Source organism: Pan paniscus, chromosome 23 (assembly GCF_029289425.2).
Source record: "Pan paniscus chromosome 23, NHGRI_mPanPan1-v2.0_pri, whole genome shotgun sequence".
NCBI classification, from domain to species: Eukaryota; Metazoa; Chordata; class Mammalia; order Primates; family Hominidae; genus Pan; species Pan paniscus.
The window spans coordinates 37597301-37728071 of NC_085927.1; the positions used below are offsets into that span (position 1 = coordinate 37597301).

Consider the following 130771-nt stretch of genomic DNA (forward strand, 5'->3'; position numbering starts at 1 on the left):
CATAGTCTCTCCTATTCCCAACAAACAGCCCTCCATGGGCCCTGCTCCTCTCTTGCTCAAGAATTTATCATGGCTGCCCAGTGGCTGCCAGCTATAATCCAGCTCCTCGCTCTGACATTCAAGGCTCTTCACAGTGGGCCTCTTCTGCTTTTCCATGTCCTTTCCTCAAGCCTCCACCTTCTCACAACCCACAGGCTGCCTACTTTAGCCACACCAGACAATCCAGTCTTCCCCAAATGCCTTCCAGTCTTTCCACGTTGAGGCCATCTGCACATGCTGTTCTCTCTGCCTGGAATCCCATTCACTTTCTCTTTCTCTCTGGAAAACTCCTATTAATCCTTCAGGATGCACTTCAAATGGTCCTTCTTAGTAAAACTGACCTGGAGTCAGTCCTCCCTGCTCTGTGTATGTCAGCACCTAATTCATACAACTGTGGACACATGCACACACACACACACACACACACACACACGCACGCACCTATGTCATTACCTAAATATCATGGCAAAGCAAGCCCCTTGGGAATCATCTAGTCCTAGTCCTACTTTTTAGTGACAGAATCCTGTGTTCAAGCAAAATTTTGAAATGGAATTCCAAAGTATAAAATGGATAAATGTAGATTGGATCCATTTGAAGTGCGATGAAAGAAATGCAAGAGATGATATTCTTTGCGTCAAAAGTTACAGAAATTCAACTGGAAGTTGCTGAAGCCCAAAAAAAAAAAAAAAGAATTTATGGGCCCATATAACAGGAAAGCTCAAGACATCAGGTAGACCTGGATTCAGGAGTTGAAACAATGACACTGGGAATCTGCCTTGTATCTTGGCTCTCCTCACCTTTGCATTGGCTTCATTCTCAGACATTCTCTTCCCAAATCATGACCCAGATGGCCTCCAAAGCTGTAGCCTCCCATCCTCCTTGCTCAGCCACCCCCAAAGGAAAGAGTCTCATTCTAGACAGTTCCAGCAACGGTGCTAGGGAAAAGGTTCATCAGCTCTGATTGCCCAGGCTTGAGTCATGTGATTGTTCCAAGCCAATCACAGTTACCAGGGCAATGCACTGATCTCATGGGCCACTCCTGAGTCCTATGGCACCCTCTGGAGTCAGAGGTGAAATAATCCCTCCAGAACCACATGGACTAGTGACAAGGAAAGAGCGATTCCCTAAGGTAAAATCAGGGTGAAAGCACCCAAAAAGGGAATCTTGGTGGGTCCCCAAAACTGATGCCCCCTCCACTGAAACCTCACCCCACCTGCCTCTCTTTTAGCCCTCATGACATTTTCTGAAGCCCTAGGGCTCTGCAGAACATGGCTTGAAAACTACTCATCTGGTCCTGTTTTATAGAAGAAAAGTGAAGGCCCAGAGAGGGAAAGTGTCTCCCCAAAAGTCACACAGCACACTCTATCATCAAGCTCCCAATTCCTTAAAAGTGCCTATGCCTCCTTGATGAGTCTCCTTCCCACTGGGTCCGTAGCATCTCCATTACGAGGTTTGGCTGAAAGGATTTGTCAGTTGTCAGCTTGCTTGTCTAACTAAATTAATGTTTTACATTTCTCTTCCAGTTTGCAAACTTTTTAAAAATTAATCCCATCATTTCAACAAGTGTAACAACTAAATTATCATCTTTACATGATTAAGGAGCCTGCCGCATCTTCTCTTGGCAAACACTGCATGCACATAATTTTACTAAATGTAATAAACCAACCATAGAACTATTAATTTTGCCATGGTATTCATAACAATTAGAAACGCATGAACCTTAAAATGATAAAAACTGAATGGAATACTGAAATTGCAGGAAATCCCCAATCCTCTCACTGCAAGCTGAAGACGATGTCATGAGATGCAGATTAAGGTTGAGAAACAGAAATTGGATGTCATTTGCCTCTTAGCTCCATTGTAATACACCCAGAATGAGATAGACCAAGATGGGGGCACTTGGCTAACTCAATGAAGCTTTCCCCCAAATCTAGACATCTGTGAGGAACAAAGCATCAGGAAAAACTCTCTGCCTTTTCAGAGCTTGAGGAGCCTCTAAGAGTGTCTAGTCCTGGAATAACAAATACATGGCAAAAGTACCACCATCCCACTTCCCACACCTGTGGCAGACATTATTAATTTATCACAGCACTCTTTCCTGCTGAGTTCAGACAGCTTGACAATCTCAACACAGACCTCCAAGATAGGCACTACCACTCAATCATGAGGTGATCTTATTTGCCATTCCAGATTTAGCCCAATCTTGCAAGTTTGCAGGAAGAGAAACTTGGCTGCAGAGAGGGAAATGACTTGCTCAAAGTCAAATAGAGATTCAGGGCAGAGTCGAAGGTAGAAGTTGGGATGCTGTGGCTTTATTACAACAGACCAGGAAGCCGCACAGTCACCAACAGACTGTATTTCTCTCAACCTCTTAAAGAGGAAGCCCACTCCACAGATCCCTAGGAGGTCAAATACCCTCATGATACCCTCTCCTTTTCCTCCTCCCAGCATTTTTTTTTAATCAAATTTACCTAGGTCTTTTCTTTCCTGCATTAATGGTGGAACAACACACTGCTGGAACTTTCCTAGAGAAGAATTTGGCAGCTTGTATCAAATGCCTTAAACATCAATTCTCTTGCTTGAAATATATATATATATAATTTATCTCAAAAACATAAGGGACAAATGCCCAAAAAGAATGTACATCATGGTATTGGAAAGAATAAAATAAAAAACAGCCAGTAATTTATTTTAAACATTATAAAATGAGATTTGTATTAACACAAAAGATCATCATCTTTTGTATTTTTTAGTATTTTTTAGTAAGAAATACAATTTTTCGGCCGGGCGCGGTGGCTCACGCCTATAATTCCAGCACTTTGGGAGGCCAAGGCGGACGGATCACGAGGTCAGGAGATCGAGACCATCCTGGCTAACAAGGTGAAACCCCGTCTCTACTAAAAATATAAAAAATTAGCCAGGCGTGGTGGCGGGCACCTGTAGTCCCAGCTACTCGGGAGGCTGAGGCAGGAGAATGGTGTGAACCTGGGAGGCGGAGCTTGCAGTGAGCTGAGATTGTGCCACTGCACTCCAGCCTGGGCGACAGAGCAAGACTCTATCTCAAAAAAAAAAAAAAAGAAAGAAAAGAAATACAATTTTTCAAACAGTATGTGTAGTTTGGTGTCATTTTTGTAAAGAATAAATATTGACAGACATATACATATCCAGGGTTGCCATACACAGTTGCCCAGGCTGTGAAATGGATTACTATGGACACTGAGAATTTGACATGTATGGTGGCTTCCAGAGTCAGGGAATGCAACAACCCTGCATATAGCTTAGAAGAATTGAAAGGTTATTTGCCAAAATAGTAATAGTGGCTATGGGGGAGTACGGAGGGTGAGTGTGTAATTATTGCCCTAATTTTCTAGTATTTCTATAATGAACATGGCTCACTTGGGTAAACATAAAGTAGTAGCCCTTTCAAAGCACTTTCCTGATTATAGTCTATTTATTACATATCCTGGCTTACTCAATTACATATCCTGGCTTACTTTGGGGTGTGTATGTGTGTGTGTGTCTGTCTGTGCGTGTGTTATGATATTAACCAAGAGTTGATGGAGGACTTATGAGTGCCAGGCACTGTGCTAGGGATGCAGTCCCAGCCTTCATGAGTTTCAAATCTAATGAGACCCCAGGAAGGCATCCTTTGGGATGTTCTATAAGGTATATTATGGGAAGCCTGGCCTTCCCGATAGACCAAGCATCTGGGGGAAGATACTGTGCCTTGTCAGTATCCTTAGATCACAGAACTGAGATGCCCATACACACTGCAATGGAAGTTGGGGCCAGCTAGTTTCTAGCATGCAGCGGCAGTGAGAACATTGAGCCTCAGTCTCCAGAAGATCCATGACACTCAGAATTTAATCCCTGAGATCTTTGAAGCCAGAGCACCTGGATTTGAAACGAGACAACCGAACCTCCACTTCCTCATCTGTGAAATGGAGAGAATCACAGATCCTTAACTCCTGAAGTTTAAAAGAAGTAAGACTCACAATGCACAATGCCTGGCTTAGAGGCAATGTTTAGTTGATGGTAGAGATTATTATGTATTGTTATGATGATCATATCTGAGCCTCAGCTGATGAAGGGTCTAGACAGAAGCCCCATCCAGCCCTTCAGGACAGGGCTGGAACAGGATCAGAAAGAAAGCAATTTTCCAAGCTGGAGATCTCCAGTTGCCCTGGCCATGGACAGCAGGGCTGGCCCAGAGGACGGGGGCAGCTGCTGGCAAGAAAAGTGACATACAGCTTTGTCAGGTTCACTTCTCTTTGTTCCCCCCCTCTCTGCTTCAGGTCCCTAAGCATTCAGCCCCAGGTCTTTTTCTCTGTAGACGACAGCTCGTTTCCTCTGGGGAAACTGCAATCTGTGTGTCTAAAACACCCACCACCCTTTAAGTAAAATGGAGGTGATCTGAACAGGTCTGAGAATTGGTGACTCCCTTCCTTGGCCTCCACATGCTTTCTTCTAGGCCAAGAATCTCCCAGTTTCCCCTGAGAATGAATCACAAGCCTATTCCTGAATAAACAGAGCTGGACTCAGAGTTGGAAGTCCTGGCTTTCAAGCCCAGCTCTGCTATGTGACTAAGCAAGTTCCCCCATCGTGGGTCTCAGTTTTCCACCTGTACATGGAGGATTAGATAAAAAGTCTCTTTTTATTTTTTTGGAACAGAGTCTCACTCCATCACTCAGGCTTGGGTGCAGTGGCGCAATCTCACAATCTCGGCTCACTGTAACCTCCGCCTCCCAAGTTCAAGCCGTTCTGGTGCCTCAGCCTCCTGAGTAGCTGGAATTACAGGTGCGCACCACCACGCCCAGCTAATTTTTGTATTTTGAGTAGAAACGAGGTCTCACCATGTTGGCCAGGCTGGTCTCGAACTCCTGACCTCAAGTGATCCACCTGCCTCAGCGTCCCAAAGTGTTGGGATTACAGGCATGAGCCACTGCGCTCGGCCTGCTAGATAGGATGTTTCTACAGGTTCTTTCAGCTTTGACAGTCTTACTGACATTGCACCAGTTGTGACTTCAGACAAGCCTTGGTGTTTGATGTCTCCCTCCTTGCATCCTGGAGCCGTTTCCTTTTCAAGCCTCAGTGCCTTTGCACAAACCACTGCACCTTTCAAAGTATGCCTTTCCCAGGTAGGGCTCCCTTCCCTGTCCCCTAAATAAGACTCAAACCACCTTAGCCTGACAGTCTTCCCTGAACAACCATGTGCTCACAGCTCCCAGATGGCAAGCCCATTTTACCCCCAGCCCTGAAGACCACCTCCCCACAGCTGGACCCCATGATACCCCTGTGCTGAATGTCCAGGCCCCTGGAACCCACCAAGTGCCTTGTCAAGCCCCAGTGCTTGAGACCACCTCTTCTTAGGACTTGATTGACCAGGAAGATGGAGTCATTCACTCACTCAATGAGCATGCACCCAGCCTCCAGGATGTGTTAAGGTCTCTGATGGATGCTAGAAATGCAAAAGTGAGTGAAGCCCAGACTCTGTCTCCAAGGAATCACAGCCTGGGGCAGGACAGCAACAGGAAAGCAGATCATTTCAATGTATTGTGGCTTTCCAGGCAGAAAGGGCAAGGGGTTGCAGGTTTGAGGTATGAGAGAGAAGGGAACATTCAAGGAGACGGAAGGTGGTTTGGTCTTGAGAGAAGTGAGATATCCAGAGGTGGGCGGGGCTGGGGTGGGCGGGGCCTGGAGGGTAGGGAGGGGCTATTTGTGGGCGGGGCCTGGGAGGTGGGGCTGGCAGTGGATGGGATCTGGTCCTGTAGATCCTCATGGGCTTTAGTGAGAAGCTGGGGCCCAGGAACCAAGTCCTTCCAAGAAGAAGGACTTTAAGCAGGGTGTAATCCGCATTTTGAAGAGGTACCTCTGGCTACTGGGTGGAAGATAAGTTGCAGGAGCAAGAATGACCTTAGGGAGGCCATAGTAGTCATTGAGGAGAGAGAAGATGGTGGTCTTAATGGTGTGGTGGCAGTAGGGTGGGGAGGGGCAGGACAGATTCAAAAGAGATTTAGTTGGAAGAATCTTAAGGCTTTGAGGTGGTCGTGACTGTGGGTAAGGGGGAGAAGAGTCGAGGGGGACTCCAGGAAAGACTGAGGTGGCCCTGTTATGTGTGAGACAACCCCAGAGGAGAGCCAGGTGGGTGACGGTGAGCTCGGTTTGGGACGTGGTGAGTTCTAGATATCAAGTGCCCACAGCTAAACACATAACCAATGTTCCAATAGAAAAATGGAAAAATTGAAAATCACATTGGTCAGATGACCCAGTAAATGAAGGACCAGAGAATTGACATTTGCAGCAGAAAAGAGGTCAGGAGGTGTGAAATGCAGGTCCCCAAAGCAGCTGTTGAAGCCCAGAAAACTAGCCAGGATGCCCTCATTTACCCAGAGACTGCTGCCATTCAGAAGACACAGTGGCCCAAGAACCAGAAGACCTGGGCAGCGTTGGGCCAGCCACTGGCTGATTGTGTCAGCTCGGGCAAGTCCCTTAGCCCTCTGAGCCGGGTGGGGTTGCTAGAAGGGTCAGAAATAAGACTGTGTAGGTGAGAGAGAGCAAGACAGACAGACAGACAAACTTTCTCAATGGAAAAAATGAAAAATGCCGGGCAAATTGTGCCAGGTATGGGTATCAATTTTATAGCTTATCCCACAGTGCCCAGACAGTGCCCCTGCCCAGCCAGTGCCCTAGACCAACAGCCCCCAGGCACCCAACTTGCTTGGCACTTCTCTTTGAAGAGCCTTCTTGGCCTCCCTGATTCGATCCCTGAAGATGTCTTGAGTCTGCATTTGCTGAGGAATTGGAGGAAAATCAACGGGAACAATGTAGTCAAAACAGTGTCGGCAGGCGTCGCGCCGGGCCGGGAGTGAACATTGCCGGGGACTCGATTGTGCCCCTTGTCTAGCAGTTTCTTCTCAAAAGTGAGCTCTAGCCTCACTGCGAACCCAATAAGTCTTTCAGCTTGACTGGAAACTTCACATTTTTCCTCTTTAGAAAAATGTCACCGACATTCCTCTGTTTCATTACTCTTGGTTGCGGCTGCTCTGGCCATAGGGAAATTGCTCAGAGAGGAAGCTGCCTATACCAGCCACCACCGCCAGACCAGGCCCCAGCTGGCTGTGGTCCCAGGCTCCTGCTGGACGTGGCCTTCGCTTGCCTTGCCTGTGACCCCCCTGCCTGGGCTGGCACTGCCTCAGCTCACAGGCTGCAGTCCCCAGAAGCTGCCCAACTCCTGCCTCCCCATAGCAGGCCCGGCAGGTGTCCCCCCCCTTGCCTCCCCTCCCCCTAGGCCTTCTTGCCATTGGACCAGGTACCCTCAGCCAGGCCCTGACCGTATCTCACCAAGTCTGTCTCTCTCTGTTTCCCCCTTTTATGTCGCTGTCTCTTTCCCCTTCTTTCTGCACTTTTCTGTCTTTTTTATATCTCTGTCTGTTTTTTCATTCATCTCTCCATTTAGGTTATCAGCAAACATTTATTGAGCACCTATTTGACAGGCTGTGTTCCAGAATCCAGGGATATAGCAATGAGTAAGACAAGGTCCCAGAACTAATGAGGCAGACAGTAAACAAAGAAGCAAATAGACGCATGCAGATTGTATTTTATAAAGCTGGCCACAACAATATCTTCTGCCTCTTATGTTCAAGAGGTGGACCCCTTATCCCCATTCTTTTGAAACTGGGCAAGCCTTTATGACTGCCTGACAAACTGAGTATTTTACTTCCAAGGCTGGATCATAACAATGTCGTGTACTTCCACCTTATGCTCTCAGCCTCCATGCTCTGAGGAACCCCAAGCAGCTCATGGAGAGGCCCACATGGAGGGGAAGAGGAGCTCCCAGCCAGCATTCAACTTGTCAGTAACGGAAGTGAACCATCTTGAAAGGGGATCTTCCAGTCTCCAATCAAGCCCCCAGCCCACACTGCTTGGAACAGAGAAGCCAGCCATGCTGAGCCCTGTTCAAATTATAGATTAATGAGCCAAATAAATGATTGTTGCTGTTTTAAGCCACTAAGTTATGGGGTAGTTTGCTACACAGCAACGGATAACTGGAACAGCATATGAAATAGGCATAGTAATGAGTGCTAAAAAGTGCTAGAGTGCTAGAAAAATCAAGGCCAGGCGCGGTGGCTCATGCCTGTAATCCCAGCACTTTGGGAGGCTGAGGCAGCCGGATCACGAGGTCAGGGGTTCGAGACCATCCTGGCTAACACGGTGAAACCCTGTCTCTACTAAAAACACAAAAAATTAGCCGGGCATGGTGGTGGGTGCCTGTAATCCCAGCTACTCAGGAGGCTGAGGCAGGAGAATTGCTTGAACCTGGGAAGTGGAGGTTGCAGTGAGCCAAGATAGCACTATTACTTTCCAGCCTGGGCAACAGTGTGAGACTCCATCACAAAAAAAAAAAAAAAGAAAAAAAAAGAAAAATCAAGCCAGGTGAGGAGGTAAGGGCAGTAAAGCAGGGAGGTAGCCACCTACTCCTGCCTTAGGCTTGAGATTATTGGATTAATCACCAACCCCCTGGACATGCTGGGAAGAAGAGGTCTTAGAGACAGTCCCTCTCCCAGGGTAGGAATTCCAACCACAAGGCCCCCCAGCTGCTGTCTGCACACTTCCAGTGATGGAGAGATCATTCCCTGCCCAGGCAGCCCTACTGAACAGCTCTGGCTATGAGAACAGGCTCCCTGCACGCCCTCTGGGGCCATGTGGACACATGACCGGAACACGTGCCTCCTAACCACCTCTAGCCTCTCCTGCATCCATGGTGGTCCTTACAGAAGGGGCCAGTTGGACTGCTGGGACACTATGAACATATTCAGGAGAAGGATGGAGTCACAGCCAGGGAAAACATCTGTCATCATCTAAGGATGGGGATTCATGAGGACACGGTGGCAGAGTGTCTGCAGAATAGGACACTTAGAATTGGTGAGCCTAAACCACCAAACCTCTGAAATTGTATTCCCATAAGCTTTGCTGAGGAAATAGTCCACCACGAAGGCCCTGACCTTCACCCCAACCCACTCCAAAATGTTAACGACCCCTGGAATAAAGTATAGGTTTTGAAGTCACAAAGACCTGAGTTTCAGTCTTGCTGTGTGATCCTAGGCAAGACGCTGCCCCTGTCTGAGCCCCAAAGTCAAAGCAACACAGAAGTGTTGGTCACCTCTAACAGCTTGTCCAAACTTCCCTGGTTCAGATGCCCTCAACATGATTTCTGTCCTAGTCACACTTCCTCTCTGTGATCATCTACTTAGTATTTTTCCCTAAATTGACCTCCTTCTTTTACTTAAAAAACTTATCTATTGAGTAAATAAATAAGGACATTTATTTTAAAAACTTTTTATCATTACCTTCAATGGGAAACTAGCTCTGCATGTCATAGATATAAAAGAACCATTAAAATGAAGACAAAACAACATCGCGAGCTTAGAGGTATCCTCTGCTGCCCTCCCCACTCCACCACCAGGTTTTACAAAGGCAGATTAGCAAGCTTTGGAGAGAAGTGTTAAGATACATTAGCACCCAACGGAGACTTTCTCCCATGTTATAAGAAGGTTGATGGAGGCCAAGGCGGGCGGATCACAAGGTCAGGAGATCGAGACCATCCTGGCTAATACGGTGAAACCCCGTTTCCACTAAAAATACAAAAAAATTAGCCAGGCGTGGCAGTGTTCACCTGTAGTCCCAGCTGCTGGGGAGGCTGAGGCAGGAGAATGGTGTGAACCCAGGAGGCAGAGCTTGCAGTGAGCTGAGATCGCACCACTGCACTCCAGCCTGGGCGACAGAGCAAGACTCTGTCTCAAAAAAAAGAAAAAAAAAAGAAGGTTGATGGAGAACCACTTTCTCGCTGCCTGATTTGGGCTGTTTAATGTCCTCTGTGTGAACAGCAGGTGATCCAGCCCTTGGAAAGACCTGAGGTCCTGACCTACAGTGGCCGAGGCAGGGAGGGGGTGATCTAAGGGGTCCCTGTGCTCACACACCCAACAATGGCTTTTGACCCAAACCCCCCACTGGATAGTCAGCAAGAGGCCACAAAAACACAGATACCAAGAATGAGAGGCCCTTGAGCTGGCTTCTGGGAGGACAGGTTGGGAATGTCTCGCCTTGTGGGCCACCGTGGCCTCACAGACAGGAGACGTCAACCAGCATGGCAGCAGCTAGGCCCCAGAAGAACACTGAGGGAGAGGGGGCTTGGGGACAGGTGCAAACCCTGGGGCACAGCAGGGGTACCCCCATTTTCCTGGGGGGAACTTGGAAGCAATATGCACACACTGCGGGCCTGGACTCTTTTCAGCTTCTTTGCTAACAGGTTGTGTGTCCCTGAGTGAGTGGCCTTACCACACTGAATCTCAGGTTCCTCACTGTGCCTCAGTTTCCCCTCTATAGAGAGCCTACTTCTCCATCATGCACGGTAAGCACCGTCCCTAGGGCCCAACGATACTTTTAGGAGCTTTAAAAATGTTTTAATTTATTTAAGAATCAGAAGAAAAAAGACTTTTTGATGAAAATGTTTTCATATACAAAATTAATGTTTTCATTTTTATACGCACAGTCATGAAATATAATTTTTAATATTTTTAATGTAGAAAGGGGCCCAGGAAAGCCATCATGTGGCCTCTATAAAGTGGTGAAGATAAAAAATATTTGCATGGAGTCTGGGAACAATGGCTCACAGCTATAATCCCAGCACTTTGGGAGGCCGAGGTGAGCAGATCGCTTGAGGTCAGGAGTTTGAGACCAGCCTGGCCAACATGGTGAAACCCCGTCTCTACTAAAAATACAAAAATTAGCTGGGCATGGTGGCGGGTGCCTATGGTCCCACCTACTCGGGAGGGTGAGGCTGGAGAATCACTTGAATCCAGGAGGCAGAGGTTGCAGTGAGCCGAAATCATGCCACTGCACTCCAGCCTGGGCAACAGAGCAACAGATCAAGACTCCATTTCAAAATATATGTGTGTGTGTGTGTGTGTGTATGTGTGTGTGTGTGTGTGTGTGTGTGTGGAAAGCTCAGCCTGCACCCAGCATCAGGTGTGTGTGTGTGTGTGCGTGGAAAGCTCAGCCTGCACCCAGCATCGGGGTGTGTGTGTGTGTGTGCGCACGCACGCAGGGAAAGCTCAGCCTGCACCCAGCATGAGGTGTGTGTGTCTGTGTGTGTGTGTGTGTGTGTGTGTGTGTGGAAAGCTCAGCCTGCACCTAGCATCAGGGGTGTGTGTGCGTGCACATGGAAAGCTCGGCCTGCACCCAGCATGAGTTCAACAAATGCTCTTAGCATTTTGTTGGTGTTGACCTCAGAGGAAGGAGCACTAGTTTAGGAGTCAGGAAACAGATAGTGTTCTGGGCTCTGTCCCGTTCTGTGTAACTTCTGGAAGCTGTCTCCTTGCCGCCCTCAGTTTCACCAGTGGTACAGTGACAGCCTTGGAGTTGGGGGTCTCCTTCTGGCTCGGATCTCTGCCTTTCCACCTGGGGAAGCAATGAAACCTTGCACCCCACCCCGGGGCAAGTGAGCTGGCAATGCACTGGCCCACTCGAAAAATCATCTCATCTAAGTATTACAGGTTCAGACAATAACTGTGGCTTCTCTACTGCTTTTTTGTTGTTGTTTTGTTTATTTTTATAATTCCCGGATGTTTGATTAGGCCGAGCCCCACCTCATAATGTTTTCCCTGGACTGTCTCTGATCCCCCTGCTCCCAGCACCAGGTTTCCCTATAGGAACTGGTAAAGCATCTTCGAGGGGGTTCCTGGACACAGCCTGGGGTAGGGGAGGCACCTAATGGAGCCAGAGTTTGCAGGGTGTAATTACAACTAACACTTCCCGAGCGCCCACTCTGTGCCAGATGCTGTTCCATCTGGAACACTTGAGAGGTAGGTCTGGAACCTTCTTCAGCTCACCATGTGGCAGGTAAGGCAGATATAGAGTGATTGCATGGGGTTGTAGGGAGGGGAGTAAGAAAACGCCCCAAGGAGGCAAGTTCAGATGGGTCAGCAAAAGTTTCTCCTAAAAATAAAGTGATGTCAAAGCTGAGCCCACACAGATGAGAGACGGCTAGGAGGAGAGAGGAGGGAAGGGCCTATTAGGTAGATGGGATAGAGTATGCAAAGATTGAGGTGCCTTCCAACCCAATGAAGGAGGTCAGCCCCATTTTACAGGTGAGGAAACTGAGGCTCAGGGAGGTCTCAGAGCTGATGAGCAGCGACGGTATAACTTACACCCAAGCCTGCCTGGTTCCAAAGTGTGTTCGTAATTATTAGGCGATACTATTCCTCCCTAGCCCCCAGCTCCTGCACCCTGCATTCCCCATCCTTCCTGGCTTCCCTGCAGGAAGATCTCAGAATCCAGCGGGGAGCTCTGGGAGTGGTTTTAGGGTCTCCATAGAGGCTGGCACCTCCATGGAAAAGTAACTGCCAGTACCTCAAATTCCACCATCTGAGCTATGATGGCCCGTCACCTGCACATGCGCCTCCCCCAGCAGGAATAGAGGCCTGGGTGCCTGGGGTGGGCAGTGCGCCTGTCACATGGAACCCAGGTGTGGAAACTGAGGCTCAGATAGCTGAAGCGCTTTGCCCCAGGCCAGTGGCCAGGGAAAGGGGCGTGGAGTTCCCAAAGGCTAAGTTCCTAAGCCCCAGCCCTGTCTGTGGGCGCGACACCCCCTCCTCGGCCCCTCAACCCGGGCCCCAGCCCCCTCCCGTCCCTTCCCCGAGGACAATGGGGCCTTTCACAACCAGACAAAGGGAAAAGTTTAAAAGGCGAGAATTATATTTCCACCGGCGAAGGGGGAGGGGCAGGGAGTGGGGGTGGGGCGGGGGCGGGGCTACTGCGGCTGCAGAAACCAGAAACCGGCTGGTGTGTATTTATTCATGTCTGACACAACACAATTTGATTTTCCACATAAAAGATCAAATAATATTTCAGTTACAGTTAATTACACACCCCAAAAGCACATCAAAGGATGGTCCGCGTCCACCCAGCCCATGCTTTGCAGTTCTACATGCGCCTAGATTTCATGCCCGGCTTCTCCGTGTCTGCTGCCCAGCGGCTCCTGAATTCACTCCCACAGGGGCCTTTGAGGCTGGGACCCAGGGCCCAGGGTGCCTCCTGGGCCCTCAGACCCCTCCTGGGTCTTCCAGGACACTCCCCGTCCCCACTTGATGCCTTGTCTCCCCACCAAAACAGTAGTCCTGGAGTCTCATTCCAGCCCATGTCTTCTCCTGAAGGGAACCTTTCTCCAGCAGGCAGAAAAGGAAGGATGGTGGGCACCATTGTCGCATTTGTTATATGGGGAAACTAAGGCCTGGAGTGATGCAGTGACTTGCCCAAGCTCATACAGCCTGAAAGCCATCGAGGAGCCCTCCCTTCCTTGTTCAAAAAAGGTTCTGGTGTATATGTGCCACATTTTCTTAATCCAGTCTATCATTGTTGGACATTTGGAATACTATGCAGCCATAAAAAATGATGAGTTCATGTCCTTTGTAGGGACATGGATGAAGTTGGAAATCATCATTCTCAGTAAACTATCGCAAGAACAAAAAACCAAACACCGCATATTCTCACTCATAGGTGGGAATTGAACAATGAGAACACATGGACACAGGAAGGGGAACATCACACTCTGGGGCCTGTTGTGGGGTGGGGGGAGGGGGGAGGGATAACACTGGGAGATATACCTAATGCTAGATGACGAGTTAGTGGGTGCAGCGCACCAGCATGGCACGTGTATACATATGTAACTAACCTGCACATTGTGCACATGTACCCTAAAAGTTAAAGTATAATAATAATAATAATAATAATAATAATGATAATAATAAAAAGGTTCTGGGACATTTTTATGTCGTTTAAAGGGAAGCCCACAAATCACATAAGAGAGATGATTTCTGCGTTGTGTTTGTTGAATGAATAAATGATTGGATAAAAGAATGAAGGACTGAGAAAATAAATGTGAAGCAGAAAGGGAGGGGAGGAAAGAAGGGAGGGAGGGAGGGAGGGAGGGAGGGAGGAAGGAAGGAAGGAAGGAAGGAAGGAAGGAAGGAAGGAAGGAAGGAAGGAAAGAATTTGGTTCTGCCTCAAGCATGTCAGCAGAGGAATACTTTTCTCATGGGAGCTCTGCTGCCTGGCAAGCCGCAGTGTAAACAACTTTGGGGGTACAGGGGCAAGTCCTAAGCAGGGGTGACACCTCTGAAGCATGACCTTGGAGGGAATCACTGGACTTCTCAGAGCCTTAACCCATCCTGCACTGCGTCTCACCCGAGATTAACCCGTCCCGCACTGCGTCTCACGCGAGATTAACCCGTCCCGCACTGCGTCTCACCTGAGATTAACCCGTCCCGCACTGCGTCTCACCTGAGATTAACCCGTCCCGCACTGCGTGTCGCGCGAGATTAACCCGTCCAGCACTGCGTCTCACGCGAGAGTAACCCGTCCCGCGCTGCGTCTCACCTGAGATTAACCCGTCCCGCGCTGTGTCTCACCTGAGAACACTCAGGTGTGCACATGGTTAAGAAAATTCCAAAAAGACTTTTGAATTCTGGAGTTGGAGATTCACAGCATCTTAAAATCAAAATATTTGTGAAATAAACTTGCAGAACCTGAAGGTAATGGGATCTTAAAAATCATCAAATCAGAAAATTCAAGAGCAAGAATCCCCATGGTGTCTTCTCCATTAAGTGAGTGGTGAGGCCCAGAGAGGGTGTGTGTGACCCTGAGATCACCCTGCAGGCAGGGCTGGGTTTCCCAGGGGCAGGCTGGGTTGGAGTCCAGTGTGTCCCCCAATCCCAGGCCCTGGCAGAGCTGCTGGTGTCCCGCTCTTCTTCGAACTGGCAGTTTGCATGGTGCAAGAGGGGGAAACCATTGGGATGGGTTAGACTCCAAGTTTGTCAGAGGCCGAGAGGGCTCAGCTGATCTTTGGGGTGCAAAGAGGATCATGAATGCACACCCTGTTGTGTCACCATGCCAGAAATCCCACATCAGAGCTGCCTGCCTTCAGAAAGAGCCTTTGAAGTGCCCTGGGAAGAGTCTGTCACCTGCTGCTCCCCAGTGGCAAGAGTTCTCTGAGAGCCCTGGAGAAATGGGGTGCAGTGACAAGGGCTGGGAGCCCCAAGAAAAGGGGACTTGGATCTGCCTCCTCAGATGCTAGCTTCGCCAGAGGGTAGACCCCCAAATGCAGCTTCTCTTTCTCCGCACCCCAGATCCTGAGAGAACCCTGAGTGTGGAGCTGGAAGTGGGTTTAAGTCAGGGGTCACCATGCACCAGCTGAAACAGGCAGGGCCAGCTGCCGTTCCCCTCTGAGCCTCCATTTCCTTTCTGTGGGCTCACGACTGTGGGAGGCTCAAAGGAAGTGGCCTCACTGGTGAAGGTTCCCTGCTGTGGGCACTGGAGGGAGTTGGGGACTGCAGAAAGGCTGGCAGGGGCCAGGCTAGGAGCAGGGGGCATGGGGAGGACAGTAGCTATTCTAGGTCCCTCTCCCTCCCCCAACCCCCCGGCACCCGTGTACCCCAAGGCCTAGGCAGCAAACGACCATCCTGTTTGCCAGGCAAAGATGTTTCCTGTGCAGGCCGCAGCCAGGCTGAACCTGCCCAGTGCCCACCGCAAGCCCTCCCCAGAAGCCCCCACTCCTCAGCCGCCTTGGGACAAAGCTCAGCACACCCCCACCTGGCTCCCACTGCACGCCACAACCACCCCATCCCCCAGCCTCAGTTCCCTATTTCACAGCCAGAGTCAAAATACTCTGACCTCGAAAGACTGAGTTGATCAGTAAATTAGATCAACTGTGTAAGGCCTGCCACATGGTAGGCTCTCGATAGACTTTTGTGGGAGGAGCGGAGGATACTTCTCACCGTTTCTGCCACACGGAGGGGAGATTCGTAGCCATGAAAGATGATGGCTGCTGCCATTGTCATGTTTAGGCTGTCATTATCAGCACCCAGCACGTTGAGACACCCAGTGGGTGCTTTGGGAGTGTTTGCGACCTTGTCCCTGGGGATCTTTTTCTTTCCTTGAGGACAGGGCTGTGCATTCTCTACCTCTGTGCCTTGTATGTAGTCTATGCTTCAAAATGGTTATTGAAGGCATAGGTGAGTGGGTGGATGGATAAACGGATGGAGGGACAGGGGAGTGGATGGACGGATAGTTGGAAAGAACAATGGGTTGATGAGTAGACAGAATTTGAAAGGAGAGAAACCAACAGTGAAAAAGTACTCTTTTGCCATAAGACTTGGGGGTCCTAGATTCAAGTTTACCACCTCAACTTAATCCGCTGTGCACCAGAGAGGTTCACCCTCTCTAACCGTTTCCTCATTTGTCAAGTGAGCATGGTAACAGCTCTGCCAGCTCCCTGGGAGATCTGAAAGATTCCTCCCAGCCTGGTGGGAATTACTTCCTAGGCTGTAAAGCTCTGCCCTGGGCAGGTGGTAGCCAGTCCCGAGTCTCTTGGGGAGGCAAGCAGGGCAGATGAGCCCTGGGGCAGAGGGGGTGCAGCCTGGCAGGTGACGGAGGCGCTGACGGCTGCCACCCTAGCGGGTTCTAATATTGTATGGCCTCCCCAGTGGGCAGCAGCTCTCGCTCTAGTAAAATTTTACAGTCTCTGAGAACAGGCAGAGAACTGCCAGCCACAACTTGCTGAAGATTTATGGCCGGCCTCCCCACCCTGGTCCGGGCTTCTCTGCCCAACTCACGCCAAAGCTGAGTGAGGTCACTGGGCTTGGCCAGAGAGACCTGAGCCCCTCTCGGGGGCAGGGGGAAAAGAGTCGAATCAGGAGGGATAGATGCCGACTTCGTGGTTAAAGTCAGAGTGGAGGCTGGCTGAAAGACTTGGACCTGAGGAGCATTTGCTTGGCGAGGCTGTGACAGAGACCGAATCACACCCTGCATTAGGTTTCAGACGTGCCCATTACCTGGGGTCTTCTTGGGGAAAGCCAGGGAATGTGGCCAAAGCAGCCACATTGTCTCTTTCAGTCCCTGAGCACACTCGTCCCCTCCCACCACAGGGCCTTTGCACATCCTGTTTCCTCTGTCAGATGCACCTTCTCCCCCAGTTGATTCGCATAGCTAACCGGGAGGCACGTGGAGATCTCACACTTGTAGACACGTGGGCACATGTTGCATAAATAAATGTGTGTGTTCATGGCACATGTACCTGGCACACACATGGGCATGGGAAGAGGCCTGGCACGATCTCACCTACAAGAAAACCAGAGGACTGTCATGGAGGGGTGGGGGGAAGGCGGTGTGCATGTGTTGAGGGCTGTGTGTGGCCACACGTGGGCTGGGGTGGGGGTGGAGTTCTCACTGCTGAGACCAGGAGAGAGGAAAAAAGAGAGAAGAGACGGAGAACCCGGAGATGGAGATAAGGAAGCTGGAGAAAGCCGGAGGGGCTGAGAGAGACCCTTGGAGACCGGGCGGGGCGGGGGGGGCGGGGGGAGCCCGTCCCCGCCCCCCTGCCCCAGGCCTGCTCCACGGTCCTGGAGACCCCCTGACTTCCGAGGGCTGCGCTCTCATCGCACGGCGGCCGGCGGCGTGGTCAGCACCCGTCAGGCTGATTTACTGGCGCTCGCCGCCCGCCGCGCGCCGGCAATCAGCCGCCGCCGCCAGATCTATTATTGATGAACTTTCCGAGGCCCGCTAATTAACTGCGCGCACCCACGGCGGGCGCCGTGGCGGTGGCGGCTGAAATACGGGCCTGCACGTCCCAGCCAATGTCACGGGCGCCGCGCCCGCGGGATGGTCCCGAGAAGAGGGGCGGGATCTCAGCCGCCGGCTCAGTCCCAGCACCGCCTCCCCCACCACCCCACCCCGGGGTGGGAGCCCAGCGGGCTCTAGGAGGGCCCCCTAGCCACCCCATGCGTGGCCTTGAGCAAGTGGCTTAATCTCTCTGGGCCTCAGGCACAGATCGTCCCTGCTCCCTGCAAAGCCCTGCGCACTCCCTGCAAACCTTGGCGGGCAGCGGGTGGCAGAAACCTCCAGTGTCTGGCCCATCCACGGAGCTGGATTCCAGTCTCGATTCTGCCACTTCCTGGCTGTGTAGGAATTTGACCTCTGGGAGCTCCAGTTTCCTCATCTAGAAAACTGGAATAACGAAATCTGGCGTGGAGACTCGAGGTGAGAATTCAGTCTGCTCCCTGGTTGGGACACCACAGGGATGAGGGACCCCCTGAACGGTGACCTTCTGGGCCCCCTGCCTGGTATCATCCAGAGATGTGTGGGGAGCTCACTACCTCTGTCTTCCTTCTGGGTTGAACCCTAGCCTCACAGGCACTGGAGGACGCATCTAGTCTATCAAGCTATTTACTGAGTGCCTCAAAACCCAGATAGAGGCTCCAGAAGAAAAGCAAGCATGAGAGCGTCAGGGAGGCCAGGGCGGGGGTCAGACCTCGATTTAGGTTGTGGTCCAGGAAGGCTTTCTGGAGGCAGCTGAAGCACCAGGCAAGGAGTGGTGGGCGAGTGTTCCAGGCAGAGGGAGCAGCTAGAAGTAGCAAGGAGGTGGGCAGATGCTCCAGGAGGTGCTTGCAAATGTGCAAGAAAAGGAGACCTTTCTTCCCCTTCAGTGGGACATAACATCTTCAGCCTCTCACAACCATCTGGGGTCTCCTTACCGTGCGGTGGGCAGGTGGCTCAGAAACATGTGTTCCCTGAGTTCCTGGGTGCTGAGGAATTAATTACCCTCCCCGCTCAGCCGGTCCTGCTGAGGTCAGGGGTGCAGGCCTGTGTGGGTCAGGGTGAGATTATCCAGGACAGGTCTAAGGAGCAAGGGGACAACGACAAAAACAGCTTCTGCGGCATTGTGGGGTCTAGAAATGCTGTGTGACCCTGGACAAGTCACTTTGTCTCTCTGGGCTTCCCCTATGTCCCCGAAGCCCTCTGTGAGCCAGGGAGAATTCTCCATATGGAAAGAGTATTATTATTCCTGTTAGTACCGTTGTTCGAAAGAAGGCTTAAAAGACTCACCTCAAGTCTCCACACCAGATTTTGTTACTTCAGTTTTCTAGATGAGGAAATTGAGGCTCCCAGAGGTCCAATTCCTGCACAGCCAGAACTGGAACCCAGCTCCATGGATGTGCCAGTCACTGGAGGTTAAGATCATAACTTTGGAGCCACATAAACCTGGCTTTGCCACCTCCCGGCTGAGTGACCTTGAGCAAATGTCTTCTTCCTGAGTCTCAGTTCTCCCATCTTTAAAATGGGTGGCAGCAATACTTGATTTAAGGGTTGCTGGAAGGAGTTCATAAGTTAGGGTGTGCATGGCAGCTGGTACACAAACAGGTAGACAGTAGGTGCTCCATTATACAGCATTTTCCTTTCACTCTGTCCTTCTGAAAAGCAGGCACATCTGGCCTCCTGCCAATAACAGCTGCCCCAGGGCTCCCAGCTCCCCCTCCTCCTTCCAGAAAACACCTGTGCAGACCCCTCCTTTCCGGCCTCATGGAATGAAAATAATGCAGAGGCCCACGCTTCTCCCTCACAGACAAAAACCAAAAAATAAAAATTCCGAACTGTCCCAGGAGGTGTCTGGAAGCTCAGGAATGACGGCAGCCAAGATGCCTTCCCAAGGCATGAGGGATTCACCCTCTGGGCTCCCAGTTCATCCTCACAGCTGCCTGAGAGAGAGGCACTCGTGCCCAGATTGGCATTCCCATTTGCCAGATGAGAAAACTGAGGTCCCCAAAATAGAAGCCAGTGCCCCCTCACTGGACCCCCAGGACCCAGAGTTGCCTCCTGGAATGTGGAGCAAGAATGCCAGGGGATGTCAAAGGGCAACCAGGAGAGACTGGAAAGGTGCTTAGCTCATTCCCTGGGACTGGAAAGTCCTAGGCAGGAAAACAGATGCTACAAAGTGGGCTGGGGGCTGATCACAGACAGGGAGACAAATACATTGAACATCAGAGTAAAACAGCCTGGTCATTCTTTCAGCTCTCATGATTACAGCAAGGAGAAAGCCTCAGCTGGGTGCTGCTGGGTCTTAGACATCTCACAGAGAGGCCACCAAGCCCAGCCCAGGAGGCTCAGAGCGGGCCACTCTAGCACACTACACTTGCATCTCTTTTCCTGTTTTTTTTTTTTTTTTTTTAGAAACAAGGTCTTACTCTGTCTCCCAGGCTAGAGTACAGTGGCATGATCGTAGCTCACTGCAGCCTCCAACTCCTGAGCTCAAGCAATCCTCCCGCCCTGACCTCCTGAGTAGCTGGGAATATAGGTGCATGCCATCACACCCGGCTAACTTTATTTTTTGTAGAGACGGGGTCTCATTATGTTGCCCAGCCTGGTCTCTAACTCCTGGCCTTAAGCTGTCTTCCCACCTTGGCCTCCCAAAGTGCTACAGGCATGAGCCACGGTGCCTGGCTGACACTTGCATTTTTAATTCAATAGTTAACGCTTCATTTATGGGCAGTTTCCAATTCAAAATAGTGATAGAAAGTTGCCTGTTGAAAGAAAAAGCAAGTCCCTCTAAATGCACATTAAGTGAAAAACAGTATCAGAGGAGGTGCATGCATAAGGAAAGCATTGGGAAGGAAGGAAGGCAGTTTGAGAAATGTTTTTTTTTTTCATCTCAATAGATTGGTGGTTTGCAGGTCTTACCTGCCCCCTGGAGGGTGCCCCATACACACCCATTCACCAGCCGTCTGCTAACATTTAGTAGGTGCCTGCCTTGTGCCCAGTGCTGGGCTGGCTGCTTATAATACTCTGTGCAATCAAACAGAAGTAGCCCTGTCCTCTGGAACTTAAGGACTAGCAGAGAAATGGACATATGAGATCTTCACAGGTTATGATACAAGTCCTGAGGTCCCAAAGTTGTGTTAGAGAAGACTGAAGGAGAGGGGTAAGATGAGGGCTGGGGAGATTAGACAGTGTAGACAGGGAAGGCTTCCTGGAGGAGGTGTCATATGTAAACTGAACCCAAGGGTAGAGAAGTGCCAGCTGTGTTAAGGGTAGACGGGACAGCAGATGCAAAGGCAGGCCCTGAGGCAGGAAAGGGCCACCCCTTGGAAGAACTGTAGGGGGAAATGGGAGTGGGGCTGTGGGAGATGAAGCAGGACCTTGAATATACTGGAGAAGAGTTTGGGTTTTGTTCTGAGAGCTAAAGGGAGTCATTGGGTTGTTTTAATTTTGCTTTGTTTTTTAATCAGGAGAGCGACTTGCTTTTTTTTTTTTTTTTTTAGTTTTAAGAAGACCCCTCTGGCCATTGCTTGAACCCAGGACTAAAGGGATCATAGCAGAGAAAGGGAAGGAAAAAGGGAAAATAGGGAGGACAGTGACTTTATCTGGAGTAGTGAAAGCTGGGTGCAGAGAAGTGGTCAGATCTGAGGAGGATCTGAGGTTATATTGGAGGAAGGGCTGGGGGACTTGTCCATGCATTTAACAGATAATTTCGAAGCACCTACTGTATGCCACACCCCAGACTGGGCACCAGAGAAACAGGGGCAAATGCCACAGAGAAGGAGCCCTGTCCTCATGGGGCTGACTGCCCAGGGGGTGCACACATTATACCATTAGGTCCCAATGAATGAGTGGCACATGCGTGCACATGCACACAAACATGCACACTTGCACAAGCCCACTCTCACCCCTCCCAGGGCCACACACACACACACACACGTACACGTGTTAAGTGCCCCAGGCAGCCATGTGCACCTACCCAGCCCTACTCACCCTTGCACACATACACACTCACCAGCTTCGCTTATAAATATAACCTCAGTGGCCGGGCACCGTGACTCACACCTGTAATCCCAACGCTTTGGGAGGCCAAGGCGGGCAGATCTCTTGTGCCCAGGAGTTTGAGACCAGCCTGGGCAACATAGCGAGACTCTGTCTCCACAAAAATTTGCCAGGTGTGGTGGTGCATACCTGTAGTCCCAGCTACTTGAGGGCCTCAGGTGGGAGGATAACTTGAGCCCACCAGGTCGAGGCTACAGAGAGCTGCGATTGCACCACTGCACTCTAGCCAGGGCGACACAGCAAGACCCTGTCTCAAAAATAATAATAATAATAAAAATAAAACCTCAGTGATTGTGCTTAATTGTGGCTGACATTGTCAGGGAAAAATTGAGATTCCCTCACTCAGCCTTTACCGGTGATTCATTGAGAATGTACTGCACCCTTGCCTCAGCCCCACCGAAGGCTGCGAGCACTAAGAATACTTTCCTTTATTGCAGCAAATGACATGTGAATTCATTTTTCTACCTATTATGCACAGAGACAGGAGAGGCTGAGTGGTTATTACCTGCCTGCCATTATGTAATGTGACAGAAATACGCCACAACTGGCTGCTGTCGGACACCTTTGGGGCCTCCCAGAACCTGCTGGTCTGCAGGACACAAGGCAAGAGCCTTGTTCTGTAAGCTAGGTGCCAGCGCGGCCACTGTATCACCTTGTGACTTTGGGCAAGTTACCTTGTTGCCCAGGGCTTCAGTTTCATCATCTGCTAAGTGGGGGTGAGAGGCATGAGCTGAATGACCCAACCCTCCTGTAGATGGTTCTGGGGTCAGATTAGGCTCCTCCTAGACCTCTTCTCTCCAGGGCATGAGGGTTGCATCTGTCAAGTTTAAGAGCGTGAGTCCTCCCCTGTGAGTCCTCCAATTCATCCATTTATTGAGCAAGGGTGGTTGAGGGTCTGCATCTGCCAGCCTGGTTTCAGGGACAGGGCAGAGGGTGGTAAGCAGACAGAAAACGTTCCTGCTTAATGCAGCTTACATTACAGTGACAATATTTCAGCCACAAATATCTGTGGGTGGAAGAGTGAGCAAATGAATGAATGAATGAATGAGTCTGGGCTGGAAATGGAGATTGGAGAAGTGTTAGTAGATGCCAGATACCAAACCCTGGGAGTGGGTGAAATGTCCCAGGAGAGGGAAACAATAAACAGCCTGAACTGAGCCATGGGACCTCCAACCTACAAGACAAAAAGAAGAGGAGCTCACAGGGTTACCTGAAAAAGAGCAACAGGGAAATAGGACAAAGAGGAGGTCCCTGATAGGGGATGGAGGAATGCAGTGGGGAGCCTCAGAGACAGCAGAGAAGAAGGGACCCAGGTTAGGAGTGGGGCCAGAGCCTTGTCTTGCCTGTGTCCCCACCAGATGCAGGATCTGATCTTCATCGGTCCCCATGAATGTTGATGGGATGAATCCATCAATGGGTCCCACACCCCAGCCTCTGTGTCTTAACCTCAGAGCCACCACCTGCCCAGACAAAGCATTGAGCAGACAGTGCCAGTGCCTTAGGACCATCGTCCTCTTGTTACTGTACAGCTGACACTTCTTGGGCACCTACTATGTACACAGCCCTGAGGGCACTTTGCCTGCAATCCTATCATGTGCCTTTCCCAATGTAATAGTCAGTGGGAGGAATGTGACAAACCTATTTCACAGAATACCCTCAGATAAAATGAGAACTTTTCCAAGATCAACTAGTTTTCAAGAAGTGGGAAGATTTGGATCCAGCAGGGCTTCAGAACCCAGAACCACCACCACCACCACCACCACATTACGCTAGAGGATCCATGGGCACTGTGTAAAGTGAAAATCCCTGTGCACACAAGGGGACCCTCACCACTAAGGCTCCTGAGCAGCTTCCCTGGGCCAGGTTTCTGCTTCCAATCCTAGATCTCCACAGGCCATGCCCGGGGCTGCACCTTGTTCCTGCCGACTCACCCACCCCAATGATGGGAAATCCAATTGCCAGTCAACTCCCTGAGCCGGATCCCTGGTTCCTGGCGACATTCCGTGGAGCCTGCAGGTCCCCTTCACAGCTGCTACTGATTACAGCTACTTAACTGGCACATTAACCACAGAGTCAGAAATTAGGAGCTGCTCTCAGCTCTCCACTTAACATCACCGCATCACTTGACCTGCTGTTTCTTCAGCCTCCCCTTGGCCTCCTCTACCTCCAGCCATGCGGGCTGCTGGAATGCCCCACTCAATCACGCCTGGTGTCACAGGCCCTTGCTCCAGCTTCGATGTTCCCAAACAACAGCCCTCTGTCACTCATCGATACCAGCAAGTTTGCCATTCATTGGCAATTGTCGTCTGGGTTTAAGGTATCATCCAGTGCTCCCAATCTAAGTCTCTGGGGAAACTGCACACTCCTTGCCATGACTCACAGGGGTGTGTTTCACTGGGTGGCCAAGGATGCCCTGGGCTTTCCTCTTGCCACTGCCCTCAGGCACGGCCACCCAGCCTTGCTGAACTTCCTTCTACACTGGATCAAGTGGTGATCTGCTTCCCTTCCCTTCCTTTGCCTGTGCCATTCTCTCTGCCTGGAGCACCATTCTTTCCCTCCTGCTTTTCCACCTGGCCCACCCTACCCTCCCTCACCCTCCCTGTTACCACCAGTGGGTTTAGCACTCATGTCTCTAACTGCTGGTCCTGCCCTCCTCTCTCTCCCCTATTTCTTGTCAACTTCTTGGGAGGCAGGGAGTGTGTCCTATTCAACCACACTTTACGATAATAATAATACGTGAAATCACTGGAGCTGTGATGGACGGAGCACCTACCATGGGCCTGGCACAGTGCCGAGCACATGTGATTACTCGTGTTTTAGAGAAGGGGGATACCCAGGTTCAGAGAGGGAAATCACTCACCACTCCCTGAAGGGGGCTCCCAATCCTTCATTGGCACCAGTAGAACAAAGCTGCTCCTGGTTCCAGCCCCGGTGGGCAGGAAGGCACCCAGGTCACTCAGACCCTGGCAGGGAGTGAGTAGGCGTCATCTCAAGGCCCCCAGCCCCTTCCCCAGGCCCTGCCTGAGCCACAGACATGGGGTAGGGCCCAGTGGCCGTTCCACCTTCCCCTGAGAGCCCGGTGTTTACACCGTTACACCCTGGAGAAGGAATTTACTGTCTTAATCCTGAAATAGCAGGGAAGGCATTCTGGCCAGACAAGTCATCAGCAGAGCCCTGGAGAGCTGCTTCCCACTTTTATAGAAATAAAATAAATACCCCAAGAGGGCTGCTCCTTCCAGCTAGGAAAGAAAAGCGCCCTTGTGGCTTCAGGGGAGCGGAACTGGTGTGCGTGCCGACGTCTGGCCTGCTCCGGTCCTGCCAGGTGAGGACAGTGTGGAAGGCACCCACCTGGGACAGACAGGGATCTCCCCTTGATGTGGGGAGCAGCCCTGACCTCCCCAGCGGGGACGTTTGCTGCCCAGGGATGAGGCTGTGTGCCCTGGGCTAAGCGGAGACTCCTTTCTGGGCCTCCTGTTTTCCTTGCTGTTGGATGAGAAATTTGGGTTTTTTCATCTTGGCCCCTCTGAACTCTGCAAATCTGTAGTAAGTGAAGAAACTGAGGCCCAGAGAGGAAAGAAACGGGTCCACATGGCAAGCCCAGGGCAGAGCGAGCCCTCAGACCAGGCTGAATCCCAGAAGGGGAGTCAGAGTTCCCACCAGTAGTTTTCAAACTGTCTGCCGTGGAACCCTGGGAGTTCCATGAAGCCTCCTCAAGCATCTCCGTGGAGTATGACTGGGAGGGAGCCGAGCAGGAGGGTTCCCACCCCACATCCCACCCCAGCCAGGTCAACCTTTCTCATCTGTCTTATCACTGGAATTCTCCAAGATTTTTCTTGACCAACATTGCCACAGATAACAAGATAAAATAAGAATACCAATGGAATCCCCATGACTGAACCAGCAGGATGGAAGGAGAGAGAATAACAGGATAGGAAATGAATGGTACTTCTAGGAAAAAACAGAGTGGGGTTGCATCTTCCCTGAGGGTGAGATTTTTAATGTGTTAAGGGTGGATTTCCTGGTTCCTAAAGAGAAATCAGGAGTCATTCTTCTCCATCATACGGTGGGTGTCACCAAAGCGATGACACAGGCTCACCAGCTCTGTATAACAAGCAAGTTTCAGTGTTGCCTCCTGCCCCCAACCTTAGTGGGGAGGAAGGGTGCCCAGGCCACTGGGATGGAGGTTCAAAGGCTCCCACTCGAACTCTGGTGGGGAAGGGTGGGCGTCATCTCAAGCACATCTGTTGAGCGAGGGAGCAGTTCCAGGATTTCAGGGGCTAGTAACCTGCTGTCCCACCATGGGCTCCCAACCCCCTGGGTAGCCAGCAGCCCCACATCTCCAGAGCTAACCAGGTAGGTCCGTGGTTCTTACTGAGTGTAGCTGGGTGTTCTTAGGCCCAGCCACATGCACAGAGATGGCCATCCGACTCCCTCAAATCTATCACTCAAACCCTGAGTCACACTCTTAACATTCTAACAGGGCACTTGAGCCTAAATTCAACCCGCTGCGCTATCATAAATTATGTGGCCCTCTATGGTCAAGGACCCACAAGTTAATTGAGGGTCGGCCCGGAGACTTGTCACAAGGCCATCATGTGGGCGTGGAGAGGCCAGGGAAGTTTTCTGGGGCCCCTGTCCTTTAAGGGGGAGGCTGGTTTCTAAAGTCAGTGTGTGTCACCGAAGTGGCGCTTGCAAATTTCCTAGGAAGGCCCCGCGATGAGACCCGCATGCAGTCGAGTCAAACATGGGTGCAATGAGACATCACTGTTTTCTACCTTCGTGTATTCAAATCCCAAGATGGGAGACAAATGACAGAAAAAGAATATAATTAAAAGACAACGACAAGCATTTTTTCCATTTCTTTGCAATTTCTAGAGTGTCTGGCGTGGCTGACTTTACCCACAAATGAAGAAAGCCTTCTTCACATGAGGTCAGATCAGGGGGTACATATCTCTCTCCCTCAGCCCTCCAAGCCCAAATCTCCCTACCTCCCTTCCCCTTTATGCCCTGATGTCTGGAATTCCTTTAACCAACACTGGATAACGTTTCTGTTTGTTGGTTGGTTTGTTTGTTTGTTTGTTTACAAGTCGTTTTCAGCCATTATCAGGCTTAACCCCACCCCCAGCCCAGCCCCTGGGCATCCTCTTCTGTGGATCTCCAGACCCTCCAGGACATCAGGGGTCTCAGCCTCAACCCCAGTTTTTGGAGGATCAGAGGTGGGTAGCAGACCAGGCCAAGCCGATCCACCTGGATCCTCAAAGTCCCATCCAGAATGGATGACTAGGGGAGGGCAGGCCCCTTGGTGCGCAGAGTCCAGGATTTCCACAGTGAAACATGAGAAAATTTCCTGCTTTGTCATGGATTAAAATTCCAGATTTGACATCTTGGTCATGGAGCTTTGAACTGGCTGTCAGGGCCAGTTCAGCCCTGACCAGAGCCAGACAGCACAGACCTGTGTGTGGCCCCTGGAACTTTGAACCACATGTTCTCAGGAACTGTGATCTGAGAGTTTTGAGAATTTTGAATCTATGCACTAGAGATGTTTTCATCAAAAGGGCTCTGAGGGCTGCATCGTCACAATCTCACAGGCAATTTCACAATTTCGAAAAGAAATCACTTGCATTGTTTTCTTATTTCAACTTATTGAATTCATTTATTGAATAAATTTTGGGAAAGACCAATAACTGAAATATCATGAAGGAAAATTGCGTAAAATCAGCAAGCCTGGAAATCACCAAGCTTATCATTTTATTACCTTTAAACTTTTTCTCTATACCTACGTTATGCATATTTACACAAAATAGGATAACACGGATATAATTTGACTATAGCAAAATGATCTTTCCCTGCTGTTAAGCATTCATTTATTCACTCATCCACCAACAATTTTTTATTGAGCACCTACTCTATGCCAGGCACTGTTCTAGATTCTGAGGATATAGCAGTAAAAAAACAAGTGGATGAACAAAACCCTTGCTCCTGATGAGCTGCCACTGACATTCTTTCACTACATTCTGCTAATGGGCTGACCATATCATATTCCACTGTGGGGATGTAGCATTCCTCATTTAACCAATCTCCTACGGTTGGGCAGCTGGGTTACTTCTAGATGTTTGCTGTGATAAATATACTTTTACCACTGAATTGTTATGTGATGTGTGATCATTTATTCCTTAAAGATGGAACCCTAGAAGCTGAATGGCTGTGCAGAGAGAGAAATAGAGGCTTATAAATGATGCTTTGGATGTCTACTTATAAATTGCCCTCCAGAAATAATTGGGCTAAAATGGACTTTCACTAGCAGGGAAGGTGGGTATGCAGTGGGACTGGGTTTATTTAGACTAGAGAGGAGAAAGTTAAGAAGTTTCTGAGTCTTAAGAAATGAAAGTATGATACAGTTCCCAAGACATTGGAGGCGTGGTTAAAGGTCATTTTGTATGGAGCAGGAGACGAGGGACCAGGAGGCCTCACTGCTGCAAAATCAGGAATCATTTTCCTTTTTGGAGCCTCCTTTGGAGAAACAAAGTCACTCCTCTGGTGTTTCCAAAACCCAACAATGAGCTCTTGAAAATGGATCAGCTCATAAAACAATCACCCATGTCACATATATAGGCACACAAAATCCCAGAAAGAAATTATACAAAAAAGACTGTTTTTTTTTTTGAGACAGAGTCTTGCTTTAGCGCCCAGGCTAGAGTGCAGTGGTGAGATCTCTGCTCACTGCAACCTCTGCCTCCCAGGTTCAAGTGATTCTCCTGCCTCAGCCTCCTGAGTAGCTGGGACTACAGGTGCATGCCACCACGCCTGGTTATTTTTTTGTGTTTTTAGTAGAGATGGGGGTTTCACCACATTAGCCAGGATGGTCTCGATCTCCTGACCTCGTGATCCACCCGCCTCTGCCTCCCAAAGTGCTGGGATTACAGGCGTGAGCCACTGCTCCCAGCCCAAAAAAGATTTTTTATTCCAATTTTGTAAGTAACTTTGGCAATTCCCTTTCCAATGTTCTTTTTTTTTTTTTTTTTTTTTTTTTGGATACAGGGTCTTGCTTTGTTGCCCAGGCTGGAGTACAACAGCATCACGATCATAGCTCACTTTAGCCTCCAACTCCTAAGCTCGAGTGATCCTTCAGCCTCAGCCTCCCAGTAGCTAGGACTACAGGTGTGCACCAACTCACCCAACTAATTTTTTTATTGTTACTTTTGTAGGGATGGAGTCTTGCTATATTGCCCAGGCTGGTCCTGAACTCCTGTCCTCAAGTGAACCTCCTGCCTCAGCCTCCCAAAGGGCTCGGATTACAGGCGTGAATCACCATGCCCAGAGTCCCTCTCCAGTCTTCTGACTCATATCACACAGTGATACAAGACTGAGAAGCCCACCCTTGGCTGCACAGGGACATTCAGGCTGTGGGCACGTGTCCTTCCTCCACGACATGGCCTTGGTCCTCAAGTCAGTTTGTTTTGAAAGAACATTTAGTATCAGCAGCATATGATGTGGGAAATCAGTGTCGATTGTGACAAAACATAAGTAACCCTGAAAGAAACGAGCTCACTGAAGATGTGTTAGGAGTTTCTAGCCAGCCATCTTTGCCTGCCACATCTCCAGCCTGCAGCTCGGCCCCTCTTGGTTAAAAAGGAAAATGAGCAAGTGTGAGAGCCGAGATAGCACCCAACTGAGAATTTCGCCTTCACCTAGACAATGACTCAAAGGACTGAATGTGAATGTAACACAGGAATATATTTCTCACTGGGGTTTGATGTTATTTACTGCCATGTCCAATGTGCCAATGAACAGTCACCCTGGTCTCACCAACAGTATATGTCTCTTGCCCTGAAATCAATGTAAGGATATCAGTGCTCAAAGGGGAGTTTCCTACCTATCAGGCCCCATTCCAAGCACTTCACATCTATTAGTTCATTTAATTCCTTTGACAGTCCTCAAAGTAGGTCCAATCACCAACTCCATTTTGCAGATGAGGTAAGAGACTCAGAGAGGTTAGGTGACTTGCCTGAGGTCACACAGCTAGTGCAAAACAGGGACGAGGTTTGAACTGGACAGCGTGGCATCAGAGGCCTTGTTTGCTATCACCTGACTCTACCTTCTTCCTGGTAGGGGTGAATCAACGTGGGGCCTGCCCAGAAGTCCTGGGTATCATTTTTTTCCCAACACCTTTTAGCTGAGTGGCCCTGGGAAAGTCTCTTCACCACTCCTAACTTGTTTGCCCATGTGTGAAGCAGGATATGGGGGTGAGCGGAAGGCCTCTGAGGTCTGTATCCCAGAGAAGGGGGAGGACTCTGGAATCCAGCAGGGTAGGGAGGGAGAGGCTGAGCCCCAGAGGAGAGTCTAGTCCAGGCAGGAGTGTAGCAGGCTGTGTGGTTTTCTGGTTCTAAATTCACTCCCCAAGAGGACACATGGCGTGTTAGGAGCACAGCTGCTCCTCGTGAGAACGAGAGCCCACCTCCTGAGCCTCATGACAGGGTCCACAGCCACTTGGGTGCCCACAGACTCACCACCTGGTACACCCCGAATCAGAGGCACATCTCAGAGCTGTGCCCTTCAGTCTAATTTAGGAGGTACTCTTTCTTTCTGCTTTTAACAAACTCGTTCCCCGAGGTTTAAAAGACCCCCTTAGAGTCCCCCTAACCAACAACAAAGGAGAGAGGCAGGTCCTACAAGAACAGACAGGGCTGCAACAGGAAGTTCAGGGTCCAATCCAGGGCCTGCCATCCACAACCACACACTGTGTGATGTTCAGTCAGTCCCATCCAACACTGCTTTCATCATCCGTTAAATGGGAGCGCATTGGAGTGCTCATGATTGCTTGTTGGCGCCTCCCATGTATGGGCTTGGGATTGCATTTGATTTCTTCCTCAAAAGGGCCCTGAGAGGTGGAGGCACCCTGAGCTCCACTGAGGAAACTGAGGCAGAAATGTGACTCCTTCATCCAAGACCTCACAGCTGAGAAATGGCAGAGTTAGGAGGTCCGTCAAGACCCTGGTCCCATGATCTTTTGTCTCTGAAGAGCAGCTTTTGGAGATGCTCTGTGCCCTGGTTTGTGGAATCAGGGTTCAGCTCATCACCTGGAAAGGGAGGTCTGCTCCTTGGCTCCCTCCAGAGATCTGAAGCTAAGCAAGGAAGGAGGCTGCAGCTGGGCCTTCAGGATGCCGGTGAGGTTTTACACCAGCCACAGGCAAGGGGAACAACTGACTGCTTTGCCCAGGAGAAACCTCACATCCACCCCGTGCAGAAGAAAGGACCATCCCCATTTTACAGATGAAAAACTGAGGCCCGGAACTTAAGTAACTCACCTAAGTCCACTGTATTAGTTTCTTATTGCTGCTGTAACAAATCACAAATGTAGCGGTGTCAGACACCACAAAGTACCTTATAGTTCAGGAGATCAGATTTCCAAAATGAGTCCTGCAGGGCTGCTATGGTTTGGTTTTGTATCCCCACCAAATCTCACAGTGAATTGTAATCCCCAGTGCTGAAGGTGGGCCCTGGTGGAGGGTGGTTGGCTCATGCAGGCAGTTTCTAATGGTTTAGCACCATCCCCCGGTGCTTTTCTGGTGGTAGTGAGTTCTCACGAGATCTGGTTGTTTAAAAGTGTATGGCACCTCCCCAATCTCTCTCGTCCTCCTGCTCCAGCCTTGTAAGACATGCCTGCTTCCCCTTCGCCTTCTGCCATGATTGTAAGTTTCCTGAGACCTCCCAAGAAGCAGAAGCCGCCATGCTTCCTATACAGCCTGTGGAACCGCGAGCCACTTAAACCTCTTTTCTTTACAAATTACCCAGTCTCAGGCATTTCGGGTTTTTTGTTTGTTTGTTTTGGTTTATTTGTTTTTTGGGATGGAGTCTCACTCCGTCACCTAGGCTGGAGTACAGTGGTGTGATCTTGACTCACTGCAACCTCCGCCTCCCGGGTTCAAGCAATTCTCCTGCCTCAGCCTCCTGAGTAACTGGGAGTACAGGCATGCATCACCACACCCAGCTAATTTTTGTATTTTTAGTAGAGATGGGGTTCCACCATGTTGGCCAGGCTGGTCTCGAACTCCTGACCTCAGGTGATCTGCCTGCCTCAGCCTCGCAAAGTGCTGGGATTACAGGCGTGAGCTACTGCACCTGGCCTTCAGGCATTTCTTTATAGCAGTGCAAGAACAGACTAACACAGGGACTAAAATCAAGATGCTGGCAGGACTGCATTCCTTCTGGAGGCTCTAGGACAGGATCCATTTCCCTGCCTTTTCCAACTTCTAGGAAAGCAGCTTCCACAGCATTCCTTGGCTCATGGCTCCCTCTTCCATCTTCAAAGCACGTCACTCCCTCCTCCTTCCATCGTCACATCTCCTTTTCTGACTCTGACCCTCCTGCCTTCCTCTTATAAGGACCCTTGTGATGACATTGACCCACCCAGATAATCCAGGATAATTTCTCTATTTCGAGATCCTTAACTTCAAAGTCTCTTTGGCCACATAAGGTAACATATTACAGGTTTCAAGGATTAGGAAGTGGACATCTTGCAGGTGGGAGATGGGGCATTATTCTGTCTACTACAACCACATGGGAGGAAAGTGGCAAAACCAGTTTGAACCAGTCTGACTGGCTCCAAAGTTTGTTTCCTCTACCCCCAGATTCCACCAAGGTCCTAAAGAATAATGGCTAGTGTTGCCAGGTAACATACAGAACAAATCAGATTTTCTTAGTATGAGGATATCCCAAATATTTCATGAGACAGACATACTAATTTTATATATTATTTATCTGAAATTCAAATTTAACTGGAAGTCCTGTGTCTTTTTTTTTTTTTTTTTTTTTTTTGAGATAGAGTCTTGCTCTGTCGCCCAGGCTGGAGTGCAGTGGCATGATCTCGGCTCACTGCAACCTCCGCCTCCCGGGTTCAAGCAATTCTCCTGCCTCAGCCCCCTGAGTAGCTGGGACTACAGGTGTCCACCACCATGCCCGGCTAATTTTTTATGTTTTTTTAGTAGAGATGGGGTTTCACCATGTTAGCCAGGATGGTCTCCATCTCCTGACCTCGTGATCCACCCGCCTTGGTCTCCCAAAGTGCTAGGGTTACAGGCATAAGCCACTGCGCCTGGCCTCCTTTGTCTTTATTTGCTAAATTGGGCAATCCAGAAAAAAAGAATATATATATATGTATCAATCAGAAAGAAAAAGGAGAAAATCTGGGTTCAAGTCTTGGATCCAGCCAGGAATGAACTGGGAGGCTTCATTTCCCCTCTCTGGGCCTCAGTTTGCCCATCTGTAAAATGGAGCAGTAATAGTAACTGCCCCCATCCCCCAAAAATATATGCCATCAATAACACACAGGAGAAAGTGTCTGCACACTGTAGAGAGCTGTGCCCACCAGAGGAGCCAGCTCCACCCCCTCTCCTAATCCCCAGGGCAGGGACTGAAGAGGCTATTCCCAGGGCCCAGCCCAGATGGGGCTTAAACTCCAGTCAGACAGGAGCCAATTTCCCTGGCTCATTATCCCAAACCAAATTAGGGGCAGCCCAGGCTGTGCCACTCATGGCTTAATTGGGACTCACAGACACCCCGCCCCGTGCCTTCTTTCTTTCCCACACCCCTGTCCCCAGCCAGGCCGTGCCTTAGGGGAGCCAGAGGCTGCCTGGGCCTTGCCACCTGGGCCCTCGCAGACGCCCCAGTGTAATCAATTAGACCCAGGCCAGGCTGGCTCGGGATGGGGGCGCCGCTGGGCAGCTGGGCCCAGCATCGATCCCGGCCCCTCTCGACCCCCAGGGAGGGGAGGCAGCCAAGAAAGCCGTGCAGATGGCGGTCTCCACGGCCCTCTGCCCCTACCCCCCACCCCAGAGCTGCCTGTGGGTGTACTCAGCCTGGACAGAGAACGGTGCACCTGGTGGGCTCCGCATGAGCCTGGAGGCTGGACTTTGTTGCTTGGTCCCCAAAAGGGGCAGAAAATATTTAGGAAATGCTGTCCTGCTGGGATCCATGTGTCCCCCCCAACTGGAGTATCCTTCATCCCTCTAAGCCACCTGGAGGCCTGCTCAGGCCCCTATTCTAACCAGGCCAGGCCCCCCAGGGGGAGCCACTCCAGAGGCTCTGAACGCAGCAGGGCAGAGGTGGGGGCAGGGACTTTCTTTGAAGAATCTTCTCCTGGGGCCTCCCCCCTGCTCCCATCCCCCATCACAAAGGTTGGTCAGGCGAGCAGGGCGGTGGGTGGGTGGAGGGAAGACAGGGGACAGGGCTGCTGTCAATCAAAGGATTCCCATCTGGGGATCATGAGGAGGCCTGGGGACCCTGGAGGACACTGCCGCCATCAATGCTATCTGAACCCCCACCCACCTCCCACCACCCCAGGCAGCAGGCATGAAAGCTTCGGAACCAGAGAGGGTGGTGTGGAGGGGAAAGGGACCTCCTACATGTGTGTTTTCAGAGGGCTGTGGGGGTAAGACTCTGTTTGCAATGATGCAGTTTCAGGGGGTCCATGTGCCTGAGGCAGGGATTTCTCTGTATCTGGATGACTCTGTATTCCCATGCCAGACACACAGTAGGTGTTAAGAATCATTTGCAAAATGGGAGGCATGTGGGGTCTCTGTTTCTAAGCTCTTATAAGTTGGCCTGGAAGGGAGTGTGCATGTGGGGTGTGTGTATATGTGAATATATGTGTACATGTGAGTGTGTGTATGTATGTATGAGTGCGCATGTGTGTATGTGTTAGTGTGCGTATATGAATGTGTGTATATGTTAGTGTGTGTATATTTGGATGTGTATTTTTGTGTGTGTATGTGAGTGTGTATACATGTGAGTGTGTGTATATGTGACTGCATGGGTGTATATGTAAATATGTGTATCTATGAATGTGTGTATATGTGTGTAAGTTTGTGTATATTTCAGTGTGTATTTTAGTGTGTATGTGTGTAGATGTGTGTGTAGATGTGATTGTGTGTGTATATGTATACGTGAGTATGCATGTGTGTATGTGAGTGTGTGTATATGTAACTGCATGTGTGTATATGTAAATATGTGTATATATGCATGCGTGTGTATGTGTGTAAGTTTGTGTATATTTCAGTGTGTATTTTAGTGTGTATGTGTGTAGATGTGATTGTGTGTGTATATGTGAGTATGCATGTGTGTATGTGAGTGTGTATATGTAAATATGTGTATATATGCATGTGTGTATATGTGTGCATGTTTCTATATATTCAGTGTGTATGTGTGTATATGTGAGTGTGTGTATGTGATTGTGTATATGTGAGTGTGTGTATGTGATTGTGTATATGTGAGTATGCATATGTATGTGAGTGTGTGTATATATGAATGTGTGTATATGTTAGTGTGTATATTTGAGTGTGTATTTTAATGTGTGTATGTGAGTGTGTGTATATGTGAGTATGCGTGTGTGTGTGTGTATGTGTGACTCCATGTGGCATTTTTCTCCCTCTGGGCCAGCGTGTGTATTTAACAAAGGACTTGGGGGCTTTGCCTCCCGCCTTGGAGTCCCCAGGCCCAGGAGTGCCACTCCGTGTAGACCTCAAGCCTCAGCCTCCATGCTTAGGGAGCTTCTCTGCTCCAGCCCTGGTGTCACACTTGGTGAAAGACACATTTAGAAGAACGAAATGATGTAAAAATAATAAGATAAAAATCACCTGTGGTGACACCACCTAGAAATATGCTTGAACCTGAGCCTTTACCATGGGTCCCCTCTGTAAAGGAAGCATTGGAAGTAGTGAAGCATGGCTTGAAGAGGAATAGGCATGGAGACTCTGGGAGTGAATACATGCAAAGCGCTTAGAATAAACAGTGCTGGCAGCACGCAAGCACCGTCAGAGTGTTTATTAACATCACCAATCATCACTCTCACACACTGAGGTTTCCTTACCTTAAGATGTGTGCTCTTCTTGTCAATTTCACTCGTTAGTCCTCAAGCAGTCATTATTGCGCCCACTTTGCAGATGAGGAAACTGAGGCCCAGAGACGGAAAGCCACTTGCCAAGGCCACCCAAAGCCTCCTGAGCAGCCCCAGGACTACTCCTGCTCCTTGTCAGTCCCTCCTCATCTGTCTGAGGCTGAGCTGGAGAAGGCTGGGAGGACAGAGAGAAGGGGCGGAGGCCAAAGACCCCCTCAGGCCCTGCCAGGGCTGTGCTGCTGGACTAGAGGGCTGCAGTCCGGCCACCGGGCACAGGCTGGCTAATTGCCGACGCGCAGCGCTGCCCTGGACTACGACACAGGCCCCTGACAGACATGATTTATGAGGGCCCTCGGCAAAGCGGAACCCACTCAATTGCCTATTACCTCACTTAGCAGACACCTTGTCACCGCCCGAGAGCCGGGTGTTAAAAATACAAACCAGGCGGCCAGTCGGCCCCGAGTGCAGCCCCTCCACCTGCTCCGCACCAGATAACCAGCCTTCCAGCCAGCCAGCTGATCTCTGCTCAGCTGAACTGGGGAGAAGATGCTGAGAGTGGATTAATGAAGTAGATGTCATCAGATCTCAGTCTCTGGGTTGAGGAGGTGGACAGCGGGAGCAGGGATGGGACCCCAATATCCAGACTGGTCCATCTGCTGGTAGTGCCTGCTGCAGAGATGGGGACAACTGAGGCACAGCAAGATGCAGCCACTCATCGAGGGCGCTGGCAAAGCCAGGACTGGATCCCAGAGGTCCTACATCCCCACCTTCTTTGCTCATGAACTCAACTTTTTGTTGCTCTGAATATACACGGTGCTTGCTACAAACCGATCTGCAATGTCTGGGCTGCCAGGGTTTCCCAGCCCCAGCCTCCAAGCTCGACATTCTGCACCCTTCCTGGCTGGCCTCATTGCCTTTCAAACAACCCTACAGAAGTCAGGGTTCATGTGGACTCTCCGTCGGTGTTTCCAGGCTGCCGGTTAAACTAGGAACACACACAACGCCAACTCCGAACTCACAGGACTCACACAATAAAAATGCAGGGCCTCTTGTTCAAATATTAAGGATTTCAACATGGTGAGAGGAGGGCATTAAACCAAGCGTGGACCCTTCTGTGCTCAAGGTCCTGCATGACTGCAGGGGTCCCACGCCCATGATGGCCTTGAATACCTACTCGGAGCCTGCGTGAAGCTGGACTTTCACCGCTTTGGCTCGTTTAATCCTCACAACAACCTTGGGGAAGACATAATGGTGGCCCTCCTGCTTGAGAGCTCATAAATGTGTGTATTTGTGTGTGTGTGTGTGTGTATTCTATGTGTGCTCACGTGTGTCTGTGCATGTCTGTGTGTTTCCATGTATATGCATCCATATATGTCTGTGTGCATGTCCACATATGTGTCTCTGGGTGTGTGTCATGTGTATTTGTCTGAATATGTGTTCGTGTGTGTCCATGTCTGTGTGGGGGTGTGTGTACCTGTGTATGTGCCTGTGCGCGTGTCCACGTCTGTGGTGCATGTGTCCACGTCTGCGGGTGCGTGTGCCTGTGCGTGTGTCCATGTCTGCGGGTGTGTGTACCTGTGCGTGTGTCCGTGTCTGGGTGTGTCTTTGTGGGAACATATGTGTGTACCCTGGCAGAAGTTTTAAATAGCCAAAGAGAAGATCAGATCAAAAGCAGTTGGCACACTGGATGAAGCCTGGCCCCGAAAGATGGGATCAATTCCCCTGCCCGGTCCTATGTGGGTCCACATGAGATCATCAGCTGGGTCTGAGGGAATTCCCTGGGTGGGGCCATTTGGGGGCAGAAGGGAGCTGTGTCTGTGGATCCCTTGGGCAGGCACCAGGCTCTGCAGGCTTCACCCTCAGCACAGCAGAGTGGGGAGCAGTTTCACTCACTCCCTCATTTATTCAGTTACTCACTGGGCACCCCCTTTGCACTGACAGGAGCCAGACCCGGCCATGCCCTCTGGGAACTCACAGCCTAGTAAGCAATTCAGGTGGCACAGGGAGTTGTAGGGACCTAGAGGAGGCCACTGACCCAGCCGAGGGACCATCAGGAAGGCTTCCTGGAGGAGGCAATGTCTCACCTGAGACTTGGAAAGGAAGCAGGAGTGATATCAAGAAGAGGGAAAAGTGTCACAGACAGAGAAACACACCAGGCGAAGGCCTGGGGCTGGGACGAACCCAATCATCCGGCCCATGCGAGCTTCTCCTGTCCCCCTGCCGCTGCACCCTCACCAGCTCCCTCTCTCTCCCATTCCTCCTTCAGGTCCCGATTTCAACTTCCCTTCCTCCAGGAAGCCTTCCCTGATTTTGCACGAGTACACACACACAGACACATACGGTGAGTGCATTTACCTGGTCTTTGCCTTCGGGCACGTACCAGAGTATAGCTAAGCTCAAAAGTCATCTCCTCTGCATGGGGTACTTTTTTCCATATCCCAATGCCGAGAACAGTCCTGGCTCATAGTAGGTACTCAACAAATGTTTGTTGATTGAATACGTGTGAGAGAAGACACGAAGGCATGCGTGCACCTGTTGGAACGAAAGAGCTGCAGGAGCTTGAGAGTTTAGTGTGGGAGTGCCTGGCCCCCTCAATGCAGGGGCTATGACCAACCCAGACACCACATATTATCGTGGTCAGAGGCACAGAGGCCCTGAGACAAATCCTGCCTCTGTCTGTTCCCAGCTCTGTGACCTTAAGAGACTGTCTTAGCCTCTCTTGGTCTCAGTTGCCTCATTGGTAAACTGGGTTCTCAAGAGGTTTAAATGAGGTCATATAGAAAGTGCAATCAAAAGAGTGCCCAGCACATTCAAGATACTCAATCTGTGTGGTCGGTGTGTTATTCTTTTTCTCCACCTCCCCGGCATTCAGCCCTAGACCAGGCAATCATGAGCTGTCAATCAATGGAGATACTACCATCATCACCATCACTCAGAAAGATGGATCAGACCATGAGAACTTGTCACCTGATGATAATCATAAACCCTGACATTCACATGGGCCTGAGAAGTTACCAAGAGCTTTTCCTGGGTGCTGCTCCTCCAGGTTTCAAGGGCAGGTGGGGGCCCAGCCCAGAACTCTCTCTCTTCAGCCTCCCTTTGGAGCTTCATACAGCAGGCTCATCCTCTGCTTCTCCACCCCTCACTACCTGACTTCCAGCCAGTTCAGTTCCACTGTGAACTCTGGGAGAGATGGACAGTTTGGCGATGGGAATGTCAGTGCAGCCTTAGGCCAGAGAGCCAGTGCTCAGTGGAAAAGTGGTCTCTGGTCCTGGGCGATGGGCCAGCATTTCCAGGCCTGGCAGGACCTGTCAAAGGCCCTGCCCTAGAGACACATCTGTACCCTCCACACCTCACCCGTCTCTGGGATCCTCAGCCTGGGTCCCCCAGCCATGCTGGGATTTAAAACCAATATTTTTAGAAAGCACAGCTGAGGCTTTTTAACAAGGTTATGCATTCATTCAACAAACATTCCCGGCTTGGGTGCTGGAGAAGCAGAAATGAAGTCGATACAGCCTCTGCATCAAAGAGCTCACACTTTAAGTAGGAAGGAAGGTGGCAGCTTTGGCGAGAACATGGGGCTTTGGGGGAGCAATCAGGGCAACTCACAGCCAAAACATTGAAGCAAAGATGTGGAGAAGAAGGAATTAGCAAAGGCAGAAGGAGTTTCAGGCACAAGGAACAGCAGGTGCAAAGGCTTGGTGGCTGGAGAAAATGGAGAGAACTTGAAAAATGCGGCAGGACTGGAGTAAAGACAAAGGTTGGGGAGGCAGAGTGTGGCAAGAGAGGGGCATCTTCTTCCAAGATTTCCCTTTATAGGAAGGCAAAGCCAAGGAGAGATTTGGTCTTACGGATACTTCATTCATTCATCTGCATGGTCATTCAACAGTTACTGACAGCATCCTGAGTCAGGCATAAGGTGGGTCCTGGGCAGAGGGAAACAAACAAGGGAAGGGCATGAGATGGGTGGGAAAGTAGGGGATGTGGGGCACAGCAGATGGGGAAGGCATCAGGGAAGGCTCCCTGGAGGAGGGGGCTCCAAGCAATCTGAAAAAAATGCCTCCTCCTACCTCTAAACTGAGCTCAGGTATCCAGGAGAATATCAGCCCCAAAGCTCTCACCCCCATCAGTGGCAAGGAAGGTCCAAAATTCTCCAGGGAGCTGCTTATCCACTCATTCATTTGTCCATTCATTCATTCATTCATTCATTCATCATTTCACCCAGCATTTGCTCAGACAGACAGAAAACCCAGCCCTGCCCTCAGAGGCTCCCAGCACCACTGAAAAGGAGACAAAGGCATGAATAAGCAAACATAAGTCAATATCAATGGCGGTGGAACATGGACATCCAACACTAGCTGTCAGCACAACCCCCTGAGAGTTTTATAAAACACAGTTTCCCTGGGCCCGACTGCGAGCCACTGACTCTACCTCATGGAGTCAGTCCAGGGAATCTGCATCCTAAAACTCCTCAGGGACTGGAGATGGCTCAGCCTGGCACTTGCCTGCTGACGGTCATTTCAGAATCCGTCTGTGCTAGCAGCACCAAGTCCCTGAGGGACTGGTAGAATCAGGTGGCAGCCGGGGACAGGCCTCTGCTGACTTCAGGTCTTATTTTAGCCTCTGGCATGTCCCCAGGAGGCCACACAGGAGGGGGCCGAGGATTTTACAGGAGGGATTTGCACGGGTATTTTCAGTCTAGATGGAGGATCAGCCTGGCCATAGCCAGCCCCACAGTTAGAGAAACCAGGCACTGAAGTCTAATAGTACCCACCACCCACCCTGGAGAAGCTGGCCTCCTGGGCCTCCCTGGGCCCTGGGGTGGAGACTCGCTGTCAGAGATGAGCTGAGAGACCTGTGTGGGCCTCTGAGCAGATCTGGCATCTGGCAGCTTGGAACAGCTAGAGACTATGTTTGCAAAAGATGGGTGAGGGAGGCTGGGGGTATCATCTCCATTTCACAGATGCAGAAACTGAGTCTTGGAGAGGCCAAGGCCATTGCCATACCCTGAGTCAACCCCAAGTCCTTGTAACAATGAACTAGGTCTTTGCTAAAAAGGCAGCCCCGGTGCCTAACAGATGTCATTCCAAGCCAATGATTAATAAATAATGCTAACACTCGATGCTGGTAACCAGCCAATGCTTACATGAAGCGTGGATAGGCCAGGCAGCATTCTCAGCACTGGGCATATTTTACCACTAACTCCTCTTTATCCTCACCAACACCTACAAAGCAGGCAGTAATAGTGTGCCCATTTGACAGATGAAATGAACTTGGGAGTTGGGCAGAAAGATCCATGGAGCCCCAAGTCCCCAGTGAGTCTTTCCCTCCCCAGACCACCTTCCCAAACCCTCCCAGCCCTCATGCTTATTCTGATAAACCCTCCAAAGCCCAGATTAGTAAAGGGGTTAACAAGGTGGATGGCACCCCCCAGGCTTGGTTTGCACCTGCCAGTTAGAGGCAGAAGGCAGTCTGGGGTCAATGGACAAAGCCAGGCACGGAGTCCAAAGCATGGGTTTGAATCCCAGCCCCGCCCTGGCCTTCCTGAGCCTCAGTTTCCTCTGCTGAGAACTGGAAGCACCTATTCCCACCCCAACTACCACCCAGCATGGCAGGTAGGGTCAGGAGAGCAGGAATACGCTTCTCCACCTGCAGATGAGGAGGCTGAGGCCCAGAGAGGGGTTGGCAGATGCTCAGGGCCCCCTGGCTGGGCTGGGAGCAAATGAGCTCTTGTGAATCACATGCCCCTGTCAGAATAACAATGAAGGGGGAGCCGAGAAACAATGAGGGCCCAGTTGACTCTGCCCATGGGGCAGTCGGCACAGGTCTGTCTGACTCCTGGGCTGATCTGACCGTTCTCAGCAACAGAAGTGGGGGAAGGCATAGGTACTGGGGTTTCACCCAGTCTCCTACTAACCAGCTGGGTGACCTTGGACTACTTACTAAACCTCTCTGAACCTCTCTTTTCTCAGCCTCAAAATGGGGACAATCACAGTAAGGCGGTTGCGAGAACCCAGGAAGGCAGGAGGTGTGGAGTTGCCTTTTCCAGATGGGGCACTGGGAATTCAGGCTCTGGGGTGGGGAAGGGACTTGCCCAAGATCACAGGGCACCCACGCAGCTGAGCAGAAGCTTGTCTGCGGCTTCTCCCCCACCCACAGGCCTGAGGAGGAGGGGCCCCGCCTCTGGTGGTGGGGAGGTGGGATGAGGGAAGGGTTCCCTGAAGCACGGGCATCGCAAACCGCAGGACTGGCATTTGCAGGGATGGCATTCCAGGTGGAGGAGCCGGCCTAGGCAAAGGCCGAGGGGCTGGACGGCACTGAGAATGTGCGGAGACCAGCATGACGCTTAGACGGCTAGAGCGAAGGAGGCGGGAACGTCTGCAAGTAGGTGTGTGCAAGGTGGCTTTTCCATCAGCGTGTGTGCGTGTGTGTGCTTACACACGTGCATGACTGTGAGTGCGACTTCTCAGCCGCAGAGTCCCCCATTAACGCTCCGGTATTTGTTTGTTCAGTTCCGCTGTCCCATCGGCCCTGCTGCCTCTCTGCACCCCGTTTGCCGGTCGGCTCCCTCTCCCTCTCCCGAGGGCTCCATGCGTCATTAAAACCGAAACAAGCCCCTGCTCTGATGGTTAAACCAGATGCCCAGGCCCCATCCTGCCTGGGCCCCATCTCAGGGTCAGAATGAGCCACGGAGCTGCTGGGGAGGCCCCGTCCAGCTGCATCAGCCAGTGGGGGGCCTGGGGTCCCAAGAGGGACAGGGCCAGACGAGGGGAAACCCAATCCATGACACATGGAGATCATTTGCAGAAGGAACAAAATCCGTGACCAACTCCAAACGGACGCAAAGGGGAGGGGAGCGGGGCTGGGTAAGGAGTTCTCAGGGCCAGTGGGAGATGAGGACTGAGGCAAACCCTGGGCCAGCCCCAGGCCAAGCTCTCAGGTTGTCTCAGCCACACTCTCTAGGAGCTCCTGGCAAGGCTCCCACCCTCCCTGGGCCCTTGTGTTCTCCTTTCAAATAGGGTGAGGACTGAAAGAAAGATTCAGAGCAAATGTCTGACCCTGTGCCCAGCAAACGGTTAGCCTGAAGCAAATAGATTGATACATAGATGAGACAACTGAGACTCAGAGAGGTTGTGCAACTCAGCAAAGGGCACACAGCAAGTCAGCCTAGGAGTGGGGCTCGAATCTCCCAAAACGGAAAACGTCCACAGCAAAGGGGCATGGGCAGCCAGTCATGATTTGCAAAATCAGACACACCGTGGCCTTCATCTCCCCTAAGATGACTTTCCCTTCTTCCCATTTTACTGAGGGCCTCAGGACTCCAACCCACGAACTCCACTCATTTGGTTTTTTGTTTTGTTTTTGTTTTTGTTTTCTTTTGAGACAAGGTCTGGCTCTATCGCCCAGGCTCACTGGGCTCACTGCAACCTCCACCTCCCAGGCTCAAGCAACCCTCCTGCCTCAGCCTCCCAAGTAGCTGGGACTACAGGTGTGTGCCACCACACCTGGCTAATTTTTGTATTTTTTGTAGAGATGGGGTTTCGCCATGTTGCCCAGGCTGGTCTCGAACTCATGAGCTCAAGCGATTCTCCTGCTTTGGCCTCCCAAAGTGCTGGGACTACAGGCTTGAGTCACAACGCCTGGCCCTGGTTTTTGAATTTAGCTTCATTGAGATAGCTAAGCTCATAGCATGCAACTCACCCATTTCAATGCAATGCATTAAATCAATGTCAATGAGTTATACAATGAACAATTCAGTGGCATTAAGTACATTCATAATGTCACACAACCATCACCCCTATCTCTTTTTTTTTTTTTTTTTTGACACAGGGTCTCGCTCTCTCACCCAGGCTGGAGTGCAGTGGCGTGATCTCAGCTCACTGCAACCTCTGCCTCCCACTCTCAGCGATATTCCCACCTCAGCTTCCCAAGCAGCTGGGATTAACAGGCACACACCACCATGCCCAGATAATTTTTGTATTTTTTTAGAGACAGGGTTTTGCCATGTTGCCCAGGCTGGTCTCGAACTCCTGGGCTCATGTGATCCACCCGCCTCTGCCTCCCAAAGTACTGGGATTACAGGCATGAGCCACCATGCCCAGCCACAACTGTCTATTTCTAAAACTTTTTATCACCCCAAAAAGAAACTCTGTACCTATTAAGCAGTAACTCTCCTATTTCCCCCTCCCCCTGCCCCCTATTAACCACTTTCTGTCTCTATGAATTTGCCTATTGTAGATATTTCACATGAGTGGAATTGCGCAATATTTGTCCTCTGTGTCTGGCTTATTTCACTTAGCATAATGTTTTCAAGGTACATTCATGTTGTAGCATGTATCAGAACTTCATTCCTTTATATGGCTGAACAAGATTCCATTGTATGGATATGCCACATTTTGTTTATCCATTTATCCGTAGATAGACACCTAGGCTGTTTCCACAGCTTGCCTACTATGAATAATGCTGCTACAAGCATGGGTGTACAAGTGTCTGTTCAAGTATCTGTTTACAATTCCTTTGGGCATATTCCCAGGAGTGGTATTGCTGGGTCATACGGCAAATCTATGTTTAGCTTTTTAAGGAACCACCAAAAAGCAGCTACACCAAGAGTCTGAGGCCCACTGGTTCAAAGTCCAGCCTGTGTGAAGGTTCAGGGACTGCCGCTTGACCTAGCCCTCATCACCTCTTGCCTGGACCTTTCCAGTAGACTCCTGGCTACCCCCTGCCTCTGCCTCAGCTCCTCCAGTGGCTCCTCACAGCCAGGAGATCATCTGCAGCTCTTCAAAGCCACCTCCCTGGATAAAATCAGCAGACACTGTGCCCTCCGTGCACCCCTCCTGTCCCCTGTGAGGCCCCACGGCCGTCTCCACCCATGCACCCCAGCACTTACCACGTGTGCCAAGTCATCTACAGACTCCCTCTATTGGTGGGCTCCTTGAGGCTAGAGACCATGTCTAATTTATGTCTCGTCATGGTCTTGAATAGAAAAGGTCCTTGGTAAATAAGTGTGTTGCATAGATGAAGAAACCGGGGCTGAGAGAGGAAATTGACCTGCCTGAGGACCCGGAGCTGGGAAGTGAAGGACCTGATTCAATAAGATGGCAAGTGTCAAGTAGGTGTTCAAAATTATTAAGCACCGGTTCTCTTCCCACCTCTTACCTTGGGGAGTCAAAACACCCCTGGGTCCAGACCAAGCCCTACTTCTAACTCGCTGTGTGACCTCAAGCAAGGCAGTTGCCTTCTCTGGGACTCAGTTTCCAATTTGTGATCGGGACGAGCATGTCCCCATCATCTCTTTGGGTTGGAATTTGAGGCCTCTGTGGCCACACCACCATCACCACCCCCTCCCCCAGCAGATTCCTCAGGGCTCAGCTGGACCCCTCAGCCAGCCCCTCCTGCCCACAGGTAATTAGAAGAACACAGCAGGGGTCGAGGGCAGGGGGAGGCCCCAGCAGGCGGCTCCTTCCTCTGAAAGGGGCCCCTCAACGCTGCCTGCCCAGCTCCTGCTGCGGGAACAAAAGGCCTTGTGGACGTTCAAAGCAAGGCGCCGGGCGGGAGGCCAGCGTGGGCGGCCGCAGAGATGGCCACGGGGCTCGTGGCGGGGATGGCCGGCGACTGGAAGCTGTCCCCATCCATCAGTCAGCAGTGACAGCTCCCGGGGACCTGCAGCCCCCCCTCGGCCCTGCCAGCTGACCGTCCGGCTGCAGCAGGCCTCCCTCGCCTGCCTGGTGGCTCCAGCCTGATGACCTGAATAATGGATCTGCCTTGAGCGTCCCGTCACAGTGACAGACACATCTCTGATCCAGGCTTCTCGCTTTACCTTCTCAGCCACATCCCTGGCCAGTGGCCCCCAATGTGGCGAGAGAGATGCGGCACATGTCACCCTCATTCTGATGGGCCATGGATACCAAGCCAGCGTGGCCAGGGTCACAGGGGCCTGGGAAGTCCAGGAGATTGCAAGAGCTTGACCTTATCTGCTACCAACTCGCTGGGTGATCCTGGGCAAGTCCTGGTCCCTCTCTGGGCCTCACTTTCCCCTCTTGTGAAGTGAAGGCGTCATCACCAAACTCTGATATGTGAGTTCTGTGATGCTCAAGTCCCCAGGAAGACATGGAGAGGCAGTGGCGAGATGGAGCAGGGCAGACCTGGTTCCAAATCTGGCCTCTGCTTTCCCTTGTTGCGTGCACTGGGCAAGTTACTTAATGCCTCTGAGAGCCCCCGATCCTCTTCCTCCTCTTCCTCCTTGGTGTATAATGAAAACCATCTTCCCACTTCAAGGGATAATTGTGAAGGTGAAATGAGGTTATATCTGCAAAGCACTCAGCCCAGAGCCTGGCATGGTATAAGCACTCTGTCAAAGTATCACTTACTGAGCATCTACAATAGTCTGTGCCATGCTAGGCTAGGTTATAGCCATAAATGAGATCAAGAAACTGCCCAGAGGTGGGACACAGTGGCTGACGCCTGTAATCCCAGCACTTTGTGGGGCTGAGGCGGGTGGATCACTTGAGCCTAGGAGTTGAAGACCAGCCTGGGCAACATGGTGAAACCCGGTCTCTACAAAAAAATCAAAAAATTAGCTGAGCATGGTGGTGCATGCCTGCAGTCCCACCTATTCAGGAGGCTGAAATGGAAGGATCGCTTGAGCCCAGGAAGGTTGAAGCTGTATTGAGCTATGATCATACCACTACACTGAGAGACAGAGCAAGACCCTAACTCAAAAAAAAAAAACAAGAAAGAAAAGAAAGGAGGAAAGGATCCAGGAAGGGTCTGAGAGGCAGCCTTGGAGATGAGACTGGAAAAGCATTCTGGACAGAGGGAACAGCTGGTGTGAATGCTTAGAGGCAGGACCATGCTGAGGGTGTTTAAGGGATATAATGAGACCACTCTGATGGAGCAGAGCTATGGAGAGAGAGGGACCAGGCAGTGCAGTGGCGACGCTCAGAGTGTCCAGGTTGGCATTCCAGCTGTCCCTTCCTAGTCGAGTGGCCTTAGGGAACCTGCTTAACCTCCCTGTTCTCCGGGCCTGTGTCTGCTACGTGAGAACAATCCTGGAGTCTACCTTTTATCATATGACGATGGAAAGGAGGTGGTGGGCTAATGTGACTGGAATGATCCTACATGAAAGAAGCCCTCAGTCCCCGGAGCTATTTTTTTTTCATCATCATCATCGTCGTCATTGTAGACCATGTTGGGCAATTTGACAGATAGTATTGGCTTTCTGTCGCCAGGTGCTTTTCTTTTAGAAAACACTGGAGTCCAGGGGTGTCGACTGGTACAAGAAAGTTCCTACAGCTTGGGTGGTAAGAGAAAAAAAAATTGGAAACAACCTAAGTGTCCATCACTGGAAAGATGACTCAATGAGTAGTGACATATTCATACTGCGGAATAGTCTATCGCAGTGACAGTGTGTCAACTGGAGCGTCACGTATCAACAAGGATCAGTCTCAAAATAGGATGTCGAGCCAAAAAAGCAATCACAGAATATGCATATGGGATGCTTGCATTTATAGAAAGTTTTAAAACCTGCCAAGCCGCACTGTATACCTTTTATGGATACACGCGTAGGTAGTGTATCCGTAAAGTACAGGCCAGGCGTGGAAATGGTATGAAGTAATTCAGGATCTCAGTTCAGTAGGGCACTGACTACCCCACTGCTCTCTTTTGCTGCCTCTGCCTTATTTTTATTGTTATTCTGGCATATTATATATTTTAGCCTACTCTGTTTATCCTTCGTCATCCTTCTGCTCTAGCGTAAGTTCCATGAGGTCAGGGCTGGGATTTTTGCCTGATTCATCCTGTGCTGTATCCCCAGTGCCTAACACTGTGCCTGTAACATAGTGAGCCCTCCATAAATAAGGACTGAGTGGATGGACGGAAGGAGGGCGGGAAGGAGGGAGTGAGCATTGCAGAGAGAAACTCAAGGTCTTCCTTATACAAAAGAACACACAGAGGGCCCCAGATCAAACCAGAGGGCTGGACTGAGAGATAGTAGAAAGGTCACCCCTCCCTCACCTCTGCCCCCAAGGGCTCCGCTGCCCCACCCCAGGACTCCCATGCCCCCAGCCCCCTGCCTGGAGTGGGAGGGTGGGGCTTTTGCTGCAAGGGTAACCCTCGTTCCCATCTCACTGGGAAAGAAGACAGGAGCTGGGGTCCACCCCAGGGGACGCCAAGGCCGCCTGTCTGATATACAAGAGATTTTTCACCTCTGAGTCAGGGTAGCCAAAGAAAAACAAATGCAGCGAGAGCGCGCCCAGCACAAATGTTCTTTACCGTCCCCTGATGGTCTGAGGTCCAGGACCCCCACCCTACTGACACCCACCAAGCCACAAACCCTCTGCCCTGGTCCAGGTCCCACGGATACCACCCCATAAATTTTCCAGGTGTGTCCACTTCACTCCATCCCCAGTCCTCTCTTGTCTCCTGGACAGGGCAGCGGCCTCCTCGCTTACCTCCCTGTGTCCACTCTGACCCCTCCCTCCTCACAGCTGACTTCCATTCCACTTCCTTAATGACTCCCCACCACCTTAGAACACAGTTCTTACCATCGTCCAAAGCCTTGGGTGTTCTTTCTTGTCCTTCAGTCACTCAGCTTATATTCTCTACCACCACCATCACCACCACCACCAGGAAGCCTTCCTGGACTTAGATGCTCCTTTTTGTCCTTCAGTTGCTCACTTATATGCCCCACAACCACCATCATCACCACCAACACCAGGAAGCCTTCTGGGACTTCCCGGGTGGGGCCAGCTGCTTCTTCGGGCTCTCACAGCCTCCTGGGCTTCCTGAGACAAGGGAATCCTGTTGCCCATAGGAATGTGAGGTCCAAGAGGGCAGGATTCACGTTCTTTTCATAACTAGACCCCCAGGGCTTGGCCTAGGGCAGGCACTGGTTAAATACTCGTTGAAGGAACACACGAATGAATGAATGAATGAGTTACACATATGAATGACTGAATGAATGAATGAGTTTCCTACCTGGAGAAGTTCTGGATCCTTTGGAAGGTTTAGATGTGGATGATAGGGAGTTTCAAGCCATCTGAACTCAAGGCCTCCCTAGGGTCTTCAGGGCCCACAGCCCCTTTTCGCAGGGAATAAAGATGTTGGGAGTTTATCGCCTGTTCCAAACATTTGTCCAACCCCCCACCGGCAATTTCCCTGCCAAGTAAAGTGAGCGTGATATAGCTGATAAAGCTGCATTAAAATTCCCCTCGGCCCGATTTGCCTTCAGGAAAATGGTGGAACCCTAAATCTCAATGGGCATGAAACACAGAGGTGTTGGGGGTTGGCAGGCAGATGAGAGCCTCCCAGCTGGGAGAAACTAGGAAGGATGGGACTACAGGCCCGTAAATTACTCCAGAGGGCTCAGCCTAGATGAGGCAACCCTTCCAGCTCCCACCAGGGCCAGGTGAAGGAGGTGGAGAAGGAGGTGGAGAAGAAGGTGTGAGGGTGTAGATGGCCAGGGAGGTGCTACGCTGGGCCTAGGGACCCTCCCCCTAGCAGCCTGGAATGACTGTCCCTATAGGCCTAGAAGGAAGTGGGAGGGATAAATTACTAACCCTGCAAATCCTTCAGTTCACCTGAAGCACTTACTTTAATCAATCCCTAAAAGAGTGCCAGGAGAAAGGTGCCTTCATCATCCCCTTATTTCCAGATGGGGAAACTGAGGCTCCAAGAGGTAAGCTGATTTGCCCTAACATCACCCAGGCCCTCCCTGCTGGGGCCCTGGAGCGGCAGGCTGAGGCCAGGCCCGAGGATTTCAGTGGTACAGGGAGGATATTTAAATCATTTCTTTTTCTTTTTCACCTTCTTTATAGCCTGTCTGCCTGTGGTGGCTCCGACACTTGCCAATTCTCCTTCACAACAAAGAGTGGGGCAGGCAGTCCTCATGCTCCCAAAGAGACAAGGAACAGCATCAAGCCAGGTTTCTCATTACAGGATTTTATTTCCACTGTGCTTCTTTTTTTGGGGTTTTTTGTTCGATTATTTGTATTTATTTATTTATTTTAGTTAGTTTGTTTTTGTTTTTGTTTTTGTTTTTGTTTGAGACGGAGTCTCACTCTGTCGCCCAGGCTGGAGCACAATGGCGTGATCTCAGCTCATTGCAACCTCCACCTCCCGGGTTCAAGCAATTATCCTGCCTTAGCCTCCCAAGAAGCTGGGATTACAGGCATGCGCCACCACGCCCAGCTGATTTTTGTATTTTTAGTAGAGATGGGGTTTTGCCATGTTGGCCAGGCTGGTCTCGAACTTCTGGCCTCCAGTGATCCACCAGCCTCAGCCTCCCAAGGTGCTGGGATTACAGGCATGAGCCACTGACTGCAGCCCTTTTTTGGTTGGTTTTTTAGTTAGAGATGGGGTCTTGCTATGTTAGCTGGGCTGGCCTCGAACTCCTGGGCCCAAGCAGTCCTCCCAGGGTAGCTGGGACTACAGGCTTGCACCCACTGTCCTTTTTTTTTTTTTTTTTTGGGATGGAGTCTCTGTCACCCAGGCTGGTGTGCAGTGGCATGATCTTGACTCACTGAAACCTCTGCCTCCCAGGTTCAAACGATTCCCCTGCCTCAGCCTCCCAAATAGCTGGTATTACAGGTGACCGTCACCACGCCCAACTAATTTTTGTATTTTTAGTAGAGATGAGGTTTCACCGTGTCACCAGGCTGGTCTTGAACTCCTGACCTCAAGTGATCCACCTGCTTCGGCCTCCCAAAGTGCTGGGATTATAGGCATGAGCCACCGTGTCTGGCCCATTGTACTCATTTTTGAAGACACTTTCTGCTGGCGGACACCGATATTGGTTTCTCATTATTTTCAGCAATATATAGCTTCCTTTTAAAAATATATTTGTGTGTTTTAAAGTGAGTCTACTTAAAGAAAAATATGAAGTAAAGAACACAGGCAGTACATGGTTATGCCAAAAAATCCATAGCACTCACCTCCCACCTGTCTTATCAGTTCACTATGTGTTAGTCCCAGGCCCTGCCTTGTCCCTGGGGCAAAGTCCAGAAAGCGGGAATTTTTGCCTGCTTAGTTCATGGGTTTATCCCAAGTAGCCCAAAACAGTGCCTGGCACATAGCAGGTGCTTTACAACAGTAAAGAGTTGTTAAATGAAGGTGGTGGCAATCTAGGAACGGGATATTGAAAACTTGCAGAGCCAGCTCCAAGGAAGTCAGTGATTCTGAACTCCTATTCTCCAGACATTCTATTGTTTTCCAAGATTCAATAAGGCTTAATTTTAAAGTTCTAGAGAGCTTAGCTCTCATAATTCCTGACACTGTGGTCCTCTGATTCCATTCTTCTCTGTTTCAGAGGCCCTCTGCAGCTCAGATGCCATATAGGGGCACTCTAAAATTCTAAGAATGTGGTGTAATGATGTTATTTTCTGGGAAGCCAGGACCAACCAAGACTGCAGAATCAGATCCTCCATCTAGTGCTGAGCAAATAAGAAGGAGAAGAAGGAGGAGGGGGAAGAGCAAAAGGAAGGAAAGACAGAGGAGAAGGAGGAGAAAAGGAAGAGAAGGAGGAGGAAGCAGTGAGATAAGAGGAAAGAGAGAGGAAAAAAAGACAAAGAGTGAGAGTTGGGGAGAGAAATAGAAGTGAATTGAAGAGAAGGGAATGAAAGGGAAGGGGAGAGAGATGGGAACAAGGGGGAAAGAAGTAAAGAAAGAGAGGCAGGGAGATCTCCAGAGAAAAAGAGAGACGTGCCTACATTTACATGCGCACGCTGGTCCCTCATGAGTATCTCCCCTGTCCTTCACAGGGCAATGGGACAGGCTGTCCAATGCCCACCTCCTCCCTTGGGTTGTGGGTCACCTGGGCAGCAGCTCCTCTCCTCCTTCCACAGAGTGGTGTGATGTGACTGAGCCCTCTAGGAAGCAACTTGCTGGGGGAAGAGGAGGTGGAAGCTTAAAGAGTACAAAGGATAGAGAAGCAGGCTGCGTACCAAAATCCAGGTGCTTCTGAGAGAAATGTTGGCTGAGCCTTTCCTCTGTGCCAGGCACACTCTTAGCAACTGTGCACACATCATCCCCTGTGATCCTCACAGCAGTCCCATAAGGTAAGTAGGGTTGCCTCATTCTAAAGAAAAGATAACTGAAGTACAGCAAATTACATACTTTGGCCAGATCAAGATGGGATGAAGGGATGGGGGGATGGATGGATGGATGGATGGATGGATGGATGGATGGATGGATGGATAGATAGGTGTATGGGTGAGTGTGTGGATAGGTGGGTGGATGGATGGGTGAATAAGTAGGTGGATGGGTAGATGGATGGACAAATGAATGAAAGGATGGATGGGTGGGTGGGTAGGTGAAAGGATGGATGCATAGGTGAATGAATGGATGGATGGATGATAGATAAGTGGATAGATTGATGGATGGATGGATAGATGGGTGGGTGGGTGGATGGATGGATGAATGGATACAGAGATTAGTAGCTGAATAGATGGATAAGTAGGAGGGTAGAATGGATGAGTGGATGGATGGATGAATGGATGGATGGATGATAGATAAGTGGATAGATTGATGGATGGATAGACGAATGGATGAATGGATGGATGGATAGACGGGTGAGTGGGTGGGTGGATGGAAAAATGGGTATATGAATGGGTGGGTGGGTGGATGAATGGATGAACGGATATAGAGATTAGTAGTTGAATAGATGGATGAGTGAGAGGGTAGGATGCATGGATGGATGGATGGATGGATGGATGGATGGATGGATGATGGATGGGTGGATGGATAGATGGTGGAAGGAAAGAGGGAGTATAGTTCAGTGGGTGACTACGTGGCAAACAGCCCATCCTGGTGAAGTATCCCTCTCCACTCCTCCCAAATCATTCCAACCATCCTCTACCTTCTTCATCGCAATCCTGTCCCAGACATGTCCCTATAACTTAATATCAAGAAATGACTGCGAGAAAAAAAAAAATAGGAAGATAAGAACAAAGCTTCAAATATGAGGAGCCTACCAGACAAGAAAAAACCAGCCCTAAAATCATGAAGATGGGTCGGAAGTGGGAACCTAGCCATGCTTGGCACGGTTAAGGAGAGCAACTGAGAGCAGTGGCTGAGGCTTCATGAGTAAGGAGAAGATGGAGGCACCCAGACAGAGTGTGAATTTTAACTCAAAAGCCGCAGGTTTTTGTTTTGTTTTGTTTTTTGAGAGGGAGTCTCACTCTGTTGCCCAGGCTGGAGTGCAGTGGTGTGATATCGGCTCAATGCAACCTCCGCTTCCCGGGTTCAAGCAATTCTCCTGCCTCAGCCTCCTGAGTAGCTGGAATTACAGGCATGTGCCACCATGCCCAGCTAATCTTTTGGTATTTTTAGTAGAGACGGGGTTTCACCACGTTGGCCAGGCTGGTCTCAAACTCCTGACCTCAGATGATCTGCCCACCTCGGCTTCCCAAAGTGCTGGGATTACAGGCGTGAGCCACCGCGCCCAGCCAAAAGCCACAGGTTTTAAACAGAGGACTGACAGAGCCACTCACACTTTGCCAAGATCACCTGGTGGAGAAGGAGGCGGTGGGAGTGAGAGAAGAAGAAATGAGGTTCATGCAGAGGTGGCCACAGGCATCCAAGTGAGAGATGCTGGGGAGGGTGGATTTGGGGTACATTTTGAAGGGAGAATTTGCAGGTCTTGGAAATAGGTGGGTTGTGGAGATGAACCATTGTGGGAAAGCAAGCATGACTCCCAGGTTTCTGAATTTAGGATTTGAGATCATGGGAGGAACATATATATTGAGTTATGGAAGACTGGTTGAGGTTTTAGGCAATGAGATCAATAATTTTTTGGTTGTTTATTCATATAAAAATGTTTATGAAACACCTACTATGTGCCATGTCCTACTGTCCTGCAGTGCTGGGCTCACAAGGAATGTACCAACTTCCCCACCTCCCAGCCACCCAGCACAGCATGTACCCGACCAAGTTACCCACCAGCTCACCAAATCCTCCAGGAGTGACAAGAACAAGTGTTTGGGGGTGTCAGGTTCTCGCCCCTCCCGAGACAAGCTGGCCCAATGGCTGGAACCTCTGGCCTCCCAGGGGGGACCAGGCAGCCTCCTCTAGTGGCCATGTGCCCCATGAATGCTAATCCCCCACCCCCTGCCTCCTCGACACGCACACATAGGACATGCACAATGGCGGCTGGTGTCACCCACCAGGGTCCATGCCCTCACAGCAGAGAGAATAGCTACCAGCTGGTCCTCACCGGCTGTGTGACCTTGGGTGGGCCACATTCCAAAAATGATCACCCCAGGAAGGTGTCATCCATTCAACCACCAACTGCTTGGCACCTTCTATGTGCCTGCCAGGCTCTGAAGGAACAAAAGTTAAGCCCCCTTCTGAGCCCCCTGACCATACCTCATACTTCCCTTCCCAGCCACAAATTAATCAATAAAGATTTCTAGAGCCAGGGCTTCTGGGAAACTCAAGAGAAGACGTAAGCGAATCACAGTTCATAAACACACTCCCATCTATTGAATCCACATGGTGCCCTCAGAGACAACCGGGGGGAGGAACTGAAGCCTCCATGGATAAGTGGGGAAATTGAGGTCCACGGAGCTGAAGGGTCTTGCCCCAGGTCATGTAGAGACCCCGAGGTGAGTCAGGTCTCAAACCTGCATCTTATGACTTCCAGTTAAGTATCCTGGCACCAGCTTCATGTGATCAAAAAAAGGAGGGAAGTGGCCAGGTGGCATAGAGGCTCTCGAAAAGACAGAAATGATTAAGAAATGGGATGTGTCTCAGGGAGAGACTGAGGGGAACTTTTAGGGTCTCTTGGCCCCTCTGTTTCCTCTCCTGATCATTTAGATTCTCTTCCTTTCAAAAAAGGCTGGAGCGGGCCCCAATTGCCACACAGGAGCCAGAGTTGGAAAGACAAATCTGCCAGGGTTACATAAGGCTTCGCATGTGGCTAAATTTAAAACTGAAATGTGAACCTCAGGACAGAATAAAAACACTCAGGGGGAAGGACTGGGGCCAACACCTCCCTTGGCCTTCATAGTACACCAGAGGGAGGTGGTTCCCCAGTGGACCCAGGGAGAGGCTCCTGAAGCCAGCCTTGCAGATACATAGTTACCAGCCTAAGCAAAGGGCCTTACCAGCCCAACCTGGGCACGTGAGCATTCCCTAGTTCCTGCCTAGGGGGCAATGTCCCTGATTCCAAGCTGGAAGGGGCGAGAGAAGTCCCTCTTTCTAGTGGGTCTTCAGGCAGATAATACTACTTCCTGCAAAAAGAGCAAGTTATATTTTCCTACAAACTCTTCTACACAAATAGTAGAATTGTTAATCAATTGAATGAACACTGATATGAAATATTTAAGCAAGCACAAATCCACTCCTTGCAAGAGTCTCTTGTCTACCAGGTCTGACCTACTCATCACACATGTACAGCTCACATGCAGTTCACACAGGTATAAAAACACAAGCGTAATATATGAACCTGCTTGCATAAGATTCTGGGCCCAATTTGCCACATCCACTCATAGATACACATACTTACATGTACACACACCCACACCCACAAACCATTCTCACCAGGGCTATCTCTTACAAGAGTTTACCATGGGCCAAATGCTCTTCTCAACAGTTTGTCTGTGTTATTCATTCAATTCTTACAACAAGGCTAAGTGCTGTTGTCATCCCCATTTTACAGATGACACTCAGAGAGGTTACATGGTTTGCCTGAAGTCACACATCTGGTAACTAGCAGAGCTGGGATTTGAACCCACGGCAGGCTGGCAGCGGCATTCATGTTCTTCACCACCATGAAGACACAAGGGCCCTTGCACATACATGAACAAAAACAAACAGGCACTGAAGCATGTTTTCCTGCTTGCGGGACAGAAACACACACACAGCAACCAACATGTGAGAATAGAAGGGAAAAGGACCCCAGACTGTGTGGACCACAGGGCCTTTGCACCACATTCACTCATCCAGGAACCTGGTGGATGTGAGAAATTTAGGAGCATAGTGAGAAAGGGGAGTATACAGACCCAGGGACCCAGGGGTGAGGTCAGGACCAGGTATTGAACGGTCACAGGGTCAGGAACAAGGTGCAGGATCAAACATTTATGTCCTTGCCCCACCTCTGAAGCACCTCGACTTCTTACCCACCAAACCCACACATCCCTGTTGAGATATGGCAGGGCCTAGCGCCCTGGCCCTTGGCCCTGCCACAGAGCTGCCCCCTCCCACTAATGCACGGCTTTAGGGATCTGGGGGCTGCTCTATAGGCATGGGTGAGACTTGAGTCCTCCCTGGTGGGGAGGCAAATAGGCAGAGGCCACGGGCAAAGTTCTCTAGGACATGAGAGTTTTGCCTCTCCAAAGCCTGCAGAAAGCAGAGGCGAAGGCCTGGGTTTGAGCCTCTCTGTCCCTGATTGTAAAGTGGAGATCACACTAAAACATGAGCCACAGGGTGGTTGTAAGAACAAAATGACAAACGAGGGATTCAGGGCTTAGCCCAGTGCAAGGTTCTCCGTTGCATACTCTATGAATATTCATATTATTATTCAAAAGAATGGAAATCAGTCTATCGAAGAGATATCTGCACTCTCATGTTTATTGCAGCTCTGTTCTCAATAGCCAAGATCTGGCAGCAGCCTAAGTGTCCATCAACAAGTGAATGGATAAAGAAATATGGTACCTATGCATGATGAAGTACTATTCAGCCATGAAAAAGAATGAGACCCAGGCATTTGCAAAAACATGGATGGAACTGAGGGTCATTATGTTAAGTGAAATAAGCAAGGCCCAGAAAGATAAACTTCACATGTCTCACTTATTTGAGAAAGCCAAAAATTAAAACGATTGAACCCATGGAGACAGAGAGTAGAAGGATGGTTACCAGAGGCTGGGAAGTGTAGTTGAGGGATGTGGGGGAAGTGGGAATTCTTAATGGGTACAGAAAAGTAGCTAGAAAGAATAAATAAGACCTAGTATTTGCTAGCACAACTGGGCGACTATAGTCAGTAATAATTTAATTTTACATTTCAAAATAACTAAAAGAGTATAATTGGATTGTTTGTAACATAAAGGATAGATGCTTGAGGGGATGGATACTCCATTTACCCTGATGTGATTATTAGGTATTGCATGCCTGAGGCTGGGCACCGTGGCTCATGCCTGTAATCCCAGCACTTTGGGAGGCCGAGGCGGGCGGATCACAAGGTCAGGAGATCGAGACCATCCTAGCTACCAAGGTGAAACCCCGTCTCTACCATGAATACAAAAAGAAATTAGCCAGGCATGGTGGTGGGCGCCTGTAGTCCCAGCTACTTGGGAGGCTGAGGCAGGAGAATGGCGTGAACCCCGGGAGGCAGAGCTTGCAGTGAGCCAAGATCGCGCCTGCGATCTTGCCTGGGCGACAGAGCAAGACTCCATCTCAAAAAAAAAAAAAAAAAGGTATTGCATGCCTGTGTCAAAATAGTTCATGTACTCCATAGGTATATATACCGTACCCACGAAAAGTAAAAATTAAAAAATATATTCATATTATTATCATCATCCTCATTAGCATTATCATCACTATACCTTGGCTTTTGTTGCAATTTGCTAAACACAGGAGTAAGACGGGAGGACTAAAGGGCACCAGCCTTTGGAGCTGGAGTTCCACCACCTTGGGGAAACTGAGGCCCAGAGAGGGAAAGGGGCAGGGCAGAGCCAGGGTGGACACAACTGGTTGTGCAGAAGAGGGTGTGCCAGGCAGTGCCACCAGCTCAGACGTGACAGTCCCTTTGCCATCCGAGGTCTGCAGCAGGAATGATCAGGGGAGCAAGCACTGAGGGGCCACTGCATGCCAGGCAATGTCCACACAGCCCCCTGGGAGTTCTCCAAGCAGCCATAGGCCACTGGTGTGAGAGTACCATGTCCCAGATGGGGAAACAGAGGCATGAGCCTCCCGGTCACCTGCCCGAGATCCCAAAGCCAAGTAAATGACGAGACTGGGATTTGAGCCAGTTCTGACAATTCCAAGATCCTCTACTCCAGCCAGCCCTGAGGCCCCGTCCCTCTGTCGCCTGCTTCCCCAGGGTCCAAACTCCAGACAGTGGTATTTTCTTCCCTTCCTGTTGCCCAGATGGTGCCGGTCTCTTTGTCTTGAGGGTTTCTTCCCCTTTCCTTTTTCTTTTTTCTCACTTGCATTCTTTCTTTTCCTTTTCTTTTTTTTTTTTTTTTTTTTTTTTCCATCTTTGAAGGATGAAGGAGCAACTCCCTGGATGGCATGGGAAAACAAAAGGGAGTGCTGTCCCACAGCCCAGTGGCAGCCTCGCCACCCAGAGCTGGAGGGTATGGAAATGAGCTGTTGTGGATGCAAATGAGGCTTCTGGGTGATTTGCACAGAGCCGGCCTGGGCGGGGCCGAGGTGGAGCAACTAGGGGAGGCTGTCGGGAGTTTTCCCAACCTTCCCCCAGGTACCTGGATTCTCCAGGCCAGCCTTCCCTTGAGAAGGCCTCCCTAAAAGCTCTGGCCTCTGCAGCATGAAATATCTGGGCAGCTGTTGGGATTTCATCATTTCTATCTGTGTACATAAAATTAATTTTCTGTTTGTTATCTCATTGTGCAAACAAATGGCTGATTGGAATTCTTTTAAACCAAATTTGAGGGGTTAGTTTGGGATAGTGTGACTTAACAAGTTTGGGATAGTGTAACTTGACTAAGAGAGACCACTTCCATAAGGTGCCGTGAATGGAAAATACACAGAGGAATCCTACTGATCCCTGGGCTGAGTCCCAAGAGCAGACTTTGGTGTGCTTTGGGTAATGCTTTGGCACAGAGTGCAGTGCGAGGGTGAGGGTGGCACTGATTCTCCCTAGAGTGCATGGGTGGGATGGAGGATGGTGGATAGGAGGAAGGGTGTAGTAGAAGAACGGGTAGATGAAGGGAGGCAGGGAGGATTAGCCAATGGATGGATAGATGGATGAAAGAATTGAAGCATAGAAGGATGGAAGGGAAGAAGGGAGGGAGAGAGGGAGGGAGGGAAGAAGGGCTGAATGATGATGGATGGATATGGATGGGTGGATGGATAGATGAAAGGATGAAAGGATGGATAGGAGGAAGAAAGGAAGAGAGGAAGGAAGGGGAAGGAAGTGGGGAAAAGAGGGAGGGAGAGAGGGAGAAAGAGTTGAAGGAGTGATGGATGGATGGATGGATGGGAGGAAGGAAGGATGGGTAGGAGGAATGGTATACTAGAGGGACAGATGGATGAGGGGAGGGAGGATTAAAAAATGAATGGATAGATGGATGAAATGATTGAAGGATGAAAGGATGGAATGGAGGAAGGGAGGGAGAGAGGGAGGGAGGAAAGAAGGGATTAAATGATGATGGGTGGATATGGACGGGTGGATGGATAGATGAAAGGATGAAAGGATGGGTAGGAGGAAGGAAGGACAGAAGGGGAAGGGAAGGGGGAAGAGAGGGAGGGAGAAAGGGAGGAAGAGTTGAATAATGGATGGATGGATGGGAGGAAGGAAGGATGGGTAGGAGGAAGGGTATACTAGAGGGACAGGTAGATGAGGGGAGGGAGGGAAAATTAATTAATGGATGGATAGATGGATGAAAGGATTGAAGGATGGAAGGAAGGAATGGAGGGAGAGAGAGAGGGAAGAAGGGCTGAATGATGATGGGTGGATGTGGATGGATGGGTAGGAGGAAGAAAGGAAGGAAGGAAGGCAAAAAGGAAGGAAAGAAGGGAGGGAGGAAGAGTTGAATGATGGATGGATGTGGATGGATGGGGGGATGGATGGATGAATGGATGGATGGGTGGATGGAAGGAAGGAAAGGAGAAGGGAAATAGAAGATGTGTTAACTTACTCAGGCTGTATTATGCACTACAAGTTTATGTGCCCCACAAAATTCATATGTTGAAACCCCACTCCCCAGTGGGAAGGCTTTAGAAGGTGGGGAGTTGGGGAAGTAAATAAGTCATGAGGATGGAGCCCTCATGATGGGATTAGTGCCCTTATAAGAGGAGACAGGGGAGTACTTGTTTTCTCTCTTTCTGCTCTCCGCCACGCAAGAACTTGGCAAGAAAACAGCCATCTGCAAACCAGAAAGAGGGCCCCCACCAGAACCCAACCATGCTGGCACCTTGATTTCAGACTATGAGAAATAGATTTGTATTGTTTAAGCCACCCAGTGTAAGATCATTTTTATAGCACCCCAACTGACTAAGACAAGCTGACATAACAAAATACCTAAGACTGAGTGGTTTAAACAACAGAAAGTTATTTTCTCACAGTTCTTGAGGGTAGAAGTCCAAGATCAAGATTCCAACTGATCTGTTTCTGGTGAGGGCTCTCTTCCTGGCTTGAAGACAACTGCCTTCTCATGGTGTGCTCACATGGCCTTTCCTCTTTGTGTGCCCAGAGACACAAAGAGAGGGAGAGCTCTGGTGTCTCTTCCTACAAGGACACTAATCCTATCAGATCAGGGCCCCACCCTTATGACCTCATTTAACTTTAATCACTTCCTTAGAGATCCCGTCTTCAAATGTAGCTACACAGAGGGTTAGGGCTTCAACATATTAATTTAGGGGGACACACACCTTCAGTCCATAGGTTGATGGGTGAATGGGGAAACCTAACATCCTTCCTTTGTTCTTTCATTCATTCAATAAGACTTTCTTAAGCCAGGCTATAACAAGGAAGGAGACAGGCATGTTCCCGGTGTTCACAAAGCTCACAGAATACCTTGACTTTCCCCCAGGAGAGGGTCTAGCAGAGAAGAGTCTGGCTTCAGGGTCAAACAGTCCCGCCTGGAGATCCAGGCTGTGTGGATGACGATGTGACCTCAAGCAATGACACCTTCTTTTAATCTGTCATCTCCTCATCTGTAAAATAAGGATCATGACAGCCCCTGCCTCCTACAGTCACTGTGAGCATTCGATGAATTAGGACATAAAACTCCCTGTTAAGAGTAAGTAGCTGCTATTGTAATGCATGCTGCCTTTGCCACTGGTTCACTGCATGGTCTTAGGCAAGGCTGTGTCCTCTCTGAGTTGAACCCAATCTCCTCATCTGCAAAATGGACATCATAAGGCCAGCTCCAAGGCACTGCTTGTTGGATGTTCAAATGAGACAAATGAAACACACAGGCTGTGTAAGCTGTAACACGCTTGCCATGCGTGAGAGTCTGGGCATTGTGGGTCTCAAGCCCACAGCCACACTAGTATATGAATCTGGGTTCCTTAATAGATTGTGTACTCCCAAAGTGCAGGGTCTCTGGCAAACTTATCTCAGCTGCCTCAGTATCCAACATGCAGGAGATGAGTAGGTGATCTGTGAGTTTCTGTTGAATTAATGAATTAAGGGGAGTGATTACCTTGCCAGATCCAGAATTCAGAGGAAATCATAAATATGGTCCCTGAGCTATCACCTCTTTCTCACTACGTCTGGCTGTTATGTGACCTTGGACACAGTCTCTTTCTGGGATTCCTCCTCTGGAGAGACCCTGGAGGCTCATCATCCCCAAATTCTGGGGGTGCTAGGGAGGGATCAGTATGAGAAGAAATTAATAAGAATATCAGTTTTGTTATTATTATATTACCAACTAATACAATTATGGCTGGGATGTAGTAAGGCTCACTTTGGATTCAGACAGTTCATTTATTTGTGACCTTGGAGGTTGCTTTTCTTCTATGAACCCGTTTTCTCATCTGTGACATGGACACAGATGGATGCTAATTCACTGGAGATTGATTCACTGTGACCCAGGTCTGTCAGCCACACAGGCTAATCCCCAATGGTAAGATGTATTTTGGCCAATTCCTATGGGCCCAGAAACAGCCTGGAGGACACTGACCTGTTTGCCTTGCAGAATGACCGCAGCAGGTTGGTTCTGATTCCATTATTCCCACTTCAAGATGAGAGGCCCAGGTGATGGGGCAAGGTATGACATTCCCAGGATTATACAGGGCCAAGGTGGAATTCAAACTCGGGCCAATCTAACTCTGAGCCTTAGCTGGCTGCCACCGTATTCCTGCCTCTCCACCCAGCATTCCCATGAGTCCCAGACAAGAGATCACAGCACAGGCCTTGGAGACAGAGATTCCGGGAGACCCAGGCTCTGCTGGGTGCCTTTGGGCAAGTGCCTTGATGTCTCTGTGCCTCCCCATGCTCACCTGTAAAACGAAGCAACATGATGATGCCTTGCAGGTTGCTTGTGAGTGTTAGACCATCCAGTTAACACGCTAAGCATGGGCATGCCCAGCTCATGCCTGGTGAAGAGTAGGCTTTCCTTCCCGCTCCACACCTCAGCCTGCAGGCCCACCTCCATCCACCGACCACACCATGGGCCACTCAATCAGCTCACAGCCAAAGCCACTGTCAACACAACAGAACCACATATGTCAGCCGCAGGTACCACTTACCTACCGAGCGCTCAAGATGTGTGAAGCCCTTTCTGTGCATTAAGTGTGAATGGCCTGGAGACAACCCTATCCCCACTTTGCAGATCAGGAGGTGAATACCCAGTGTGGTCGAAAGGACTGGACACATAGCCAGTGAGCTGCAGTCCGAAGATGTGACCCAGGTCTGCCAGCCACATACACCAAGCAGCCTCGGTGACAAATGGCTTCTGGCATTGAGGTGACACTCCCATGTCACATGTACTTGCTCCCTCTAAGCAGAGGAAGTTGGGCACTGGCCCTTCACGATTATTCCACGGAGAGTCCATTTTATGGCTTTGGAAACTGAGGCCCCCAAGATGCTCAGAGATGTTCGACTCCATCACTCCATATTTACTGAGCTCTTTTTCTGGAGATCAGTGAGGTTGAGACACAACAGAGTCTTTATTTTCTTTCTTTTTTTTTTTTTTTTTTTTTTTGAGACGGAGTTTCGCTCTTGTCGCCCAGGCTGGAGTGCAATGGCTCGATCTCCGCTCATTGCAACCTCCAGCTCCTGGGTTCAAGCAATTCTCCTGCCTCAGCCTCCCAAGTAGCTGGGATTACAAGCGTCTGCCACCACGCCCAGCTAAGTTTTGTATTTGTAGTACAGATGGGGTTTCACCACGTTGGCCAGGCTGGTCTCCAACTCTCGATCTCAGGTGATCTGCCCCCCTGGTCCTCCCAAAGTGCTGGAATTACGGGCATGAGCCATCGTGGCCGGCGGGTCCTTATTTTCAAGGTCATACAGGGAAGGGCATCAGGATAGTCCAGGCTGCCTTAGCCTCCAGCCAGGATAAAGGGGAGTTTGGGGATGACCAGAATCCAGCTGCTCCATCCCCCACCCCACCTCCCACCCCAGGTGTGGACAGGAACCATCACATTTCCACATTTCCTTCTTTGTCTCTACCTCTGCCCAACCTCCCCCACATCAGTACCCAGCCAGCAAAGGGACAGGCAGGCCACCTCCTCGATCCGGACATGCCCCATGGAGACGGTTACACTTCCGGGTGTAGTCACTGTCCAGCCATATCTCCTGGACCCTTCAAATGGGTTTGCTGGTGATTTAAGGTGTATTCGTGTTCTATCAATACATGAAGTTCTCAGGTCCACATTTCAGCGAAAAATAGTCCTGAGCATCTGGAAGGCAAAAGAAAAAAAAAAAAAAAATATATATATATATATATATATATATATCATCGCTAAACCGCAATCTCTTGTCGTATTGGATTCTGTGACTTACAGTTCTCTCCTCTTCGCTGCACTTGAATATTAAATGTTGTATTAATAGCTCACTCTTAATTATCTGTGAGTAATGTACTACGACCTGGAAATTAATGAAGGGAAGGGCCCAATCGAGAATATTTCCCACTCCTCTGAGTGCCGCGGGGCTGATGGGAGGGGAGAGATTTGCATATGATTTGCATGAGAAGCTGCGGGCAGAAAGAAGATGTATGAGCTCAAATGTGGGGGCTTACTGTGGACCCAGCCACTTTCCAGCACTTTCCAAAGCGAGAATTCCCTTCCACTTCTCACTCCTAGCTCCCAGCATTTGTCCACACTGATCCTTCTGCCAGGAATGCCCTTCCCGGCTTCCTGTGTGTGGGAGAAGCATGATCATGACAACTACTACTTACAAAGGAGATATATATAGATATATATATATAGATATATATAGATATAGATATATATATATATTTTTTTTTTTTGAGACAGGGCCTGGCCCTGTTGCCCAGGCTGGGGCACACTGGTACAATCTCGGCTCACTGCAACCTCTCCCTCCTGGGCTCCAGCGATCCTCCCACCTCAGCCTCACCAGTAGCTGGAACTATAAGCATATGCCAACACGCCAGCTAATTTTTGAATTTTTTGTAGAGATAGAGTTTCACCATGTTGCCCAGGCTGGTCTCGAACTCCTGAGCTCAAATGATCCACCTGCCTCAGCCTCCCAAAGTGCTGGGATTACAGGCGTGAGCCACTGCGCCCAGCCATGAAAGACAAGTTAACACAGACACATATACAATTGTGTTCACATACTTAACGCATACATATAAATACAAGTGCACATGCAGATGCACACATATTATATATTCACTATTTTTTAAAAACCTGTATTAGAAAAGCCTGTCAATTCCTCAAAGAGTTAAACATAGAATTCCTATTTGGCCCAGACACGCCCCTCCTAGGGTCATGCCCGAGAAAATGAAAACGTGAACACACAAATGCTTGCACATGAATGTTCATAGCAGCATTATTCAGAAAGTGAATGGATAAGCGAGATGTGGTATATCTATCATAATGGAATATTATTCAGCCATAAAAAGAAATGAGGCATTGACACATGCCACGACATGGATGAACCTGGAAGACATTGTGCTAAGAAGCCAGATGCCGCCAGGCATGGAGGTTCCCACCTATAATCCCAGCACTTTGGGAGGTCAAGGCAGGATCACTTGAGCCCAAGAGTTCAAGACCAGCCTGGACAACATGGCAAAACCTCATCTCTACAAATCATACCAAAAAAATGATCTGGGTGTGGTGGCACACACCTGTAGTCCCAGCAACCCAGGAGGCTGAGGTGGGAGAATGATCTGAGCCAGGGAAGTCGAGGCTACAGTGAGCTATGATCGTCCCACTGCACTCCAGTCTGAGTGACAGAGTAATACCCTGTCTCAAAAAAAAGAAGCCGGACACAAATGGTCTCATATTGTATGATTCCATTTATCTGAAATATCCAGAATAGGAAAATCTGTAGAGACAGAAAGTATTAATGGATTAATGATTGTCAGGGGGTAGGGGGTGATAGCTAACATTATAGGATTTCTTTTGGGGGTGATGACAATGTTTTGGAATTTGACAGTAGTGATGGTTACACAACTCTTGACTATACTAAAAACCATTAAGGCTGGGCATGGTGGCTCACGCCTGTAATCCCAACACTTTGGGAGGCCAAGGCCGGTAGATCACCTGAGGTCAGGAGTTCGAGACCAGCCTGACCAACATGGTGAAACCCCGTCTCTACTAAAAATATAAAAAATTAGCCAGGCGTGGTGGCACGCACCTGTAATCCCAGCTACTCGGGAGACTGAGGCAGGAGAATCACTTGAACCTTGGGGGCAGAGGCTGCAGTGAACCGAGATCACACCACTGCACTCCAGCATGGGTGACAGAGTGAGACTCCGTCTCAAAAAAAAAAAAAAAAAAAAAAAAACCATTGAATTGTACACTTCAAATGGGTGAATTGTATGGTATGTAAATTGTATCTCAATAACGCAATTACAAAAAAATATATACACTGTCCACCCAGGACTTGGTATATGCTGTTCCCACTGGCTGGAACACCCTTCCCCACCCTTCTTCCTCTCACCTAGTGTTGGGCATCCCCCAGGGGCTGAGAGGTACAGCCTAGGGTGGAGCAGGAGGGACCTGCAGAGATGTGTCCTACACTGCACCCATGATGGGCTGTGTGACCCTCAGCAGGTGACTTCGTGTCCCTGAGCGTTGGTTAAGTCTGAGCCTGGGGGGCCGGTGTGATATGCCAGAGCTGATAAGAGGTGCTTAGTTCAGGCTCTGGCCTGACCTGGATGCCCAGTGAGTTGTGGTCATTGGGCCCCTCACATGGCATGACACTGAAGTCACAGGGAAGCTGAGCAAAGCAGAACACAGCCAGCCTTGCTTTGGCAGATGCCTGGAACGGGAGTGGGATGTCACTGGGAGCGTGCAGGGCAGGCAGGCCCCAGCCAGGCCGGGGAAGGGATTTGCTGTTCCCATCTCCCTGCAGTGAGGGCAGGCGCTCCCTGACCCCCATCCACTATCTCCCTGATGCAAGGAGGCCTTGGCCTGTGGCCCAGCCAATGGACCCACCCACTGCGCGCTCCCTGGGAGAGATGCCAGAGGGCTGGAGGGAGGGCAGGGTCCCATCAGAACCACGTGCCAGGGACTGGACTTGCAGAGCCTCGGCAGAACTCCAGCCTCAGCCCCACGGCAGCCAGTGGCCTTTTAGGACATGAATCCAGTCACGTCTCCCCCTTGCTTAAAACCCTCTGCTCACCTTTTACCATGGCCTTCAGGACCCTGTGTGTCCTGGCCCTGCCCAGCAATCTGACCCCATCTCCTCTCACTCTTTGCCTTGCTCACACCAAGCCAGCCTCCAGGCCTTTGCCCTGGGCATTTCCTCCAGCCTTCCCGCCGCTCCTCATTCCTCCGGCCCCAGCTCAGAGGTCACCTCTCAGAGAAACATCTCACCCCACCTGCTTTGGAGCCTGCTTTGCTCTTTTTTCTTTTTCTTTTTAGAGATGGGGTCTTGCCCTGCTGCACAAGCTGGAGTGCAGTGGCGAGATGATAGCTCACTGCAGCCCTGACCTCCTGGGCTCAAGCAATCCTCTCTCCTCAACCTCCTGAGTAGCTGAGACTACAGGCTTGTGCCACCACTCCTGGCTATTTTTTATTTATTTATTTTGTTTGTAGAGGTAAGGTCTCACCATGTTGCCCAGGCTGGTCTCAAACTCCTAGCCTCAAATCGATCCTCCCACCTCAGCCTTCCAAAGTGCTGGGATTACCACTACGCTCTTCTCTGCCTCAATTCTGTCTTCATGTACAGATAGCACCCAACCATGATTGTCCAATAAGTGCACAAGGCAGGCAGCACAGGTCCCGGCCCCAGGTCTGCCCCTGGTTCACTGGGAGACCCTGAACAGATCGCACCTCCTCTCCACATGACAGACCAGACCTTTGTGAAGTGTGAAGAAGCGGAGGAATCTCCTGTTTGACTCAAATTGTAGGTGGCCCCCAACACCTAAAGCAGCTAGAGCTGCCAAATGTCAACCCTGATTGTTCTGCTGGTGGAAAGGTGAAAGGTGGGGCAGGGGCAGCGTTCTGCTCCATCATATTTTTATCACTCTTCCCGTTTTCCCCAGTGACTAATTCTTTGTTCATCAGAGTGAAAAGATTGTTTGAAAAAAAAAATGCTAAATCTCAACTGAGAATGTAAGGTGAGATCATTTCTCAGGGTTCCTCCAGGTCTGGAAAATGCAAAGGGGAACTTCAGCAGAAGAGGGCAGGAGGGGCTCTTGTTTTTTTGCAAACCAAGAAGGAAACACGAGTGGGGGGATTTGAGAGAGTGCAGTGGGCTGGTGGGGAGACACCAGCAGTTGTTCCCATACTGTTGCTCATTTATTTATTTATTTTTAATTTAATTTTTTTTTTTTTTTTGAGATGGAGTCTCATTCTGTCGCCCAGGCTGGAGGGCAGTGACACCATCTTGGCTCACTGCAACCTTCGCCTCCTGGGTTCAAGCAATTCTTCTGCCTCAGCCTCCCGAGTAGCTGGGATTACAGGCACGTGCCAACATGCTCAGCTAATTTTTGTATTTTTAGTAGAGACGGGGTTTCACTATGTTGGCCAGGGTGGTCTCGAGCTCCTGACCTCAAGTGATCCACCCGCCTCGGCCTCCCAAAGTGCTGGGATTACAGGCGTGAGCCACCACGCCCAGCAGGTACTATTTCTCATTTCTCCAGATCCCTCCTCATCTTGGCCACTGGCTTCCGATTTCATTCATTCATTCACTCACTTAACTCATGTTCCTTGAGCTCCTACTTTTGGAGCTTTGCAGGGTTCTGGGGATCCAGCCAAGCACACAGCAGACAGGTCCTGTCCCTTGTGGAGCTGAGGGTCTGTAGTCAGTGCCCCCAGGGGTCAAGGTCTCTCTGAGTGTGATGTACTACTGGCCCCACACGGACCGTGACAGTCACTCTCCTCGGTTCCCACTCTGCACCACTATTCACGCAGCCTCCTATGATGGTCATCGTCCCATAAAATCAGGCCCATTAGAATCCTCAAATCTATCCAGGAGCTCCTGTCTGCCCAGGGCCCCATCTTGGATGACACCATTACATCTTGAGGGTGGTTACTGATCTTCCGTCTTTCTTTTGTTAAAAATTAACTTGAGGGTTTTTTATCTAATTTTATCAAGATAGTAAACGCGTATTGTAGACAATCTGGCAATGTAGGTATTTGCCTACATTACTAGCTGTAGAACATCAGGCAAGGTGCTTCTCAAACCCTTAATGTCGTCATCTGTGAAATGGGGACAGTCCTAGTACTCACATCACAGATTCATTGTAAGGAGTAAAAGAGACTCCAAATGTATGCATCTGGCACAGAAGAAGCTTAAAATAAATGCACTAAGATGAAGACCAAAAAGAGACTTGTAGCCCAACATCAGGGACAAACCCAGACAACATCTTATAATAGATTACTCTCTTCCAGATATTTTTTTTCTGCACAGATTTAAAGAAAGAAAGAGACAGATGTAAAACAACAGTTTTTCATGTATATGGAGAACACAATGTAATTCTATTTTGTAATCTGGTTTTATTCTCATTTATATGGAGATATATGTATATGGAGATCACAATGTAATTCTATTTTGTAATCTGGTTTTATTCTCATTTAACAGCCTGAACATTTGACCCACAAAATGATAATATTACCTTGAACCTATAAAGACCTTTCCATCTTTTTGTTACTTCAATGGAAATGCAAAGTTTTAGCAAACTGCCCCTCTGCTGGTTATATGTAAGAAAGTGTATTTCCCTATGTCTATAAGTCCTCTTCTAAAACCTAATTTTATGGCTGAACTGAATTTCAGCCTGTAGCTAGACCTTAATTGATTCAAGCAATGTAAGTAAAAATAAGTGGTAATAAGCAAAAACAAACAGCAAAATAAGTAACAATGGTTATTACTAGAGTGTTGTAACAGCACTGGTCAGGTTGTTTGTTTCTACTGATTTGCTATAATCAATGCTGTCATGACATCCTCGCTGATAAAATCTTTGTCCATAAGAAACAAATTCTTTAGGATTTCTAAAGGAATCCATCCCCAAAACAGAGACTACGGATAAGCTTTCTGAATGTTGTTGCCCTTTGTGATATGCCCACAGAGAAGGGACGAAGACATGTTGGGCATTTTTTAAGTGTTAAGTGTTATGCTAGGCATTTGGCCCAGGCATTGAATCTCCAAGCAGTGGCTCACACCTGGAATCTCAGCACTTTGGGAGGCCAAGGTGGGAGGATTGCTTGAGGCCAGGAGTTCGAGATTAGCCTGGACCACATAGGTAGACCCCATCTCTACAAAAAATTAAAGAAAAAGTAGCCAGGCTTGGTGGCACACATCTGTAATACCAGCTACTCAGGAAGCTGAGGTGGGAGGATCACTTGAGCCCGAGAGTTTGGGGCTGCAGTGAGCTATGATTGCACCACTGCACTCCAGCCTGAGTGACAAAATGAAACCCTGTCTCTTAAAAAAAAAAAAAAAAGAATCTCCATAATAACCCTTTCATTTTTTGTTGTTGTTGTTGTTGCTTCAATGGATATGCAAAATTTTAGCAAACTGTTCTGCTACTTATGTGTGAGAAAGCCTATTTCCCCACACCATCACCAATACTGGGCATTATGATTTGTATCAGCCAGCTATTGCTGTGTAACAAACCATTACAAAACTCAATGGCTTAAAATAGTAAGCATTTATTATTGCTCATGCATCCACAAGTCAGTCAGCTGGTTCTTCTGATCTCAATCAGCCTACTTGTGCATCCCTGGCTGATTTTGCTGATTATTACCGGGCTCTCTCAAATGTCCAGAGCTTGGCTCTACTCCACATGGTCTCTCCTCCTCCCCCAAGTTAGCCCAGGCTTGTTCCATGGCAGCAGCAGAATTTCAGGTTAGCAAATCGAAGCTGCAAGTCCCTTATGGCCGAGGTTCAGAACAGGTACAGAATCACATCATCACATCCACCACATTCTATTGGCCAAAACATGTCACATGACTGAGGCTCGACTCAAGGAGTGGGAAACAGACTGTATCTCTTGATGGGAGGAACTGCAAAGCCACATTGCAAAGGATACAGATACAGAGAAGGGAGGCAAATTAAGAACATTTTTGCAACCAATCACGTAATTTTTTAATTTTTAATTTTTTAATTCTATTTTTAAAGTTTTTACCAATTTTCTAACTTCAGAAAATGTTTTAATGTATATTCTTGGATTACACCCTGCTTTCCTTCCCTCTGTTTATTGGCCACTCATCAATTGACTCTTTGCACCCGAACACTAATCTTTATATACACCCTGGCCCACACTCCGCCTGGAATTCCAGCCCATGCTCCTTCTGGAAGCCAGCCGTCACCCCCACGCTTCAGCTCCTCCTTCCCATAATGAATAGCCCAGGAGCCTGCAGGAGAGAGAGCCATGGCCGACCACCACCAGCACTTCCCCCGGGCAAGCCCCATGATGACACCATCCATCACTGCCACCCTCGGTGGCTGTGCGCCCCAGGCCCGGCCAAGGAGGAGAGGAAACACTGCCCACAGCTCAGTGGATCCCTTAATGATTACGTCAAGTGGCAAGCCATTTATTAGTCTCCTTAGCGGCCAAAAAAAATAAGGCCTGAGAAGCCAGCAAGCACATCAGGGGACTGTGGTTTTATTTTTTATAACCGCTTCAAGCCTCAGACACCAAGGGGAATATGGGTCAGGAAGGGAGGCAAGGCTTGGGGGCTGGGGAAACAGGAGTTCTGAGCCAGTCTCTGCAGAGGGACTGTGGGCACAGAGAGTTTGCACGGCCCATGCAGGGTCACACAGCTCCCAGGCCGGCGTCCTCCCTCAGGGTCATGGTGTGCCTTCCACGGCACCTGTGTTAACAGCTCCTGCATTTTACCATCAATTGCTTCGAACCCTTCTCTGGAGATTGGTGAATAAAAATTAGACATGAGCAAGCATTGGAAGGGGGTGCAGAATATAGGGGGCTCTGGAATTGGAGTGAGAATACCAGGATATTTCACTTCTCTGAGCTTCAGCTTTCTCCTCTGCAGAATGGGCATGAATCAGGGCCAACTTTACGGCCATGAGATCTCTGCAGTTGCACAGAGCCCGGCGCTCAGAAAGGCTCCAAGCTGGGTTTATGTTTTGCTGTTACCATCTTGAAATTCTTTGTGTGTGTGTGTGTGTGTGTGTGTGTGACAGAGTCTTGCTCTGTTGCCCAAGCTAGAGTACAGTGGCGTGATCTCGGCTCACTGCAACTTCTGCCTCGCAGGTTCAAGTGATTCTCCTGCCTCAGCTTCCCAAGTAGCTGGGATTACAGGCATACGCCACCACACCCAGCTAATTTTTGTATTTTTAGTAGAGACAAGGTTTTGCCATGTTGGCCGGGCTGGTCTTGAACTCCTGACCTCATGTGATCTGCCCACCTCAGCCTCCCAAAGTGCTGGGTTTACAGATGTGAGCCATCATGCCCAGCCACCATCTTGAAATTCTTAATTTTTGCACCTATCTATGTTTTGTAAGTGAAGCCCAGTGGGGCAGTGAAGCATGCAGGTGAGCAGAAGAGATGCACGGAAGAAGGGCAAACATTTCCTATTTTAGTACCTTTACTGTATATTTTTCCTGCTTTTTAAACAAGGAGGACTGCAGTTTTGTTTCACACGGCAGCCTGCAAATTTTGTTGCCACCCTAAGCATGATGATACCTCCTGGGCCAGGCTGGGCACCTCAGAGACTCTCAGAGAGTGGCTGGCCCCACCAGTCAGGGGCTCCATCTCTCCCTTTGTAGGTTCCTCTCCTCCACTGGAACCCGGGACGGTTCTCCTGGATGACACCCCTTCTCTTCCTGCCACATTTAGACAGGTTCCAAGCCCCTCCTTTCCACCTCCTTCTCGTCCCTGCCTCCATTTCTGCTCTAGTTTCATCGCCCCAGTATTGCTCACCTAGAATTCCTGCCTCCTGCCAGAACCTCCCAGCCTTTACCCTGCCCTGCCCCCACCCACTCTCTTTACAGGGCCAAGCCCTGGTTCCCCAAACTTCCACATGGGGCCACAACACCCCACTCTGGGCTCTAGACATTCCCTACCAACCACTGGCTGGTGGTTCCCATGTTCCACATGTCCTTCATTCCCCATGCCTTCCTAACAGCTCCTGTTTATTGAGCACCTACTGTGTGCCAGGACCCATGCTAAGCATCTTGCATGAATGAACTCATTTCATCCTCATAAGACCCCTATGACATAAACACTGTGAATATCTTCAACTTACAGGTGAGGAAACAGAGGCACAGAGTAGTTGATTCACTTGCTCTAAGTCACACAGCAAGTGCCAGAGAGGGCTTGGATCCCAGCAGACTGGTACCCACACCCTTAACCATCACAGAACTTCTCCTCTGTACCTTTGTCCAAGTCAGTGCTTTCTCTAGGTATGTTCTTCCCTGATGGACTTAGTCCACTCTTCAGAGTCCAGAAATATTTGCCAAGTCAATGAGTGACCAGATGATTTTGTCCCTCGCTTGCTGTGCGGCTTTGAGTGAGTCACTTCCCCTCTCTGGGCTTCCATTTCCTCTTGCATCCAAAGAGAGTGAGCTGAGACCCACTCAGTAGGCAAAGTGAGGCCTCAGACCCACTGGGATTGGCTGCAGCTGCTATGAGACAGCGAGACAGAGGGAGCCGCCCCATGGGGCCCAGGTTGTATCTGGGCCATGACTAAGCGTGCCCAGCCCTAGACCATCTGTCTGTCCACATCCGTCACTGTGAGGAGGGGCCAGGGGCCACGTCCCTTAGCTCCAAACCCACATGACACCTCCTCTCAAAAGGGCAGAGCCCGGCCTGGAGCTGGGTGGCACATGATGCCTACTCCTCCTGCACTCAACCGCCTCACCCCTGCACTGCAGGACTCACACCCTTCCTTCCTGGGCAGAAACAGTCCAGAGGAGCCTGGGCTGATCCCAGCGCACCCTCGGCCATGACCTTGGGAAAATCCTTTGTGCAGCCAGCAAGCAGATAGCCATTGTCCCACTAATCCGAATAACCGATGCCAGACTCTGTGCAGATCATCTCCTTGAACTTGCCCATCCCCTCCTCCAGGCAGTCTGCCCAGATAGCTGCTGCCTCAGGCTGATTTAGGGACCTTCTATGGGCTCCTCCACGGCCTGCACGTGAGGCGGGTCCTCATATTAGATCCATTTTACAGAGGGGCAAACTGAGACATGGAGAGGATCAGGACTAGCCCAAGATCACACAGCCCCAGGTGGTAGCCGCCTGGCCCCAGAGGCTGTGGGTTTGAATCATTGAGCATTCCTGCCTACCTGTGCCAGGCACCGAGGGGCATGGGGACAGTAGTGACCAAGGGCAAACTCAACGCCCACCCTGGTGAGGCTTCCATGAGCAAGTGCATACATTCAAGGGACCACCTGTCATTCTTGCTTGCCACATCAAAGGGCGCACCCTGGGATCCCAGCCTCGTTCTGCCCCACCCCCTCAATGCTTGGCAAACACCCGACTGCATCACTCCTTCCAAGGTCAAGCTGTGTGGACCTTGGGCAAGTCACTTGACCTCTCTGGGCTGTCTTTTTCTTAGTCATCGATATGCCTTGCAAGTCAAATCAACCATATGACTTACTTGGCTGGAACCTCCAAACTATCCATAGAGGTTGACAGATGATCCCTATCATCCAAATGAGGAAACTGAGGCTCAGAGAGGAGGGAGCTGTTTGCCCAAAGTCAGGAAGTGCCTTAAGGGGATGGCAGAGGATGTGGGTGTCCACGGGGGCATAGGTGCTTCCTGCCCAGAGCCAGGGGGTTGGGATCAGCCAGGAGGTGATGGTAACCCCTCCCCTTCCCCAGCCTGCTTCTTTCTGCCCCCTTCCCCACCTTCCCCCTTCCCCCTTCCCCCTCCTGAGGTCTCCAAACAAAGCTGCCTTTATCTGGACTGTAGCTGCATTCCTCAGTGACACATGAGGACAAAGGCGGGGGCCACCGGCAGCGACAGGAAAGCCCTACCGCCCCAAGCCAGTTTACAGCCTTCCCACGCCCCGCCCCCACCCGCAGGGCCTCCCCGGGGCCTCCAGGCCTGGCCCAGGGGAACTCTGGAAGGAAGTTTTCCCCAGGACCCTGCCTCTCTTGCCCCACTTGAGCCTGGCTGTTTGTCCTGGGGAGGAGGCTGAGCTTCTGCAGCCTGGATCCAACCCCAGCTCTGCCCTGGGCCCCATACACACTGCGGGGCCTAGGTGAGTCTCCGAATCTCCCGGCCTCTGTTTCCTGGTCTGTAAAACAGGAGTGGATTTCCGGAGGGACTTAGTGAGATCATGCAGGAGGCAGCTGGGCACATCGAGAAGGCCACCATGATTGTTGATGGTGGTAGTCTTATTGGTTTTCCATTTCCAGCCATTTTTGAGCCCCTTTCAGTTCCTGAGAGTGCTGCTGTCACCCCAGAGGATTACACATGCTGTTCCCTCTGCCGGGAACACTTACCATCCCTTGCTTGCTCCCCTGGCTAACTCCTGCAGGTGTCTTCCTAAACATCCCCTCCTCCAGGCAGCCTGCCCAGATAGCTGCTGCCTCAAGCTGATTTAGGACCTTCTATGGGCTCCTCCATGGCCTGTGCATCTCCATCACACAATATCTTGAGTGAACACTGCCTGGGGATCACTGACAGTGACCAGGAGAGATGGGGAGGAGAAACAAAGGAAGTGGGGCTGGGCACCTACTGTGTGCCAGACCTGTGCTAAGCATTTCTCTCTCATCCAGGGTGTTGGGAACCCTCCCAACAACCCTCCAAAGCCAGCTTTATCATTCCATTTAAAACATAAGGAAGCTGAGGCATACGCCTGAGACTCAAGCCTAGATCTGTTAAATTCCAGAGCCTGGACTGAACACTGCCTGCTGATAGTGGTCACCCCACCAGGCTGAAAGCCCCTTAAGGGCAAAACCAGGGTGGTTTTGTTCTCTGCTGTATACTCATTGCCTGGCACTGGGCCTGGCCTCGCTCACCCATTGCTGATGGGATGGGTTGGTGGGTGAAGTAGCAAGTGGGTGTACAGGCCCTTTTTTTTTTCTCTTGCTAGACCAGGGAGGGAAGGAGGAAGGAAGGGAGGAAGGAAGGGAGGGAGGGAGGGAAGAAGAAAGAAAGGGAGGGAGCAGGGAGGGAGGAAGGAAGGAAGGAGGGAGGGAAGGAAGGGAGGAAGGAAGAAAGACAGGAGGAAGGGAGAGAGGAAGGGAGGGAGGGAGAGAAAGAGGGAAGGAAGGGAGGGAGGGAAGGAAGGGGAGGGGAGGGGGGAGGGGAGGGGGAGGGGAGGGGGGTTGGGTTAGGCGAGACTAGAAGAAGGGTCCAGGCATGGTGGCTCATGCCTGTAATCCCAGCACTTTGGGAGGCCGAGGTGGGCGGATCACGAGGTCAGGAGATCCAGACCATCCTGGCTAACAGTCTCTACTAAAAATACAAAAAATTAGCTGGGCATGGTGGCGGGTGCCTGTAGTCCCAGCTACTCGGGAGGCTGAGGCAGGAGGATGGCGTGAACTCGGGAGGCAGAGCTTGCAGTGAGCCGAGATCGCACCACTGCACCCCAGCCTGGGCAACAGAGCGAGACTCCGTCTCAAAAAAAAAAGAAATAGGGGTCTCTGAAGCCAGAGCTGGCCCCCTAATCCCACGTCATCTAGGAGTGGAGGCTGGGGCTGCAAGAACAGGATAAGGCCTTAGAGGTTCAAAAAAATAAGAAATGCAGTAGCCTCTCCCCTCCCCCACCCCACCCTGGCCCAGCTCTCCCAGAAGAATGAGCTCCATTCTGACAGCCAGGGCCTCCAAACCAGATCTGCACAGTTTGGTGTCCAGATATCGCTAATGACCCACTCATCTCATTTCCATGTTTGTCCCTGGAGCACCTACTGTGAACCAGGCAGGATAGAAAGCACACAGAAAGGGGAAACTGAGTCCAGTTCTCCCAAGAGGTCACCACCTGGATCCACAGCACGAGAAAGTGTTCTTGAGATGATCTGGCCAGACCAGAGAAGGCCAGATATTTGCCCAACATCACACAGCAAGGTCCAGAAAAGTGAGAATTGGGACCCAAGGTTCTAGTGCTCCTGGCCCAGTGCTCCCCTCTCTATAGAACATGTCCAGGGGGTAGTAGAAGGCCAGGTGACAGTGACCAGGAGAGATGAGGAGAAGGAGAAAGAAAGGAAGTGGGGCTGAGCACCTACTGTGTGCCAGACCTGTGCTAAGCATTTCTCTCTCATCCGGGGTGTTGGGAACCCTCTCAACCACCCTCCAAAGCCAGCTTTATCATTCCATTTAAAACATAAGGACGCTGAGGCATGCGCCTGAGACTCAAGCCCAGGTCCGTGAAATTCCAGAGCCGGGTCTTCTGACAAGCAGAGGTTGTCCTATGGATTTGTTCATATAGGCCCAGACCCAAGACTGCTAGGCTCTAGTTCATGGGAGGTGCAAAATTAATGTCAAAGGAAACACTTTCTGGCCGGACACAGTGGCTTGCGCCTATAATCTCCGTGCTTTCAGAGGCCAAGGTGGGAGAATCGCTTGAGCCCAGGAGTTTGAGACCAGTCTGGGCCACATGGCGAAACCTCATCTCTACAAAAATTTTTTTTAAATTAGACAGGCATGGTGGCACACGCCTATAGTCTCAGCTATTCGGGAGGCTGAGGCAGGAGGATCGCTTGAGCCCAGGAGCTGGAGGCTCATGAGCTAGGATCACATCACTGCACACTCCAGTCTCGCTCTGTCACTCCAGCTAGGTGAGAGAGCGAGACCCCCACCCCAAAAAAAATAAATAAATAAAGGAAGAGAAGGGAGGAAGGAAAGATTCCTTCCCTGAAGCTGTTCTCAATGTCAAGGTGGGTGAAAATATCTTCAAACACCCAAACAATTCTAGTGTCACCTACATGCAGGAAACCTGAGTGTCCTCCTAGGATTCGGTGTCCATTCTTGAGTGTGAGAGGCTGCACCTGGGCCACCACACCCAGCCTAGGTACCCAGGTCCCTCTGTCCCTTCAGCACCCCCAGCCCAGGGACGGTCCCCAGCCTGGCTCCAGCTTAGAGGGGTGGCTCCGGGGAGGCTGGTGTCCTTTCAGCTGGACATAAAGGCTATGTCTAAAAACAAACGACTTCTAGGGCAGAGGGCAGGGAAGTGGTTCCAGCAGGGTGTTTGGGCAGCACGCCGGCCATTCAATCAGACCCACGGGGCTGTGAGGGGAGCGGCAGAGAATCAATCATGGGCCGTGTGTGTTTGCAAAAGGACGTGTGTGGCAGTGACAGCAGCGGGAGCCCCGGGGGAGGCCCCCCGGGGACACGTGTCCACCACCTGGGCTCCCGTGCCCGCTGAGGTCTGGGAGGCAGTGGCTGCTAAAATACAGATTCCTAGGCCCCAGACCATCATCCTGAAGCCAAATTGCCAGAGTCAGGCCCAGGACTCTAGAGTTTCTTTGAGGGTCTCCCAGACACTTCTGGTGAGCAGCCAGGCTTGGGAACTCCTGTGCAGCCCACCCAGCCCCAGGTAAGGTCCTGAGGGTAGAATTCGAGGAGTGGGGAGTGGGGGGCCAAGGCAGGATCCATCGTGGGAGGAGCTGCAGCTTTGCAGTCAGACCTGGCTCTGTCTGTGTTTCCATAACATTCTGTACCGCCCAGCTGCAAACTCCAGCCACCGGGTTCTAGTCTCATTCTCTCTCCACCCCTTCCTCCCTCTCTCTCCTGCCCTCCCTCCCTCTCCCCACTCCTTCTTTCTCTCTCTATTGCTTTCTCTCTTTCTCCATCTCTCTCTCTCCCTTTTCCCTTCTCTCTTTTCCTCTTCCTCCCTTTCCCTCTATCTCTTTATCTCTCCCCCTTTCTCTCTCACTCCCTTTCCCTCTTCCTCACTCTCCCCTTCTGTTTCTTTCTCTCTCCCCCGCATTTCTCTCTCTCTCCTTTCCCTTTCTCCCTTTCTCTTTCTCTTTCCCTTTCTCTCTCTTCCCCCTTTCTCTCTTCCTCTCTGTCTCCCTTTCTCCTTCCCTCTTTCTCTTTCTCTCCCCACCCTTCTCTCTTCCTCTCTCTCTTTCTCTGTCTGACTCCTTTTCTTTCTCTCTCTTCCTTTCTCCTCTCCCATTCTGTCTCCCTCTGTCTCTCTTTGCCCCAAACACAGCATCTGGCACCTAGTAGGCACTCAATAAATATTTGCCAAGTGGACGGCCCTCTGCTTTCTCTCCTGCCCCTGGGTGTCTGCCTGTCCCTCATGTCCCCTCCCTTTCATTCTTGCTCTCTGTGTCTCTAGTGCCTCTGGATTCATCTGCAGTGGCTGGAACCCCGTTCTCCAGTTGTTCACCCCAGCATTCTGAGGCCAGGACTGGGCTGCTTTACATTTCAGAAAGGCATGTTGGGGCTGGGAGAAAGCAGACTTGCCATCTGGAAAAGCTGTCCCAGGCCTGTGCTTTCGGGACCTGAAGCCACAGCGCACTGCGTGCACCTTAGCCTTGCATCGTGCAGCGTGGCTGCGATCTTCATTCCCAGCAACCCTCCTTCCTGGGCCTGGTGATCACCGTTCTCTTCTGTAGCACCAGGGACCTTAGCAGAGGCCCTGTGTCCCGCGTCTGTCCAGTGCCTGCAAAAAGAGAACCATGGGACAAAACCCCCATTGCACAGATGGGGAGGGCAGCCAGAGAAGGGACCATTGACCTGGGTCACCCCGAGAGTTGATGGCAGCCCTTACCACCTGCATCGTGTGGTGTTTTGATCTCCCGGAGGGCAGCTTACAATCCCAGACTCTCCAAGTGACAGAGAGGGCCCATTCTGTCCAAGTCCACATGCCCCCCAATTTACAGATGAGGACCCTGAGGTCTGGAAAGATGAGGTGACTTTCTGGATGGCTCAAAGAGGAGCAATGGAGTGATTGGGGAGGAGCAATTGGTTAATCAAGAGGTAAGACCTTTCCATGCTGGTCTCACATCATACATGAATTTAATTTAACTGAGTTAAGATCCACTTAACTAAACACATTTGCCCCTCACACCCCAAAGGGGACATTATATGATGGGGAAATCCCCACACCACTCACTTTGAAGGTGTCTGTTCCAAGCCAAACCCTCCCGTTGGGTCCCACGTGTCTCTGAGTAGGAGCACGTGGTTCCTCCCTCTGCCTGTGAGTGTCCCACTCCACTGTGTGGCCCCTAAACACAAGACTTTACTGTATCTGGAGCTTGACAGGAGAAACAGCAATCCGTCCCAACGCAGGAGGAAAAACTAGCTGTGTTGAATTTATTGAGAAATAGTGGTTGGCTCCAACATGACGGCTTCCCAAGGAATTTTCAAGGCCATTTTGACTCTTAAGTGATTTTGCCCTTAAGGACCTGTCCTCTGCATAAGATGCAATCCCACTGGCTCTCCAGCAACTAGAAAAGAAACAAGAGACCTGATATTTTTAAATCTTTTTATCAAAGTATAAACTACATTCACAAAAATGCACATATTTTAAGTGTACAGCCCAACAAACGGTCACCAAGTGAACACACCCCAGTAGCTAACCCCCTCCTATTTAGTCCCCCCTCAAAGGTAACCACTACCCTAACTTATCTCTCCATAGATTACTCTCACCTATTCTTGTACTTTTTCTATAAAAGGCATCTTGTAGGATGCACTCTGCCTGCTGAGCTTCCTTCACCCTGCTTAGTATTGGTGAGGTTCATCCATGTTGTCTTGTGTAGCAGTAGTTTATTTGTTCTCCTTAATGTTTTTCATTCCATGTGTGCCTATACCACAATTCATTTATCCATTTTACTGTTGATGATTTATCAATTAGTTATTGCTGGGAAACAAAGCATCCCATAGCTCAGTGGCTTAAAACAGCAACCATTTATTTAGCACGTGCTTCCAGAAGTAGATTTGGACTGGGATCAGCTTGGTGGTTCTTCTGCCCTGGGATGGGCTTGGCTGATCTTGGCTGGGCTTGCTAAGTGTCTGCCTTCCACAGCTAGGGCTGGCTGGTCTCAGATGAAGCCAGCTCTGAAAATTCATCTCTGCTTCACCCATCACTCATCCTCCAGCAGGCTAGCCTGGACTTTTCACACAGCAACTGCAAGTTCCAAGAGAGCAAAAGGCCTCTTAAAACCTAGGCTTGGTACTGGCACATGTTGCTTCCACCACATTCTATTGGCCACAGCGAATCACGTGACCAACGTAGATTCAAGGGAGAAGAAGTAGACTGTGCCTCCTAATGGGATGGGCTGCACAGAACTGTGACTATTTTTGCAATCTGCCAAGATAAGCATTTCCAGTTTTCAGCCAAGAGAAATAATTCTGCTGAGAACATTCTAGTATATGTCTTCCAATGGCCATAAGGACATATTTCTAATGGGGATATTCCTAGGAGTAGAGTTGCTGGGTTAGAGGAAATGCCTTCATTCTTATATGGGCCCCATAGAGGCCTATTTGTTGGAAAGAACAGAAGCTGCTGTGAGCTTTGCTATCTTAAGGAAGTACCCACAAAGGGGCATGCACAGATTTTGAAGCCCCTCTCACCTCCAGACAAGCCCCTTCTTCAGGCAAAAACTTCCCTTTTCCCTTCTGTGCCAGATGGAATATTATCCTCCCAAAATTTGTCACCCTGGATCCTCAGAATGTGGCTCTATTTGGAAATAGGGTCTTTGCAGCTGTAATCAAGATGAGGTCAGACTGGTTACAGTGGGTCCTTATGTAGTGATTTGTGACTTTCTAGGAGAAAACGGAGAGAGATTTGGATACAGTGACACAGATTCTCAAGGAGAAAGCCCTATGACCACAGAGACAGAGACTGGAGTGACGCATCTAGAAGCCAAGGACCACCAAGGATCGCAGAAACCATGAGAAGCTGAAATAGACAGGCAAGGATTCTCCCCTAGAACCTTCAGAGAGAGCATAGCCCTGTGGACATCTTGATTTTGGACTTCGAGCCTCCAGAACCATGAGCGAATAAATTTCTGTTGTCTTACACCCTTCCATGTGTGGTATTTTATTATAGCAACCCTAAGAAACCAATACACCCTCCTACCATCCTGTTGTTCTATCCTCTGGTCCAGGGCAGGAGCAAAGGGCAAGTTTCCCTGTGCCCCTTGTAATTGACCTTTTCATGCCGTTTCGTCCCCAGGGTCACACGCATAAGCACGTTACTGAGAAGATTTATCCCAAAGCACGTACGGGGCTCCGGCCCGTGCAAACACTTGCCTGCTGGTTTACAGTGATTTACTCACAGATTACCCTCTGATGGAGGGGGCCCCAGCCTACGCACCTCTCTCGTATATCAAAAAGGAAATCCTGAAGACATCACTATAAACGCAGCGGGGAGGAGAACCTGCCGACGCCGTAAACTTACACGATGTGGTGAAGTCAGATGGGCCATCTGCTTCGCTCCCCAATCCAGATGCGCACAGAGGCTCGCCTGCACAACTCCTCGCACGCTCCAGACACACCCCTTCTCCCGCCTCTTCTCTGCTGCATGGGCAGCAGGGCGGCCCATGAGAGGAGCACATTGGACCAAGGGGTATCAGCTCCCCGGCCTCTGAAGGCATGCAGTGGATCAAAATTATAAAGCAGAGCCATGTTCAAACTTTGGCTATTTCTGGGCTAGTTCAATGCCTTCTCTGAGTTTCAGCCACCTCGTCTGCTGTGGGGGACTCCAATGAGAAATCATCCCGCCTGACCCACTTTCACTCCCTTCTGCTAGGTGGTATTATCAGGATTCCTGGCTGCAGGTGACAGAAACACAACTCACAGTGGCTTAAGAAACAAAAAAGAATAATAAATCTGTTTTCTTGAATACCTGAAAACTCTCGAAGCTACAGTTTCAGGTGTGGCTGCATCCAGGGTCTCCACAATACCAACAGGAAGCTGAGTGTCTCTTTCAACTTAATTTTTCTCTCATTCTACTTTGTTGTCAGGCAGGCTCTCCCGTCAGGGTGGCAAGATGCCCCCTCAAGCTTACACCCTGTTGTTTAGCAAACCCAGCAGAAGAGAAGGTCTCTCCAGTAGGCCCTGGACTGAACGAAGAAATGCTGAGCAATTAGCAGCAAGATACCAGGAGGTCAGAACCAATGCCCAGCTTCATGGACTGGGATATTTGTGAGATATTAGCCATTGCTTTCACCCTAGCTAATCTTTGCATCCTCACAAAAGAAAATTTGCTTCTCTATGAGTCTACCCCTCCTGCATATGAGGTGAGGTTCCCCCTGCTCTCTGTGGGGACTATCTCATCTCCAGACCCTCCCTCTGTCCCCCACCCAGGAGCTGCCCTCTCTGCTGAGATGCCAATACCCATCTTTGACTCATCATAGTCTTCCACGTTGTCTGTTATTTTCTAAATGTTGTACCCTGGATCCTTCAAAACTCATACTTCTAAGGCTCAAAAGCCAGACTCTAGTGACTTAAAATAAGCTTTTGAAATCCAAAAACCACATACTTGACTCTCTTATCCTCCTCTTGTTGTAACATCTATCCCTGAGGCAGAAAATACAGAACACCCTGTGGCTGCCTGAACGGAGGAAGGATGGGGGCGGGGAGACATCGGTCAATGTATCAAAGCATCTCTCTGCCTGAAAGACCTCTCCTGAAAGACGTGAGCTATTAGGAGCTCTGGCAAGGGCTTTGTCTTATCCTCCTTGCTATCCCTGATGACTGGGCAAAACAGTAGCTGCCCTGATTCCATGAGACAGAAAGGGGTGACTTACTTAATCCCAGAGCCACGGAGTGGAGGCCCCCGGGAGGCAATTTAAGGAAGGACTTTGAGCCAACAGAACCATGCAGAGATGCAAGGGGCTGCTTCACTAGGTGGTGAGCCCCCTGTCACTGGAGGCAGACAAGCAAAGACAGCTTGGCAGAGACACTTGAGTGAGGATTCAAGTATCAGATGGGTAGTCAGTCACCTGGAATCTGACCTCTAAGAGAATTGGGCAGTGTCTCTTTTTGCTACTCATTTGATCTTCTTCAATGCTTAGCACAATGCACAGGTCTCAAAACACTTAAAATACTCTTGGCTAACATCCAAACCCCTTTGTATAATCTCCATTGTCTTGCAAGTGTGATTCCCACCTCCCATTCCAAACCCATTTCCACTCACTCCTCCATTCTCTCCAGCCACCCTGTTCCCTCCTCAGGGCCTTGCTAATGCTGTTCCGCATGCCTGGAATCCTCTTCCTGCAGATCTAGGTACAGCCAGCTTCTTTTCAATCTTCAAATCTCACGGCAGATATTATATTCCCTTCACAAGGAAAGCTTCCCTGATGACTTGATTTAAAAACTCCTTTCCCACCCCATCCCTCTCTCTGTCATGACCCTGCTTTCTTTTTCTTGGCTGCACTTACCACCACATGAAATGATCCTATTTGTTTATTCCATCTCTCCAACTACAATGGAAGCTCCCCAAAGGGTAGGAACTTTTTCCACCCGTTCACTACTATCTCAGAGCTTAGCCCACTGCCTGGCACATAGTAGATGCTCAATAAGTACTTGCTCAATGAGCTGTATTCGCTGGGGTAACATTCGATGCTCTAACAGGTAAGCCCCAAGTTCTCAGTGGCTTAACACAATCATTTTGTTCTCTGCCTCTGAAGGCCACGGAGTGTTTCCCATCAGTGGGCATCCATCCCAGGGCCCAGGCCACTTCCATTTTGTGGCTCTTCCATCCTCTAGGATGTCAGAGTCTCCTCCTTCCAACTGCAGTTGGACAAAGAGAGAAAGTGGAGGATTGTGGGAGTGGGGGGTGGTTTGTGGGCCAGGCCTACATGTGGCTTATGTCACGTCTGCCTCCATGGGCCAGAACTCAATCACACAGCCACAGCTAAGAGCAAAGGAGACTGGGAAATGAGGTCTCCTTGTGTGCCAAGAAGAAAGCGATTATAGTGAAGAATCCGTCTCTGCCCCAGAGGGAATGGACGAATGAACAAATGGAATGATCTCTCACATACCTTCCAACTCAAGATCTCGTAAAATTCCAAGTCCTGCTGGTCCTGGAAATCTGATGCCAATTGCTGCCTGCCCTGTTTCATCTCCACTGTCGGAATAACTGAAGGCAAGGGCTCAGGGCTGGAAATGTGCAGCCCCAGGGACAGACAGAAAGAGCTGCCAGGGCCTGCTGGCCCCAGATAAAAGCAGCCCGAGAGATCTGGGCTTTCCTGAGAGACACCTGTGTGGAACAGTTCTCACTCCTGCAGAGCAAGGGGGAATTGAATCCATTTGCTCAGGATGACTTCATACTGGGTTCTACCTGGGATACAGCAGACTTGGGAAAATTGGGGGCAGCCCTGGGGTCCCTGAAGGGCCTCCAGTGGAATTTAGCTCCATAGGCATCCGGAAGCATGTATTAAGTCCCTTCCTTGTGCTACTTCTTTCTCCAGTGGTGGTTAGTACGTGGGAGTGCTAAGAGCAGTGCCTGGCACACAGTAAGCACCCAATACTCAATAAGCGTTTGCTAACATGAGCTTTTCCACCTTCACAGTGACTCCATGCATTCATTCATCCACCTAACATTTTTGCCCATCCCTGCCCTTCACTAGGTCCTGGAAACGCAGCAATGAACAAGAAAGACAGAGTGGGGAGTGATAAAAGACATCAACCTTGCCCTCACAGAGCTCCTGCTCTGAAGGAAGACCAACATTACCTAGGAATGGCTCTAACAGGAGAAAAACTGCACGTGGTGTGTGCTGCTTTAGAAGAAGGTGCTGGAGCTCTAGGGAGAGCACCTGGGGGCTTGACATGGCCTGCGTAGGGGAAGGGTCAGAAAGACACTCTTTGTCTTGCCCTTCCTGATCCTTCACACACATACCTTGGATCTAATCTGGGGTGCTCCTCCAGCAGATACATTCTCCTGGACAAACATTTCTCCCTGGTATGTGCCCAGAACCAGCCTGAAGCTGGGGATCTCAGCCCACGCCAGTACCCACGGCCTGGTCCTTTCCTGCTGTGTGGCCGTAGCTAGGCTGGAATGGGGGAGGACTCAACCCTGGGAGATGCAGGGGCTGCAGGTTGTGGGGTAGAAAGTGAGGGTGGGGCTCCATGCTTCCTGAATCTTGATCCAAGATGAAGATATCCAGTCCAGGGCCCTGGTGAGGAAGTGTCCAGTGGTCTCTGATTTGTGTCTCCCTGAACACACCGAAAGCTAAGTCTTTTCCTTGGTGCTGTCCTGTGCACATCCCATGGGGTTAGCTCAGCTGGTGGGGACCCCAGCTCCTCCCAAGGGGCCCACATCCCTAAACCAGGCTCCCTCGAGCCTCTCTCTACATTTGCTGATGCTCTGCAGAACGTTCTGTGCAATTGTTTGAATATTATCTTGTCCTTGGTTTCATACAAGTGTTACCAAAATGAGTGAAGACCCAACACCCGGAAGCGTTTATCCCCAGAGGAAGAAGGACTGGTCTCATAAACCTGGTATGTTGGAGACCAAGAAGGAAACTGCCCAGAACAGGCCAGAAGTGGCAAATCTTTCACCTTAATCAGCTGCTTATTGGATGAAAAGTCACCCCGATAAATGTTCAGCTGGGAAGGAAAAGAGCTAACGAAATGGACATGTGCCAAATTCTGGAAATAGACCATCAACGACCGTGCCTAAACAGTTTACTCGGAGACTTGATCATCTAGTTTAGCCCTCCAGGGATTAAATGCTCACCTCTTTATAACATGGGGGACCAATGCTCGATTTCCACACATTTGAATTTCATAGCATGCATGCAAATCTGTAATGCATGAAACTGGGTGAGGCGGAGGAGTTGCAGTGTCCTCGGCACAGCGCCTCCTTGGGGCTTGCACTGGAGCTGCCTGGAGCCCAGGGATCCCACAGGTTAATGAGTGGGACCAGGACCCGGCCACCAGCCCCTGGAAAATCTTCCCCAGGGAGAAGGCCACCAGATCACAAGACCCCAAGTCCACCCCCAGGAACGAAGGTCAGCCTGCCGCTCCCTCCAGTCTGCATCCAGCCCCAGGAGCAGGTGACGGGGGCATCTGACCCTCCAGAAGCCCCCTAGAAATGGGGGGAGGGGACGTTAGATGGAGTGCAGCACAGCCCATTGCGTCCTCCTCGGGAGGCCAAGGGCACCCAGGACATGGAAATTAAAAAGGAGGAGGGGAGGCCCAGCATATTAACCTCCTTAATCTTTCATTTCTGACACAGATTGTGGTCCCTCATTTCAAAGAATTTCAAGCTAATGTCTGGAGGGCAGAAAAATCTATTTCCCAATACGCACTGCAACTTTTTCGCCGATCGACTGCCCTTCCTGGTACAATCAGCCGAGCATTGATTTTTTTTTTTCTTTCTCTCTCTTTTTTTAATGCTAAAGCATCATCCAAAAATCTATCAATAGGAACAACATCTTTGAAGAAAATACCAGGAGGCCCAGGCTGCTTCTTCATTAACCCCAAAGCTGCCGGCCTGAGATGGGGCCCAGGAAGGGGCTGCTACTGGGAGACCCAACCTGAGGAACACACTTGTGACACTTCCTGGAATGCTGGGCTCTCTCAGGATGTGTGGATGTCAGCATCTTTTGTCCTTATGTTAGAACCCTTTAGAACTGGGGCCAGTGAGGTTATTTCGTTGTAAATGAATTAACATTCGATAAGATTTAAAATTCAGTTCTTTGGCCAGGTGCAGTGGCTTATGCCGGTAATCCCAGCACTTTGGGAGGCCAAGGTGGGAGCAGGGCTTGAGCTCAATAGTTCGAGACCAGCCTGGGCAACACATTGAGACCCCATCTCTACAAAAAGAAAAATTTTTTTTTTTTTTTGAGACGGAGTTTCGCTCTTGTTGCCCTGGCTGGAATGCAATGGCGCAATCTTGGCTCACTGAAACCCCTGCCTCCCAGGTTCAGACGATTCTCCTGCCTCAGCCTCCCAAGTAGCTGGGATTACAGGCATGTGCCACCACACCTGGCTAATTTTGTATTTTTAGTAGAGATGAGGTTTCTCCATGTTGGTCAGGCTGGTCTCGAACTCCTGACCTCAGGTGATCCACCCGCTTTGGCCTCCCAAAGTGCTGGGATTACAGCCGTGAGCCACCATGCCCAGCCAAATTTTTTTTTTAATTAAAAAGATTTTTTAAAATTAGCCAGGCATGCTGATTTGTGCCTATAGTCTCAGCTCCTCAGGAGGCAGAGGTGGGAGGATCGCCTGAGCCCAGGAGATTGAGGCTGCAGTGAGCCATGATTGTACCACTGCACTCTAGCCTGGATGACAGAGCAAGACCCTGTCTCAAAAATAAAAAGAATAAAAATAATAAAATAGGCCGGGCACAGTGGCTCACGCCTGTAATCTTAGTACTTTGGGAGGCTGAGGCGGGTGGATCACCTGAAGTCAGGAGTTCGAGACCAGCTTGGCCAACATCGTGAAACCCCACCTCTACTAAAAATACAAAATTAGCCGGGCGTGATGGTGCATGCCTGTAATCCCAGCTACTCCAAAGGCTGAAGCAGGAGAATCACTTAGAACCTGAGAGGCGGAGGTTGCAGTGAGCTGAGATTGCGCCGCTGCACTCCAGCCTGGGTGACAGAGTGAGACTCTGTCTCAAAAAATAATACTAATAAATAAAATTCCTCAGTCAAATGAGCCAAGTTTCAAATACTCCATGGCCGTGTGTGGCTCATGGCTCCCTCATTGGACACCGCAGGCCCAGAACAGCTCCACTGTCATAGAAAGTTCTAGAGAATAGGGCTGCCTCAGAACAGGGCTCAGCACACTTTTTCTGTAGAGCCAGTGTTCTGAAAATGCTTCATATCTTGATTTCAGTGATGGTTTCATGGGTGTAACATGTAATATTTGTGCTGTATATAAATTGTGTGTATATATATATATTACTGTATATAAATTATGTCTCCATGAAAAGAAAAAATATCTTTAGAAATCTTAGATTGTCTTAGGGAGATACAATGCCTGGAAAGTTCGAATCCTGCAGGATCCCTGAGCGCATCCTTACCCCCATGGGACCCTAATGGGGTTTCAGAGGCCTCCAAAGAGGGAGGATGCTGGGCAGGGGGCTCTCATTCATAAACCCCTTCCCCAGATTGGTATCCTTTATAAGAGTTCTAGGGGCCGAGAAAGAGTTTAGCAACAACAGCAATGGAAAGTCAACTCTGTCTGTTTCCTGCTTTTAGGAATGTGAAAATTCTTGAGAAAAGTAGGAGGCAGAACCCGTGGGAAGAGGGTACACGACGGGGATGGGGTATGTGGGAATGAATGAGTGTAGCGGTCTCGCAACCCTAATTCCCACTTCAGTCAGGGAGGCTCCCATGGCCTGTATTTTGCACGTAGGGTTTCTGAGCAATAAGAATTCACTCATGGAAAGCTTCGGCTCCGTTTCAAAAGTGTGCACACCACTGCCTTTTAGTCTTGGCTTTTAGCCCAAAACAAGCAGTACAGTGGACAGTTAAAGGCACACGCTGTGGAGTCAGAAGGCCGGGTTCAAATCCTAGCCCCAGCTGTGTGAATTTGGGGAAATCTCTTCATTTCTCTGTGCCTCAGTTTTCTCCTCTGTAAAAATGGGGATAATGATAGGACCCAACTCGTGGGTTGTTATAAGAATAAGAAGCATTAACTCTTAGGAAGCATGCTGAACCAGATTGAGCATCTCCTGTTTGTTTGGGGTCTGTCTAGGATGATACCTTCATTCATTCCTTCAACAAGCTTGCGTGATGGAGACGCCAGGCCTTGGGAAAGAAGGCAGCCAGGCCAAGTCATGACAAACATCCCTCTTTCCCTACCCCAGGTCGCACCTGTCTCTCACCTTCCGGCAACCCCACCTTCAAGTCCTTCCTGCTCCACCAGGCAGGTCCCTGGAGCTTGGCCTGACAAAGGCAGTTGGCTTATCAGGACACCCAGGCCACAATCCAGAACTGGCTCTGACCCAGGAGCCACCAGTGTCTGATGTCCCCATGTCAAAAAGAGAGGCCACACTGTCCCAGACCTGGACTGGCTGTCCTCAGTGCCCTGTTGCACAGAGCCCAGACTCCCTCTCCAAGAGGCAGGATCCTACTCCTTGACCCCCTACCTTTGGCGGAGATCCCGCTCTGGGGCATACAGGCAACCTGAGGCTCTGTCCCCATAGATGTTCACCTGTTCATCCAACCTGGTGGCTTCTTGCCCTGGGAAGCCCTCACCTTCAGTTAGTCACTCACTTAACGACTATTTTTAGGACAACTACTTTGTGCTAAGCTGAGTCCCCGAGGCTGGAGACATAAGGAACAAGAGAGACACAGTCTGCCCTCATGTAGTTCACATCTAGTTGAAGAAACAAGCAATAAACAGGTAGAGATCATTTCACCTGGAGATCAGTTCAAAGAAGAAAATAACTCAACAGACTGGAAGCAGGTGTGGTCAGGGAAGACTTCCTGGAGGAGGTGACAATTACACAGAAACCTGATAGATAAGAAGGAGCTGGACACAGGAGGATATGGGTGAAGGGCATTTCAGGCAAAGGCAAAGGCAAAGGCATGTGCAAAGGCCAGGAGGTGGGAAAAAATTAGAGAAAGAGGAAAAAGGAGCAGAGTAAGCTAGGAAGCCAGTGGTCAGAGGTGAGAATGGCCATTGCCCACCAAGCCTCAGCACACCTCTGTCCTGCTGGCTCAGTTGAAACCTTCCCTTGATCTAGAAATGTACAGCTACCACTGATCACTGACAGAGCCTGGTGGCTACTGGAGCTGCAGAGGTCTATGCTCAAATCCAGCCTCAACCTCCTCCCAGCTGAGTAACCTCAGGCCAGGGCATGACCCTCCTGGGCCTCAGTTTTCTCCTTGGAAAATGGGGGCCTAGTGGGGTTGCTGCAAGTGTCAGGGAATGCGTGTAATGGCCTTAACTCAGTGCCTGGCATGCAGTGAACGATAGGCTGACGTTGGCCAAGCCAGAAAATCCGTCTGCCCTGACGTCAGGCAGGGCCTAATTATAGACGCCCAGAGGTCACTTTCAGCCTCTTGTGACTCAGAGGCAGTGCCAGGCAGCAGACAGTGGGAGGGACACAGAATCAGGCCGGCTCGACCAATGCAGAGCCACAGGGGAGTGCCTCCGTTTCCCTGTCTATTAACCAGAGATATCAGTGGGACCTGCCTCCCAGGGCTATGAGAAGACTCCAAGTTGGGCCTAGTACTTCATAGGAGCTCTGTCAACCTCCACAGTCCACAACTGCACGCACAAATGGAAAAATCGTTGTAATTTAGATAAATTTTCCCTTGAGGCTTTCTTTCTTTTATTCAACAAATATATGCTGAGCCCTTTGGTGCTTCTGGCTCTGTGTTAAATACAATGTGTACAAAAAATGCCTGCGACAGCCACTGAGGGTTTACAGAGCCAATGAAGAGAGTCAGCAAGGTTACAGGGGCATATTTAATGTGCTCAAAGAACAAACTAGAGGTTCCAGAAAGAACCATTCTTCTTCTTTGTTCTTCCACTGGTTTGCTTATTCAGCCTCCCAGCAGCCCGGCCTTGTCCCACAGGCCTTGGTGTCTGAAAATTTGCTGGGGCAAGTGGAGAATCCCTTACCCCGTCCCTGCATGTGGGACCCTCTGGTGTGACCCTGGCCTCCAAGAGGACCGTGTTCACCTTGAGATCTGAGTTCAAGGCCTGGGTCTGCTCCTGCCTTGCTGTGAGAACTTAGGCAAGGCATGGAGCCATGCTGTGCCTCAGTTTCCTCACCTGTGCATGACATCAGTGATGGTAATAATGAAAATGCCCTGTTGGGGCTATTTAGGGGGTTAGATGTGATCACAGGGGCGGAGTGCTCTGTGTCCAGTGCTCCAACGGAATCATTGCTCTGTGTCCAGCACTCCAACGGGAATCATTGCTCTGTGTCCAGTGCTCCAACGGGAATCATTGTCGTTACCCTCTGTCTAAGGCAGGGCCGTCCCATTTTTTGGCTCCCTGGGCCACATTAAAAGAAAAAAATTGTCTTGAGCCACACATAAAATACACTAACACTAATGATGGCTGATGAGCTAAAAAAAAAAATTTGCAAAAAAAAACTCATAATATTTTAAGAAAGTTTACAAATTTGTATTGGGCCTCATTCAAAGCCATCCTGGGCTGCACGCAGCCTGCAGGAACCAGGTTGGACTAACTTGGTCTAGGGAATGATGCAGCCTCCAGCACCAACATCGCCCCTGGATCAAGGAAAGGAGACATACCCTGTACACACCCCCAGCTCCAACCCACTCTTGGGTCACTACCCAACTCTTGAGTCATTTCCAGGTCACCCCCTGGAAATGAGGGTGCTGGACTAAGTAGAGGTGACCACCACGGATTCTTGCTTTCCTTTCAGAGTTTTTCTTGGGCAGCAGTTGATCATGCATGGACTACATTTCCCAGGTTCCTACATCTAGGTAGGGCTATGTGACTAACTCTGACCAAAAGACTGTGAGAAAAAATGATGTGCATCACTTCAGGGCTGAAGTGATTAACAAGCAGGTATGTCTCCTCAGTCTCTCTTTCCCCACCTGCCTGCTGAATGGAACAGAGTTCAAAGTAAGTGTTGAAAATGGTAGAGCCACAAGATAGAAGGAGCCTGAGTGCCTGAGTCACCGCATGGAGGCAGATTGCCCAACCAGAAATGCCAGCAGTGGGTTGTAACATTAGTGAGAAATAAACTTATACTGTGTTAAACCACTGAAGTGACAATTGCATCTGTTACAGCAGCTGGCATTGCCTTCCTTAACTATCACATATACATTACACCTTTTTTTCAGTTGTATATGCATTATCTCATTTAACACTCAGCAAATTTCTAACACCAGTGTGAGGTACTGATCTTTTGAGCATTTAATTTGGGCCAAGCACTGGGCTAAGTCTCTTGCATACATTTTCTTGTCTTAACCACAATTCTATAAGGTGGGCTTATAGGATTATTATTATAGCCACATTACAGATGAGAAAACTAACACTCAAAAACATCTGGAATCCTGCCCAGGGTCCTCAGCTAATGAGTAGAAGTGGCTGGACCAGAACCCAGAGTTTACTCTTTTTTTTTTTTTTTTTTTTTTTTTGAGACAGAATCTCACTCTGTCACCCAGGCTGGAGTGCAGTGGTGTGATCTTGGCTCACTGCAACCTCCACCTCCCGAGTTCAAGTGATTCTCCTGCCTCAGCCTCCCGAGTAGCTGGGACTATGGGTGTGCGCCACCATGCCTGGCTAATTTTTATATTTTTAGTTGAGATGGGGTTTCACCATGTTGGCCAGGCTGGTCTCAAACTCCTGGCCTCAAGTGATCCACCTGCCTTGTCCTCCCAAACAGAGTTCACATTCTTAATGACTGCACCCATGGCCTCCCAGAACCCAATAAGTTAGATATTTCAAGCCTTGATCTATAAGTGATAACATTGAAGCTCAGAGAAGGTCCATAACTTGGCCATGCTCCTGGAACTAGTAAGTGGCAGTGACTGGCTTAGAACCCAGATTTGTCTGGGTCCCATCTAGTGCTCTTGACCTACCCACATTGCTGCCTTGGTTGCCCTTTCCAATGGGCACTAAAGCTCTGATCCTGTTCCCATTCCCCAATGTTACAGTGCCATGGCTGAAGGCAAATTTGGCATCCATAGAGCCTGTTATAATGCTAAATAAATTTTTCTCTTGGCAGTCTTGACACTTATTAAGCACCTGGGAGGCTATTAGTGCCTTGTGCTGTCCAAAACACTCTTAATTACTGTCTAATCAAGGTATCTTTCACTCTAGGAAAAAAAAAAAAAACAGAAAATGGGGGGAGATGTTCATGCACACCACTTTTGAATCCTTTGCTGTGCATTTCCCTCCAGCCACCACGTCCCCTGGGTGTCATTCAGGAAAGGGACTAAAGAAATGAAGATGGAGGGAAATGGTCTCTAAACAAGGCTTCATTTTCATCCAGCAATCTCACTCCGTGGACTTGATCTGGAGGCAAAATGGAATGAGTGAATGATGAAGATGGACCTACCAGGATGCTGATCACAGTGGTGTTGGTCTCATGGGAAAATTGCAAACATCTGAAATGCCTGCCAACAGGACTCCGGTTAAATGAACTGTGGTGCATCCATGCAAAGGAGTACTATGCAGCCGTTAAAAAGAAGAACATGGAACCATTTGGGCTGATGCAGACCAATCTACAGAAAAAGGGTGGTGCAGAACAGTGAGCCTCCTGTGAACCCATTTGTGTAAAAACATAAGGACATAGTTTTATTACAATTGTCAACATTTATTGAGGGATTAATACACACTATTTTAGGTAGTCAAATTCATTGCCTTATTTAGCCCTTGTAAGACTCCTATGAGGTAGAAAATATTGTCATTCCCAATTTATAGATGAGGAAACTGAGGCTCAGAAAAATTTACTAATGAGTGCCCAGGGTCACCTCTTTAGTGAATGGTAAGTCTGGGATTCAAACTCAGGAAGTCTGAAAGCCACCACTAACCATTAAATGACACTGCTTCCCCAACACACAAGGAGAATGATTGACAGGAGAGTTCCATTTCTTTGAAATGGGGGAGATTTGGAGGTGCAAGGCATATAAGAGACTGCTGCGAATTGAGGGGATAGAGTTTTAACAGCCATATGGGGACAGGAGGCAAAGCCTGGAACCCTCCAAAGGTGGAGTGCTGGAACTGAGACTGCTACCTAAAATCAGGGTCCCCAAAAGGTAATATTCTCAAATAAATAATGAAGTAAGGGAAAAATTGTATGGCGGCAAAGGACAGCAACAAGGAATTTTGTCTGTCTTGGCTTGGGCTCAGGAAAAAAAAAAAACTCCCCTAAGACTGTATAACTATGGACCTGTGATCATGGGAATTTGGTGTTTAAATTTGAACTACATGCACAGATGGGAACCCCCAAACTGAGAAAAACGTAAAAGCCAGACCAGGGGTGATGATATTATGGCAAGCAAGGCAGAAACAAATGCTCCACCAGACACACTCAACCATGACATTCAAGATTCCCACAGATAATGCCATAAGATAAGCTTGCAATCCCAAATTATAAAACCCATGAGAAAGCAAACACCATGAAAATGCCTGTAAGGTCACATGAGGAACTGTTAGCAGTGGTTGTCTTTGGAAAGTGGTAATGCAGGAATGAAGTAAAGCAAGTCTGGCTTTTTACTTAATACACATCTAAGGCAGTTTGAAGTTTCTTAGAGTAATGAGATTATAATGCTTTCTTCTTTTGGTTTTAAAATCAGAGAATCACTTATCGGCCTTTTGGCTAAGATCAAGTGTAAAATAAAAAATATTTGAACTGAAAAGAAAGAATGGAAGGAAGGAGGGAGAGAGGAAAGGAGAAAAATTGGCTACAAGCCTCAGCCCCTACCTCCAAGATCACCCTCCTACCTCACCGTACACCAACTACGGGCTGTGGCCAATGAGTCTGGTGATGCTTCACAGGAAAGAGCTGGGGTCCTTCCCATTTGCCAAGCATGCATTCATATATAGTAATCTGCCACTTTGTCTAAAATCCATGATTGAGGTTGGTGCCACTCAATTTCCTCCGACAGAAGGAAGTTCCAACTTTAATTCCTCTTTGGGCACCAATCTATCGACAATCTCATTGCTTCTACCTCTTCAGTATTCTTCAAGTCTCATTACATTGTCCATCCCCAGCCCCCTCTTCTGTCCCGAACACATCTCATGCCAGGCTCAGGACATGGTCATCCTGCCTCTCATGCTCACCCCACTAACGCATCCTCCAGGCAGCAGCCAGAGTGAGAGCCCCAAAATACAAATCAGATTACTGCCCCGCTTGGAATGCTGTGACAGGTTCCCTTTCACTCAGAATAAACTCTGAGACTGGCCAGGCATGGTGGCTCACGCCTGTAATCCCAGCACTTTGGGAGGCCAAGGTAGTTGGATCCTCTGAGGTCAGGAGTTCAAGGCAAGCCTGGCCAACATCGTGAAACCCCATCTCTACTAAAAATACAAAAATTAGCTGGGCATGGTCTCCTTGAACCCAGGAGGCAGAGGTTGCAGTGAGCCAAGATCACACCACTGCACTCTGGCCTGGGTGACAGAGCGAGACTCCATCTCAAAATAATAAAAACTCTGAGATCCTTCCACAGCCAACAAGTGTTGGGGGATGCAGTCTCACTGATGGGTCTCAGGTCATCACCCTCCACTTCCCTGCCCTCTGTGCCCATGCCCTCACTCTGCTCCATTTACACTGGCCTCTCATCAGGCCTCAAATACACCAGCTCAGGCCACCAAGTCTGCACGGAGAAGACACATCCTCTGTCTGGTCACTTTTCTTGCACAGAGAAACTCTTTTTCGTCTTTCACATTTAATAGTGATGTCCTTGCCCTTGGACAGGCTCTCTGCACCCACCTAAAGCAGATGCTGAAGATCTCTGTGGTAGACAGAATAATGGCCTCCCAGAGACATCCATATCCTAATCCCCAGAACCTGTGAATATGTTACTTTACCTGGCAATAGGAACTTTGCAAATGTGATTAAATTAATGACCTTCAGATTGGGGGTGGGAGGGCAGCGGTTATCCTGGATTATCTTGGTGGGCCAATGTCATCACAAGAGTCCTTGTAAGAGGAAGGCAGGAGGATTAGAGTCAGAGAAGGTGACGTAATGACAGAAACAGAGAGATTGGAAGATGCTACAATGCTGATTTTTAACATGGAGGAAAGCGTCACAAGCTAGGAATGTGATTGGCCTGTAAAAGCTAGAAAAGGCAAGGAAATGGATTTCCCCCCCCCCCACCCAGAGCCTCTGGATGGAACACAGCCCTGCTAACACCTTGATTTTAGCACTTCTGACCTCCAGAATTGTAAGATGGTAAATGTATGTTGTTTAAAGACACTAAATCGGTGAAAATTTCTTGCAACAGCCACAGGAAACTAATACAGTACCCTACCTGTGTTCCTCATACCTGACCATCTCTGTATTATCCAGGAAGTCCAAACACCAGCTCCAGGATTGCATTTCTGTTTTCGTGTTTTGTTTTGTTTTTTGTTTTTTGTTTTTTGAGACGGAGACTTGCTCTGTCGCCCAGGCTGGAGTGCAGTTGCATGAACTCAGCTCACTGCAACCTCCGCCTCCTGGGTTCAAGTGATTCTCCTGCCTCAGCCTCCTAAGTAGCTGGGATTACAGGCATGTACCACCACACCCGGCTAATTTTTGTATTTTTAGTAGAGATGGGGTTTTGCCGTGTTGGCCAGGCTGGTCTCAAACTCCTTACCTCAGGCGATCCTCCTGCCTCGGCCTCCCAAAGTGCTGGGATTACAGGCGTGAGCCACCGTGCCCGACCAGGATTGCGTTTCTGGAACTGCAAAAGGCACACTGGAAGTGCTAAGAACTAATGGCTCTGGGAAGATAGTGTATCAATACCTCAGCTCCCTCTCCTCACAGGGCACACACCTCTGAGGAGTATATTCTACATGGTCTCCCTAAAGTCCTACAGGCTTGAACTCCAGCTGCCCATCATGGTAACTGGCTCGACCCACACTCCCTGTATTAGCTGCCTCCCTCTCCCTGTCTCACTGCCCCATCCCCCTTCAAGCACTTCCTGGAATCATTTCTCAAACAAACCACTTGTCTTTGAGTCCTCGCCTCTGAGCAACCCAAACCAAGACCCTTCAGAAAGGGTTTTATTCTACACTGCACCCAGCACAGCTGTACCTCTGCATCTCCCCAATGGGTACGGCAGCCCCTCGAGGACAGGATGGTGTCTCCAGGTCCTGGCACAGGGCCTGGCATGCTGAACACACTGGATAAATATTTGTTGAGTTGCTGACTGAATAATTCAGCTCTTTAAAGAAAACAGAACATCTTCTGGAAGATGCACAGGCACTCATACTGCCAATGGGGCTTCCAAATTAGTGGTGGGAGTGGGTGCTGCTTTAATGGAGCCCAGATTTCTACTGCCATTAGTGGCCTCCATTTGCATGCAGAGAAAGGAGGCACCAGAATACTGGTGAAGAGTTTGTTTTCCTAAGTGGATTAAATGTGCCCCCCGGCAACCAGCAACCGCAGGTAGAGATCAGGCTTCTTGATCTCCGCAGATAGTCTTTCTGAAGGGCCCCTAGAAAGAGCCTGACTTGCTGGGTGCGGTGGCTCACACCTGTAATCCCAGCACTTTGGGAGGCGAGGTGGGTGGATCGCCTGAGGTCAGGAGTTCGAGACCAGCCTGGCCAACATGGTGAAACCCTGTCTCTACTAAAAATACAAGAATTAGCTAGGTGTGGTGGTGCACACCTGTAATCCCAGCTACTCGGGAAGCTGAGGCAGGAGAATTGCTTGAACCCAGGAGGCGGAGGTTGCAGTGAGCTGAGATCATGCCATTGCACTCCAGCGTGGACGACAAGAGCAAGACTCCGCCTCAAAAAAATAAAATTAAATTAAAAAAGAAAGAGCCTGACCCTGCCACTGGTTCATCTGACACTCTCAGGGAAGTCTCTTAGAGGAATCAGGTGGTTTTCCACCTTCATGCCTTTGTCTCGGCCATGCGTTCTGCCTGGAATTCCTTTTATCTATCTCTAAAACAATGGTTTATCTTTCAAGATTTGCCCCAAGCAGAATCTCTCTGGGGTCTTTTCTTTTCTCCTTCTAGGACTGCCCAACCTGAGTTCCCCTTTTCATCTCCGTTGACACTTCGGGTGTTTTTGGATGTCTCTGACACTTCAGAGTGTTGCATCTGGAGCAGGAATCCTGTCTGTTTCTCTCCATGCCCCGATGCCTGGTATACAATAGGTGCCCAATGCTTGCTGACATGTACAGCTTTTTCCTCCTTGGCTCTAAGCCTGAGAAGCTTGGAGGCTCACCCCATGCCCTCACCATACCTGGTCACAGCTGGGATCTCAGAGGCCCAAGGTCAAGTGCCAAGAGGATTCCTAGACTTCTGTAGAAGGAGAAAAGAAGAGATGGGGAGGGAACGCAAAGGAGCTGGGATGGCTGGACAAGGGACAACACCCCCCCACCAACAACCCAATCCTAGATCCCAGGGTGCCAAGTCAGCACTGGGTACCCTCGTCTTATCACCCATCAATACTGCAAAAAACCTGGAAAGAACTCTCTCCATCCTGGCCACAAGATCCTACTGGGAAGCAAATTTCTGAATAAAGAGATGGAGACAGGGACCCCAGGTTCTGGATTTGGGGCAGAAGGCCCAAGACTTAGTCCATCATGTAGCTTCAGAGAAGTCCCATGAGCCAAGGTGGAAGAGACCAATAGACAGGTTCCAAATGTCCCTCCCAGCTGTCCCTCCTTGGCAGGAACTGGCCTGTCTCAGCCTTCCCACAGGGCAGCTGTCATGATTCAATGAGATGTGTTCACCTGCAAAAGGTCACTCATCCAATCTGCACCCATCTAATGAGCACCTACTGTGTGCCAGGCACTGTCCTAGGCCTCCAGGGTTGAGCAAAAAACAAAATAGACAGGGACCCTTCATTTGTGAGGAAGAGGAAGACGGGGCATAGCAGAGTGGACAGGAGGGAAACAGTAAGAGGAGAAAGAGGCGGGCAGGGCAGTCTCTCAGAGTCTGGCAGATTGCTGACAAGGTTGGGTTTGATTCTAAAGACAACAGGCTTTTGGAGGCTGAGACAGGTGGATCACTTGAACCCAGGAGAAGTTCAACACCAGCCTGGGCAACAAGGTGAAACCCCGCCTCTACAAAAAATACAAAAATTAGCCAGGTGTGGTGGTGCATGCCTGTAGTCCCAGCTACTCGAGAGGCTAAGGTGAGATAATTACCTGAGCCCAGGGAGGCCGAGGCTGTGGTGTGTTGAATGTGCCACTGCATTCCAGCCTGGGTGACAGAGTGAGACCCTGTCAAGAAAGAAAGGGAAGGGAAGGGAGAGGGAGAGGGAGAGGGAAGGGGAGAGAGAGGGAAGGGAAGGGGAGAGAGAGGGAAGGGAAGGGAAGAGAGAGGGGAAGGGAGGGAGGGAAGAAAAGAAAAGAAGAAAGGAAAGAAGGAAGGAAGGAAGAGAGAGAGAAAAAGAAAGAAAGAAAGAAAGAAAAAGAAAGAAGGAAAGAAAGAAAGAAAGAGAAAAAAGAAATGGGAGGGAGGGAAAGAAGGAAGGAAGGAAGGGAAGGAAGGAAAGAGAGGAAGGGAGGGAGGGAGGGAAAGAAAGAGAGAGAGACAGAAAACAGGACACCCAGAGAAAATTTCTAGCACAAAAGTAGCCTCCCCCAATTTGTGCCCCTCCAAGGTGCCCAAAACGGGTGTATCCTTGTCTGGCATCCATGGGCATCTGGCCTTTTCCCCCTAATAACCATGCCTCCCCTTTCTACAGGCAGCTGCTTGCAACCTTTGAATGTTCCTGGCTCAGTCTCAAAAACTAGAATCCTTGGCCACCCTCTGAAAGGGATTAAATCACTCAAAAACAAAGTTAAACAACTTAGAGATAGTAGCAAGAACCACAACAAGGTGTAACAAAGGATCCGCAGCCATCACACTGAGCCCTTGGTCACTGTCTGGGTGGAAGCACCCTGTTCTGCCCTGTCCTGGTTCTCTTTTATACTCCCAAGGAGAGTTCGTGCATTCTAGTAAATGCATCATCTTTCTTTGGGCCAGTTTGGCGTTGCACTTCCCTTCTTTCCAGATTATTTCATGAGGTGATCCTTGCCATTAACCAAACCTGCTCTGTACATGCCATGCTGGTATGAAGTTCAGTTGGCCACAAGGAGTGGGTGATCAAAATTTACAGGCTGAGGCAGGAGGATCACTTGAAGCTACGGCTTCAAGACTGGCCTGAGCAACATTGCAAGACCCTATCTCTATAAAAATAAAAAATAGCCAGGTGTGGTGGTGTGTATCTAATAGTCCTAGCTACTCAGGAGGCTGAGATGGGAGGATCTCTTGAGTTCAGGAGTTTGAGGCTGCAGTGAGCTGTGATTGTGCCACTATACTCCAGCCTGGGTGACAGTACAAGACTCTGTTTAAAAAAAAAAAAGGCCAGGCCAGGCGCAGTAGCTCGCCCCTGTAATCCCGGCACTTTGGGAGGCCGAGGTAGGCAGATCACGAGGTCAGGAGATCGAGACCATCCTGGCTAACACGGTGAAACCCCGTCTCTACTAAAAATACAAAAAATTAGCCGGGCGTGGTGGCGGGTGCCTGTAGTCCCAGCTACTCGGGAGGCTGAGGCAGGAGAATGGCGTGAACCCGGGAGGTGGAGCTTGCAGTGAGCCGAGATCGCACCACTGCACTCCAGCCTGGGAGACAGAGCAAGAATCTGTCTCAAAGAAAAAAAAAATTAGCAGCCTCCCAGGGAAGGGTTTCTAGCCATCTGTTGATGTCCACTGACTCGGGAATCTTGGGGATTCCTGTTCTTCCTCCATCTGCACCCCCAGACTCAGGCATGTGAGTTGCTACCAGGCCACCTTCTCACCAAGAGTCAGAAGATCTGCCCACAGAGCTGGGGAAGAGTTGGAGCTGTCATAAATAGTGAAGACTGGTGCACTCATTCTGGAAGCATCTTATTGACAAACGAGTCAATGGTGTAGCTATAGCAGGCAGCCTTTTCCATCAGATTTCTCCTCTCAGCCAAACTCCTTGGCCTGCCCTCCAGGGCTTTTCATGGACTTGTACCCACTGACTTTGTCTGACTCACATCCTTCCATATCCCAACTTCCCCTCTTTATTCCAGCCCCATCAGACCAGCCAGCAGTCCCTTTTCAGCCTCTGCACCTGTGCACATGCTGTTTCCTCTTTCTGTGCTGGGTAAATTCATGCACAATACCCAGCTAAAATATCCCTTCCTCCAGGAAGCGCCTCTGGTCCTGAGTCTGTCTCTCACCTTAATCTGACGTTCTGGGTCCATCTCCCCCACTGGACTAGAAGGTTCTTGAGGGTGTGAACTTTATGTTTTACACCTTCACATTTGGCCAGTTCCTGGTACCAGACGGTCCTGTGGAGTTACGTAACGTAAGCTTCGGAGCCTCAGTTTCGTCAACTGGATAATGGGATTATCATGCCAACCTCCTAGCATTGTGGGGAGGAGGGAATGAGCAAGGCCTATGAAGCTCTGCACAGAAGCTGCCCCTCATAGCAGTCCCAGGGGTGGGCAGAACAGTGCCAGCCCCGACCTGGGGGGAGTGAGGATGACAACCAGTGTGCATCAGTCCCCTGCTGCAGAGGTGCAGACTATGGGTCATTCACTTCTTGTGGCTCAAAGCCACCTTCGTCTCCTGTCCTCCCCCTGACCCTGCAGAGGGAGCAGTCCCTGCCAGGTTAACACTCACTGACCTCATACCACACCGGTCAAGAGACCAAAAGGAGAACTCATTTCCCAGCCAGGAGCCAGCTGTCCACACAGAAGTCACGAGGCTCAGCCCAGGTGAAAGCTGAGCCTGAGTCACGGAGGCGCCTGCCTCCTGCCCTCGGCCCTAGCAGGACTCAGACAGAACAGGGTGAGGCTCTCCCAGTTCCCAAGGACCTCCTGGTGCCAGGAGCTTCCCCGACGTCATCTCAAATCCCCGCACCAGCCTGGTGAGGGGTGCACCCTTAGTATCCCCACTGTACAGATGGGAAAAATGAGGCTGAGTGTTGAATGACATGCCCAAGGTCTCACAGCTGCTAAGTGGGGGAGCCAGGATTTGAACCTATGTCCCTAGGACATTCCAGTCTTCTCCATTTCCTGACCTTGGTCAGTTTCTGCTGTGGGTGTTTTCAGCCTGGGCACACCCTCCCCACCCCAACATCCACACTCTTTATTCAGGCGTGTAGCTGAGTGGGCCTTTGAGAAACAGCAGATAACGATACAGGTTCTCACCCAAAGCTCCGGGATGTTGTCTCCACCGAGGGTCAGAGGGTTGGGAGCCCAGCTCAGCCAGCCCCATAACTCACAGCCCGGACAGAAGGGGCTTATGCTAGAAGATCGAGCCCCAGCTGATCCCCCTGCTGTGTGGAGAGGGTCAGGAATGGGCCCAGATCCACCCTCCCACCTGGCGACTGCATTTATTGAGTGCCTGCTCTAGTCGCCACCCAACGAGTGGCTTTCTTTCACTTCCATGCATGTGTCCCACATGATCCTGCCTCCCAGTCTTTATGCCCGCAGGCCTTCCCTCATCTACTTAGCAGACATGCATTGAGCCCCTACTGTGTTAGGCACTGGGAAGAGAGCAGGGGACAAGGTGAACACAGTCTCTGCTCTGTTACCACGTGGAGGAAACACAATACACAGCAAAGTGAACCAGTCGCTAAATAAGTCAAGATTGCATGGGGCTGCAGAGGAAACGAACTGAGCACTGTGCATCACGTGGGGGCAGTCAGGAGGGCTCCCTGGAGGAAGAGGCACCTGAGCTGAATGCCTAGAGATGAGAAGGCAAGGGTCTGGAGGAGGAGCGTGGATTAGGGTTAATAAAGCAAGAGAAGCATTTGCACAGTTCCTGCCATACAGTAGGGCTCCCTCAATGTCTTTCATGCTGTCTGCCTAATATAACACCATATAACCACACCATCCTTCAGCTACCGAGCACTTTATAATTTATGTAGTGCAGAGCACTTCACAGTTTATATCGCATGTTCCCACTGAAGACCTTCTTAGCTCCTCACATCTGCCCTGAGGTGCAGATGAGGACACTGAGGTTGAGAGGAAAATGTCACCCAAGGTCACACAGCCAGATGTCTCCCTCCTAGCCCAGGCCTCCTGCCTCTCTCTACCTGCCTCTCTACCTGCCTTTCCCTAGAAGGCAGCGGCTAGAGGACTCCTGCCTTCGCCCCCTCACAGGCCCACCAGCCTCCTGGGAGGGAGGGCGGCTCTGCACCAGCCCATATATAACCCACTCCACGCACCTTCTCCACATTAATAAATGGGGAACAGTGGGGTCATAAATCCTGGGGCTGCCAATGTCCCCGGGACCAGCTCTTTCTCTGGCCACGCACTAGTACTTTTTACAACCCATTAATTAGTCCCTCTAATAAAGTTTGACAAAATGATAACTTGCCCATGAAAAGTGTTGTAATAAATACATTTTCCCTAACTTTTGACCATTCGAGCATGGCCGCCTCATAAACCCTCTGCCACGGTTCACTGCCTTATTGTCTCTCTATATTTCTCCATCACCATGGAAGTTCAGGGCCTGGGGCCTCATGGACTTGGGACAGGCCTGGGCCTGATTCTGGGAACCCAGCATCACCAGGGAGACAGCCACGGGTGGTCCCTCCCCTGCTCAAGACCTGCAGCGGCTCCCACCCCCCCAGGATGGCAGTTGCCAAGCTCCAATCTCTCCTTCCTGAGTCCTGTTCTATCCATGTGGCCCCTGAACAAACTGTTTCTGGACATTATGTTTCCTTCAAACTGATTCTCTTAAATAAATTTATTTTGCAAGGAAGCTTTAGAGCATCATTATGGAAAACTGGAAAAGCCGTATAACAATCACTGAAAAGGAAATTAAAACAAACACAATGCAAACAAAAGATGTCATTAGGCCAGGCATGGTGGCTCACGCCTGTAACCCCAGCACTTTGGGAGGCCGAGGCGGGCAGATTGTCTGACCTCAGGAGTTCGAGACCGGCCTGGGCAACACGGCAAAACCCCGTCTCCACAAAAAATACAAAAATTAGCCAGGCTTGGTGTCATACGCCTGTAGTCCCAGCTACTTGAATGCTGAAACAGGAGGATCACTTGAGCCCGAGAGGTCGAGGCTGCCGTGAGCTGTGTTCGCGTCACTGCACTCCAGCCCTGGGTGACAAAGTGAGACCCTGTCTCAAAAATAAACAATAAAAAAGTCACTAAATCTCAGACAACCATTACTGCTTTTTTCCTGGCACTTTGAGCCCGAGGCCTGCCTTCTCTCTTTTTGTTGTAAAGGAAGGTCCATGGGGCTAGAGAGGCATTAAACACACATCAGCACCAAGCTGAGAGACTTTTTCCCCAGTGTAGACAGAGGGTCTGAAAAAGAATTTCAAGAGGAATGATGTCCCTTGGAGAGTCTCTGGGACTGAATGCCACATCCCTGTGCACAGCCCAAGAGGGTCCCGTGCAGCAGCCGGGATGGCACCCCGGTGGGCCTCGGGGTGGGAATCTGGTTAGAGAAGGGGCTGAGGTCCCATCTGTAAGCCCCTGGTACCTCGCCAGCCCACTGTGTTCCACATAGTAACATGAGACAGAGTTATTCCCATTGCACTGAAAGTTGAGAGAATGGTTATTGTTCCTAAGAAAGGGTAAAAACTCAAGAGCGGTTTGTGGGGAGCAGGCTGGAGAATTATCTGCGTTCACTCCCAGCCATCCAACATCATTTGTCTCTTCCCCCTCCCCATTTAGGGGAATTTATAACCAGCCATTGGCTTGGCATCTGATCGGCACTGTCCTCCGGATCTGCCTGGGATTCCCAGATTTCAGACCCAGGCTCTCTTAGGCTTCTCCACGCTCCTGTACTATCCCAGCAGCAAGACCAGGTCAGCTCCTTAGGATCATCTGCGTTGGAACTCCTGACATTTCTTTTTTTTTTTTTTTTTAGACAGGGTCTTGCTCTGTTGCCCAGGCTGCAGTGCAGTGGTGCAATCTCAGTTCACTGCAACCTCTGCCTTCCAGGTTCAAGCAATTCTCCTACCTCAGCCTCCTGAGTAGCTGGGATTACAGGCACCTTCCACCATGCCCGGCTAATTTTTGTATTTTTAGTAGAGACGGGGTTTCACCATGTTGGCCAGGCTGGTCTCAAACTCCTAACATCAAGTGATCCACCCGCCTCTGCCTCCCAAAGTGCTGGGATGACAGGCATGAGCCATCACACCTGGCCCGACCTCCCGACATTCCCCACTCATGTCACCTAATGTAATGAGTTTGTTGTAGGATTATCATTCTCCATCTGTGTTCCAGCTCCCTGCTCTGCACAGAGGAGGGGCTCAAGCATTGTGGTCTGAATGAGTGAGTGCGTGAGAACTGGACTGTCTGATGACGTGTCACTCCACTTTACAGATGAGCAAAGCAAGGCCCAAGAGAGAGAAATGACGAGGCCAAGTGCCCAGCATGTCTGGAGCAGAGCTGAAACCCTAGAATGCTACCTTTGAACCCTGCTCAGTGCTCATTCCTCTGCAGCCACAAAAACCCACCAGAGATATTTTTGGCCCAATCACTGCCCACCTGGACAGCTAGGGGTTTCCTATTCCTGTGCCACCTTCAAAAATGTGAAAATCCACAAAACCAACAGCTCACCATGATAGCTGACACGGGTTGCCCAGTCCGAAGCCCTGGCCCCTGCCCACCAGAGTTGGCCTTGAGCTCTGCGGGCCTTGCCGATGAAGGGCACCCTGCCCAGGCCTGTGTCAAGTGCCCCAGGTGGGTGCTACCTGTTCATCGCTGCCAAGCCTCCCAATACTCCTTCAAGGATGGGCTGTTTGTGCCCATTTGACAGGTAAAACAACTAAGGTTCCAAGAGCAGAAGGCACAGAGCCTCACCTTAAAACCAGTCATCCTCACCTCTGAAGGGTGATCACTGGGGCTAGTCCTGTTCTGAGACTGTAGCACATGGGGAGTGATGTGTCTGCCACATAATGCCTAACACCCCACCACTAGTCTCACTCACATGGAAAAAGCAATGTATTACTGAAAGCCTCTTTTAAAAAGCAGCAAGGGAGTCTAGTACAGTGGAAAGGGCAATGGGTTGGGAATGAAAAGATGTGAATTCTAGTTGCGGTTGTGCTATCAACTCACTTTACAGCCTTGGATGAGTCTATCCAACCCCCTCTCCAGACCAGTTTTCCAGGAGTATGGATGCGGGAGGGGTGGGGGAAGAATGCTTGGCCAGAGCATTGTTTCCCATAGCGTGGGGTGTGTGCCCTGAGAGATTAATTTAGGGGGATACATGGACTCAACATTAACAATTACATAATGAATGCCCGGGTGTGGTGGATCATGCCTGATATCCCAGCACTCTGGGAGGCTGAGGCAGTTGGATTGCTTGAGCCCAGGAGTTCAAGACCAGCCTGGGCAACATAGCGAGACCCTATATCTACAAGAAGTTTAAAAATTAGTCAGTTATGGTGGTGTGTGCCTGTAGTGCCAGCTACTTGGGAGGCTGAGGCAGGAGGACGGCTTGAACCCAGGAGTTTGTGGCTGCAGTGAGCCATGATCACACCACTGCACTCCAGCCTGAGTGACAGAGCAAGACCCTGTCTCAAAAAAAAAAAAAAGAATTTTGTAAATGAAATCATTGTTTCCTCTCTGATCACTTTCCTGATTACTAACAAGAAGAAAACCTCGGTTTGGTGCTGATGTGTCTTCAACGCCTCCCCTTTTGCTACCTCCCTTTTTAACAAAAACCAAGCAGACCTCAGGCCGAGAGCTCTCGGCAGACGGCAGCGCCTGGCTGAACTTTCACAGACCACTCCGCTTTGTTTTCGTTGCACTTTTGTTTAAGGTCACCGTCTTTTCAGGGCAAGTGGAACGTGCTTTTAATTTACTCTAGCAGTATAAAGTGTCCTTTTTAAATACGCTCATTTAAGCTGAAAGAATGAGTTGGTTTCATGAAAAGTACCGAATCAATATGAGCATCGGTAGAAGTGAAATTAGGAAAAATGGCAAAGTGGAAAGTGGATGATGGGCTGGAGGGGCTCTTTTGGGGCAGCTGGGGGCTCCCAGGTTCACAGCCCAATCAACATAAAGAGCAGTCCCTCACTTCACAGTTCGCAAAAGCCTTTTCTAAGCACAGTCTCAGTCAATGCATCCTGTGCCCGGCAACCCTGTTTTCCAGGGCCTCACCCACAGCCACAGCCACGTCTTGTAAGCATCCCAGCTGCCAATCACAGGCTATTGCAGGCACTTTATAGACATCGCTGAATCGCGCCCTACACCTGGCTTGAGTGGAAGGCACAACTCGAACCCCACATGCTAGAAGAGGAAACTGAGGCTCCAAGAGTCACGTGGCAGTTTTTTTCCTGCAGCACTTGTAACAAATTCGCACAAACTCAGTGGCTGACAACAACAAAAATGCATTCCCTCACAGTTCTAGAAAATGGAAGTCTGAAATCAAGGCGTCAGCGGGGCCATGCTCCCTCCAAAGCCTCTCAGCAGGATCCTCCCTCGTCTCTTCCAGCTTCCGGTGGCCCCCAGCATTCCTTGGCTGGTGGCTGCATCCCTCCAGTCTCTGCCTCCATCCCCACACGGCCTTCTCTTCTGCGGCCTCCCTCTCCTTCTCCTTCTCCAAGAACACCTGTCATTGGACTTCAGGCCCTCCCTAATCCGGTTGATACCATCTCAAGATCCTTTATTTATTTACATCTGCAAAGACGTTTTTTCCAAACAGTGACATTCACAGTTTCTGGGGGACATTTTCTGGGAGATTGGGGTGGGGTCACCATTTAACTCACGACAAGCAGTATCAGGATTGACGCTTAGAACAGAGCCTGGTTTCCTTCACTGGACACACAGGCGCATACTGGAGCCCACCTCCCCTGCCTGTACCACCATGGGTTGCCCACTCTGCCTCCTCAGACCCAGAAACCCAGGGGACCTGGTGAAACAGCAGGCACCTGGTGTGGCAGGGACCAGGCCTCGCACCATCTCATGCTCCCATTTAATTAGGACAAAAGACTGAACTCTGCTCAATGATACCAGCATCATCCCACTCACCTGCCTGGGGACCCATCTCTTTGAGGAAATTTATAGCCATAATTTAGTAGGTGAATTATGGCTGCTGGCTCCTGAGCCATGAGAATTGCCCGGGCACATTAAACCCACCCGCTAACACTCCTTGATGCTGGAACCACCCTCACAGCGCCTGTAAAACAGGGAATGGCACAGAATGGGGACACTCCTGGGAGCCGCAGGGCCCCCAGGACCACAGCAGCCTCCTGAGCTGGAGGCAGAGAACTGGGTTTTCCTCCAAGCGCTGCCTCACTGGGTGAGCTGTGGTGGGTCCCAGGCCCTTTCTGGGTGCCAGTGGCCTGGCGAGGCCACGTGTGGTGTGCAGGCCAGCAGCATCCAGGAGATGGTTAGAACTGCAGAAACTCAGCAACCCACACTGAATCCAGACCTGCACGTTACCAGGCCCCCGGTCCAGGGGCGTGTGGCCAGAGTGACGCTTGGGAAGCGCTGGCAGGAGCACAGGATGGAGTATGGCTTGGTCTATGGGAGGTGCTGGAACAAAACACCACAGAGTGAGTGGCTTATGAGCCACAGGAATTCACTGCTCACAGTTCTGGAGGCTAGAAATCCAAGATCAGGGCACCTGGGCAGGTTCAGAGTCAGGTGAGGGCCCACTTCCGGGTTCCTAGACTGACTTCTCACTGTGTCCTCACCTGGTGGAACAGGCAAGGAAGCCCTCTGGGGCTGCTTTTATAAGGGCACTAGTTCCATTCACAAGGGATCGACCCTCATGACCTAATCACCTCCCAAAGGACCCACCTCCTAACACCATCACCTTGGGTGTTAAGATTTCAACGTACAAATTCTAGGGTGATACAAACATTCCAACCACAGCAGGGCACAAGCCATGCAAGCCTGGCACACCGTGAATCCAGCCCCCGACATGGACCATGCACGCGCCCACAGTCCCTGCCACCCCTCAGAGACACCACACATGGTGCACACACCTCACTTCATACATTCGTGGAAACGCATGCTCCAAGACACAACACACACTCATATATGCACCTATGCACAATCTGTGCCCATTCCCAAATGTGTCACTGATGGTAGGATTGCAGACAGCTGAGAAAGACAGCTTGAGGTTCTCATACACGTTTGTCCATTCAGCATATTTACTAGACAGTGACTGGTAGCCAGGCATGCACCAGGTGTCTGCGTGTGAAGTTGAAGAAGGAGGAGTCCCTGGCCCTCAGCTCAAGGTCACGATGTGGTCTGATTGATGCAATAACAGGTGGATATGCACAGTAATGGGAGAGGGAAGGGGAGGAGATCGACCAGCCCTTGGGGAGAAGGTGGACCAGAGAGGCTTCCCAGACAAAAAGACCTGGGCTGGATCCCAGCAAATAAGTATGAACGTTCTTGGCAGGCAAAGTAAGTGTATTCGTCTGTTTTCACACTGCTGTAAAGAACTTCCTGAGACTGGGTAATTTATAAAGGAAAGAAGTTTAATCGACTCACAGTTCAGCATGCCTGGGGAGGCCTCAGGAAACTTAGAATCATGGCAGAAGGCCAAGGGGAAGCAAGGCACCTTCTTCACAAAGCATCAGGAAGAAGTGTTGAGCGAAGTGGGAAGAGCCCGTTATAAAACCATCAGATCTCGTGAGAACTCACTCACTATCACGAGAACAGCACAGGGGAAATTGTCCCCACGATTCAACTACCCCCACCTGGTCTCTCCCTTGACATGTGGGTATTATGGGGATTACAATTCGAGATGAGATTTGGGTAGGGACACAGAGCCTAACCATATCAGTAAGAAAGGACATTTTCAGTAGAGAGAACAGAAGCAGCAAAATCCTAGAGGCATAAATAGGTGGCTCAGGGCAGGCGAAGGTACAGAATGCATGCCATGCCTGATACCAAGGTTCCTAAATTGGACTCAAGTCCTCTAGTCCTCTCCACTCCCCTCCTGGCACCCCAATCAGGCCACCCTCACCTCTTCTTTGCACCAAAACAACAGCATTCTTGCAGGGCTCCTTGCTCGACTTAAGTCTTACTCCTTCCAGACCCACTCACCTCCCTCTACAGCCACAGGGACCTTCCTACCATGCAAATCTGATCATATCGCCCTCTTGATAAGCCCTGCCTTGGCTCCCTAGTGCCCTAAGACTAAAGACTAAAGTTTCCAGGTAGGTCTCTCAGGTTCTGTCCAACTTTCATATCAAGTTGCATCTGCAATGCTGTTTTAATCTCACCCAGCTCCCTCACACTGCCTTACCTTTACATGCACCATTTCTTCTGCCTGAAGGTCCCTTTCCCAACCCCCTTCTCCACCTGTCAAACTCCTACTCACCCTGCAAAACCCATGCTGCCAAAGGTCTTTTCATCCAAAATGCCTTCCATGAGAGATGCTTGGAAAGGAGAAATAATTAAGCATTAGGGTCAGGTCTTCAGTGGTTTCTCAGAAATTCGGGCTCTGGGATGAGACAGAAGCAGGAATATGAAGGAGTTTTAAGGTTCAAACACATCCACAAGGCAACCCCAAAACAATTTTCAGAGGTTTTTTTCTCTTTCTTTCTTTTTTAAATTAGATTTTCATATTTCAGAGATTAAGAAGCTCAAAACATTTTCCGTGATAATCTTTCTTAGTGCCTCAGGACAGCCAAACTGGTTTTATTTTTATTCCCTCAGACCTGAGCTTTTTGAGCACTTAGGACAAAGGAAGCCCTATTTCACAAAGAAGGAAAACACACAAAACCCACCCCCTCAAGGCCTGCACTAGATTGAGGACATGAGGAAATAACAACAACAATAATGATAACAATAGCTGTCAGGGCTCTGGGAAGGGGTATTATAGACAAGGTCTCTGACCACAAAAGAGGCTGCACAAATCCACATAAAACAACCTCAAACCAGCGAGGCTGTAGGCCATGAGCTGAACCGGGGTGTGAGGATATTCCAGAGGCTGTCAGAGGGCCGTGTGGCAATCCAGGAGGGCTTTATGGAGGAGGGAAGTTTCTCCTCCCACAGCCTCAGTGACCTAAATTCCCCCTAACGAAGGGACAGGCCACTGGGTCCTGGCCTGGGTGTGCTGGTCCCCTACAGCTATTTCAGGCACCCTGTGCTCCATCAAGGCAAAGATACACTCGTAAGTGACTTTTCAAATTAGATTGTTTGGAATTCCTAGCCAGTGCAATTAATGGATCCCAAACACTGTTAATTATGTTTTCTGTGGTCAGTGTACACAGAGGCTGATCGATTCTCCCTGAACAGCCTATTACGGAGGCACTGCAGATCAAGCCCGCCCGGAGAGGTAAGGAGACCAAGCCTGGCGCCGGGGGTGGGGGCTTTAGAGACTTTTCACCAAGCAAGGCTCCATGCGAACCCACCTGCCTGCCTTCGGAGTGTGGCACCAGCACACTCAAGCCAGATGGAGTTGCATGTTCACACCCAGAGAGCAGAAGACTCTGAGACCTTTTCACTTGGGAGGGAGCAAATGAGCCTGATTTCTAAGTGTGCTACTGTGTGTGCATGTGAGGTGTCTTTGTGCCAGGTGTGTGCACGTGTATATGTGCAGAAGAGGTGGCTGCAGGTGCTTGTATGTGAGTGTGTGCAGGGGCATGACTGGAAGGGTGTATGATTGAAGAGATGAGTGCGCACCTTTGTGTCTGAAAGCTACATGTTATTGAAACTGTGGGCATGTTTGAGTCCAATCAATCTGCTATAACAAAATACTGTAGACTGGATGGCTTGCAAATAACAGAAACTTACTTCTCAAGGTGCTAGAGGCTGGGAAGTCCAAGACCAAAGCTCTGGTAGATTCCATGTTTGGTGGGGGCTGGCTTCCTGGTTCAGAGATGGCCCCTCCTTCTCAAAGTGTCTTCACATGGTGGCAAGGGTGAAGAAGCTCTCAAGGGCCTTTTATTTTTTATTTTTATTTATTTATTTTTTTTTTGCGACAAAGTCTCGCTGTGTTGCCCAGGCTAGAGTGCAGTGGTGTGATCTCAGCTCACTGCAACCTCCACCTCCCGGATTCAAGCAACTCTCGTGCCTCAGCCTCCCAGGGAGCTGGGATTACAGGCATTTGCCACCACACTGGCTAATTTTTTGTATTTTTAGTGGACACGGGGTTTCACCCTTTTGGCCTGGTTGGTCTCAAACTCCTGGCCTCAAGTAATCCACCTGTCTCAGCCTCCCAAAGTGCTGGGATTACAGGCATGAGCCACTGCACCTGGGCTAGAGCCTCTTTTTTTATGATTATTGTTTTGAGACAGGGTCTTGCTCTGTCACCCAGGCTGGAGTGTAGCGGTACAATCACGGCTCACTGCAGCCTCCAGCTCCTAGGCTCAAGCAATCCTCCCATTGAATCCCATGTAGCTGGGACTACAAGCATGTGCCACCACATCCAGCTAACTTTTATTTTTTTTTTTAGTAGAGACACAGTCACACTATGTTGCCCAGGCTGGTCTCAAGCTCTTGAGCTCAAGCAATCCTCCCACATTGGCCTCCGGAAGTGTTTGGATTACAGGTATAAGCTAGCACACCTGGCCTGGGACCTCTTTTATAACAGCGCTACTATGGTTTGAATGTCTCCTCCAAAGTTCACATTGAAGCTTAGTTGCCATTGTAAGGGTATTGAGAGATGGGGCCTTAAGAGGTGATTAGGTTATGAGGGCTCTGTCCTCATGAATGGATTAATGCCATTATCACAGGAATAGGTCAATTATGGTGGGAATGATAAAAGGATGAGTTCTGTCCAACTCTCTCTTGGTCTCATGCACTCACTTGCTATGTGATGCCTTCTGCCATGTTCTGATGCAGCACAAATGTCCTCAACAGATGCCAGCATCATGCTCTTGGACTTCCTAGCCTCCAGAACCATGAGAAATAAATTTTTCTTTATAAATTACCCAGTTTCCAGTATTCTGTGATAACATGAGAAACGGGACTAAGACAAGCACTGATGCCATACATGACATGAGGGCTCCATACCCATGACCAACTCACCGCCCAATGTCCCCACCTCCTAATACCAATACCTTGGGGGTTAGGTTTCAACATATGAATTTTGGGGCAACACAAACTTTCAGACTCTAGCAGGGTAGATGTAGGTGTTAACCAAGTTAAGCGTGGGAAAGTGTGCAAAATTAAAGTGTGCCTGTGAGTGTGTGGAGCAGTGACAAAGAGGGTGTGTAGAGCAGTGACAAAGAGGGTGTGTGGATCAGAGCTGCTCTGAAAAAGTGTGTTCATGAGTGAGGGATGGGTATGAGTTAAGTGCAAGTACATACATGTGTCACCAAGGGTATGCATAGTGAACAAACAGTATGTGGCTGAAAATGTGTGTGTGACTAGCAGAGGTGTGACTGCCAGTGAGTGTTTTAGTGAAGGGGTTCCCATGGGAAGAAACGTGGGTGCATTGGTGGCCTGTAGTATTCATAGGCATAGATAGTCTTTGCCCCTCCATGCAGAAGGATCACTCTGTCTTGACATCCAACATGGCCACGGGACTTGCTCAGGCCAATAAAATATGAAAATGCCATGTGTCACTTTCAGGTGGAGTTTCAAGAGTCCCTTCCTGGTTCACTGTCTCCTTTGCTCTTCCACAACCACAAGAAGAGACAGGCTGCATATCAGTGTGCTGGGAGGAAAGATGAGGTGAAACAGAGCGCTCACCCAGCCATGATGGATAGAGCGTGAGCAGGAAACAAGCCCCTACTGCTGTGTGGTGCTAAGGTTTGGGGCTGCTTGTTACTACAGCCAAATCTAGCCCAGGCTGACTGATACAGGGACTGGGTGTGAATGACGGGAAGTGGGAGTGGGTAGAGCAGGGGGAGTAAGATAGCATAGGTGTGAGTGAAACCTCTACTGCTGAACAGTGCTGTGTTGGGGGATGTTTGTTACTATGGCATAACCCATCCTGCACTGACTGATAGAGGGACTGTGTGGACTGGTGAGTAAGGGAATGTAAGAAGATGAATTTGTGAGTGAGACTGTTCATGTGACTATGTCGAGTTGTCTGTGAGGTTGTGAGTGGGGGTGTGAGGGAGATCTGAAGGAGGTATTAAGGGTGTAAGGGGCACCTTCCCCCACCTTGCACCTTCTCTGTATCTGGGGCCCCAGGCAGGGGTTGTACAGAGTATCATCCCACTGCCCACACCGGATACCAGTGGCATCTGCACTCCTTCCTCTTTACCATCGAAATTTCTCTCAAATCTCTCAGCTTCTCCTCCCCATCATGCCACCTGCTAACCTGACCTAGTCTCCCTACTGCTGGCCCCTGTCATGTCCATCTGGAGGGCACAGCTGCCCCCTCTAACTGCACCCACACTCCCAGGCCTTTCTCTGCACAGCAGCCAGAAGTCTCTTTCTAAACCCAAGTCTGCCTCTGCCTTTCCCTTCTTTAAAACCCTCCATGGCTCCCATGGCCCCATCGCCCTCCTCCCCACAGCTGAGTCCTGACTCACCCTGTCTCTCTCAGGCTGCTGCCACACTGACCTCCATTCAACCTGTCAGAGCCCACGCTTCCTCTCCCTGAAGACCCTTCACACATGCTGTTCCCTCCCAGCCTAGAATGCTTGTCCCTTCTGCTCTTTACCTAGTTCATATCTCAGCTGCCACTTCCTCCAGGAAGCCCTTCCTGGTATACACTCTCATCACTCTATATGTCTCTCTCTTGAAGCACTGTGTGCTTACTCTGTGAGCTCCCTGTTGGGGAATGGGGAGTGGGGACTGGGTAGGGCCAGGACCTGCTCTTGTTCACCACTGTGTCCCTAATACTGGCATTGTAACCGGCACACAGTAGGCACACAATAAATGCTTGCGAATGAGCAAATGAGTGAGTATGCATGTGTGCATGTGTGTTTGTGGGTGTGTTGTGTATGTGGGTGTGCCCCTGCGGTGACAGCTGCTAGAACCCAGTCTGGCCCATCCTCTTTCTTCCCTGCCTCTCCCTCCCCCAACAAGAACCTCAGGGGTTGGGGCAGCCTCCCCATCTTTTCTGCACATCTCAGGGGCAAGCAGGGGCAACCTAATGGGAGAGAGGGGCTGCAGGACTCAGGCAAGGAAGGGAAGGTCTGGCTGCAACCAGCAAGGCAGGCTTGGAGGGGATGGCACGACCCTAACTAGACCTAGAGAGACAGGGAAGATTGGAACACAGGTCACTGGGGACTGAGACTGGTGGGGTGGAAAGGGCTGTCCAGGTGGAGGGTAGAGCAATGAGCAAGGGAGGCCAGAAACTGACTTCTTTAAGTTTAAGCTCCATCAATGCAGGGACCACATCTGTCGTATTCACCACTGTAATCTCCAAAGTATAGTACCTGGCACATAATTAGTGCTCAATAAATATGGGGGAGAGAAAAGAAGGACAGTTTATTGCTCCCTAGGGCTTTTGGGGTTTTTTTTAGAGATGGGGTCTCACTATGTTGCCCAGGCTGGTCTCAAACTCTTAGCTTCAAGCAACCTCCCACTTCAGCCCTCCAAAGTGCTGGGATTACAGGCAGGAGCCACCGTGCCCGGCCTCCCCAGGGCTTTTATAAGTCAGTCCTGGAGTCCTGAGCTCCAATCAAGGTTCTGCCACATATCAGCCTTGTGAGTCTGGGCAGCCCATTTGCCTTTTTGTAACTCTGTGTCCTCATTAGTAACATAAAAGTGAGATTTGCAGGCCCCTGTGATAGACAATTGTTTCTGCCTGTCCAGCACCCTGATTCTCCCTCAGGGATCATCCGTCATTCTCCCACCTCCCTTGGACTGTGATGTTAGTTGTTTTTCGATTTTTTTTGTTTGTTTGTGTTTGTTTGTTTGTTTGTTTGTTGAGATGGAGTTTTGTTCTGTTGCCAAGGCTGGAGTGCAGTGGTGCAATCTCAGCTCACTGCAACCTCTGCCTAGGGAGTTCAAGTGATTCTCCTGCCTCAGCCTCCCAAATACCTGGGATTACAAGCATGTGCCACCATGCCTGGCTAATTTTTGTATTTTTTAGTAGAGACGAGGTTTCACCATGTTGGCCAGGCTGGTCTGGAACTCGTGACCTCAAGTGATCCTCCTGCCTTGGCCTCTCTCTGTGATGTTTAAGAGAGACTTATCCCAGTCCCCAGCTCTTGGAAGGGCACATGACCTGGGCTTGGCCAATCAAAATGCTCCATTCCTGATCCTGTGATTGGCTCAGGAACATGCACATGACCCAAGTACAATCAGTGAGAATGAGTCCTGGAACTTGTGCTGAAGCTATTAATAAAAAGCTTTTTTAGGTTTTTCTTGTCTTAGTTCTGACAAGAGAATATAGTTCTGGAATTACTCAGGATTCTGTAAAAAGAGCTTGCCTGTGAGAGGAAAATGGGACCAGGTCCTGCCCTGCAGACATTGTTGGAGCACCTAGATCCAGCCATGCCTGAAGCCAGTCCTGAGCTTTGTGTGTGTGTGTGTGTGTGTGTGTGTGTGTGTGTGGCTGGCACGTAAGTAAAGGCTATACAAATGGTAGCTGTAATTAGCAGAATAGGATATGGCACACAATAGGTACTTGGTGGTGTTAGTGCCTGCCTTCTTTCATTCCCCTGCCCCTGGAAACATTGTAGCCTTACTGCCATCCCTTTTTCTGTCCATTATAGATGCTTCCAGAAGGATTGTGGGGGCACGTTCAGGGCATGAGAAAAATGTGTTAATGGTAGAATGTCTGTCAGAGCATTTTCCCATCAAGCTGTTCTTCTTCCCCACAGAAGATGCTTAAGGAATAAGACAGATGCCAAAAATAATGAGGCCAAGAGCTGTCGTGGTCCTTGCCTAGCAAATTCACAGCTTCAAGCCATTCAGGCCCTGGGGCAGCCACAGAGAGGGAAGGAGTAGAGAGCCCTCGGGGGTCTTCGGGGGCTGGGCACCTCTGCATTAGGCTAACAGTGGGGCCTGGGGTTTCAGAGCTGAGGGCAAGTTCCCATCAGCAAGGCTGTGAGAGCATTTAGTGAATGCCTACTGGATGCTAGGCCTGTGCACTAGTGAATAATAATAAATGAGGAAGCTAGATCAGAGGGAGAAGACCTACACTTAGTAGGTGGTTTTTAACTGCTTATTGGTTGAATGAGTGGACCTTCAGAGATCCGATCCATAGATAGCCTTCACGCCCCAAATGGCCAGGTCAGTATGGGCAGGGGAGGCATTAACCTGGCTGAACATGGGGAGGGAGCAGAGAAGGCTCATGAACTGAGTTGAGCCTTAAAGAATGAGGTCTTAGCAACGAGAAATCCTGTGTGAAGGGGTGGAGAGAAATTCCTGGGAGGAGCAAAGGAGCAACATGCCTCCAGAATACACAGGGAAGAGGGGAGGCTCCAAGTGCAGCAGGGACCTTACAGATCATGCTAAAGAGCTCAGGCTTTGGGCTGGAGCATGGGGGAGCTATGGGTGGGCTTTGAGCAAGGGAGTGGCCTGATTTAGATTTGGGCTTAAGAAAAACCTCTCTAGCCACTATCAGATAGCTTAGAAGGAGAAATCCCGGAGGATGTTAGCATCAATCAGGTGAGTGATACTGGGGGCTGAGACTGATGCCAGAGATTTCAGAAGCAAAATCAAAAAGCTTGGCAGCTTTTGGAGTCAGATGGAAGGCAGCGTGGAGAAGGGGGCCCAGGGAAAGAAATAGGAAGCTCAAGTTCAAGGCCTGGCCTTCTGGGGCTGGGGTGCAGTTTCCTCTTCGGAAAATGGGACTTCATAATGTCTGCCCTGCTAAACTCAGAGAGTTGGCATGAAAAGCAAGTGATAGGATGACTGGGAAAATGCCTTGAATTGTATACAGCAGGGTCGGCAAAGGTTCTCTCTGTAAAGGGCCAGACAGTAACTACTTTAGGCTTTGTGAGCCATAAGTTCTCTGTCCCTCCTACCACTCAACTCTGCACCACAGACCATACATAAACACGTGGGTGTGGCCGTATTCCAATCAAACTTTATTAGCCCGGGGGTTGTGGTTTGCCAACCCGATTTAAGGTGATATGCAAATACCAACACTTTCTTCTGAGCACTCCTGATATCTCTTCTCTCTTGGCCCTGATTTCTTCCTATTTGTTCTGTCTCCAAAGATCACAGCCCAGAGAAAAAGAAAGTACACTTGGCCCTCCATATATGTGGGTTCCACATCCATGGACTCAACAAACGAGAGTGAAAATATTTGGAAAAAATAAAATGGATGGTTGTGCCTGTACTGAACATGACTTTTTTCCTTGTCATTATTCCCTAAACAATACAGTATAACAACTCTTCACATAGCATTTACATTGTATTGGTATTATAACTAGTTTAGAAATGATTTAAAGTATGTGGGAGGATATGCGTAGGTTATATGCAGATAATACTCCCTTTGTATATAAAGGACTTGAGCATCTGTGGATTTTCATACCCGTGTGGTATCCTGGCACAAATTCCCCCTGGATGCTGAGGGATGACTCTACTTCTCCCTAGGTACTCATTGTATAAATGAGGAAACTAGATGAGAGTGAGAAGACCTACACTTAGTAGGTGGTTTTTAACTACTTATTGGTTGAATGAATGTACCTTAGGAGATCCAATCCATGAATAGCATTCATGCCCCAAATGGCCAATCTTATATTCGTGGCAGACATCACAAATCAATCCCAGCATGCTTCTCCGTGGAGCATTGATTCGGCTTCTAAATTCTCAAGTCAACATTCCAAGTAGTCACCTTCTATTGAGATCGGCACATAAGAAGAAATGCAAACTAGTTCAACCCTTCTATTTTGTAGATGAGGAAATGGAGGCAAAATAAGGTGTCATGGGGGATCTGGGTGGACCAGCTGGTGCCCTCTGGCTGCCTGTTTCATCCAGCCTGTCCAGAAGCTCCAGAGAAGCCCTCGTCCAGCTGGGCAGGCAGGGGGTGCCAGAGAGAAGCACAGCTGGGCAGCTGGCATGGGCTCATCCCAGCGCCTCCCTGCCCAGCCACACTGCGATCGGCTCTGGCGGTGTCCCTTCTGTCCCCCACCCGCCTGCTCCCCACAGCTGCTCTTTTGAAAGCCCTGCATGGGAAGCTGTTGATGCGTCTCTCTGTTCCCTTTTCAGACCATTGTCCCCTCGCTGGCGCCAGCCGTGTTCTTCTCTTGGCTGCTTAATTAACAGTATTATTAAAGCCTAGAGGAAAGAGTCACCCAGATCCTCCCTCAAAGCCACTCATGCTTGGGAAGAGGAGCTGCAGGCAGACAGGAAGCAGGGGCTGGTGCCAGGAGATGCCCCCTCCCCGCCTCCAGGGCCCTTCACTTGCCAATGCCCAGTCGAACCACTTTTCCCCACCTTCCTGGGGCAGCCATTGAGGGCCTGGGAGGGAAGAGGCAGGGAGGAGGTGACTTGCAGCAAGCTTGTCTGGAAATACCCAGATCTGGTTGATAAACCCTGCTCTCAGCAATGGGTGCCAGTCTTTGGGGAGAGGAGCTAGTCCCCCAGCCCTGGGATCAGCTCAGAACTCAACAGTCACATCCTCACTACCTCCATGCAGAGAAGAAGCAGAAGCAGTAGTGGGAAAACATGTCCAGTAGCTGTGTGACCTTGGGCCAAACCATCACTGTCTCTGTGCTCAATTTCTCCTGTGTAAAAAGTGCTTCTAATGCACCTGGTCCGGTGCTAAGCACTTCATGTGCATTATCTTACCTATTCCTTGTTCCAGTAATCTACTGCTATATTACAGATTACCCCAAAACATGGTGCCTTAAAGCAACAACAATCACAATCTGTAATTTATGCAGGGTGCAGTGGGATAGCTCATCTCAGCTCCACATGGCATCAGCTGAGACAACTTAACTGTAGGGCAGAGAACCCACCTCCAAAATAGCTCACTCACATGACTGGCAAATTGGTTTTAGCTGTTAGCTGGGAGCTCAGCAGGAGCTATCCACTGGGGGCATGGGGGTGGGTCTCCATTCCTCTCCATGGGCTTCTTGGGCTTCCTCACAACATGGCAGCCAGGTTCTGGGAAGGAGTAACTTAGGAGAACCAGGCACAAGTGCATGGCATTGTCATGACCTAACCTCAGAAGTCATAGCATCACCTCCATGCTACTCTGCTGATTGAGGCAATTCAAATGCCCACCCAAGTTCAAGGAGAGGGAACTTCCACTCAACTTCTTGATGAGAAAATGGTGAGATTCTACAAGGGCATAAGGAATGAGAGATGTGGTTATGACCATCTTTGAAAAACACAATCTGCCACATTCTTCAAAACAACTGGAAGGTCAGTGCAATTATTATTTCCATTTTACAGATTAGGAAACTAAGAATTTAAGTCATTCAGAGAAGTTAAGTAATTTACCCAAAGCCACACAGCTTTGTGGCTGAGCAGGGTTGTGAACATATGCAGCCTGACTTCAAAACATAGCGTTTTTCAAACTTTTTTTTTTAGCTGCAAAACATATCCTCCTAATAAAATCTTCTGGGAGAGATTTGTGAAAGGAGGTCAAAACAGAGTCAGGGAGGACTTGAACCCTGCCATTGCCTCCAGGATCCTCTCAGGAACTCAAGTTTCCAAAAAAGTTTGAAAATCCCAAGGTAAGCTGTTCTCCAAGTCAACAGGCAACAAGGAAAAATCCCCTCCATTGTCTGGCTGGTCTACCTGGTCTAGGCTCTGCTCCTGTCATCTTATTTTATGGGCTTCCTGGATTGCTGTCTACGTTAGCCCATTCTCACACTGCTATAAAGAACTATCGGAGACTGCATAATCTATGAAGAAAATAGGTTTAATTGACTCACAGTTCCACAGGCTGTACAGGAAGCATGGCTGGAAAGCCTCAGGAAACTTACGCTCATGGCAGAAGATGAAGGGGAAGCAAGCACATCTTTACCATGGGGAGAAGGAGAGCAAGGGAGCAAAGAGGAAAGTGCTACACACTTTTTAACACCAGATCTCACGAGAACTCCCTCACTATCACGAGAACTCCCTCACTATCACGAGAACAGCAAGGGGAAAATCCGCCCCCATGTTCCAATCACCACCCACCAGGTCCCTCCCCTAACACTGGCGATTACAAATCAACATGAGATTTGGGTGAGGACACAGAGCCAAACGGTATCACTGTCCCTCCTCTGAGTTAATCCCAGCAACCCAGGTGGCTTCTCCATACCTGCCACCCTCATCGCAACTCCCAGTTCTTGTTGGAAGTGATGTTTAAAACAAACAGCACTGGCCGGGCACGGTGGCTCACGCCTGTAATCCCAGCACTTTGGGAGGCCAAGGCAGGGAGATCACAAGGTGAGGAGATCAAGACCATCCCGGCCAACGTGGTGAAACCGCATCTCTACTAAAATACAAAAAATTAACAAGCATGTTGGCGTGCGCCTGTAGTCCCAGCTACTTGGAAAGCTGAGGCAGGGGAATCACTTGAACCCGGGAGGCAGATGTTGCAGTGAGCCGAGATCGCGCCACTGCACTCCAGCCTGGCGACAGAGCAAGACTCCATCTCAAAAAAGCAAACAAACAAACAACAACAACAACAGCACTCTGCCAGGTAAAGGAAGTTGGAAGAAGGGTGGTCTAAGCAGAGGGACTACCACATGCCAAACCCTGGAGTACAGGGCAGCCAGGGCAGAGAGTGGGCAGGGAGTCACATGAGCAGGGAGCGGCATGAGATGAGGCTGGCAGGAAGGCAGGATTAGAGAACGCAGGGTGGAGAACTTTGTTTTGAAGGCAATGGGAGTGGAACCATGGAAGGGTTTTGAGCAGGGGAGAGCACTATTGGATTTGTTCTTTTGAAGGAGCACTCTGGCCAAGGTGTGGACAATAGATTGTGGGAAGGAGGCTGGACTGCCAGGGTTCCACCATCCTAAGGCTGGTGGCAGGGGGCAGGCAGCACCATCAGCTCTTGGTGCTCAGTGGAGGTGAAGAGAGGGCACCTGGGACTCAGGTTAGGAGACTGAGTGAATGGTCAGTTCTGGCTGGACTTACTTTCTCTGTCCCTAGGAAACTCCCAACAAGACAGCTCCGAGTGACGGGGAGCAGAGAGGAAGAGCGGAGTGACTCATCAAAGCCCCACCCAGGCTGCATGCCTGGCTGCTCCAACATCAGCCCGAGGCTTCCACCCAGCTCTGTCTGCCTAAACGTCACTTCCCAGGACACTTGACGTATTCCTTGCGTGGTGACTTTGACATGAACACTACGAAAAGAGGGGTTTAAAAATAGCCACCTTGTCACGAGGAATAGGGAGGAGAGATACCCCCTCCCCACGCAAAGGAATGAGGTGGAGAATCACCCAAGACTTCTTGGAGCTGTGCCCATCAACGCCATTCCCTCCTCCACACCTTGCACCTGATCAGGACCACTTCATGGAGATGTACTGAGGCCCCATGCTCAGGAGTCTTTCTGCTGCTTTAAACACGTCATCTCTGTGCATCAGTGTTGTCTGCCTCCTTCATTCTCTCTCTTCCCAGGACTCAGCAAAGCTGAGAAAAACAGCTCACAGGGCTACCTGGTGACCCAGGAGACCCTGCCAGGGCATTGCTTTTAGCCTGGCTCTGTACACATGTGCACCTGGCTTCAAATTTTCTCCCTCTCCCTCCCTTGCTGGGTGATCTTGAGCAAGTGATTTGACCTCTCTGGGCCTCAACTCCCATATCTGTAAAATGGAGCCCAAAACACAGGAAGAACAGAGAGGCATGGGAGGCATGGGGGTGGTACCTGGAAAGCTGGAGCTGGAATCTCCCACGTCCACTAGACAGGTCCAGCGAGTACCTACTTTCCATCCAGACACTCGGCAGAGCACACACCCCTTGGGGACAGCTTGAGTGCCTTCAAGCAGTTTGATTAATGTTCCATTTAGTGCAATAAACAATACAATTACTCAACTCCTGCAAACTCTACTCTGAGTGCAGTGCGCAGGCTAGGATGGGGCTTTGGAGTCATCCTTGCTATTAATTACAGGTACTTAAGCACAGCTGTAGAAAACCAATGTCACACCTTCTCCGTGGCTGAAAGGGTGGATGCAGGGAGTGGACAAGAAGGTGTCTCAGGGTCCTCCATCATGGCATCCAACAAAGGAGACACAGAGATGGCTTAAGGAAGACATTTTCTCCCCCCTTTCTCTCCCACTGTCCCTATCTGTTCTCTCTGTCACGATAAATCTGCAGGACAAAATAATGACATGTCCTCAGTGGTACCCATGCTAAGCATTTATTTATTGCTTGCACATCAAGGATGCTTGGCCAGGTGGCTCTGCCAGTCATGGCTGCATTTGCTGTCATGTCCGGGGCTGGGCTGGCTGTCGGTTGGTCTAGGCTGGCTTCAGCTGGAACAACTTGAGTAACTCGGTTCTGTCCCCCACATGCCTCTTACCCTCCCGCACGCTAGCCCAGGCATGTCCTTCTCTTGGCAAGGGCAGAAGGCAAGAGCAAACGAGCTCAGTCACAACAGGACTTCTGAGTCCTGCTGCTAACATCCCATTGGCCAAAGCAAGTCACATGGCTGAGTCCAAAGTCAGAAGAGGAGGACACTACAGGGTCACATGGCAAAGGGTGTGAACACAGGGAGGGGCGGGAAATGGGACCGTTATTGTAATCAGCCTACCAAGCTGCCTAACCTCTTCCTGGTCCAAAAACAGAGCTGAGAAAGGGAGAATAGGCACCAGAGAAAAGCCTTTTTATAGCGAGATAGAATGTTTTGTGTGTGGTTTTTGTTTTGTTTGGTGTTTGAGACAGGGTCTTGTTCTACCACCCAGGCTGTCACCCAGTACTATGATGTAATCACAGCTCACTGCAGCCTCAACCTCCTAGGATCAAGCCATCTCAGCATCCCAAGTAGCTGGGACCACAGATGTGCACCACCATACCCAGCTAATCTTTTTTCCTATATTTTTAGTAGAGGCAGGGGTCTCCCTATGTTTCCCAGGTTGGTCTCGAACTGCTAGCCTCAAGTCATCCTCCTACCTCAGCCTCCTGAGTAGCTGGGACCACAGCTGCATGCCACCATGCCCGGCTAATTTTTTTTAAAAAATGTTTTAGTCCGGGCACGGTGACTTACACCTGTAATCCCAGCACTTTGGAAGGCTGAGGCAGGTGGATCATGAGGTCAGGAGTTCACAACCAGCCTGGCCAAGATGGTGGAACCTCGTCTCTACTAAAAAAAAAATACAAAAATTAGGCGGGCATGGTAGTGGGTACCTGTAATCCCAGCTACTCAGGAGGCTGAGGCAGAGAATTGCTTGAACCCGGAAGATGGAGGTTGCAGTCAGCCAAGATTGCACCACTGCACTCCAGACTGGGCGACAGAGTGATACTCCGTCTCAAAAAAAAAAAAAATTTTTTTTAGTAGAGGTGGGTCTCATTATGTTGCCCAGGCTAGTCTCGAACTCATGGCTTGAAGTGATCCTCATGCCTTGGCCTCCCAAAATCCTGAGATTACAGGTGTTAGCCACCATGCCCAGCCTAGAATATTAACTGACAGGAGTATATTAGGACTGTGCAAAGGACATGAAATCCAGCATCTAAAGGGCAGAACTGAAGGTTGGTTTTGTGTGTTCTGCAGCAGAATGAGGAGCACACATTTTTTTCATCAAGTTTTAAAAGCAAAAATCTAGGCATGTTTGGTTTGCTTCTATTCAACCAATGCTGAGATTTCAATCATGGAATCTCTGGCAATCTAAAACAAATGGCCCATTAGGAAGTTGTTGCCTGGGGAGTCCTTACTGAGCCTCTGGCTTGCCTCGGCGAGGCTCTCATGCAGAACGCTGCCATGGGCCAAACCCATGGAGGAAACTGCACCTCTCCTGAAATGTGAGTCATCCTGAGAGCTGGCACGGGTCACCCCCATTCCAGAGAGGTTAATTACAAGATCTTGGACCCAGAGCTAGAACTCCAGCTACCCCCCAACACCCCCCCGCCACAATAAGAAAGCCAACACTGACAAAGAGAATCTCCTTGAATTCTCCCCACTTTGGGAAGTAGGTACTATTTTTGTCTACATTTTATTGGTGATGAAACTGAGGCTGAGAAAGGAAGATTGGCAGCTGGCAATAAAGTGGGAGCCAGGATGCAAGCTAAGGAGGTCTGATACCAGAACGTTTGCTGCTGTGTCCCAAGCCTCCCTGCAGTGGAAATGCACAGGAGATGCCAGGCCTAAGCTGGCTGTTGTAAGCATCCAGCCCAGTCCACAGTGGGTCACAGGAGACCCACAGAGAAGCCCATCTGCAGAGATCTAGTGTCCATGGACTGAGGGCCCAATCAACCTGCTTATCTGCTCAGAGCTCATCAATACAGACTCATACTGTCTCGATTTCTATCTCTTCCTAAATGCCTTTTCCCAGCTTGATACATTAAAAATATATTCTCCAGCTTTCCAACCTAAGCCCCTACCCCTTCTCACTTCCCCTTGGCTTGACTCCATGCCCCAAAATTTCTTAGAAACAACCCCGATTGGGCTGGGCATGGTGGCTCACACCTGTAATCCTAGCACTTTTGAGGCCAAGGCGAGTGGATCATGAGGTCAAGAGATTGAGACCATCCTGGCCAACATGGTGAAACCCCGTCTCTACCAAAAATACAAAAATCAGCCAGGCATGGTGGCGGGCACCTGTAATCCCAGCTACTTGGGAGGCTGAGGCAGGAGAATTGCTTGAACCCAGGAGGCGGAGATTGCAGTGAGCTGAGATCGCGCCACTGCACTCCAGCCTGGCGACAGAGGGAGACTCCATCTCAGTAAAAAAAAGAAACAACCTCAGTTGGATTCACTCACAAGAATGTCTCTGTATCCATTAGATTTTGCTATGCAACAAACTATATCAAAACTTGCTGGCTTAAAACAAGAAACATATTTAGCTCACAATTCTGCTGATCTGCAGTTGGGCTGAGCTCAGTATGGCTGTTCTTCTGGTCATGACTGGGCTCACTCCTATATCTGCAGTCAGCTACCAGGTGGGTCAAGGCTGGCCTCAACTAGGACAGCTTGGCTCTCATCCTCCATCATGTTACCCCAGGCTTATTTTCATGGCAGATGCAGGTTTTGAGAAGGAATAGAAACTGAAAATTTCCTTTAGGCCCTACTTGGTAGCACAATGCCATTTCTGCCACACTCTACTGGCTAACACAAGTCCAGTGCTATGGACTAAATTGCTTCCCTCCAAAATTCATATATGATGCCCTAACCTCCAATGTGACTATATCTGGAGACAAGGTCTTTAAGAGGTGATTAAGGGTAAACAGAGTCAGAAGGGAGGGGCCCTAATCCAATCAGACTGTGGCCTTATAAGAAAATTAACAGAGAGATCTCTCCCTCTCTCTACCACATGAGGACACAGTAAGAAGGTGGCTGTCTGCAAACTAGGAAGAGATCCCTCACCAGCATCCAACCATGCTTGGCACGCTGATCTCAGACTTCCAGGCTCCAAAACTATGAGAAAATAAATTTCTGTTATTTAAGCCACCCAGTCTATGGTACTTTGTTCTGGCAGCCTGGGCTAATTAAGACATCCAGAGTCAAGACATGGGGAATAGATTCCATCTTTTGATGGAAGGAGCTGCAAAGCCACATCATAAAGGGGCATAGATAAGAGAAGGAGTGGGTAAAGAGAAATTGAGGACTTTCCCAATCAGTTTAACACCACAGAGCCTACAAAGTAGAATTTCTGTGCACCAGCTTTGAAATAACACAGTCATTGTGGCTCTGCCATTTTCTAGCCACTTGGTATTTGGTGTCACTCAACCTCCCTAAGCCTCTATGTATTCATCTGCCAAATGGGAATAAAAATAGTGTCTACCTCATAGGACCATCATGAGAACTAAAAGAGACAACATGTTTGAAGTGATTGCCACCCTGTAGGTGCTCAATAAATCTTTGCTCTTCATCATCAATACCACCTGCACAGACTAGTAACATGGAGGTTGAAAACTGGACCTGAGTTTAAATTCTAGCTCTGTCATTTGTCAGCTGTGTGACCTGGAGTAAGCCCCTTGACCCTCTGCACCTCTATTCCCGTATCTGCAAAATGGAGAAAATAATAAACACTACCTCCAGGGGCACTGTAGGATTCAGTATAATAATTTCTAAGAGAAGCTCAGCTCAGTAGCTGGCACAGCATTGAGTTCTTGGGAAATTGACATGATTATGATTATTGACATCTGTAAATAGGAATACCCATCTCAAGAGTGGCTCTGAGGAACAACAAGGGTAATGAACCACACAGCACCTTGGAAGCCAGGAAAGGCTTGCATTTATCAATATGGTTTTAGTTGTATGAGACAGAAACACAAATCCAGTTAGTTTAAGCAAAACAGGAGTTGTTCTTAGCTCTTGTTACCAAAAATTCTGTGAGAAGGACAGGTGTGAGACAGGCTCCCAGGATGCCAACCTCATCTAGACATTGCCTTTGACTTCATCTGCCTCTCTTTTTACTGGTCACTTTCTTTTTTCCTTATCTTCACAGAGTGGGGGACACAGCCACAGACAGCTCAGGACTCATCTTCATGGAGGAAAAGGGGCTGCCTTCATCCAGCCCAAGGGCAAAAATCCCAGAGACGAGCTCCAATTGGCCCACTAAGAGTCACATGACCATCTTTAGCCCAGTCACAGCAGTCAGAGAGTGGGATAGTATGATTGGCAGCCCCCAGCAGAAGCACTTATTGAGAAGAGGAAGAATAGATGCCTGGAAGGAAAGGACGGTTGTGGGATTGGTGGGGGTATATTCTGTGTAGATGAAACAAAAAGGCCTGCTTTTGACGCAGAACAGGTGAGCCCCAAAATTTGGGCTTAGCCTGGGAGGGTTCTTCGCTTTGCCTAGGAAAGAAAAAGCACAAGCCAGTGGTGTTAAACAGCAGCTTTTATTGAAGTGTCAGTGTGCAGCAGCAGAGGTACTGCTCTTTGCAAAGCAGGGCTACCCCATAGGCAGTGTGCCCAGAGTAGCAGCTCAGAGGCAGTCCTGCAGTCATATTTATACCCACTTCTCATTACATGCAAATTAAGGAGCAGTTTATGCAGAAATTTCTAGGAAAAGGATGGTAACTTCTGAATCATTGGGTTGTTGTCATGGAAAGGGGCATAACTTCTAGGTGTTGCCATGGCAATGGTAAACTGAGATGGCACACTGGTGGGTGAGGGGAGTCTTGTGGAAAGCTGCTTCCATCCTGGCCCTGTTTTAGCTAGTCTTCAATTTGGTCCAGTGTCTGAGCCCCACCTCTGCAGTTGAGTTCTGCCTCCTACTTCAGTTTGGCTCTGTTCCATTCCCTCCAAATCTGCTTTCGCCATTTGACAGTAGAAACCCTTAAGTCTCAGCCAGGTCAAGAGACTCAGGTCACATGAAGTAGGAAAATGTAAAAATAACTTCTAAACTTCACTCTTGACACTATGTGATGCTGTGCCACTTGGAAGGGTCCCTTTTGCCTACACAGCCCTGCTCTGCACGTCACCCAGCCTGGCCCAATTTCCCTGCATCTTGGTCTCTATCCATGTGTCCTTGGCACACATATGGAATGAGCTATGGCATTCAGTTGCTCCCTCCCAGACCAGTTGCCACAGCCCGGTACTGCAGGCCCATTCAGCTGAGTCTTGGAGTTGTCAAACATCTCAGAAGCAGTCACCTACATATTTCAGGTCCAGCCAATGCAGCCTGCCTTTGTCCAGCACCATTTGCTGCATATTTCAAGAGAAATTGGATCCACATGACCAAATTCCTCCACACTCATCTCACTCAGGCCAGGGTTTGGCATGAAAGGGCTGTGGGCTGTGGAAAGGTTTCCCTCCCTCCTGCTTGGGACCACAGCACAGCTACTGATGCGAAGGGGATGACAAGCCCCCAGCCGAAAGTGCAACCAGAGCCTTCAAAGGCTTAGCCCATAGGGTCAGAGCAGGACAAGGGCCTAGGAAGAGAGAAACCTGACATCTCAGCACCCTGGGCACAGGGGAAGGCTAGGGTACAGCCCTTCCCAGCTGCTGGCTGGAAACAGGATGCATGGAGTCCAGAGCTCAGTGCTCAGAAGTCAGGCCAACCTGGCACCCCAGCCCCACTCTGCCACTCTGTAGCCAGGTGGCCATAGGCAAGCCTCAGTTTCCTCATGTGAAAAATGGGGATTAAAGTGGTGTCAATCCCACGGGAAAGTGGTCTAATAATGACATTGAGGTGAAGAATGCAAAAGTAAATGTCAGTTGGTACTATTATTATATTGTTACCACCATCATTATCACCTTCATCAGCACCATCACCATCATCATCATTAAAATCATCACCATCATCATCACCACCATTATCATCATCAACATCACCACCACCACCATCACTATCACCATCATCACCACCATCACTATCACCATCACCACCATCACTATCACCATCATCACCACCATCACCACCATCACTATCATCATCATCACCATCACAACCACCATCAACATCATCACCACCATCACTATCATCACAATCACCACCACCATCATCGGCACCATCATTATCATTATCATCACCATCACCACCACCAACATTATCATCACCATCACCATCACCATTGTCATCATCATCACTATCACCACCATCATCACCGTCACAACCACCATCAACATCATCACCACCATCACTATCATCACAATCATCATCACCACCATCACCATCACCATCATTATCATTATCATCACCATCACCACCACCATCATCATTATCACCACCATCACCATCATTATCATTATCATCACCATCACCACCACCATTATCACCACCATCATCATCACTATTATCTTCACAATATCGTTACCATCATCATCACTATTACCATTATGCAAAACTTAGTGGTTAGGCCAGGTCTGATGACTTCATCCCCACAACCACTGTCCTCCTGCAGATCACCATCATCTTTAGCCTGGAGTACTGATAGAATCCTGTAACTGCCTAGCTGCCTCTAGTGTCACTCCCTCCAAAACCCTTGCTTCTGCTCAAAGCCATTCCATCATCCATAGAGTAAAGCCCAGGCGCTTTCACGTGGCATCAGGGGCCTTTCCCCTTGTGCCCCTTTCTGCCTTATCACTCACACCTACAATCACATCAAGTGGTTCCCCTTTCTACAAAATGTGCCACGCTTCCCTATGTTTCCAGTACTATACACCAGCTGTTCCCGCCACACAGAATATTCTTCCCAGTTGCCTCTCAAGCTCCCAGTGACCTTTCAGGGTTCAGTTCAAATGGCTTCTCGACAAAACTCCACTCTATCCTAGCTGGACAGCATTGCCCGTAGAAGGCTCTGGACTTCTTTGTCAAAAAGGGAGACAAGCATGAGTTGGAGACAGGTGTAAAAGAGGTATCAGCACCAACAGGAGTCTTTCCCTGATGCCATGAGAGGAATTGGGAGGAAATAGCTGTCTCAATGGGGAATTCAAAATTATTTATCTCACGTCCCACTAAGGGGAATGCACCCAGCCCTTCAGGACGCACTGGCATGCATGATGTACCAGGGAGGGGCTCCACACAGAAGTCTACCTCCCCCACGATCCTCTCTGAGAAAAGCCAGCCCCACATTTGTAGGGGACGTGCCTGTTTTATGGCTGAAGTTATATAACTCATCCTTCTCTGAAGCAGACATTCTTAGTTCAAACCTGACCCCACCCCTTCCCGTCTATTTGAAAGACTTAGTTTCCTTGGCTATACAATAGTTGGTTGTGCTCAAGGACCTCTGGGAACCCTTCCTGTCCTAAGCAGAGAGACAATAGCCTGTGAATCTGGCAGTCCTGTATTCCATCTGACAGATCCGTCCACCCTTAACGTGAGAATAGGAGTTACCCTGCAAGTGTGCCGGAAGTTCCAGCCCTCTGCTTGCTGTGAGCAGGCTCTGAGCCTCGGTGTCCCTAGCAGGGCAGATAATGGGCTTTCCTCTTGCACAGGACTCTTGTGAAGTCTGAATGGCTCTTTCTGAACATGGAGCCAGGCACAGGGGACGCCCCTGCAGCCCTAGTTGTGCATGACTCACGACTCTTATCCATTCCACAACAAGAGCCCAGCCCCAGTGGCCTCTGGCTGGGAGGGGGTTGGAGAGTGAGTTCAGGGAAGCTAGACGCCAGGAAGGGCCACACCCAGTGCCTATTGCTCTCCCCCAACCCCCCACACTCTTTTAAATCTGCAGCCTGCGTGACAGTGCATTTGGCTGGATCCTTAAAAAAATAATTTCAGAGAAAATGCAAATGACACAGGAAAACAAGTTGCAGATGGTGCCTGACTCCCACAAGAGCACCGCCCTGGCTCCTCCCAGGTCCTTCAGCAGCGTCCCTGTTGCCCACCCCCCACCAAGCTGACTTATGGTGTCCCTTAGGGTGGCCCAGGGGAGCCAGCCACGCGGGAAGGGCCCGGCCTCTTTCTTGAAAGGAAGAAAGGAGGGAGGGGGCGGAGCTGTCTACCACCTGCTGGCCGACCCTGCTTCAAGCCATCTCAGCGGCACACCTCCTGGGTGTCAGGCCCTGCCCTGGCGACGCCACTAGGATTTGATCTGATCCCTCTGCCCCAGGAAGGAGGCAGATACCTTTAAACTTCAGTGCCTTAGGGAACTATGCTAAGGGAGGCTTGCCTGCTTCATTGATCCACCTCCTACCAGTCTTTCTTTT

The 130771-nt window shown here is 49.8% G+C and overlaps 1 long non-coding RNA gene across 1 annotated transcript; it reads right to left on the reverse strand.

Annotated features, from left to right (window-relative positions):
* Window positions 1-78761: 78761 nt before the first annotated feature.
* On the reverse strand, window positions 78762-117859 carry LOC134730138 (uncharacterized). The gene is made up of 5 exons (XR_010111808.1): window positions 117770-117859; window positions 109599-109721; window positions 100514-100624; window positions 92718-92883; window positions 78762-79889 (listed from the first exon to the last, which is right to left on the reverse strand). It is a non-coding gene; the product is annotated as an uncharacterized LOC134730138 (long non-coding RNA).
* Between the last annotated feature and the right edge of the window lie 12912 nt (window positions 117860-130771).